The 144,179-nt window shown below is 44.7% G+C and overlaps 2 protein-coding genes and 1 long non-coding RNA gene across 4 annotated transcripts; 2 read left to right on the forward strand and 1 right to left on the reverse strand.

The window, feature by feature from the left end:
* The first annotated feature begins 20,766 nt into the window (after positions 1 to 20,766).
* On the forward strand, positions 20,767 to 103,477 carry DPYS (dihydropyrimidinase). Of its 2 annotated transcripts, none has more exons than XM_080801509.1 (10): positions 20,767 to 21,117; positions 34,781 to 34,939; positions 38,426 to 38,605; positions 39,974 to 40,163; positions 52,328 to 52,484; positions 53,907 to 54,048; positions 56,366 to 56,508; positions 86,239 to 86,446; positions 95,756 to 95,885; positions 103,059 to 103,477. In XM_080801509.1, the coding sequence occupies exons 1-9, from the start codon at positions 20,854 to 20,856 to the stop codon at positions 95,870 to 95,872; spliced, it is 1,560 nt and encodes a 519-aa protein (XP_080657635.1). In that variant the 5' UTR covers positions 20,767 to 20,853; the 3' UTR covers positions 95,873 to 95,885; positions 103,059 to 103,477. The 2 variants fall into 2 exon arrangements, with proteins under 2 accessions (XP_080657635.1, XP_080657634.1); XM_080801508.1 differs by lacking the exon at positions 103,059 to 103,477 and adding an exon at positions 97,788 to 98,182.
* An 18,995-nt stretch (positions 103,478 to 122,472) lies between these two features.
* Positions 122,473 to 130,132, reverse strand: DCSTAMP (dendrocyte expressed seven transmembrane protein; the record flags this gene model as incomplete). Its single annotated transcript, XM_080802317.1, has 3 exons — positions 122,473 to 122,998; positions 123,940 to 124,248; positions 129,104 to 130,132. The coding sequence occupies 3 exons, from the start codon at positions 130,130 to 130,132 to the stop codon at positions 122,924 to 122,926; spliced, it is 1,413 nt and encodes a 470-aa protein (XP_080658443.1). The 3' UTR covers positions 122,473 to 122,923.
* LOC308342104 lies at positions 122,898 to 124,128 on the forward strand. The gene is made up of 3 exons (XR_013966747.1): positions 122,898 to 123,309; positions 123,598 to 123,791; positions 124,006 to 124,128. It is a non-coding gene; the product is annotated as an uncharacterized lncRNA (long non-coding RNA).
* Positions 130,133 to 144,179: the final 14,047 nt, after the last annotated feature.

A 144,179-nucleotide genomic window follows, 5' to 3' on the forward strand; every position in this document is an offset into this window, starting at 1 on the left:
CATTCTTTCCTTACTATTTGAAATGACCCTTTTAGCATATGATAATTTACATATTGCTTGGATATATTTCTGGACTCCTATTCTCTTCAATTGATCTACCCTTTTTTTTTTTTAAGATTGTATTCATTTATTTGACAGAGGAGAGACAGCGAGAGAGCGAACACAAGCAGGGGGAGTGGGAGAGGGAGAAGCAGGCTTCCGGCCAAGCAGGGAGCCCGATGATTCGGGGCTTGATCCCAGGACCCTGAGATCATGACCTGAGCCAAAGGCAGACACTTAACCACTGAGCCACCCAGGCACCCCTACCCTTCTTTTTTCATATATTAGTCCTACACTGTTTCAATAATTGATGTTTACATATTTCAAATATTCTTGCTTATTTTTCTATTTCAACTTTAGAATCGACCTACTGAGTTTCACAAAACAAATCCATTAATAATTGGGCAGGGGACAGTTTTAATTTTATAGATTAACCTAGGAAATTTTAACATGTTAAAGCTTCTGTCTAAATCATGGTACTTATCTAAAAATGGTGCCCATTCTTTCAAGCCTTTTTTTATTGTTTCCTTCAGACATGTTTCATATCTTACTTTATAGAGCTCTTATACATTCTTAAGAGTTTAATCTTTGGAATCTCATCGGTTTTGATACCAATATTAAAGAAGTCATTTCTGTTTATGAATTTTCTACCTAGTTACCAGACTGCTATTTTCTTATAGTTAGTAATACTATTTAATTCTTTTGTGTTTTCCAGTTACACAATTATATCTCCCAGTTTGCATATCTCTTTACATTTTAGTTGTATTGTAATGCAATTCAAGAATCACGTTAAATACAGTACTTCTAGAATCATGTTAAATATAGCCATGTTATATTAAGGAGTTAACCATGTTAAGGAGTATCCATTGATTCCTATGTTTTTAAAAAAAACCACGAATGCATGTTGAATTTTATCACATGCCTTATCACTACAGAGATGATCATATGATTTTTCTCCTTTGATCTTTTAATATGAATTTTATTAATATATTTTGTAATTTTGAACCATTCTTGCATTCCTGAAACAAACTACTCGGCCATGTGTATTATTTTAATATATTGCTAGATTATATTTTATTTCAGATATTTGCAACTGTATTCATCAATGAGATTAGTCTATAGTTTGTGTGCATGTGCTGTCTTTATGAGGTCTGGTTATTGATTTTATGCTGGAGAATTTACAAACTTACTTTTCCTTTGCTCTGGAACAGTTTAAATTGCACTGGAATGAATATTCCTTAAAATTTCAGTGAAATTATCTGGGTCTGATGGATGTTTGGCAAGTAGCTCTTTGACAGCTTTGTTGGTATCTTTAGTAATTGGTCTGTGTAGTTCTTCTATCTTAGCCGAGATCATAAGTCATCCATTTCACCCAGGTTTTCAAATTTAATTGCCTAGAGTTGAGCCGTTATCTCTCTTTTGTGCATATGGCTCTCCCTTGTGTATTATGTTTGCTCCTTTATTTTCTTAATTAAGATAGCTTACATTTGACCTTTTAAAACACTCTTTGTTTGTTTCTCTCAGAGTGGTATGTTTTGAATGTCTATATTCTATAATTTTTCTGTTTTCCAATTAACTGACTTTCACTTTAATAAATTTCCTACTTTTTGCTTTTCTTAGTTCATTTGCTGTTTTTTTTCCCTAATTCTTTGAGTTAGAATTTCATTCATTCTTTCTTCCTAATTATTAACATGAGATTTAAGGTGTAGACTTAATTCTGAGCACAGCTTAAGGTGAATCACTTGGATGTATTGGTGTTGGTTTATATCCTAGGTGTTGTGAAGTTTCAGTATTTATTTCCTCTTTAATCCAAAAGTTGTTTTACAGAGGAAAGTTTTTTTCCTTTTTTCTTTTCTTTGCTCTTTTTTTCCCCCTCAGATAATAGGATTTTTGGTGTGAGTAGTAATCTTGTTTTCTGATTCTTCCATTAATTTTCATTTTTATGGTATCAAGATCAGAAAATGTAATGTGCATTATTTGGGAATATATGGGAAGTTTATTGTCCTTTCTCATTTTTTTTTAAATGTTCCAGGAACACTTTTTTAAAAAGTGCATTCTCTGTTTACAGGATGCAGATCTTAGTAGATTTCACTCAGATTTACCATGTTGTTTAGATGTTCTCCACAGTCCTTCATCTTGTCTCAGTCTGTCAGAGCTCCAGGATTAGTTTGGACGAGACTAGAAACCAAAGAGGCTGCTTTAGGGTTCCATGGGCCCCGGCCCTGCCTTGGGCACCAGTCCGTATGTTATCAGCCAGGACTGAGAACATAAGCATAGGATGAAGGGAGATCTTTCTAGAAGCTCTCGAGGTTTTAATCTCTACTGCTGTTTACCACCATCATCCACCATTAAGCTGGAAAGAAATGGGCAAGACAGGTTAAAAAGAGTACTGTACATTCCGTATACTAGGTATCCGTTGAGTCCCTACCACAAACCCAGTGATGTGTACGAGAGTTTACCTTACTGCTATCCCTTTCCACCTGCTTCCTTGTTCCCTCACACTCTTGCTCCTGACCTTCAAGGGAGAAGATGACAGCAACTTCATAGGACCTGTTTTACTCACCCTGTTGAAAAAGTAATAGAAGCAGGTAGTAGATAGAAAGGCTGGTTCTCAGAATAACTACACCTTTCTTCAGAAATAGCATACAAATTACAAATTGTGGATATTGGCATGGGTTGGATGTTGGTTGATTACATTTTTTCCTAAGGTCCTTAACTTTCAAGGTGGAATGAGGCAAAGTAAAATGCACAGAGTTTTAGAACTGGAAGGAATCTTTAAAAAAGGAAATAACTAAAATAAATTAAATAAGAAAAATAAAAAGAAAGTAACAGACAAAGCTGACTAATCAAGGTTTTCAACTTCAATGAAATACGTATTTACATCTTATAAACCATCTATGCATACATGGTTTAAACATTATGTGATGTTATGGATTTTAAAAAAAAAATTTTTGAAACATACCTGACCTAAATGAGTACATCCCATGTTCACACCATCAAAGAGCATTTTTTTTTAATTTTTAAGTTAAAATTCAATTAATTAACATACAATGTATTATTGGTTTCAGAGGTAGAGGTCAGTGATTGTTCAGTCTTATATAATATCGGTGCTCATTATATCATGTGCCCTCCTTAATGTCCATCACCCAGTTACCCCATCCCCCACCCCATCCGCTCCAGCAACCCTGTTTGTTTCCTATGTTGAGTTTCTTAGAGTTTGTCTCCCTCTCTGATTTAGTCTTATTTTATTTTTTCCTCTCTTCCCCTATTTTGTTTACAAAGACCATTTCTCAGTCCTTTACCACCAGCTGCTTTTTCATCATAGGGAAGAATTCTCAAAGCACGTATTTACCCATTGTTGAGTACCTACTGTTTGCTAAGTCTTTTATATGTATCTTTGGATCTTTACAGTCCTCTGTAATATCAACTACATATTACTTCTATCTACCCAAGGACACAACTAGTAAGGACAAAACTTACTCAGTCTTATCTGACTCAACAGTCATCTTGAGAATGAGATGAATCATAAAATGAAGTAATATCAGTAAAGAAAAATACCCATCTTCCAACTGGAGCCAACAGACCTGGATTACTTGCAAAGTCACTGACCCTCAGCGTCCTTGATTTAAAATAAGGATGATCATAGCTACCTCATAAGATGATGGGGAGGGATAAATGAAGGTAATATTTGTAAAGGCTTTCACACATGTTCTGGTCATCTTTTGCTGTGTAACAAACTCTATCCTTAGAGCAGCCACAAGTTACTCGGTTTGCTCACAAATCAATAACTTGGGCAGTGCTCAGTGGAACTGGTCCACCCTGATTTTGGCATCCACCAGAGCTCCAGGACATCCTCCTGGAGCTCACCTGTGATTGACAAGTCTGTGCTGCCTGTGGGCTGGGAGTTCAGCCAGGGCCACCAACCAGGAGACTTGGATCCTCTCCATGTGGCCTCTCCAAGAGCTGCTTGTGTTTCCTTAAAATACGGAAACTGGGATCCAAGAATGAGTGCTCCAAGGACCTGCAGAAGCTCCAAGGCTTCTTATGACCTAGTCTCAGAAGGTCCAGGATGTCACCTCCTGTCAGTCAAACAAATCACTGAGGCTAACCCAGATCCAACAGAAAGTAATAGACTCCACTCTCAATCGTGGACATAGCAAAGAGTTTGTGTAATCTTTCTGTATCTACCACAGCACAGTAGCTGAGACATAAGAAACACTAACTTGCCAGGGAATATTTTACAAAAAATAGTGTTACAGTCCCAGTAAGAGGCTCATTTGCCAAAAGGACATCGAATCAACTCGGCTCAATATGTCAAGTACATCAATTGTGCTTATGTCGATTACAAATACAAAGGTAAAACCATCAGTGCAAATTTTAAAAAGTACCTAGGCAGTTGATAAATGGTAATGAGTTGTTTTTCAGCTCTATCTAAAATAACTTCTATTTCGACATGATATGTTATCATAACCTATAAAATCTGTGGTTTTTTTTTTAACTTATTAGAGGTGATGTAGTGGGTAAAAGCCAGAGCGACTGGATTTTAATCTTGCCCTGTGATCTCTAGCAAGACCCTCGATCGCTCTGCACCTCAGTTCTCCGTCTGTAAATGGAGGTAACAGGGCTCTTGGTGGATTCAATAAATTAATATATGTAAAGCTCTTGGAGCAGTTCCTGGCTCATGGCAAGCACTATGTGTTTGCTATTCTTGTCTGTTCAACAGAGAACATCTCTGAAGCTTCAATTAAATGAGAAATTGTGTGTGAAACGTCCTGAAACGGTCGTGGTTTCTGAAGACGACGAAAGTGTGCTTACCCCAAATGCTTCTGAGCACAGCCACTTCCCCTGGAATCGTGGAAGTGAATTGCAACCCAGAATAAACGTCAAAACGAGAGCAAGAAAAGGGAGAAGAAACCACGGCGCCTCTCTAGGGATGAGTTGAAGGGAATTTCCAGACGGAGGAGGCAAAGGACCCTGCTGAGGCAATCGCCTTAGTGACTTAATCTGGGGTTACCGGTTACCCGCCACCTAGAACCTGGCGATTTTCAGATCACTTCGTTCCCTCATCGTAGCAAACACAGCTGGCTGTGTACCCAACACGCCCCAGCAGAGGAGCCTCATTCTAAGGGTGTGGGGAGAGGACAAGAAGTAGCCTCCTATCCCTTAGCAACTGAACAAGCCTCGGCTTGGCTCCCTCAACTGCCAGTTACGCGAAACACCTATAGTAAGCTTCTCAGTTACCCACTGAACAATCCATTCCTAACTTGGAGACGGGCTCTTTTTTTTTCTCCCCGATTTTATTTATTTATTTATTTATTTATTTATTTATTTATTTATTTTTGACAGAAAGAGAGAGCACAAGCAGAGGGAGACAGGGAGAAGCAGGCTCCCCACCAGGCAGGGAGCCTAGGACCCTGGGATCATGACCTGAGCTGAAGGCAGACGCCCAACTGACTGAGCCACCCAGGCACCCCCATCAGCTAGTTCTTAAATTGGGAACAATAGCTGTGGGCTGGAGGATTAACTGAGATAATATATACAAACAAGTTAGAACAGGGACGGTTAAATGCGGTGTCGAGCTCAAGAAGCATTCATTGCTCCCGCTGGTGGTCGAGTTATTAATAAACCGCTGGCTCCGTTCTCTGCCAAAGTCACCGTTTATGACTAAGATCTCATTTGAACAAAAGACTTTCGGGATTAATTATTGTGGAAACCAATTGTCCTCTGAAACCTCCAGCAGCAGCATCGGAACATCGTAGAACCAAGTCACCCCGTGCTAACCGACAGCACACATGGTGAACTGACATGGAAATAAATATATTTTGAAAAGAATTTACTAAGAGTGATTTCAAGTAAAAGATACTGAGATGTCAACTAGGGCGGATCTTTCCATGTGTGGGACGGAGACTCAAGCCCAAAGAAGCTTAATATTTTCCTAAAAGTGAAAATATTTTTTCACACGGGAGCTTCTTCACTAAGGGCAAATACAGTGAGCGGCAAAAACCTGGGCTTCGGGGGCGCCTGGGTGGCTCAGTGGGTTAAAGCCTATGCCTTCGGCTCAGGTCATGATCCCAGGGTCCTGGGGTCAAGCCCCGCATCGGGCTCTCTGCTCGGCAGGGAGCCTGATTCCCTTCCTCTCTCTCTGCCTGCCTCTCTGCCTACTTGTGATCTCTATCTGATAAATAAAATCTTAAAAAAAAAAAAAAAAAAAAAAAAAAAACCTGGGCTTCGAAGTCAGACCCACCACAGCTGGAATCCCGGCTCTGCTGCTGAAGAGTTCTAGAATTGAACAAATCACTAGCATCTCACCAAGCCTTGATGTCTCCTCTGGAACCTGGGATAATCCCTACCCTTAAGGGTTATTATCATAAGGATTAAACAAAAAAAAAAGGAAAAAAAAGAGACCATGCAGAAGCCTTTCCCAGAGCATAAGAAATTGAAAATAAATTTTAATTGCCAATATTACATTTTCCAAATTAAAACAAACTTTTTTGTTGTTGTTCTCCCCTCCAAGGCGTATTATACACTTTGTGTATTAGTAGAGCTTCCTGAAAGAGCAGATTTCCTACAGCAGCCATTGTCCCATTTTTTTTTTTTTTTTATTACAGGACAACTTATGTCTGTATGTCAATGAAAAGTGGTTCTCTTGGCGCAGACATCTATTTTATTTTACAAAGGCCAAAATGAAGGATTTCCATAGAGCTCCAAACAGGAAAGATGTGACTACATGCTACGGACTTAGGAACACGTGTTGAGCTCGTATAAACACCAGACTTTCAGGGAAGTTATTTCTATCCAGAAACTATGGTAATAAGCAACTTGTAAATAATATTCAAAAACTTTTTTCCACTTCACTGCACTTACTACTGTACGATCATGTCTATTTCTTAGCGGCCGAGCTCTGATTTCAAAGAACACAGAAATTCTTAGCTAGTTTGTCTTTGAGATTTAGTTTTTCAAAGTCTGACTTAAATGCGGACTTTCTATTAGTTATCGTGCATTGATGAGTTAAAACTTTAGAGAAATTTTACTTTATATTTAAGATTTTATTACAGTCACATAGTAAGGATTTCTTACTTGGCACCATGTTTGTTTTATTAAAAATAAAAAAAGCTTTAAAAACAACCACTTCACAGTCTAGTATGGCTATAATCACACAGACCAGAAATAACAAGTGTTGGCAAGAATGTAGAGAAATCGGAATCCTCATGCCTTATTGGTGCGGATGTAACAATGGTACAGCCACTCAGGAAAGCAGTTTGGCAATAGTTCAAAAGTTAAATGTAGAGCTACCATACGACCCTGAAATCCCTCTCCTGGGTACATACCCAAAGAAATGAAAACACGTGTCCACATACAAAACTTGTTTGTCAACATTTATGGTAGCATTACTCATAATAACAGAAATGGAAATAACCCAAGTATACATCATTTGACAAGTGGATAAAAGTGTGATATACCCAGAAAATGAAATAGCACTTGGCAATAAAAAGGAATGAAGTGGAAAAACACTCTAGAGCATAAACAAACTGGAAACCATTATGCTAAATGAAAGAAGTCAGTCACAAAAGACCGCAAATTATATAACCCTATTTATATGAAATGTTTTGAAATCTGTAGAGACAAAAAGTAGATTATTGGTTGCCTAGGGCTAGGAACTGGAGGGTTGGAGGAGTTAGGGTTGGTGACTTCTCATGGGTAGAAGTTTTTTTTTCAGGGTTGATTAAAAATATTCTGAAGATACGTTAGGTGAATGTTGCAAAACATCGTAAGTATATTAAAAACCATTGACTGCAACAATACAGATGGGTGAGCTTTGTGATATGTTATTTATCTCAATAAATGATTAAAGAACAAAAACACAAACAATATTCCTTTTCTCCTTTTTCTTTTAGAATCAGGTCTAAGCTCTTCCCGTATAAATAACGTTGCTTATTCTGCAGGATAAAAGTAAGTGTTTTATCAAATTAAAAACAGAAAATACTGTCTTCAGGGTTGCCTGAGTGGCTCAGTGGGTTGAGCTTCTGCCTTCGGCTAAGGTCATGATCTCAGGGTCCTGGGATCTCTCTCTCTCTCTGTGTCAAGTAAATAAATAAAATCTTTTAAAAAAAAAAGAAAGAAAAAAATACTGTCTTCATCTATCTACCAGTATAATATAGTAGTTGTCAGTTCCATTGGCTTTGAAATCCCATCAACTAACTGTGTTACTCTGCCAATTAAGCTCTTTTAACCATAGTTTTTACATCTGTAAAATGGAAGTAAGGCTTCCTACTTCCTGGAGTTCCTCTCGAGATGAGAGAACATATATGAGGGCCTGAGCCCAGGTCCTAGTGGATTCAAATTCAACAATTAATTATTCCATAAATATTTATGGAAGGACTATATTTGCTCGATCTATATGCTCTTGAGGTCATAATGTAGAAACTTGGTTTAATGTGAAGAATAGGTGCACCTGGGTGGCTCAGTGGGTTAAAGCCTCTGCCTTTGGCTCAGATCATGATCCCAGGGTCTTGGGATCGAGCCCCACATCGGTCTCTCTGCTCAGCAGGGAGCCTGCTTCCTCCTCTCTCTCTGCCTACTTGTGATCTCTGTCAAATAAATTTTTTAAAAATCTAAAAAAATAAAAAATAAAAAATAAAAAAATGTGAAGAATATATTTTGCAAATCTAGAAAGTCATAATTTTATAAGTTGAAATTATCCTTGAATATTAACATGCCCACAAAATGATGCATTAGTCTTATTCAAGGGAACAAAGATTTTATTTTCCTTTCCAACTTTAAAGGAAAGATAAAACCTATATATATATATATATAAATCGAGATACAAGGTCACCAGGAGAGGTGTTATCTCTTATTGAACCCAAGTTGCTGACAAACCAGATGAATAGTTGGCCTTTTCTTTTTTTTTTTTTTTTTTTTTTTTTTTTAATTTTTTTTATTTTAATAAACATATAATGTATTTTTATCCCCAGGGGTACAGGTCTGTGAATCGTCTGGTTTACACATTTCACAGCACTCATCATAGCACATACCCTCCCCAATGTCCATTTCCCCACCACCCTCTCCCATCCCCCTTCCCCCCCGCAACCCTCAGTCTGTTTCTTGAGATTGAGTCTTTTATGGTTTGTCTCCCTCCCAATCCCATCTTTTCATTTTTTCTTTTCCTACCTCCCCCCAAACCCCCCCACCTTGCATCTCCACTTCCTCATATCAAAGAGATCATATGATAGTTGTCTTTCTCCGATTGACTTATTTCGCTAAGCATGATACCCTCTAGTTCCATCCACGTCGTCGCAAATGGCAAGATTTCATGTCTTTTGATGGCTGCATAGTATTCCATTGTGTATATATACCACCTCTTCTTTATCCATTCATCTGTTGATGGACATCTAGGCGCTTTCCACAGTTTGGCTATTGTGGACATTGCTGCTATAAACATTCGGGTGCACGTGCCCCTTCGGAGCACCACGTTTGTATCTTTAGGATATATACCCAGGAGTGCAATTGCTGGGTCGTAGGGTAGCTCTATTTTCAGTTTTTTGAGGAACCTCCACACTGTTTTCCAGAGTGGTTGCACCAGCTTGCATTCCCACCAACAGTGTAGGAGGGTTCCCCTCTCTCCGCATCCTCGCCAGCATCTGTCATTTCTTGACTTGTTAATTTTAGCCATTCTGACTGGTGTGAGGTGGTATCTCATTGTGGTTTTGATTTGTATTTCCCTGATGCCGAGTGATGTGGAGCATTTTTTCATGTGTCTGTTGGCCATCTGGATGTCTTCCTTGCAGAAATGTCTGTTCATGTCCTCTGCCCATTTCTTGACTGGATTATTTGTTCTTTGGGTATTGAGTTTGATAAGCTCTTTATAGATTTTGGATACGAGCCCTTTATCTGATATGTCGTTTGCAAATATCTTCTCCCATTCTGTCAGTTGTCTTTTGGTTTTGTTAACTGTTTCCTTTGCTGTGCAAAAGCTTTTGATCTTGATGAAATCCCAATAGTTCATTTTTGCCCTTGCTTCTGTTGCCTTTGGCGATGTTCCTAGGAAGAAGTTGCTGCGGTGGAGGTCAAAGAGGTTGCTGCCTGCATTGTCCTCAAGGATTTTGATAGATTCCTTTCGCACATTGAGGTCCTTCATCCACTTTGAGTCTATTTTCGTGTGTGGTGTAAGGAAATAGTCCAATTTCATTTTTCTGCATGTGGCTGTCCAATTTTCCCAGCACCATTTGTTGAAGAGGCTGTCTTTTTTCCATTGGATATTCTTTCCTGCTTTGTCGAAGATTAGTTGACCATAGAGTTGAGGGTCTATTTCTGGGCTCTCTATTCTGTTCCATTGGTCTATATGTCTGTTTTTGTGCCAGTACCATACTGTCTTGATGATGACAGCTTTGTAATAGAGCTTGAAGTCTGGAATTGTGATACCACCGACTTTGGCTTTCTTTTTCAATATTCCTTTGGCTATTCGAGGTCTTTTCTGGTTCCATATAAATTTTAGGATTATTTGTTCTATTTCTTTAAAAAAAATGGATGGGATTTTGATAGGGATTGCATTAAATGTGTAGATTGCTTTAGGTAAAATAGACATTTTCACAATATTTGTTCTTCCAATCCATGAGCATGGAATATTTTTCCATTTCTTTGTGTCTTCCTCAATTTCTTTCATGAGTACTTTATAGTTTTCTGAGTATAGATTCTTTGCCTCTTTGGTTAGATTTATTCCTAGGTATCTTATGGTTTTGGGTACGATTGTAAATGGGACTGACTCCTCAATTTCTCTTTCTTCTGTCTTGTTGTTAGTGTAAAGAAATGCGACTGATTTCTGTGCATTGACTTTATATCCTGACACTTTACTGAATTCCTGTATAAGTTCTAGCAGTTTTGGAGTGGAGCCTTTTGGGTTTTCCACATATAGTATCATATCATCTGCAAAGAGTGATAGTTTGACTTCTTCTTTGCCGATTTGGATGCCTTTAATTTCTTTTTGTTGTCTGATTGCTGAGGCTAGGACTTCTAGTACTATATTGAACAGCAGTGGTGATAACGGACATCCCTGCCGTGTTCCTGACCTTAGCGGAAAAGCTTTCAGTTTTTCTCCATTGAGAATGATATTTGCGGTGGGTTTTTCATAGATGGCTTTGATAATGTTGAGGTATGTGCCTTCTATCCCTACACTTTGAAGAGTTTTAATCAGGAAGGGATGCTGCACTTTGTCAAATGCTTTTTCAGCATCTATTGAGAGTATCATATGGTTCTTACTCTTTCTTTTATTAATGTATTGTATCACATTGATGGATTTGCGGATGTTGAACCAACCTTGCAGCCCTGGAATAAATCCCACTTGGTCGTGGTGAATAATCCTTTTAATGTACTGTTGGATCCTATTGGCCAGTATTTTGGTGAGAATTTTCGCATCTGTGTTCATCAAGGATATTGGTCTGTAATTCTCTTTTTTGGTGGGATCCTTGTCTGGTTTTGGGATCAAGGTGATGCTGGCCTCATAGAATGAGTTTGGAAGTTTTCCTTCCATTTCTATTTTTTGGAACAGTTTCAGGAGAATAGGAATTAATTCTTCTTTAAATGTTTGGTAGAATTCCCCTGGGAAGCCGTCTGGTCCTGGACTTTTGTTTGTTTGGAGATTTTTGATGACTGTTTCAATCTCCTTACTGGTTATGGGTCTGTTCAGGTTATCTATTTCTTCCTGGTTCAGTTGTGGTAGTTTATACATCTCTAGAAATGTATCCATTTCTTCCAGGTTGTCAAATTTGTTGCCATAGAGTTGCTCGTAGTATGTTCTTATAATTGTTTGTATTTCTTTGGTGTTGGTTGTGATCTCTCCTCTTTCATTCATGATTTTATTTATTTGCGTCCTTTCTCTTTTCTTTTTGATAAGTCTGGCCAGGGGCTTATCAATCTTATTAATTCTTTCAAAGAACCAGCTCCTAGTTTTGTTGATTTGTTCTATTGTTTTTTTAGTTTCTATTTCATTGATTTCTGCTCTGATCTTTATAATTTCTCTTCTCCTGCTGGGTTTAGGCTTTCTTTGTTGTTCTCTCTCCAGCTCCTTTAGGTGTAGGGTTAGGTTGTGTATTTGAGACCTTTCTTGTTTCTTGAGAAAGGCTTGCACTGCTATATATTTTCCTCTCAGGACTGCCTTTGTTGTGTCCCATAGATTTTGAACTGTTGTGTTTTCATTATCATTTGTTTCCATGAATTTTTTCAATTCTTCTTTAATTTCCTGGTTGACCCATTCATTTTTTAGAAGGATGCTGTTTAGTCTCCATGTATTTGCATTCTTTCCAAATTTCCTCTTGTGATTGAGTTCGAGCTTCAGAGCATTGTGGTCTGAAAATATGCAGGGAATGATCTCGATCTTTTGGTACCGATTGAGACCTGATTTATGACCCAGGATGTGGTCTATTCTGGAGAATGTTCCATGTGCACTAGAGAAGAATGTATATTCTGTTGCTTTGGGATGGAATGTTCTGAATATATCTGTGATGTCCATCTGGTCCAGTGTGTCATTTAAGGCCTTTATTTCCTTGTTGATCTTTTGCTTAGATGATCTGTCCATTTCAGTGAGGGGAGTGTTAAAGTCCCCTGCTATTATTGTATTACTGTCGATGTATTTCTTTGATTTTGTTATTAATTGGTTTATATAGTTGGCTGCTCCCATGTTAGGGGCATAGATGTTTAAGATTGTTAGATCTTCTTGTTGGACAGACCCTTTGAGTATGATATAGTGTCCTTCCTCATCTCTTATTATAGTCTTTGGCTTAAAATCTAATTGATCTGATATAAGGATTGCCACCCCAGCTTTCTTCTGATGTCCATTAGCATGGTACATTGTTTTCCACCCCCTCACTTTAAATCTGGAGGTGTCTTCGGGTCTAAAATGAGTTTCTTGGAGGCAGCATATGGATGGGTTTTGTTTTTTTATCCATTCTGATACCCTGTGTCTTTTGATTGGGGCATTTAGCCCATTAACATTCAGGGTAACTATTGAGAGATATGAATTTAGTGCCATTGTATTGCCTGTAAGATGATTGTTACTGTATATTGTTTCTGTTTCTTTCTGATCTACTACTTTTAGGGTCTCTCTTTGCTTAGAGGACCCCTTTCAATATTTCCTGTAGAGCTGGTTTGGTGTTTGCAAATTCTTTCAGCTTTTGTTTGTCCTGGAAGCTCTTTATCTCTCCTTCTATTTTCAATGATAGCCTAGCCGGATATAGTATTCTTGGCTGCATGTTTTTCTCGTTTAGTGCTCTGAATATATCATGCCAGTTCTTTCTGGCCTGCCAGGTCTCTGTGGATAGGTCCGCTGCCAATCTAATGTTTTTACCCTTGTATGTTACAGACTTCTTTTCCCGGGCTGCTTTCAGGATTTTCTCTTTGTCGCTAAGACTTGTAAATTTTACTATCAGGTGACGAGGTGTGGACCTATTTTTATTGATTTTGAGGGGCGTTCTTAGCATCTCCTGGATTTTGATGTTTGTTCCCTTTGCCATATTAGGGAAATTCTCTCCAATAATTGTCTCCAATATACCTTCTGCTCCCCTCTCTCTTTCTTCTTCTTCTGGAATCCCAATTATTCTAATGTTGTGTCGTCTTATGGTGTCACTTATCTCTCGAATCCTCTCCTCGTGTTCCAGTAGTTGTTTGTCTCTCTTTTGCTCAGCTTCTTTATTCTCTGTCATTTGGTCTTCTATGTCACTAATTCTTTCTTCTGCCTCATTTATCCTGGCAGTGAGAGCTTCCATTTTTGATTGCACCTCATGAATAGCTTTTTTGATTTCAACTTGGTTAGATTTTAGTTCTTTTATTTCTCCAGAAAGGGCTTTTATCTCTCCGGAGAGGGTTTCTCTAATATCTTCTATGCCTTTTTCGAGCCCGGCTAGAACCTTGAGAATTGTCATTCTGAACTCTAGATCTGTCATGCTACCTATGTCTGTATTGATTAGGTCTCCAGCCTTCGGTACGGCCTCTTGTTCTTTTTTTTGAGGTGAGTTTTTCCGCCTTGTCATTTTGTCCAGGTAGGATTTGCTTTCTCCTGCTGTGGAATTCCGCTGTTCTTGGTGACTGAAGTTGGTTTTGGATGGTTTCTTGTTGATCTTCTGGGGGAGGGGCCTGTTGTAGTGATTCTCAAGTGTCTTTGCCGCAGGCGGAATTGCACCGCCCTTGCCAGGGGCCGGGCTAAGTAATCCGCTCGGGTTCGCTTTCGGGAGCTTTTGTTCCCTGAGCGCTTTCCGTAGAGTTCCGGAGGACGGGAATGAAGATGGCGGCCTCCCAATCTCTCGGCCCAGAGGAGCCGAGAGCTTGGGGTTCCGCTCCTCAGTGCGCTCTCAGAGCAAAGCGCCCAATAGCCCCGCCTCCCTGGCTTGCGGTCGCGCCTCGAGGAAAGCAGTCAATTGTTGGAGCTGGAGAAAAGCGCCGGGTCGCTTTTGTCTCCGTGGCCTCCGGCCGCGCTCCGAGCCCACCCAGCCTGCGACCGGCACAAGGTAACCCCGGGCTTAGAGCTCACTCCTCGGCTTTGTCGCTGTAGCCGGCTTCCCCGCTCTAATACCTGCGAGCTCTGCGGCACTCAGACACCCCCAGTCCTTCTGTGACCCCGCGGGTCCTGGGGTTATGCTGACCCCGCCTGGGTTTCCCCCCAGTTTAGCCTCTGGAGCGATGTCTCCCAGTGGAGCCGACTTTTAAAAGTCCCGGTTTTGTGCTCCGTCGCTCCGCCGCTTGCCGGGTGCCGGCCCCTCCCCCCGGGGTCTATCTTCCCGTCGCTTTGGATTCACTTCTCCGCAGGTCCTACCTTTCAGAAAGTGATCGATTTTCTGTTTCTGGGATTGTTGCTCTTCTTCTCTTCGATTTCCCGTTGGATTTATAGGTGTTCACAATGGTTAGATAAGCTATCTAGCTGATCTCCTGCTACCCGATGTCGTCTCAGCCTGCTACTTCTCCGCCATCTTGACCAATAGTTGGCCTTTTCAAGAAGCCATCTAGTGCTTTATTCTGGCATTTACAGTTACTTATTTTGCAGTAGGATTTGTTGATTGTTTTTCTTATCACTTGAACTTCTTTGAAGGCAAATGTGTGAATGGAAAAGGAAATAAGGCTGGCACTCAGTCTGGAGCTCCAAAAAATTCTAAAAGAAATTTTTTTTTAAAGATTTTATTTATTTGACAGAGAGAGAGATCACAAGTAGGCAGAGAGGCAGGCAGAGAGAAGGGGGGAAGCAGGCTCCCTGCTGAGCAGAGAGCCAGATGCGGGGCTCCATTCCAGGACCCCGAGATCATGACCTGAGCCGAAGGTAGAGGCTTAATCCACTGAGCGACCCAGGCACCCCTCATCAAGAGTCTCTGATGGCTTGTTTCCCTCTCTGCTTTTTTTCTTTTCCCCCTTCCCGTATGTTCATCTGTTTTCTTTATTAAATTCCACTTATGAGCGAAATCATATGGTATTTGTCTTTCTCTGACAGACTTATTTCACTTACCATAATACACTCTAGCTCCATACACATCATTGCTAATGGCAAGATTTAATTTTCAGATGGCTGAGTAATATTCCCCCATGAAGATGACTTTTAGAATGAAAGTAGGTGAACTCTTCTGCAGATACTTTGCGGCTCACTTTGTAATCAAGTCAAAAGTCAACAAAATGCAAAGGACAGAAAAGAGATAGTGGTTTCCCAGAGCCAGGGCTGGGAGCAGAGATGATTGGCTGTAAAGGGGCATAAGGAAACTTTGGCCGATGATGGAAATACTCTGTCTTGATTGTGGTGGTAGCTGCATGAGAAAAGATTGCGTGTCTTTGTCAAAATTCATAGTACTATATGCCCAAACAAGATGAATTTTACTTTCTCTATTTTACAATGTTTTTATTAAAAAATTTTTAAATATAAAATATAATATTCAAACTCTATTTTGGTCTATGCAACAAAAAGTCTAAATAGTATTTTTTAAGTGCTTTTCTCTTGCTTAGAACGGTTAAAAAGCTTAACCAAGAATCCACAGATGGTAGGTGATAAGCCAGAACTCAAAGGCAGATCAGTTAGGCTCCAAAGTGCAAGCTGATTCATTCATTCATTCTTTCTTTCTTTCTTTCTTTTTTCTTAGACGCTTTGTAATCCATGGAGCACTTTCCTTATTTCCTTAAGTATTATTATATTGCTGGAATAAGTTTGGCTAAAAAAGACAAAAATAACTTGGAAACTGTGGCACATTCTGAGTGAGTTACAGGAGCAGGAGAATTTCTGGAAGTGCAGGTTAGTGCTGTTGGCTGATGGGCAGAGGAAAGCTCCGAGCAGAGCCCAGTGTTCCTAGGTCACCACTTGAGAAGGCAGTGTCTTTTTGTTCAAGGGGAACAATGACAGGCACTAACAGAGGCTGAATTAAGGGCCCCAAAGATACCCGGATATCTTTCTAGATCCTGGAAACTGTGAATGTTGCCTTCTAGGGAAAAAGGGACTTTGCAGATGTGAAGTTGAGGATTTTGAAAAAGGGAGACTATCCCGGGTTACCTAGGTGGGCCCTGACTAGAATCAGTGTCTTTTTAAGAGGGAGGTCAAGGAAGATCTGACATAGAAGAGAAGGCAATTATAATCATGGAGGCAAAGATGGGAGTGATGGGGGCCACAGCTAATGAGTATTGACCCCCCAACAGCTGGAAGAGGCTAGGAAGCAAATTCTCCTCTTGGAGGTCCCAGAAGGAACACCACTGCGCAGTTTGACTCTGGCCCAGTGGAACTGACTGGGCTCTATGACCAAAAAAGACTAAATCTGTGTTCACTCAAGCTGCCTCCTTTGTGGTGCTTTGTTTCGGCAGCGGTAGGAAACGCAGACGCGCTGCTGGAGCCTGCTTTCCCAGGGCGTGCCTAAAACTGGCAGCTTCGCATCAGAATATTGTAACAAACAAAAAAACAAGCCAAAAAAAAAAAAAAAAGGTTTTTTTCCTTGAGTTTCTTGGACTCACACAATAACACGTCTGCAAGTTTTCCCCCAAGACAGGCCAATGTGGGTGTGTTGGATATGATGCATGAGACTTGTTAATTTGTTACCAAAAAGGCCACTTTATAATATTACTTATTTATTTATTTATTTTACCACTCATGACCTTGGTTACATGAGCAAGAACAAAGAATGGCTTGGTCATAGAGTCATCACAGTTGAGGGGACTACGGGCAGCTCTGATGCAGCCCATCACGGGGGCCAGAGGTGTGAAGTCAGTGTCAGGGACGTAGGATTTCACTCCTGGATCCTCGTTTATCCGTTCATGTCATCTGAGGCCCCAGTGCAGCCAGGAGATGAACATAGCTTTGGAATCTGGATTCACATTATGGGTAAATTACAGGTTCCAGAATAGCGTACCTCCAGTATTTATTGTTGTGTGACTTTGGGCAAACCATATGACCTCAAAAGGTTCATCTATTAAAGGAACAAACAGCACTCAGGTCAAAGAGTTGTTGTGGGGGTGAAGTGAAATAAGGCACATCGAGTATTTGGACCAGTCCCGACCTGACGTGAGTGCCTGATAAATGTTAGCAGCCGAAGCTGGTATCGTTATTCAGGTCAGCTATCTTCTTCTACCCAGGACTGGTGCTTCAAGGAAGAATGCCCTCTGGAGCTATGAAATGACCAGCTTGCTCTCGCTCCCTCTCTTTCTGTCTAGCCCTCCAGAGTCAGGGGACCATTCCCACCCACCAAGCAGGTCATTGCTGAGCAGTGAAAAAATGTCATCCCTGCTCATCATCAGCACACAGACTCCAAGATCATCCCCACCCATCTTCGTCCCCACATGACTACAGGTTATGCACTCTGTAGGCACCCTTTCCAAGCAGAACGCTTCTGCTTCAGTGGAGGGACCAGAAATAAAATAGTCCTGAATCTCAAAGGCAAGTCCCGTTTGGTCTCGAAGTTACACGCCTTGACCCGAGAAGGACTGAACTCTAGGGCTCTGCAGGGCCCTCTCTGGGTGAGCTTCTGTCCCTGTTCACAGAATCACAAAACTCTAAAAGCACAGAGGGTGGGTCCTGTTAACCTAACTCCTTGTTTTTTAGTTGAAGAAACAGAAGCCTGGAGAGTAAGTGACTCAACCAAGCTCATCATCATCATCAGAGCCAAGATTAGACTCCTAATTCCAATTCCTCAGTTGATTTTCTTCTACTTTGACTGTCCTTGCTGCCTACTCACCTCTTTGATCACTGAGCTATAACCTCATTGTCCTGCCAGGGACTTGGATCCCAGGGTGGGACAGAGAACTGGGGATTCCTGCAGACCCTGGCTGGGGCATGCTTTCTGGAGACGCCCAGTCCTGTCCTGTCCTTTCCTCAGTGTTGCCGGCACACCCTCACCATCCCTTCCCTCTGCCCGTGGACAATGGCTTAAGACCCTCTAAAGGCCACGGGAGCCTAGAGCAGGAGCGGGACAGTTAGAAGAACAGGGAAAGCAAACTCCTGGACCTCAGGCTAGCTGAGGACTTAGATACCACTGGGCCCAGTGGATTTGCTTCCCCATAAACACAAGGACTCAGTGAAGGAAGTCACGATTTTCTCCTCTACCTTGCTGCCCCTTTAAACCATAAGTCAGGGAGGGTTTCTACGGTTAAGCATCAATCTTTGAAATCCTTTGAATGTCAGTTCGCCCTCTGAGGAGTGATTTGCTCCCCGACACACTTTGTTCTGTGAGTCGGTCAACCGGAGTCCTCCCCAGCAGGAGGAACGCAAAATGGCGGCCTTGCTTCCCACCGACATCCTGTCTGTCTCCCAAATCCTCGTCCACTGTAGACCTCTGAAGGAGGAGGCAGGTGAACAGGACGAAGCAAAGCCAACAGGACAAGTCTCCGAGGACATGCTCTCTCCAAGAAGAATGCTTGCCCGGGCTCCTCCTGCCCGGTGAGCTGGTGTGAGACCCGGATGTTCACCAGAAAGGGAGCTAACTCGTTCTGCAAGCTAACAATGCATCCTATTTTCCTAGGGTGGTGTGTTATTTGAAAGGCTTGTAGGAGTTTCATTACGTTTATAATAATTCCTTCCACCCTTAGCCAACACCCTTTTGATAATAATCGTATTACGTTCTTGGATTTCTTGTTCCTGGCTTGATGGCCAAATCCGGAATTTGAAATTACTGAGGCTTTCTAATTTTTAATCATTTTGATGTGTGTGTAATCTGACAGCTGAGGAAATTTGGCAATACCTTGCATTCCGTTATTGAAAATGACATCCCTGAATTCACATGGGACCGCCTCATCTCCAAACTCAAAGCTGTCTTCCCAGCCTCTGTCAGCTATTAAAAGTAACAGAAGACCCAAAGTAAACCTACTTCCACAAACAGGGGAAAGTCTAGGGAGAGGACTTGAAGCATGGATAGTTTCAGAAGCTTCAAGAATGTGAGAACCCAGCCTCTCTCCATCTCTCCTTCACGTCCTCTATGTTGGCTCTGTTCACTTAAGAGCCATGTGGTTTGCATGGCTCCCAGAAGCCTCTTATTTATAGCCTTTCAGGTTCAAGTCCAGCAAGAAGGAACAAGCTCCCCATCTGTTCTACCTAACAGAAGATCTGCTATCACTGGGCACAATCAGTCAGCTTGGGACATGTGGCTATCCCTGAACCCATCACTGGTTCTATCAGACTTCATTTGCCATCACCTCCCCAAGCCTTTGCATACTCTGTTCCCACGACCTAGAATGCCATTCCTCTTCCCACCCCTCATCTCTTTATGTCCATGTCCTCTCTGCCCTGGTTCAAATATCACTTTGTGAATCTTCGATATCTAATTTTCTTCAAGACAAAGTCCACTTTCCCTTTCCTCTAGACTCTTTATCCTCTCTCAAAGGCAGAATTTTCTGTTTTACATATTTCGTCATATACTGAAATGTCTATGTGTGTCACCATTGGCTCTTGGCTCCTGAGGATAAGAATGTCATTTTTCTTTAACACTTAACCCTCTATCTAACCACCCCTCCACCCCAATGGTCAGTCCTTACAAAGCCAGTATTTGTTAAATAAGTTTGTATGGTATTCCCATTTTATCAAGGTACATTCACAACCATCACCTTATCTGCTCCTCAAAGAGGGTCTGGAAGGGGAGAAGTATTATCTCAGATTTATGTACGAGAAAACGGAGGACCCAAGTCGGTGAGAGATTTAATAGAAGATCTCTAAGCCAGTCAAAAAAAGAAAGAAGAAAAACCTGAGGAAAATCCCAGATCTTTAGAATTACATTACCTGCTGTTTTCCATGAAGACCCTGCTGGTCTGCACTGCATCATTAAAACCTGGAGAAGAGTTGGTATCAAACAGCTTTAGTTTCAAATAAGATTCAATGTTTTCACTCTGAACTTTCACACTGTGTCTGCCGATGACTGATTTGTGGGATGATTTGCTCCTCATATAAAGAATATTTTTACATGGAAATCCAGATCAAGTGGTTCTTTCTGGCGTGGGTGTTACCTTTGTTGCTGTAGGGGTTTCTGAGTGTGTGTGTGTGTCTTGGGACTGATGCGTTCATCTTCCAGGGAAGGGATAAGGTGGATTTCCTCCCCCGCAAAGTGCCTTTTCTTATAAAGGAGAACAGACGTTTACACTCCAAGACTTTGGCTTCCGACGGCTCAGACCCCCAGGCTCGGGGCGCAGTACCCCGGGGCGGGAGCGGTGCTGGGCCGGCCCGTAGCTCCAGCCCAACCCTCCCGGGGTGGAGTCCGCCCACGCCAGTCTATAAACCGGCGGGGCCGCGAGGGCTCCGTGCTCGTCCGCGCTTCGGGGCCGGAGCCGGAGCCCAGGGTGCCGGCCGTCCTCGGGGAGCGTGAGGAAGCACCTACCCCGCAACCCCCCGCCATGGCGGCGCCGTCGCGGCTCCTGATCCGCGGGGGGCGCGTGGTCAACGACGACCTGTCGCAGGTGGCCGACGTGCTGGTGGAGGACGGCGCGGTGCGGGCGCTCGGGCGCGACCTGCTGCCCCCCGGGGGCGCGCCCGCCGGTTTGCGGGTCCTCGACGCGGCGGGCAAGCTGGTCCTGCCCGGCGGCATCGACACGCACACGCACATGCAGTTCCCCTTCATGGGCTCGCGGTCCGTGGACGACTTCCACCAGGGCACCAAGGTACCCGCGCCGCCGCGCGCGCCTCTCGGGTCTCCCCCCGGCTGCCGCCGCGCTCCTGGGGTGCTCGCCGCCTGTGCCGTGCGGAGGAGCCGGGGGGACCCGGAGCGAGCCCGGCAGCGGCGACCGACGGCTGGGGAGCCGGGCTTGACCTTGCCCCCGCGCGCGCCCTTCCAGGCGCCCCTTCTCGCGGCCATGGGCCCAGCTCTCGTCGAGCCAGACGCCCTCGGCTCCTCCGTTTGGGTCATTTGACAAGTTTAAGGCGACCTAGCTTCTCACCCTCATTGCTGCGCGCTCTGGGCTCCCCCGCACTCCCCTCCCCATTGTCACTGGTATCCTGTGGAAGTCCACAAGTCTTTCATAATACGTGTAGAATCTTTTGGTTTTGTGGGCGCTCCCAGCCGTTTTCTCCCCGTGTGCCATCCCCGGCCAAAACCAAAGGAAAAACCCATTCACCCAGTGGTTACTGCCCTGACTTCCAAGTTCACAGCGTGCGCTGGATGGCGGTAAGTCTGGGCAGTCTGGAAGCCCACCGTGACCACAATCTTTGCCTCCACCCTCCAGTAGAAAAGACACAATCGTGACCAGAAATTAGAAGAGAAATATTCCAGGATGGTCTCGGAGCACTCACATTGGCCCCAACGCAAGCTGGCCCCGTCTCTTCTTAACCGGCTTGCCCAGGGGCCGTCAAATAGGGATCAGATTCCTGGGGCTTGAGCCCCCGCAGCTGGGCTGATGGTGCGCGAGTATCAGTTACCAAACCCAAGGGGGAGAGACTTGGGTTTCTCTAGACACAAAGGCCTAGAGGCTCTGGTCGATGAAAAGATCCTTAAACGTTTCTCCAGAGCTCCTGAAAACAAGATCTGGAGATGAACCCGACTGCCTTACAGCTCCGTAAAGTTAAAACCCCACTCAGCACTTTGGCTGAAGCCCGGCCCCCAGCCTCCTTGAGGCTTTTGCGTTTTGGAGCTGCAGGGAGGAAAACGGCTCTTTCCAGAGTGACAGTACTGCCCTCCTTAAAGCCTAAACCCTTGTGTGTGAGACAGATGAGGCTACTTAGTCGTGCAGGCGTTCGCTTGCCTTACTAACTTTTCTCAAATAGCTTTGTGCTCTTCACACACCCCCTCCACATTTCTCACTCATCTATGATTTTTTTTTTTAAGATTTTATTTACTTATTTGACAGAGATCACAAGTAGGCAGAGAGGCAGGCAGAGAGAGAGGAAGGGAATCAGGCTCCCTGCTGAGCAGGGACTCAATCCCAGGACTCTGGGATCATGACCTGAGCTGAAGGCAGAGGCTTAACCCACTGAGCCACCCAGGCACCCCTCTCACTCATCTCTGGTTGAGAAGGGTGTTTAATAGAGAGAAGAACCATTTGACCCAGAGAGAGGCGTCTGGGGCGGGCTGCTCACATCAAGATTTGGAAAGCTTAGTCCTAGTTACTAATTATTAACCTTTCCCATCAGAGCAGTGGTCAAAGTCTTTTGTAGGATGTATCATTATCTGTTGTGAAAATTGAATATGCACGTTGCCCTTTTGTTAAAAAGTAAAATTTCCTAAAATTCAGTGAACTTTTTTTTACATTTTAAATAAAATTTTCAGATATAAAAGCAATACATGATTGTACAAAATTGGAAAAAAAATATTACCCATAATCTCAACACCATGACAGTTGTTTTGGTGTATTGCTTTTATGCTTTCTAATATGCTTTATTTTACCTAATTGAGATTGTATTATGCAGGTATGTATGATTGTGTGTGTAGGTGTGTATACCTGTATATAAAATTTTGTGACCTGTTGTTTACAGTTACGGTAGACACACTTTCTGTTATCAAGGTTCATCATTAACCAAGTGCTTTGCTGATGGCAGGGCACTCCTTTGATGTCCCCATTTGGCAGGTGCAAAGCTGCTCCTTCTGGCTATCAGTTGCCAGGCCCACTAGCATCACTTCCCTTCATCATCTCCCTTTTTCTCATCAGGGTTCTAGAGATGCTGCCGGGAAGCTGGTTGGAATGTTCTAGAGGAAGAACATTTCCTTCGCTTTCTCAAGATTATCTTGAGATTATCTCAAGATTATCTTGTGCCCCCAAGGGCCTGAAAGGTGGTTCTTAGTCTTCTATCTGTTGTTCTTTGGCCATTCAGGGATTCCTAGCAAGGAGAGATTTACAATTCTAGGCAGGTCTTTGAAGCTTATTATAGTAGTGTAGTCATCAACATTTGAAAGAACTTAACCACCAGCTGATTCTCTAGGTATTTCCAGACTTAAAGGTTGTCAAACTATTAAAAAACATGTTCTTCATGAGCTTTTGGTCTTAATTAAACAATACACTCAGAGATGTTAAGGTCAAAGATTTAGGAAAGGCTAAATTCATGTTGAACATTAAACAGTACTCACAAAGACACTGAGTTACAAAAGTCTACTTCAATACTGGTTGGATCCCAGGAGATAACCTCTCCTGCACCCAGAAACAGAGGAGACTCCATAAAAGGGAACTAGATGGGTAAGTACAGATAAACATGATCATTAAAGTATTGGCCTGAGTTCTGAAAGGAGAACATAATGGAGTCACCTTGTCCTCTTTTATAGAATCTTTGCAATAATCCCCAAGGCAATGTTGGTCGAGTTTCTAGTTCAGGGAAATAGAAACAAAGAAGTCTTTTGTAGATGTTAATGGTGCTGTAGATTACACTTGAAAAGTAACATTTATTTTATCCAGCTCTCACCTCCTGCTAGACACTGGGCTAAACTATTCATCTGCCAACACTTTCAGGGGCCATTATCTCCTTTTGCAGTTGAGGAAACTGAAATGTAAGTCACCTGCCTAAGGTCACACACCAGTAAGTGACCAAGTGGCTCTTCAAATTCCTTACTTCCCACCATTGGTACAGCTCCTACCTACCAGGCTCTCTTCCTTTCTGAAACCATTGGGAAAACGTGTGATGTTTCAGTTTGTCCCAGTGGTAGGTGATGGGATGAAAATACTGGGTAAGTTGCAAAACTGAGCAGTCATCCTTAAGGAATGGAGTAGCCCTTCCCCTTCCTAAAGCTAGAGGCAGTTAAGGTTATCAAAACAAACACACATCTCAGGCATTAGGTTTGTGAAGCATTTGTACATACATTTATGGCCACATCATCTCCAAGGATACAGAAATGGGGACCTTACATACAGAAAGCTGTAAAGGAAAAATGATATATGATGCTTTCAGGAGATGGGCTCTAAGCGTTGGCTTTCTGCATGCCCTAGGCTGATCGTCTATTACATCTGACACGTAGAAGGGATAGTGTTTGTGATATTCTATTTATTGATCACCAGATTGTGATGTGGTCCAGTTTAAGAAATGAAATACACAGGTCAACCAAAGGTTAACGTATTTTGTAAATCTCATTTATGGCAGAGGTTGGGTTAAAGCCTGTAATTGATTTACTTAATTACAGGTAAAAGCTTTCTCTCTGATGTAACTAATAGAAATAATGTTCTGCTTTAAGGAAATCATATTTCATCTTGTTGGTCTATACTAGATGTACAGTCGTCTTCCAATAATTCAATATCCATGAGGAAAAACAATGAGGTTTTTTTTATTCAAATGGAAATTGCGAATTAGATATAGTTGAAGGAATTATGACTTTGCTTTTGCTACATCCTGTGATAAGAGAGTAAATTACAAAAGCTCAGCTAGTTTTCAAATATATATTTATTAATATTCAGAATGTATGCAGCTTGGAGTAGATGGGCTCACATTAAAAATCTGGCAGCATCAGTAGCTGGCAGAAGGGTTTTTTTTTTAAATTGGGAAAACACACAGAATACTTTTTTGTGTATAGGACAAAAAGTCTTCAAAATTATCAAGAAAGGAAATTACACTTTACTCTGGAGCTTTTTGGTAAAGTGCCATCAAGATGATTACTTATAATAGGGCAGTGGAAGGTATGTGATTAAGCATGCATTTGTGGCATATTTATAGAATTTCTTCACCATGTAGGAGAACTGCACTTGTGAAAACTTGATCGCAAGCCAAATCCCCTTTTCTGTTGCTTGCAGGAGCTCTGGGCTGGGCTTCAGAGGCTGTGTGTGCTGACTGTGTGTGACCTTGGGCAAGTCACTTCTTCTCTCAGGGTTAACATTATCTTGTCTGCATAATGACACCTCTGTCAAAAGAACAACTTCAATTAAAAAAAAATGTTGGCAGTCATGAGAACAATATACACTATTCATTATCCAGACCTATAGGAAATTGTTGGAGCATTACAATTGCTCAATATATATTAGTTTCCTTTTTTAAAAAAGGAAAATGCAATTGCATGTAAAGAAAATAACATTTAAGTCATATATTTAAACATTTTTAACATTTTAACATTTTGCTTCCTGTATTTTCCATGCTTTTCTTTCTGGGGGGCATATAAACATTTTCTGCTGAATTTTGCATACTCTTCAGAGATAGCCTTGTTCATCACACATTTGTCCGGGACCTTGACTGTCATTGGAGAATGTGATTTCCATGGCCCCGTTATCCTCGCCGAGGTTGAGTCTCAGAGCTTTCTCTCTAGTCTTGGTGTCTCTGTGCATCAGGCTACTATTTCTGCCTGTCTGAGGGTATCACAACCTGGTTGTCCCACAAGCACTTTGAACTCAGCATTTTCCAAACCAAATTCATCCTTCCTTCCTAATGCGCTACCCATTTTTTCATCCAGTTTCACAAACTGTTTATAGCTTGCCCTTCCATATTCTCAGTGGTGGACATTTTGGTGGTTTCTAGGTTTTTATTTTGGTTTTTGGGTTGTTTTGTTTTTGTTTGTTTGTTTGTTTTTGCTTGTAAGCAATGTTGGGACAGAAATTATTGCATAGATTCTTGATAATTGACCTAGAAATCACCCTTCAGGGTGAAATGATGGGACCGAAGAGTATTAGATCGGTCTTAAAGGAGTTTAATACATACATTCAGACTCTTCAGTTTGTGCTCCCATGTGCAATACATTATAATCCTCATTTCACTGAATCCTAGCTAATTGTAGCTACTGCCTTAAAAAAATCAGTGCCAATTTAATTGGAAAAATGTAGAATTTTTTAATGTTTTTAAACAAGCATTTCTTTCCTTATTGGTGAAGCTGAGTTTTGAATGTTCTCGTTGTGCTAATAGTTTGCCTGTTCCAGCTCTAGGAGTTTATAATTCTATGATTGCCTTGAGTGGCTCTTTACTGATTACAGAGTTAATCTTTGCACTCATCAGAGGAAGAAAAAGAAACCTCCAAGGTTAATTTGAAACAACTTGATGTTAAATAGGGTCCTACTGAGGATGTTGTGTGCTAGGAATTCTTTCACTGAACTTCACAAAATCTGGGGCGTCTTCTTTCAGTTTTCATACTTGAGTTCTCTATGCTTTTCAGTTCCACTGCTTGTTCGCTCCCTCATTTGCCTGGCCAGGTGTTTTTAATGTCCAAAAAAGGTGGCGTAGAAATCAAGGTTTTCATGATGCTACTCTTGGGAAGAAAAAGTTTTCCTATAGCCTCTTAGGTTTGGTTACTGAGGCATGCAAATTAACAGACAAAAGACAGATTAACAAGAGAAAAGACAGGTCTTTAAATTTCACATACCTGTGAGTTCACAGAAAAATGTGATTCAAGGGGCAATTAAAATTTGGGGTTTATATGCCACCCTAACAGGGGAAACAAAGGGGGAGAAGGGCATGTATGGGAAAATAAATGAGTTTTAGTAAAGACCCATGAGCTCCTAAGAGAATAGGTGGGAGACATGAGAGTTTGTGACAAGGTCTGCTGAGGCATGGTGCAGGTTTCTAGTCTCAGGTGTTAAGAGCCAATCTTCCTTGGTGGTGAAACTTCCAGAAGGGGATTTATTACGGTTGAATTCTTTTGGGAGGCTTTGCTTTTAGGCAGATAAGGAAGTTCACACACACACACACACACACACGTGTGTGGCTATTCTTAAATACCTTCAGCTCAAAATGATTTTTATGCCACAGTGGCATACTCTGGATCTTGTCACTTCCATCTAATATGGAATGATCCTAAACTAAGTATTGTTCAAGTTGATGGTTGGGTGATATTATTTGAGTCAACAGATATTTCTTGGTAACCACTAAGTGGCAGCCATTGTGGTTGGGCTCTTAGAGTTGAAAAACATGGTGGTCTTTGTTCCCAATGGCAGACAGGCTAGAGACACATGGGGCTCTAATTTATGTTGGCTTTAATAATAAAGTATATACGGTATATATATGGTATATAAGTATATACGGTAGACTTTTGGAATTGTGGGCTTAATTTAGATGACTGTGACTATTTTTGAGTGAAAACTTAAGGTCTGGCCTTTTTCCCTTTTGCAAGGTCCCTTGTCCTAATGGCTTGCTGCATCTCAGGCTGTTTCTGAGCAAGTTATGTGGGTGATAAGTGAGCAACTACCCAGAGTCTACTGCTCACTTCCACTTTGTGCTTTTCCTATCACATCTCAAGTAACAAACCGAGGGAGAGCTCTTCAAGTCTTCAGTTATGTTTTGTTGCATCCAATAGAGAAGTTGTTTTCATGGTGGTCATGAGTTCCCAAATTCTAGGGATCTGTTCACATATAAAAACAAAGAACTTAAAAGTTGTTTAAAGTAAAACAAACTGCAATCTGAAAAAAAAAAATCATTTGAGGCAAATATGGATTCCAATCTGTTGTATTACCAATCCTGGCTAACTCTGATTAGGTAATAGGCTTTGGACAAAACTGCGTACTTAGCTTTCCTATGCTCTCAGAGTACACATTCCACATTAACCTTTTCCTAGAAGGAACCAGGAAATTACATGGCCAGGGTTAGCAATATTTTGAAGAAATGGCAAGTCACATTAACATGCAACTTACGCTGCTTTCTCATTTTCTGTTGGAAAAGAGAACCATCAGAATCACTCCATCTTATAGCTATTGGGGGAAATTAATTGATCCCTTCTTTTCTTTCTCCTGTTAAAGAACAAAAATTCAGTTGAGTAAATTTGAAGATCTCGTTGTCTTTATTAATTCCGAAACATACACACACACACACACACACACACACGTGTCTTTATTGATTCCGAAACCAGGCAGCATCCCATCTGGCAAGTAGAAAGAAGCTCCAAAGAGTTTACAAAATGGAAGGTTTTTATAAGAAAGAGAGTGGGGCAGGAAAGTTACTGGCAAAAGAGAAGAAAGGATTGTTCCATGAATGGTCAGTCTTCCCGAGGGGGAGGGACAGGGGGTCTTATCATGCAGATGATCTCATCTTACTTTGGGGGATGGAGAGGGCCCATGTGACGGATTATCTCATTGGTGCCGACCAGAAAATTTCTGACTACCTTTCTGAGGGAGGTTGAAACTACAGTTTGGTTAGGTATTAAGCCCTGTTTCGATGACTTGGCCTAGCATAAGTGATTCCATCTTGGGACTGTGATTTTTTAAACACTCCCTTAAACATTTAAAGAACCTTTATGTACCAGGCACTGTAATGGGCGTAAGACAGACAGAGATGAAACTATATCCATCCAATCAGGATCTCCCTAGAAGATGCTGGTGTGCAGCCAAGGTCACTGGACCCATGTAGAAGAGGGGCTGGGGAGAAGTGAGCTCCTTCTTACCTCTCTCACTGAGGTAGAAAGGAGCTCAGAGCTCTCCAAGGAGAGGGAGGGACGGTGTCACTGGAGTGGGGTGAATGGGTTGGGAGGGAGGTGACTCAAGAGCCAAGTGGAAGGGTCAGCTGAAGTTCAGCCTTATGGGATGTGTAATAATTGTCTCTTCTCCATCCTAAGAGCAAAGCGAAATCAGTGTAAGATTGGCAGTGGCAAGCATGGCCGGGGACAAGGTGACAATGAAGAAACTACTGCCTTAGTCCAGTTGGGGGATGTAGATGGCACTGGGCAGCAGAGGTGAAGATGCAGGAAGGAGAGAGATTCATGGAATATGTAGAAGGCAGCCCACGGGGGTTGGGGGAGAGCTGGGCCTCCCAGTGGGTTGGATCTGGGGATGTCGAGAAAAGAGAGAAATGTCAAGGGTGACTCCTCAGTCTGGTCTGAAGAGTTGGATGGACGATGGTGTGGCTAATATTTCAGAGTCGGGGGGTCGGGGGCATAAGGAAATAGGCAAATGTGGAGACCATCTATACAAAGCCGAATGTGCTTCCAGAGTTGGAACATAAACTGAAATCATGAAGTTTGTTTTCGTAAGTCTTAGCAACTATGAGAAAGCTGACAATTCAGTCCAGGGGTTCTCCCTAAGGCTCAGATATCTTCTTGGATTTCTTTCTGCTTTACTTGGGTTGACTGATCAGGTCCTATGATTGATTATAATGAGACCAAGTCACTTGTTTAAGGATGAGCTTAGAAATGAAAATTTGGTGACCCCATCAAAAGGAAGACGATGCTTGAGCTGCTTTCTGTAATGATTTACAACCTAATACATTCTTAAGTAGAATCTTGTGTTATATAATATTGTGACCCTGCTGTTGGTTGGAGTTTATCTCAATTTATGTTCTATCCCATTTGCACCTGATACAGCGCCTGCTCTCCTCCCCCCAAAAGAAGGCTTTAGATAAATTGGAAGGTTTTTCAAGGGAGAGCAGCCAAAGTAATTAGGAGCTGAAAGAATTGATTTATGAGCCAAGATTAGATAAGGTAAATACATTTTATTTGGCTATCCGACAAATAAAAGTGGAATGAAGTCAATCAGCCGTAAAAAACAAAGGAAACAATTCAGGTTCACCCAGAAATATGAGAGAAATTTTCACCCTTTACTGGTTCTCCCTCCCCTACCTAACTCTTCTCATTCCTCAAATGTTAGGTAAACCCTGAAGATTGTTTGTGAAGTGAACCCAAAAGGGTCTGACGATAAAAAACAGTTAAACAGATCCTGATACTATCTGAGGTGGGCTAGGGAGGTGATGTTCTGACCAGTCGGTCTGCTGAGTAAGGGAGATCTTCTAGGGCCCATTAGGGCATGGACATGAAGAAGCCCTGGTACAGGGCCCTTCCTTATGAATCTTCTAGGGCCATGTTATTTCAGTAGTGATTGTCAGTGATGAACATCAACAGAGCCGTATGAGACTGTTTCGTTTGTGACTTTCCAGTTGACAGTCTGGTGGGATTTGTTTCGTTTTGGAAGGCATTTGATTTCCTGAGTGCCTCGTTCACTTTATCAACCTCTGCATTTCTCAGAGGAGTGATTCACCCCTGACCTGGGGCAACTGGCTGGAAATGAGATCCCAGGACATGGTAGAGGGGCAGAGGGTTGAGGCCCAGAGTAGGCTGAAAGTAAGACTTAGCCCTCAGAGCTGCACGCTCCTCCATGTAACCTGGGGGTCATTCGACATCTCTGAGCCTCAACATCTTCAGCTGTGAAGTAAAAACCATCCCTACCTCACCAGACTGAAGCAAGGCTTGATTAAATGATCTAATGGGTAGAGGATGCTTAACCCAGGCCTGGGCACTTACCAGCTCTTCTTTGAAGAGGTCAGTACCTCCTGGGAGGAACATGTCTCCTTGACACTGTCTTGGGGATTACAGATCGCCGGCCGCTCTGGCATGTGGCTCCCCAGATCCCGTGGAAAGAAGGGGACATTTTAGGTCTTGAAATAATATCCGGGGATTTGAGATAACTTTGGGGAGTGAATGGACCCTGGGTAACCAGAGGCACTGGGAGAGGAGGGGGAGGAAGGAGGCTCAGAGGAGGCTGGGGTGCAGACCGTGGCTGGCCACTGGCCCCTGGTGGTGAGTAGCTCATGCCCCCCTGGGCTTGTTTTCCGTGCATCTGCCCACACGCTCTCCCATTCAGTAGAGCTTCTGTGTTCCGGTGTTGAGCAGAGGAGAGGGAGGAAGGGCATGGAGGAGAAACAGGACAAAAAGAAACAAAGGAGAGGTGAGTGGCAGTTCTCCTGTCCCTTTCCTGCTCCCAGGGAATTAGGGAGGCAGAGCAGGTGTGATAAATCCTGATTTGGGAGCTTGCAAATTGTAGCCCCAGGAATTTCGATCTGCTATCATTTTAGAAGATGGCCCTTTGACTATGACATCTGCAGTCTGGCAAGAAGACCAGCAGCAGTCCACACCCTCAGGACCCCTCAGGCATCCTCTCCAAGGTGACTGCCCTGACCTTCTCCTGCCCTTGATGGCTCCTCAGTGTCAGGTCTGTGTTTGTCTCTGTGCGTAGACACACAGAGCAGATGTGTGCCCAGGCACCACACATGCAGGGTGTTCCACACCACCCTCCTGCTGCCTCTCCACGCCAGAGCTGCAGCCTCCTTTGTCCCCTCGTCTGCCACCATCGGTCATCACAGTTAGAATCTGTTCATAGAGTCCTGTCGCCCAGGCAGATGGCACAGCCTTCTTCTTGTTGGAACCAGTGCTTTGAATCAACCCTAGTCTAGGTCTGAGTTCTGCCCTTTCCCACCTCATGCAAAGCTGCTGGCTTTTCCTCATGGGCCCTTCCTCAAAGTGACCCTGTGCTGTTGGCCTGAGAGCACGGGCTCTGGAGCCTGATGACCTGGTTCTGGTCCCGCTCTGGTCAAGTTATGTAAGAGTGCTCTGTTGGGTCTCCTCAGCCCCCAAATGGGGCTAATCATATTCCCTACTGCAGATCTGATGAGATGAGTCCAAAAGTTAGAGCATCTAGAACATCATAATAGTTCCCAGCACATAGTAAGTGCTCATTGCACATTAGATAGCGTTATGCTACTGGCCACTTCACATGTGTGTCCATATGCTAATTTAAATCTACACTTCCTCTGGTCTCTTTATTCTTCCCTCCTCTGAATTCCCGGTGGTCTTTCCCCTGGACCTCCTCTAAGGAGCTTAGCAATTTTTACTTCCCCTTGGCAATCTCTATACCATCAGTTCTTATAGGAGTATCCTGGCCACCCGTTACTACAAACTGATTATTTTACTATAATGATTCATTCATATTTCCATCTCCATCTACAGACTATAGACTCAACTGTAGACCCATGCGGAGAACTTTTGTCTGATTATTTGTGGGCTCTCCCACCCCCCTCACTCCATGTCATGGCTTACACGTGGTAGACCTTTTTTTTTTTTGTTATTTGTAATAGTTTCATGAAGATATAATTCATATATAACACAATTCAGCCATTTAAGCTATATCTTAATAGTGGTTTTTGGTATATTCCTGAAATTGGGCAACCATTACCACAATCAGTGTTAGAACATTTTATCCAAAAAGAAAGTAGGTTCGCCATTAGCTGTCGTCTCAACTCAACCCCTCCAGCCCAAGGCCACCACTGCCCTACTTACAGTCTCTGTGGATTTGCCACTTCTAGAGGTTTCTTACAAATGGAATCAGATGTGATCCTCTGTGACTGGCTTCTTGCACTCAGTGTAACGTGTTCAAGTTTCATCCACAGCCTGTGCCTATGTTTCCCTCTTATGGCTGAATAAGATTCCGTAGCGTTCCTCTACCGCAGTTTGTTATCCAGGCAACAGTTCATGGGCATTTGAGTTGTTTCTACTTTCGGACTATAATGAATAATGCTGCTCTGAATATTGGTATATAGGTTTCTATGTGGGTATGTTTTCATTTCTCTGGGTTACCTGCCTAGGATTGGACTTCCTGGCTCAGGTAACTGAGGTAGGGTAAGTCCATGTTTTAACTTTCTGAAAAACTGCTTTCCAAAGTGGTTGTGCCATCTTCTTTTATTTCCATAAGCAGTATATCTGGTTTGCCCACCTCCTGAATGTGGAAGACTTTTAATATGGAAAGAAAGGAAAGAATAGTTCTTTCAGCTTGATTTTATAGTTCAGTAGACACTAAAAAAGTACTTTCTTCTAACACTCTAATTAACAGCACGTGCTATTAGAAAAATGCCCTTCGTCCTCAAGGGATGTCTGTGATGTACTGGGTAGACACTTTAAGAAGGAAGGAGGCAAGAAGATTAATCAGCATTCAAATAAAAATACAGAGCCTGAGGATTTTTTTTTTCCTAGTATTGTCTTTACTGTAGTGAACCAATAGGGATTTCTTAAGAAACATAAAAAGGTATTGTTTGCCAGGAATAAGGCAATGTTATCTAAAGGTAGAGACAAAGCATGTGATCCTATATAAAGAAATTTTTGAGAGCAAAAAGAACTGGAGTAGGGCCAAGTGACTTAGAAAAAATAAAAATCTATTGAAGTAAGCAAGAATAGAGCTAGTAAACCAGGTGGGACAAGGGATCTCTCCGTGTATCTGGGCAGTTTCGCAGGAAGGGTGATGGATGTACAGATAGAGGGACCTAGGAGAGGGGCTGGTGGCTTCCCAGCTGGTAAGCACGGACTCTGAACTTCCAGCCCTGGAGTTAGTCAGCCTCCTTGGTCAGTGCCCAGCATGAGCATCCCTCTCTGCTCTGTTTTCCTCACCTACCTTGTTTGACCACAACAGTTAAAAGCACATTAATACCTTGTGATTTTAGTTTAAGTGAATCAATTTCAGTAATTCATCAAAGACACTTAATTAAGAACTTACTTTGCTTACTTTTAAAATTAATCGTAAGTTAACATGATCTATGATAATATACCAAGGAAAATATGAGTTGAGCCAGATCGCATGGGGCCTTGTAGACCATGTTAAGAAGACTCAACTTCATTCCAGGGGTGGTACGAAGCATTCAGTCTTAACCTTTGGAGTCAAGTGGTCACATTTGGGCTTTGGAATGTGCTTCTACTTGCCTCGAGGAGTTCGTATTGGATGGAGTGGAAGCAAAACTTGAGATACAAAGATCAAGGAGAAGAATGATAAGAGGTTGAACGAAGACCAGAGCAGTGGGGACGGGTTAGAGGGACCAGTCGGGAGTTAAGGAAAGACAAAGGTCACCAGTTGACTGTGGGGAATGAGGGTGACGCAGGCACTATGTGAGTCTCCCGGGATTCTGCGTGGAGCACGGGGCTACTAGAGATACAATTCATTAAGACCGATGCTCATGAAAAGAGACTTCACAATAACAAATATAATTTTCTAGAGAAGAAGGAGTTTTGTGTCTTCTCCATTTTTTTTTAAAGATTTTATTTATTTATTTGACAGAGATCACAAATAGGCAGAGAGGCAGGCAGAGAGAGAGAGGAAGGGAGGCAGGCTTCCTGCTGAACAGAGAGCCTGATGCGGGGCTCGATCCCAGGACCCTGACATCATGATCTGAGCCTAAGGCAGAGGCTTTAACCCACTGAGCCACCCAGGCGCCCCTTCTCCATTTTTCCATCTCAGTTTTTCCTTGCAGTCTGAGTGCGTTGTTTGGACCACAGCCATTTCCTTTTCATCAGGCATGTCATTTTTCAAAGCAATTCCAGCAATTTCAGTACTTCCAGATTTAATTTATGGAAAGTCTGTTCATGTCCTTCTGGGTCTTTTATTTGCTTATTTTTAAAGATTTATTTATTTATTTGTGAGAGAGAGGAAGAGAATGAATGAATGCAGAAGCGGGGGTGGGAGTGGGCCTCGATCCCAGGACCCTGAGGTGGTGACCTGAGCCGAAGGCAGACGCTTTACCAACAGAACCACCCAGGCGCCGCATGTCCCTCTGGGTCTTTTAAACCAGGAGCATCTGTGCAATTTCCTGGACCCCTCAAGCTTTCCCTGGGGCTTGCAAATGCATAGTGATCAAGGAGATAAATGACTCAGCTAGAAAATTGACGGCTAACCTGTTGAAACCCTCTTGTGATTCCAGGCTGCCCTGGCGGGAGGCACCACCATGATCATTGATTTCGCCATTCCTCAGAAGGGCGCTTCCCTCCTCCAGGCCTTTGAGACCTGGCGGAGCTGGGCTGACCCCAAAGTGTGCTGTGACTACAGCCTTCACGTGGCGGTGACATGGTGGAGTGACCAGGTGAACCACAGCGTGGTTGGGGGGGGGGCGAGGGGGGGCGGCCCTGATGGGGCGGGGGCGAGGACAGCATTTTTTCCTTTTAGTTCCCTAGCCCTTGCTTTGTGCCAGATCAAGAAACTGGTCATGTCAAAACATAAGTTGGTGATATCAGTTGCTTCCTGGGTGACTGGAAGTCAGAATTAGAGGGACGACTTTTCCTTGCATATTCTTTTTGTACCTTTGGAATTTGGATCCTGTGAAGTATTATCAACTTGAAAAACTAAAAAAAAAAAAATTAAAGCATATAAAGATGATAGGCTACATCCTTTATACTCATTCACAATAGCCTTTCCTCATAGGTAATCCATGAATTGTAAAATCTTTAGCTGTAATTTTTAAAAGTACTGAACTTCCCAATTTTTAACACCTCCAAGCTCTTTTAAGCAGTATTTTCCCACAGAGTAGAGCTTTTATTAGAAATGTTTAATATCTGGAGAAAGAACAAAGAAGGGACAGACCAGGAATGTTTTGAAGGCTAACTCCCAGCTGTATGCTAACCTGGTGCCCTTCCTGCTCTGTTCTCTAATATGAACACGGGGTTGGATGGTTTCATGGCGAAGCTGAAACCAGCCCTCCGTATCTGCTAACCATTTAGGCCATGGCAGAAAGGACAACAGAATTCAGATAGAAAAGATAGTTTTGAGAGATGTTAAAATACATTTATTTCTGCTCCTAAAAAACATGCATGCGTACTTTGGAAGAAATTTTTACTTGAATTTCGATTGCCAGCATGTGTTTCCATGTTGGACTTCATTCAGAAATCCTTTGACCAGAAAGGGTTCACAAGGGTGACTTTATTTGAAGTTACCCTGTAACTTGTGTCCGCACTTACCCCCAGAGGTTGGGCTTCGGGCACCAAATTAATATAAAACACATAATTAATCTTTAACTGATAGTTTCTCAAACATAATAGCAAGGTTTACAGTCCACAGCAAAAGTTACTTTTTCTCCCAAAACACCATTCTAGGTGATGCATCTAATCTCTTTTCCACTGTTAGGGTCTTCTTGGCTTTCCGCTTTCTCCCTGTCTTCCTCCTTCCCTCCCTCTCGCCTTCCTCCCACTGTTATTTATTTTTTTTTTAAGATTTTATTTATTTATTTGACAGACAGAGATCACAAGCAGGCAGAGAGGCAGACAGAGAGAGAGGGGGAAGCAGGTTCCCTGCTGAGCAGAGAGCCCGATGCGGGGCTCGATTCCAGGACCCTGAGATCATGACCTGAGCCGAAAGCAGAGGCTTTAACCCACGGAGCCACCCAGGCACCCCTCCCACTCTTATTTTATAACATAGAGCAAAGTTGAAGATGTTGCCTTTTCCAGTGTTTCTCACACTTCAATACACAAATGGTTACCTGGTGAAATTGGTAAAACACAGATTATGTTCTGTTAATATATCCGTTTGCCAGGGCTGTTGTACGGACTGAGCGGCTTAAAAAACAGAAACCTAGCGTCTCGCCGTTCCTGGAGACTCAAAGTTTGAGATCAGGATATTGAAAGGGTTGCTTCCTTCTGGGGCCTGTGAGGGAGAGTCCCGTGCAGGCCTCTCCCCGGCCTCTCGTGGTTGGCAGGTAATCTTGGGTGTTCCGTGATTTGTAGAAGCACTGCCCCAGCCCCTGCCCTCGTCTTCACCTGGCATTCTCCTGTGTGCCTGTCTGTGTCCAATGTCCCCTTTTTATGTGTCTTGGATTGGGGCCCCCCCTCATGACCTCATCATCACCGATGTGATCTGCGATGCCTCCTTTTCCAAATAAGGTCCCATTTTGGGGCACCTGGGGTTAGGGCTTCAACATATGAATTTTAGGGGGTGCACAAGTCAACCCATAGCAGCAGGTCTGGGGCAGGGCCTGAGAATCTGCATTTCCAGCCAACTCCCAGGCGATGCCCATGTTGCTGGTTCAGGTACCACACTTTTAGAGCAACAAGGCCTAAGCCACACCACCTGCATGTGCTAACAGTGTTTAAGACTTTTTTTTTTTTTTTGACTATAAAAATAACAGACTCGTGGTAGAAAACTTGAAAGTATAGAAAAGTAAAAAAAAAAAAAAAAAAAAAAAAAAAAGACACCATAAAACCCACAACACAGTCTATCATGTTGTTTCGGGTGGCCACTCTGCAGCCAGCACTGTTCTTGAACTTGGCCGTGGACAAGCTCTACAAAGCCCCTGCTCTCGTGGGGCTGAAATTCTAGTAGGGGAAGCCCTGAAAAAGTAGATATACAGTATGTCGGGTGATAAAGCACCACAGAGACAAGTGAGAGGAATAGGAAGGGGGTAAATCGTGACAGAAGTGAGTACTCTGACATGGAATAGAATCATCTGCCAGGGCGCCTGGGTGGCTCAGTGGGTTAAGCCTCTGCCTTTGGCTCAGGTCATGGTCTCAGGGTCCTGGGATTGAGCTCCTCATGGGGCTCTCTGCTCAGCAGGGAACCTGCTTCCCCCTCTCTCTGCCTCTCTGCCTACTTGGGATCTCTCTCTCTGTCAAATAAATAAATAAAATCTTGAAAAAAGAAAAGAATCATCCACTAACATCACTGATTCATTAGAAAAAGATTGCCTTGTTTTACTTTGCACTTCTTAATCAGCAGAAAAGTTAACATTTTTTTCATGTTTATTAGTCATTTGTGTTTCCTGAATTGCTGGTAGTGTTTTTCACCTGGAACGTTCAAGACTTTTTCTTAGTAAATTGACAGACAACAACCAAGAGCAATCGTCCTATGCGTAGAACGTGTGTTGTGTGTGTGTGTGTGTGTGTGTGTGTGTGTGTGTATGAACATATAGAAATTCAGACAACTTTCTTTGGTCAAATCTACCAATTTTTTCTTTGAAGTTTTTCGTTTTCATTGAGACTTGAGTTGGACCTGCACGGGTAGTGACTCGACCTTGTTTGGCTCTTACCTTGGGCACACCTGACGGCTCCTGAGGATTCCAACCCCTTCAAGTCTCTCACCTGCCGCGAGCTGCGGGCGGCTCAGTGGCGCCCTTCTCTCCTCCGGCGTGATGCCCACCCGAGGCTTTCAGATCTGAGCCCAAAGCCCCGCCTCACTTTAGCTTGGAGTCCTCCTAGAGACTTGATTGCTTCTGTGGCTGCCAAGTGACTTTGTTTTCATTTTCTAAAATGATTTCTTCCCATCAGGAGCTAGATGCCAAGAACTCTATGTCCAAGTGAAGAAATGAAGTACTTTGGGGGGAAACTGAACTCTTTCATGATTTAAGATTATCTTACCAACAGCACCAGATGAATTGAGGTCTAGCCTGGGGGCAGGATCAGGGCTTTAACTGCGTTTTTTTTTTTTTTTTAAGGAATTTAACTCTTGTCCTTATTTTACTTAATTCTCTTCTGAATGCCACATTTTGAAGGTTGAAGAGGATACTGACATTGTTATGTAAATTAAAGCGTGGCGTATTGTGTGTGTGTGTGTGTGTGTGTGTGTGTGTGTGATTCCCTTTTAGGTGAAAGAAGAAATGAAAATCCTTACCCAAGACAAAGGTGTGAACTCCTTCAAGATGTTTATGGCCTATAAAGACCTGTACATGGTGAGGGATGAGGAGCTGTACGCCGCCTTCTCGCAGTGCAAGGAAATCGGAGCGATTGCTCAGGTCCATGCAGAAAACGGAGACCTGATTGCAGAGGTAAGCATTTGCCACCCCCCCCCCCCCCAGAGCTTCGCCACGAATGAAAGGGCTGTAGCTTGGGCTAAAGACAATGGGGCCCAAGTAGGTGAACTCATTCCGTGCCCTGGGAGAATGGACATATTCAGATGGTATAGACATTGGAGTGAAGATTTCCCTTTTTCAAATCAGCTATCAGATCTCAAACATGTTTCTCAAACAAATACTTTTGTGTATCCCAGCTATTTTTTTTTTCTTTTTTTAGTAGCTCCGCCTGCTGGTTCAGAATGCCAAAGTGCAGACATGAGCGGGATCTGATGATGTAAGCAGTGTGTGGTGGTGTTAAGGGCTGCTTAAAGCCCCACTCTTTTCAGAAACTGGGTATTAAAATGTGCTCTGGAGGAATCTAGATGGTATTTATTTCTCATATGAGTTCCATTATTAATGCCCAAAGGATACACTATCTGCAAGATTTAAAGAGCTGTCTCTTACCCTTTATATTAGCTGATTTTTTTTTCCTCTCCCTAGGCTCAGCTCCCATTAAAGTCAGGGAGAGTGAGGCTGGGTGGCCAGGAGGCAATCAGGACCTGGGAAGCAAACATGAGCTGTAAACTCAAGCAGACCAGACTTTAAATGGACTTCTCCACTTCCCAGCTAGGTGACACCCAGCAGGCCATTTTCCCCATTCCAAGTGTTGACTTCCTGCTTTTTTTTGTAAGGAAGAAATAACATTCTGGAGTAGGAAAATGTCTCTTCTGATATCATTCAGTGGGTGGGACAGAGGGCAGTGAAGACTGTGATTCAGTAAAAAGCACAGCTGCTTACATAATGTCCTATGAGTCACTTCAACAATATTGGGAATTCAAATATTTGGTTTTATTTTATTTTGTACTGAACCGGTAATAAGAATGTGATTCGAATTAACCTCCTATCTTTTTCAGCTATTCAGTCAAAATAATTTAATTATGAAATATGTGAATGAAAAACTAACATATACCAAGTGTTATGTTTATGTGTTAAATTTATGTTTGCCAGGGCACCTGGGTGGCTCAGTGGGTTAAAGCCTCTGCCTTCAGCTCAGGTCTTGGTCCCAGGGTCCTGGGATCGAGCCCCACATTGGGCTCCCTACTCAGCAGGGAGCCTGCTTCCCCTGCTTTCTCTGCCTGCCTCTCTGCCTACTTGTGATCTCTGTCTGTCAAATAAATAAGTAAAATCTTTAAAAAAAAAATTATGTTTGCCGAATACGCATACTGTACACGCACACACACACAGAGCTCTGCACCTAACAGGTCTGAAATCCTGGCTGTGTATTTAATTCACAGTAAGGTAATGGTACTTGTCATTAGTAGACCTTCCTTGCATATATGTCTGTTCCCACTGTCTTTTTAGGGAGCAAAGAAGATGCTGGCGTTGGGAATAACAGGGCCCGAGGGCCATGAGCTGTGCCGCCCGGAAGCAGTGGAGGCGGAGGCCACGCTGAGAGCCATCACCATTGCCAGTGCGGTGAACTGCCCTCTCTACATCGTGCACGTGATGAGCAAGTCTGCAGCCAAGGTCATAGCGGATGCAAGGAGAGATGGTAATTCCTGAGCGAGAAGCTCGCCTGTAACTCAGTAGTAGCTAAAGAGGGAAGTAAATCGTCCACAGTTCCTACTTTGCTTATGAGAAAGTTGCATGGGGGCGAGGTTGGGGGGGAGGGAGGAGTGCCTGGGGGGCTCAGTTGGTTAAGTGTCTGCCTTCTGCTCAGGTCATAATCCCAGGGTCCTGGGAGCCGAGTTGGGCCCTCTGCTCAGCAGGGAGTCTGTTTCTCCCTCTCCCTCTTCCTGCTGCTCCCCGTTTATGCTCTCTTTCTCTCTGTCAAATAAATGAATAAAATCTTTAAAAATAAGTAAATAAATATCACAAGAAGTTACCTTTATTACAAAAAAAAAAGTAGTACTTGCATTTTCATAGCTTGTCTTCCTTCCTTCTTTCTCATTAGCATCCTTTCTGTTTTCTTGCACATTATGCATGTCTAGTTGTGCCCTCCTTTCTGCTTGTCTCTTAGGCATCTCCACTCTCTTCTTCGTACCTGAATCAGGATGGCGCAGGGTACACAGGGGGTGCTCAACCAATTTCTTTCAAATTGAATTGATTTGTCCCACAGCTCCTTGGGTATTAGAGCTATTAAAGCAATTATCCAAATAGTATTTTTATGACAATTAGTGTAAGATTTTAAAACCAAAGTCCCCCGCCCTCCCCCCCACCCATAAAATATAATAGACCCTCCTAGGATGCACTAATATCATCGCACTTTTAAAGATCAGGAAATCAGAAATAGTCTTATAAGTCATCCTGGCTCTTTGTTTTCTTTTTAAACTGAAACTGATTGAACTTCTAAAATATGGATTCTAAAAATGATCAAATTAGATTTGGCATGTCTTTAATTAACACTAAGATTAATTTTGTCAAAATCGCTTCTTGTTGCATGAAGTTTCAAGAAGAATTTTGTGCAAGTCAAATGCATTTTTAAAATGTAATCCATCGGTATCTTGTGTTTAGAGTAAACTCAGTTTTACACAGGAGCCAAGAAGGGCTTACTACCAACCATCTCTGGTTACTTCTCCCCACTCCCCTTCCCCAATAATATAATTTCAGTATAAGAGAGCACCGCGGTTCAAAAAGAAAATACTGCAATTTTAAAGTTACAGTATTCATTTTAGCCACCAGGTGGCGCCGTTGCCAACTCTGTGGAATTGGTGGTTGTATAATTATTTGCTTTGTAAATCATGTCCCGTTGTCCTACAGCCTGTCAGTCAGGTCCATAATGTCAGAATATGATTTAAGAAATAGCAAAATCAGCAGAAACGGGTAGTCTTAGCCCACATAAAGCTACTATTTTGACAGTGCTGTCAGGAAACTGTTTGTTGATCTTAAGTATTAATTTTTTACTGGGATAGAATTCCATTAGGTACAGAGTAAAAGTCTAGAGAAGGTTTTGGAATAAATCATGGGCATAAAACTATTAAACTTGAGTATGGACATTTTAATTTTATTTTAAATTTTAAATTAAATTTATTTTTTTTAAAGATTTTATTTATTTTTTTGACAGAGAGAGAGATCACAAGTAGGCAGAGAGACAAGCAGAGAGAGGGGGGAAGCCGGCTCCCTGCTGAGCAGAGAGCCTGTTGCAGAGCTCGATCCCAGGACCGTGAGATCATGACCTGAGAAAGGCAGAGGCTTTAACCCCACTGAGCCACACAGGCGCCCCTTAATTTTATTTTTTGAATACGTAAAGAATTTACATGGTCCGAAAGTCAAAATTACATATTAAGAAAAAAAGATTCTCAGAGAAGTCTTACTTCCTTCCCCAGCAACTTCATCCTCTACCCAATTAGTCATTATTTTTATTAATTTATTTCTGGCCTATCTTTATAATGTTTCTCTTTATGAAAAAATACATGCATATTCTTATTTCCCTTTCTTTACTACTTGAAAGATAAAATAGTATATCTCATGTTCTGTATTTGGCTTTTCTTTCTACTTGAAAATATGTCTTAAAGTCAGCTCATGTTAGGTCTCGAGTTTCTCCATTGTTTCCTACGGGTACGGTGTGCCTCTGTATTTGTTCAGCTGGTCCCCTAGTGATGGACACTTGGGCTGTTTTAGTGTTTAGCTCTTAGGTATAAAACCACAGTGATGGCCTTGAACCTGTGCTATTTTATGTGAAACGTGTATTCGTTTTCTATCGCTACTGTAAACATTGCCACAAATTTAGTGGTTTAAGACAACACAAATGTATTCTCTTACAGTTCGGAAGGTCAGAGGTCTAGCCCACATCTTACTGTGCTAAAACCAAGTTATCGGCTATGCTTGTTCTTTTCCTGGAGGCTCTAGCGGGAGAATCCCTTTCCTTGCCTTTCTGACCTTCTAGAGACCACCTACATTCCTTGGTTCACATTTCCCTTGCTCCGTCTCCAAAGCTGCAAGGGTGGGTGGAGACAATTGCATTATTCTGCTCTCCTCTTCCGTCCCTCTCTTCTGCTTTAAGGACCGTTGGGTTACATTGAGCCCTCCCAATTAATCTGGGATAAAGCCCCTATCTCAAGGTTCTTAATTTAATCATGTCTGCAAAGTCTTTTTTGCATCATAAGAGCACGTGGCCACAGCTTGTGGGCATGAGGACGTGGCCGTCTTTGGGGCACCATTTTTCTGCCTGCCACGGAAGAGGATCTTCAGGGTAGAGTCCTCAAAGTGGGACTGCTGGTTCAAAGGGTAAATGCATACAGACTTTTTGGATATTGCCAAATCCCCTTCCAAAGGGGCTGTAAATAGGAAATATTTAAAATCTCAACCCAAATGTCCCAGTCAAGTCAGACTTACTGTGATAACTTGTGAAAATGCTCTAAGGGGCCATGTCAGAGGCCGCAGAGGTCCAGAATAAATTGGCATAAGAGCTTTCCCACGCCTGGCATGTGAACTCTCACACGTGATCAAGCAGGAACCTGAAGGGAGTAGGGGGTGGGTTGGGCATAAACAGTGCCAGATTGTTCCCACGGTGACTGTCTGACAACCCAGGGGCAGATCCCTGGAGAGTATAGAGTGACAAGAGTTGGTGGACCACATTGACCTTTTGCTCATTCATTATCTAACATGACTTCTGAACATGAACAAGCAATATACCTCTGTTCATCGTTACCATGTTTAAATAAGAAACAGTTCAGCTTTACAGGTTTATGATATGCACACGTCCTATCTGTAAATCCTTTGCCAGCCCATTCTATCATCAGAGCCTTTGACGACCAGAGTGTGGTCCCTAGAGTGTGGTGTCAGCATCCCCTGAGAGCTTGTTAGAAATGCAGAACCTTGGACCCCATCCCAGACCCACTGACTCAGAAGGTGCACTTAAGCTAGAACCCCAGGTGATTCATATGAATATTAAAGCTTGAGAATCTCTGTTCCAGGAAGCACAAAAGGGATCCAATTATTAATTCTTTAGTGTAGTAGCCTAGCAATACAATGCTATTAAGTTCGATATTATTGTTGAATTGCCAACCATCTACTCAAAAGAGAGCAGCATGGTCGTTAATGATTATATACAACCCACATTATTTGTTGAGTACTTAATGTGTGCCTGGCACATATTTTAATAGGTCTTATATCATTTCCTGTTTTACTATCTATTATGTCATTAGTGCATTTTAATATATGTTAAATTTTAAAATTGTCATAAGAATGCTAAGTCAAGTTTTACCAGTTTGGGGACTGATGAAATTGAGACTTGGAAAAGTTTGGTAAATTAAGCCCAAGATCACTTATTGGTAGGTGCTAAACCTGGAATTCAAGCACAAGTCTGTGTGGCCCCCAAACCCCAATTTTTTCCATTACTCTCCACTTTATTCAAGAAGAAATTGGTTTACAGAGTTAGGAAATGCAGATATCAAGTTTGTATTTAATTGGCTTTGGTATTTGGCCTTATACATTTTAAAATTTTTCTTAAAACAGTATCAACATTTTGTTATTTTTTATTATTCTTGAAAGAGAAACACACGGTTGGAGTGATGTCACCAAGATGGCAGCTTAGGTCGGTCCTGACTTCGCTCCCCCTCACAGGAGCAGCCTAACATCTATTCAAGTGTAAGATACCACTGAGAGAATCCCAGAACCCAGAGCTGAGGCTGAGGCACCCCCTGCACCTCAGAGACCAAGACAGACTTGATTAGGAGGGTAAGAGAAGTGACTACGCAGTGACTACACATGTGACTACACATTGCCCCTCCCCTAGGCCAGTGCAGCGCCACCTGTAGAGGTCTCCCTTGAGGCTCTGGTTCCTCCTGTGGGAAGAGAGAACCCAGGGGGAGAGCCAGCCTCCCTCAGCATTGTGGGTCACTTTGGGGAGCCTCGGCTCTGCTCTGACATCATGAGGAGTTCAGGGGAATCCACAGAGCTTAACCACTGGGCCTCTGACTGTGGGGAGGAAGGGAAGGGCGGCAACAACCAGCACACGGATCTTGACAGAGAGTTCACTCCTGCAGTGCCCAAGTAGTAATCCCACACGGCAGCTTTGATCATCTGCGGAACCAAGCTGGGGGCACAGTCTGACCGGAGGACTCTGGGGGGGAGGGGCAGATCGGCCCGGTTCAGATCCCTAAACCAGGAGTTTTGCTGACCCTAGAGCCCGGTTTGCTCACGCACAGGCAAGGAGCTGAGTCAGGGCCCCACCTGCTGCGGGAGTGCCTTCCGACGCCATCAGACATGAAGGGTTGGCGACCATCCCAGAAGCTATGCAGCCCAGCAGTGCTCACGCACAGAGATAGACAGCTAGAGCCGGTCACACAGAGCACAGCCAGCAGTAGGCACAGAGGCCCCCCACGCTGTGCAGAGGCAGGGGATTCATTCATAGCCAAGGCTGATGGTTACACCTGGTCCCTGCCAACCCAAGAGCCTGTTTGGGAAACTGAGAAGAGCCCGGAGCCTCACTTGGGTAAGGAACCAAGCCAGCCGTCCCAGCCAACCGTTCTCAGCCAGTGGCACCCCTCTGCCCTGGTCCCTGTCGTCAGACCTCAGTCACCTCAGCCAAAAATAGACCATAATAGCAGGTCCCACTTGCCCAAAGACATCACCAGCAGACACACTCAGAGAGCCGAACTGAGCCAACTGGTGAATGTTTCTGCCAAATTACCCAAACGTGCGGACACGAACCTAAGAAATCAAGGATTGCAAAACAATCAGGTAAATATGATCCCACCAAGGAAGCTAATCAAGCTCCAGTAACGGACCTACGAGCTGCTGACGGACAGTTCGGAATAATCCCCGTAAGGGAGTTTAGCGATCGACCAGCAACAGACAACTACATGAAATTAGGAACAAGAGGCATGAACAAAACGAGAAGTTTGGCAAGAAAATAGTAACCATCAAATAGTAGCCAGTCAAAACCCTAGAAGGCTAAGAGTTCAAAAAATACAGTAACCGAACTGAAGAATTCCGTAGAGAGTTTCGAAAGTAGACTCAGCCACACAGAGGGAAGAATCGGTGACTGGAAGGATAGAACTGTCACCCAGTCCGACGACTAAAATGGGGAAAGAATGGGAAGAGGGACGAAAGCCTACAAGAATGATGAAACACAACAGCCACCAAGACCAACCAATATTCACATACGGAATTCCAGAAGAAGAGAAAGAAAAAGGGACAAAAAGTATATTTAAAGCAAGAACAGCTGAGAGTCCCCCAAACCTGGGGAAAGAAATGGACATCCACATTGTTTCTTGCTGAGTCAGGGTTCCTTTTTTTTTTTAACATCTTGGTCGCGATCCTGGACTATCTATGTTCATGACTGTCCTTCATAAACTATTGCCATACCTCTGCTTTCTTGTCTTTCTAAAATCGACGCAAACTTCTGGTCAGCTGTGGTCCCTCTTTCCTTCTCAGAGCACCCGTGGGGCTTGCCCATCTCTCAGACATCTTGGTGTAGCTGAGAAGAAAGAGACGGAAGTGTTCGTTGCATCCCCAACTTTAAATTGAAGCCTGAGCGTTCCCTGTGTACCTACCTTGAGGTTTTCTTTTAGCACTCGCGATCAAAAACAAAAAGCAGGTTCCGGGAAAAAAGAATAAACACGTCCTGTGTAAGCTATTGAAATCGGAATCGCTTTGGACAGTTTGCAAGGAATTTAAATTTCATGTTTATTTCTGGTCTTAGTTCATCTAAATTGAGTAACTAGAACTAGGTTAGTTCTCATCCTTCGTGTGAGAAGCCACTTTTGCAAACATGAAGTATGAGAACCAGAAGGCTGCCCCTAGAATGCTATCCTTTTCCGGAAGCAGAATCCGCCTCCCTTGCTCCATACCCCACGTGTAAAGTCGGACAAACCAGCTGTATTTGTGTCATATATAGAAGTTCCCATCTGCCTGGCCCCAGACCGCACTCACTTACCAGTCATGCCTTTGTCCAAATAGTATACGTGTTGACATGTGTCCTCGGCTTCGGTGACACTTTTTATTTTGGTTTGTGTCGCTTTAGTTATCCATGCCCCCTTTTTCCACATATTGGCCTCTGGAATTATCAATGGCCTCACGTGCGTGTGGAGTCGCTGTGTTTCTGGTGCTCTATTTTGAATGATGGGGACCTCTCTCAGAACCTACTCGATGCTCTCTACTTGATGTGTATCTGTTATAATTTGTTTTCCAGCTATGACTGAAATTATTAATGCTTTTTTTAAGTTTCTAGTTTAACTTGTCTTAATAAAGTTCAACTCGACTTTATATCTGTATTCCTGTCTTTAGGGTATAAATAAGTTTTACCTGAACTTATTAATAAAACCCCAAATTTATTGGACACCAAATATATGCCAGGCAGTGTGCTCTTGGCCTTTGTTTTGCAGAAGGAATTACGTTCATTCGGATCCTTAAGTAACTTAGAGTGACCCGAGCTACATTGTGGTTGAGGGTTTTTTTGTTTGTTTGTTTGTTGGATGTGGTTTGGTTTGGGTTGGGTTGTACTGATTATAAAAGCTTTACTTTCCAGGCTTATTGTTATAAAGTGCAAACTTGTATTACAGAGAGGTTTTCGATGTCTTCCTTTCCACTTTATTTAAGCTCTGCCTGCCCCCCACCCCCTGCCACGTTCCTCTTGTGTTTTAGAAGATGGGCAGAAAGGTCCATGCAGGGACCGCTCTCCCTCTCTCTGGTTGCCGTTGCTTGTGAAAGCTGAACAAGAATAAATCGAATCTTGTTATCACAGGCGCGATTAGCTGATGCTTAGGAACCGGCGCTTCTCCTAAGAATCACGCGGAGCTGAGTCAAGGTGACTCTGAATCCCAGACTTCCTTTTTCTGTACATGAACATCCAAACACTCCCTGGTACTTAAAATTGAGAACAAGATGATTTACTTTATGTCCAAGTGCAAAGCAGTTGAAGACTGGCCGTTTTAAAACATTTTTTCTTAAAAAGAGTTGTGTTTAAAAAACAAAGCAAAACAAAACAAAAAAACGAGTTGTGCAACCATAAGGAAACTAACGTTTCTGGAACTTACTTGCTGCTATAACAAAGTACCACAGACTGGGCAGTTTAAATGACAGAAATGAATTTTCTCATAATATCAGACACTAGAAGACCAAAGTGTTGGCAGAGTTGGTTCCTTTTTTTTATTTTATTTTATTTTTTTATTTTTTAAGAGTTTATTTATTTATTTGACAGAGATCACAAGTAGGCAGAGAAGCAGGCAGAGAGAGAGGGGGAAGCAGGCTCCCTGCTGAGCAGAGAGCCCAATACGGGGCTCGATCCCAGGACCTTGAGATCATGACCTGAGCCGAAGGCAGAGGCTTAACCCACTGAGCCACCCAGGCGCCCCGGTTCCTTTAAAAAAAAAAAAATTATTTATTTATTTGAGAGAGAGAGAGAGCACAAGAAGGGGGAGCAACAGGCAGAGGGAGAGGAAGAAGCAGGCTCCCCACTGAACAGGGAGCCCCATGTGGGGCTCAATCCCAGGACCCCAGGATCATGACCTGAGCCAAAAGCAAATGCTTAACTGATCCAGCCACCCAGGCACCCCGAGTTGGTTCTTTCTGAGGACAGTGATGGAAGGATGTATTCTAGATCTCTCTCCTTGCTTTGTAGATGACTGACTTCTCCCTCTGTCTTCACATCGTCTTCCTTCTGTATGTGTCTGAGTCTAAATTTCCTCTTCTTAGGAGGACTCCACTCATATGGGATTAGGGCTTATCCTAGTGACCTCATTTTAACTTAATTACCTTTATAAAGGACCCTTCCAAATACAGTTGCATTCGGAGATACTGGGGGTTAGGACTTTAACATTTGAATTTGGCAAGGGGCATAGTTCAGCCCATAACATGAAGTGAACCCAGAGTCCCAAGATGGTAGGTACTTTCATATGCAGTAATTTATTGGATCGTCATAAAATTGCCACTCTCTCTTAGAGACACACTGTGACCCTACTTCACAGATTAGACAAACTGAGGCTAAGAGCAATGACTCATCTTACACAAGTCACTAACTAAAAAGTAGCACAATCAGGATTTGAACCTGAATCTGTGTGATCTCTACTATGCTGTTTCTCTGGATTTTCCTTGTTAGTTGAAGATTTCCTTTCTTTGTAAATATGATATTTTTTGAACCAAACAGAGCCCAGGAAGGTTCTGCTCTATCCTTCTAGCTGGGAAAAATTATTTTTATAGATGTGTTTGGCTTTCTGTTGGTAGCCAGTGCTTCCACTCCTGGGTACTCATGACAGCTTCTCTGCATTGTTCAACCTTTTGTAACAGATCTTGGGACTTGATTAAGCGCTACTGGCAAATCTAGACAAAGTGTGAACACCTGCTCTATCACTTTCATCTAACGAATGGGTTGTCTGGTCAGAGGGGAGTTTGGATTGGCTTGACAGGTTTCATCATTTGGAAATCTTTAGACACTCAGTAGGAAAAACTCCTTTAAGTGGGAGATAGCATCGTTAAGTGCAGAGTCTCTTTTGGCTTCAGGCCAGGAGAGAGGAGGAGAGATCCTGTATGGGTGGACAGGGTACAGTGCAAACCTTGCTGAGACAGTGGGAGGAGATGAATGACGAAGATGTTCTATCTCCTGAGAGTTGTTGAAACCGTCTGGTCTCAAGTGTAATCAGGAGAGTACCCAACTAGGACAGATACAGCTCTTTTCATTACCAGCCTGCTAAGCAGAGTAAATGAAACCAGTAAGTGAAATTGGAAAATTGCTCAGCCACATCCACAAATGGCTTGTGGTTGACTTAAACATTTCAGAATACATATTCGTTACCAAGAAATGACGAATGACACTTCACCTAGTAACGTAATGTGTATGTATGATAGGATACCAAAATACTAGGGTTCTAATTCCGTGTACCACTTACTACCTGTGTGATGTGGGCAAAGTAGTTCGTTTCATTGAATGTCAGTTCCTTTATCTGTCAAACCAGCATGCAGGTTGCCATGAAGGTCAAATGAGATACATGATACTCAAACTCTATTTGCCAACTATAGAGTGCTATACATATGTTAGATTTTTTTTTAAAGATTTTATTTATTTAATTGACAGACAGAGATCACAAGTAGGCAGAGAGGCAGGCAGGGAGAGAGGAGGAAGCAGGCTCCCCGCTGAGCAGAGATCCCGATGTGGGGCTCGATCCCAGGACCCTGAGACCATGGCCTGAGCCAAAGGCAGAAGCTGTAACCCACTGAGCCACCCAGGCACCCTCATATGTTAGATATTTTTATTATTACTTTATTTTTGGCCCAAGTCTAATAAAACTCTCGATTATGCTGAATTATCCAGTTTGATTCTCCAATTTATGGATTACCCAGGACACAGGCCCCTTATTTACCTCCCCCCTTTTTCCTTCTTGAATACTGGGAATTTTTTGGAAGATGCCTTAGAACTGTTGTAAAATAGGGGAAAGAGTAATTGGGAATTTTTACCTTTTATTTACAATTTTAAAAGTATATTTGTATATGCTTAATGGGGAAACTATTGAAAATAGCCCCATTCACCTGGGTGGCTCAGTCCTTAAGTGTCTGCCTCTGGCTCAGGTCACGATTCCAGCGTCCTGGGATCGAGCCCCACATCAGGCTCCCTGCTCGGTGGGAGGCCTGCTTCTCCCTCTCCTGCTCCCCTTGCTTGTGTTCCTTCTCTTGCCGTGTCTTTCTGTCAAATAAGTAAATAAAATCTTAAAAAAGAAAAAAAAAGGGAAGAAAGAAAATAGCCCCATTAATGAAGAGCTTGTTGTATATACCAAAACCATGGCCTATCACATTTTAAAGGGGCTTAAACCTTCCAAGGAGATTACATGTCATCTGGTTTCAAAACGGTCCTGGCAGACTCCTGGTAGATGCTGACACTTTTAATTTTTCCTGAGAGCTATTAAAATTGTAGAACTTTGGAACTGTATCCCCATCTCACCTTGATGGCCAAATGATTGAATAGAGCATGTGATAAGAATCTTTCCTGTATGATGAAGCACCGTGGAAAATCCTGAGTTGGCAGCTTGTAAAGTGGTTACAGATCAAGTCTCTGAGTTTTTCATTGTCTGAGCATCTATCTGTATGTTCCCGTAGGATAGGAAGTTCTCTCCATACCCGCTAGTCAGATAATGAGGTCCAGCCTGCTCGCTCTATAGCAAACAGTACGTTACCTCTTAGTTCACATTAAAAAAAGATTGTTCTTTGTCCTACACACAGCACAACGAGAGACTAATGGTATTTCCTCTTTTCTGGGAGTAAGGCAGTAAGAAACAGAAGGGGGATGGGATTCAGTGTGTGTGTGTGTGTGTGTGTGTGCACGCGCGCTCGCACGTGAAAGAGAGAGAGAGAAAAAGAGAGGCATGAAAGTGAGGGATCTTAACGGATTTTCTATGTTCTTGGGAGGTAACTGTTACTGACCGTGATACTTGGTTACTTAAGAAGCAGGGTTTGTTAGGCTTCAGTAAGACTTGTTTTGTGATTTGCAAGAGGAAAATGGTTAGTTTAGGAAAAGAAATGATCTGTGAGAGGGTGCTACATTCCAGTTGAATCTGACGCAGGCAGGTGATGGCCACCCACGGTCAGTATCCTCCGCCGAAGTTAGTTAATTTCAGTTCTCTATCAGGATTTTCACTGAAATCCGCTGTCTGACTAGCCAGAGTGAAGCTCGCAGAGTTCTGTGGGCAGGCATCCCTTACTCTGTGTTCACCTCTGTGACTGCTTGGGGACAATCAGCTCAATGCCGGTGCATCTATTATCCCAACAAACGCTAATCAGAGATAGGATTCTGATTTTAAATTCAAATTCACTAGGCACTATTAGCTTTTCTAACATTGTGTGCTCTTGATGGCCTCATTTGCATGATTTTTTAAAATATGCATGTCTGGCTACAATTTTATTATCTGAGTGTTCTTTTATTTAACATAAGTTTTTGGAGGAGTTTTGTTTGTTTTTTTGGTTGGTGGTTGTTATGGTTTTTGTTTTTGTTTTTGTTTTGTTTTTTTATCCTTTAAGGGATATGAAGAGATTCTCAATCGAGTTGTAACAGAGCTATACCATGGTTGAACTCCATATGACCACGTGATAATTGTCACCAGGGTAGTATTTGCATAGAAGTTAGGACTGGAGTCCAAAATGCCTAGATTCAGATCCTACCTCCTCAACACCATCCATGTTATGTTGGGTGCATGTAATACACCTGTACAGAAGTTACTTATTTTCATCTTTCAATGGGGATAACAATAGCATTTGCCCCGTAGGGTTTTTGAGATAAATTCATTAGAATGGCACACATACCAGCCAGCATTTGCTAGATTAGGCTACAATAACAGCTGAATCGGAAATGTTAACGGTCTCCAACTACTGAGATTTCTTTCTCCTTCGGACTCATGTCCACCATGGGTTGCCACTAACTGTGTTCCATATTCTCTTCATCCTGAGACACAACTGAAGAAGCCCCCTGTGGTAGTCTAAGGACAGAAGGAAGACTCGGCATGTTACTTCTTTCGGATTTAATTGGCCAAAGTAGGCCATGGGGTCAAGCCTTGTGTCGGGGAGTGGGTATAATCATCTACCACAGCGTGCACTGCTCCTGGGCAGAACATAGTAAATGCTCACGAAGCAGTAGTTTTCATTTTTAAATCCTGTCCATGAAAGGTGACTTGTGGTCTGGGATTCCTATCATCCTTTGCTAGCACAGAGAAGACGCATATTTATGTGTTTTGTCAGGTGGTTCTCTTGAGAGCAAATGAAGGGACTGAATGCTTCCTTTGATGTTTCCAGGGAAAGTGGTCTATGGAGAGCCCATAGCGGCAAGTCTGGGCACAGACGGCACGCACTACTGGCACAGAGAGTGGCACCATGCAGCCCACCATGTTATGGGGCCGCCTCTGCGACCGGACCCTTCAACGCCTCACTTCCTCATGAATCTATTGGCTAAGTAATAATTTAACAAATGATTGTGAAGGGTTCTGCCAAAATAAGGTATCATATGAGTCTTGGGTTTGAGCAGAGGACATCGTGTATTCCCATCTGACCTTCGTTGACCTCTATGCAGTATTCTGTTCTACTTGACATGATAGGCTGTGAGGAGTCCCTCACCTGGGACCAAAAAAGCAGTGGCTTAATTATGATATGGTATCAAAATCTCTCCCAGACACAGAGAAATCAGATAATTTTTACTAAAATTTTACTCTCTTCTTTTTCCTCGTCTTTTCTGTCACCTATGGCCTGGAACCTAGTCTCTTGATGATGCTTTGTTTTTAATCATCCATATATTCTTGAATATTCTTCTATGACGAACCCAAGAAGTAGATGTGCCTGTGTACATCTGACAGGTTATGATCTAGGGGCCACCAGAGGGGTGAAAGGCAAAATCCTGCCCTCAGAGAGGTTATCCCCATGAACGGCCATCCAAACTATTTTCAGAGGTGCTACTTTCTGGGAAGTTATGATTACTTTTCTTGGAGACCCCAACACTCCCCATTCAGATACTAGACCCAAGTTAACAAAGGGTTTTTCACAACAAAAGTTCGAGTTCATTTACCTTTTTCTTTCAGCCTACTTCCTCCTTCACACGTCTACATCTCCAAGATTATTCACAATTCAAAGCAGGGCTCTCTGCCTCTGGTGACATGAACATCCTCAGCCAGTGTCCCATCTCTGCTCACCTCAATGTTGCCATTTGGCCAGGGGCTGCCTCTGTTCATGTGGGTCACTGAGGTTCATCTTTGTGTAGTGTTCTACTTGCAAAGAACTTTCCCTTACGTTATTGCCAGTGATCCTAAAATAATTATCATCGAGTACATATCATCATCATCATCAGTTTCTAGATAAGACTGAGCATTAGAGGGGCGTCTGGGTGGCTCAGTGGGTTAAGCCTCTGCATTCGGCTCAGGTCGTAATCCCACAGTCCTGGGATCGAGTTCTGCATTGGGCTCCCTGCTCTGCAGGGAGTCTGCTTCTCCCACTGCCTCTACCTATCTCTCTCTCTCTCTTTCTTTTTCTCTCTCTCTCTGTCTTTCATGAATAACTAAATAAAATCTTAAAAAAAAAACAACCCTGAGCATTAGACAAACTCATAATCATAGTACTAGCCTGTGATGGAGTCTAGAACCAGTTTTTCTGACCTGAGCATGATCTGGCTTCACACTTCTTGTAAGAGTATTATTTTCCGAAAGTGCTTCCTAAAATAGAGATGGGTATGGCTGAAATATGTGCTTGAAAAAGTCACTCATTGTCCATTGCAGCTTTCTGCCTTTCAGTTGAGAAGGGCATCAGAAGAACAGGAAAGGTTCTGGTAGTTTTCTTCTGATGTCTTTTATCTACTCCTCCCACACTTTTGTGTGTTCTTCTTTTTCAGTGGTGATCTAACCACAACAGGAACTGACCACTGCACTTTCAACACTTGCCAGAAAGCTCTGGGGAAGGATGATTTCACGAAGATTCCCAATGGAGTGAACGGTGTTGAGGACCGGATGTCAGTAATATGGGAAAAAGGCGTGGTGAGTTTCACAGGATCCAGTTTGTTTTATTGAACTCTTTAGCCAAGATCTGGCTCATTTCAGGACCAAAGTGCCACAAACCTTCATAGAAAAGCTTTGTGATTGTTTTTATTAGAGTGGAGACTGGGAATGCAGCACCGTGACCATCGCTACCCCATCCTCCAGGACAATAATAAAAAATCATTTTCATCTCTGCATAACTGAGTTTAGATGATGCGTTGCATCATTATGCAGACATTAGGGGGTAAATTTAGATTGGGTACCAGGAGGATTCCTCTCTAGTCTATGTTATAGCCCTTCTACTTGATTTCTTGTTTTTGAATCCCAATTCCTCATGTATCACTGCTGTAAATACTTGGAATGATTGAAAATACATGAAGGATTTTTATTCTGTTTGTATCTCCTTCTCATGAAATTTTTGTAGATGTCCCCTTTTGAGGATCTTTGTATATCATATTTTTGAAACTGCTGTATAAAATCACATAAATAACAACCCAAAGTTTAGAAAAAGAAATTTTTTAAATGTCCATGATTTAAAAATGTCTCCTGGATCATGGAGAAGAATCAGGTGGCTAAATGTTCATATGTTCACCTGTCCATCCACTTGACACATGTAGTTGTACGGATCAGTGGGGAGACTGGTCTGGTTATACCTGGGCCACCATTTTCATGTCATTCTCACCCATTTTTCAGGAGCCCTCCCTTAGATGACATTATCTCACACCTCAGAATCCCCTCCACATACCATTCTTCCTAACTCTAATTATTTACCAGTTATTGTCAATTGGATTCCTAACATGTCTCCTTATTTACATCTTCATGTTGACTACTCTAGTTTGAAGGCTGTCTTGTGTGGATCGTTGCAGTAGTCTCAAAGCTGGTGCCCCTCTGCCTGGCTCTGTTTGCTTATTCTATATTACCTATGTTATCCTCTAGTACCAGTGCTGCCTTCCAAAAACAAAGGACTATTCATGCTATTTTCTTCTTTAAAACCCTTAAACATTTTCCATTACTTATACGATGACATTTGAATGATCAGTTTACATGTAAGGATCTCCAAAACATCTCCATAGCCCTTTCTTCTGCTAATCATCTTTCAGCCCTTTGTACCTCTACCCTAACTCTAATCATCCCACATGACTCTTCCTCTTTCTCTTTGCTTAGATTTTCTTGCTAAAAGTTCAACCTTTTTCTCTGAACTTGTGCTATTATAATGAGTATGTTCGTTAAAGCAAATTTCCATAATATAGCAAGTGTGTAAATGACTTTTAAAAAATCGAATATTTCCTAATAATGTACAGAAACTGTGTTATTTTATGAAACATTAAAATGGTTTACTCATGGGAATATTACTCTCAGGTTGTGGTTCTTAATCATTTTGTGAGACATGGACACATTGGTAATTAAATAAACCTTATTAAGGATGCTCCTAACCATATAAATGTACATAGGGATAAGCTCTCAACATTTAAAAAAAAAAATGAGGGGCGCCTGGGTGGCTCAGTGCATTAAAGCCTCTGCCTTCTGCTCAGGTCATGATCCCAGGGTCCTGGAATCGAGCCCTGCATGGCATCGGGCTCTCTGCTCAGTGGGAAGACTGCTTCTCTTCCTCTCTCTCTGCCTGCCTCTCTGCCTACTTGTGATCTCTGTCTGTCAAATAAATAAATAAAATCTTAAAAAACAAAACAAAACAAAAACCCAAAATCATATGGTTTTAGAAAGACCACATTAATCCACAGTATGTCCATATTAAAATCCCTTATAATAGACTCCATGATTATTGGTTCATGTACATTTCAGTAGCACAAAATTTAATCTCTTGAGTTGATTTTTCCTCTTTCTAAAAGTCTTGTCATCTGATTTAACGGTCTGTCTTATTTTAACTCTATAATATTTCAACTGTTGTCTACATGATCATCTCATCATTCTTAGGTCTACAGTAAATAAACCAGATCATAAATGCAGTAGGGAGTGGTAGTCAACTCTAAACAAAAATTGAAAATACTATTGCCGACATCTAGCTGTTGTCTGTGTGATTCTGGGAAGGATGGAGAAAATTAGTGAAGGGTGGGAGTTAAGCTTAAGCTTGTGAAAAGTTATCTTCAGGCTTGTGTTAACCCATCATCCCTATTATTATCATTATGATAGTTTAAGGCTCACCAGCATCCCCAGAGGTGTTTGGCTCCACAGCATAAGAAATTAGGTGCAGTTCTGTTGGGTTCTAAGAGATACAAGTCTTGCACTTTTATGGATAGGAGATGTTTAAGTATGTGGTCATTAAAACACATGCATTTTCTTTCTTGAACTGTTTTTACAGCATAGTGGTAAAATGGACGAAAACCGGTTTGTGGCAGTTACCAGCACAAACGCGGCGAAGGTCTTCAATCTCTATCCGAGAAAGGGAAGAATAGCCGTGGGGTCAGATGCAGACATTGTGATTTGGGACCCAAATGCCACCAGGTAAGTCTGCGTTCTTGTATTTTTTGGGCTTCTCCATGGAAAAAAAAAGCACTAACTTGCAAAGAAATTATTTATTGACCTCAATCAGACACTTCTTATTAGGTGATTAATTTACCCTGTGTTTTGAGCCTGTGCACAAGATAAGTGTGTGTGTGTGTGTGTGTGTGTTTAGAGATTTCATCTATTTATTTGAGACAGAGAGAGAAAGAGAGAGTAATGAGTGAGGAGGGGGCAGAGGAAGAGGGAGAAGCAGACTCCCTGCTGAGCAGGGAGCCTGACACAGGCTTGATCCCAGGACCTTGAGATCATGACCTGAGCCAAAGACAGACTCTTAACGGACTGAGCCACCAAGGCGCCCCATGATAAGAGTTCTGATCTACAAATATTCCTTTGTTTTCCTTGGCATAGAGGATGCAAAAGTTGTGTTGCTTCCCATCCCCTGGAGATGCATGTGTGTGTAAAACCAATATGAATTTACCACTTCAGTGGTAAGCTTGGCAAGCACCCCAGTTCACACGGAGGAACGGTATAGAGAGCAATGAAGACAAGAGGAGGCTTAGTTTGAAAAGGGCTGACTTGAAAACTCAAAATAATTATAGCCTTTTTAAAGCTTTCAGATAGAAAAATTCCAGCACAAAGGATGTCACTTTTAGTTAGCCAGATTTTCCGGTTGATTTCATCTTGAGTTTATCATTCCCAGTAGACTCCAGCTTTTTGTTTCCAATTTCCATAATTCTATGTTAATATTGCGGATTTGGCAATTTCCACCAATTCAGGAAAGCATTGAATAGAGGCTGAAGCCCTGGTAATTTCTCCTTCTAAGATACTAGCAGAGACAACACCTGCATCCGAATTTGTATCTCCTGTAACCTTCACATTTGTATTGGAGAAAATCCCACATACTATAATGTTATCTGTGCGTGTGTGTGCGCGTCAAGGGGGATACATAAGGCCTTCTACCTTCACTGAATAGGCATTTATTCAAGGTCTACTAGGTTAATTACTGTACTAAGCAAAAATCTCTAGTTTCTTGGAGGTGCTATTGTCACAGGGGCCCAACTTTGATGGAAATGCTCCTGGGTACCTCTGGGGAACAGAAGATGGAAAAGCACCACGGCTACCACTGCAATGAGCTTAATAAGCCCCAAATATTTCCATAGAAAATGCTTGTCTTTTGTAGTTAAACACTCCCTGGGCATCCATTGTCCCAACTCAGGCAGCAGTTCACGTGGTGGGCAGTCCCACAGCCATCGCAAGCATTAGTGACCGTGTACCAGCCTGTTGCCGGCTTACGGTCTCGCAGCACAGTACATGGTGATATGAACATCTTATTTATGTAAATGTCCTAAGATACCAACAAGGCAGAGCTCAGGGTCTTAGTTATGATGCTAACAAGGAACTGTTGCTTATTTAAGGATTAAATATCTGGTGGTTACATCCTCAGACCCCTCTCCCTGCAGAAGAAATGAAGACAGATAAAATCAAATTTGGGGCAACTTCTCCACGAGACCAGAAAAACTGTCCTTGGGAAGACAAAGGGGAAAAAAATATTGCTTGGATTTGGATTGGTCTGCGGATGAATTGAGCATGCTGTTTAGAGAGCTCCTGATATTTTAAATATCACTCCACTCACGCTATTGTACACCCGGCAGGAGCCCGCCCAGCATCATTTCTGCTGTAATTCCGACGATTTAGTCTGCCCCAAGTACTGGGACAGATAGATCTTTTGAAATGATTTGTGGCTTAAGGAGATGATGATTCTTAATTGGGAAACCTCAAAAATTTCGAAAGGGAGAAAATGATCACACAGAAGAAATATTTGTGAAAAATGGTGTTTTTGAAGCATTGCCTCTGGGAGAGTCCAAATAATGATAATAATTAGCAACCATTTGCATTTGCACAGTCCTCAGTGGTTTTAAAAAATGCTCTACTATCTGAAACGTGACTTATAAGGTAAGGCAGGTAGGACTCTCCCTGTCGGCAGTGGGAAAACTGTAACACAATGGCGTCTGTGAACAGTGGCTTTGACTTTGCAGATTTCAATGTGTATCATGAGATTTGGCACCATGCTATCTCCCGACACCAAAGCAGAGCACTTTCTCCTGGATGTGCTTGTTCATGGTCTGTGGTTTTCTTTTTTTTATGATTTTTCTTTTTTTTAAATTTTATTTATTTATTTGGTGCAGAGAGAGAGAGACAGAGACCACAAGTAGTCAGAGAGACAGGCAGAGAGAGGGGGGAAGCAGGCTCCCCGCCGAGCAGAGAGACCGATGTGGGGCTCGATCCCAGGACCCCGAGACCACGACCCGAGCCGAAGGCAGAGGCCTTAACCCACTGAGCCACTCAGGCGCCCCATGGTCTGTGGTTTTCTTACAGTCAAGTGGGCCAGTCACAGAAAGAGTTTTTAAACTTAATTCTATTCTCTTTTATTCCTTTTCAAGGTGAGGAGAAATAAAAAGTAGTCAATGGAGTGGTCCAACCTCATTCCTAATAGCGTCAAGAGCCATGGGAGGCCGTTACCCTCAGCTCCCCTTTTTAACCCTACACCTGGCATCTGCAGCAGGACCCACCTTAAGAGTCTCCTTGGCTGTTTCCATTTGTGAGGGTGACCCCAGCTCAGGGATAAAGCATTGTCTTCCTTAGACAACCGGACAAAGAGAAATGACCCGCACCTACGGGTGTGAATAATTCACTTACTTTATTTCCACATATATTGTTGCTTGGGGGATATTTATAGGCTGTGATTATGTCTCTTTGAGTCATGTTTTTAGACGATATAAATTTAGAGCACTTTCACACAAGTTCGACTTGCCGATTTCTGTAACTTTGTCTCGCCCTTCCTTTCCCATTCAGTTGTTGCCGAAGAGTACGTAACGATCCAGAAGAGTTTACTTCTTATTTTTTCAGATCTGTCTATTACCTGCTTCACGGCCCTCGTTTTTTCATCCAAGAACTAACTAACTGAAGATCAAACTAAAAAGTTTGTGTGCTTTTAGGTTTCTTTTTATCTCTTTATGTTATCAATTCTCTGGTATTTCTTAAAGGAGACTTGTCCTTCACCTTATGGCAGTCACGGTAGCAGAAAATGAAATATTTGCATTTTCATGTATGTGTCTCTGGAATAAAGATACGCACTGACATTTAATTACCAGCACTATGACTTCTTCACCTACATCTGCCAATCGCGTCTGCCTAGGCACGAGGCTAAATGACAACACCACGGCCTGAGCGCCTGCGTTATGGGTTCTGGGTCCTGGCTCCATCCATGCCAAGCGGGGAACCTAGGCACGTCAGTTACTGTCTCAGAGTAGCCCCTCTCTCTTAAGTAAAGTGAGATTATTAATAATTGTTATGTCTACCTCATCAGATTTTTGTTAGTGTCACATGCAACAATGTGTGTGAAAATGTGTCTAAAGTCGGAAAGTGTTCCCCAGGGTCAAGGTATGCACTGTCCTGGTTACTTCCTGTTTATCCAGCTGGGCTGGGGTCACTCTCTCCTGCCCGTCTCCCTTTCGAGGTGTCCTCAGCTATCTGCCTGAAGTGTCCAGGAGGCCAGTGAACCAGAAGCTTCTATTTCTCTGACCTTCAGATTCTTTTAAAAAACTGGAGTCCTCTTTGTTTTTTCTTTCCTTTTTACTGTCCTTTTGAAAAATGGAGAAATATACGTCTTTCTTTGGTGAGATATACTGAAAGGACCCAGCCCCCTTTGGGTTGCTTTGAACTTCTTCCTCATCTTGCTTCTTCAACCCTTTAATTTAAGAATTTTCTCTAAGCCACCCTCAGAATGGTTTGCACTCTCATGATTCATCCTTTTCAACGTGAAAATTGCAGAATGTGGGAAACCGGAGAGAAGGGGCAGTTAGAGAGGAAGCTTCAGAGAATAATGAATCTGGAAGGATATTTGAACAAGAAGAAAGTGCATTTATAGGTGCTTCCTATCAAAAGAGAGAATTTTGGGGACACGGTCTGCGGATTCCTTATCTGGGTCGATCATAGCTTCAGTTTTCTCTATTCTTGGCCCGTCTGTTAGGAGAAAGTTGCTCATCTGGGCTGGCTGTTCCTGACCAAAATTTATGCTGATGACCTCAACGAGGACCTTTCTGAGGCATGACAATATTTTTAACTTTCTCTAACTGCCCATCCGCCACCCAGAGCTTCCCCCCACCTTCGCCATCAGCCCGTCGCCGTGGGAGTCTGCCACTTCCCACCTTGCAAACTGAGCTCTGCTGTCCACTGCTCATCCACTCCCCAGACCCGACCGTGGTCTTTAGTCACTGCCTTCCTCCCTCGTTAACATTCTTGACGTCAAATCCAGTTTTTAAAATAAATCTTTCCTTTCAGAATACTTTTGGATTTACAGAAAAATTGCAAAGATAGTACAGAGAGTTCCCATATAATCCACAGTCAGTTTCCATTATTATTCCTGTGGTAGGTTTTTTATAATTAATAAACCAATACTGATATGTTATCATTAACTAGGGTCCATGCTTTAATGAGATTTCCTTAAGGTTATTTTATTTTATTTTATTTTTTAGAGAAAGGGAGAGAAAATGCGAGCACCCCCAGGGGGAGGAGCAGGGGGGAAGGAAAAGAGGGAGGGGGAGAGAATCTCGGGCCGACTCTGTGCTGAGCATGGACCCAGTCCCAGGGGCTGGGTCTCACGACCCTGAGGTCATGACCTGAGCTGAAACCAAGAGTCGGTGGCTTGACTGACTGAGCCCCCAAGGCGACCCAAGGTTTCCTTAGTTTTTACCTAATATTCTTTTTCCTGATCGGGAGCCATCCAAGACACCACGTGACATTCCGCCATCATGTTTCTCTAGGCTCCAGTAGTCTGTAAGTTTCTCTGACTTTGTTTGTGATGACCTTGGAAGTTTTGAGGAGTCCTGGTCAGGCATGTTGTGAAATGTCTCTCTGTTAGGATTCTTCTCACGTTTTCCTCGTGACTAGCCTGGGGTTATGGGTTTGGAGAGGAAGACCATAGAGGTAGTGCCATTCTCCTCCCATCCTCCCGAGGAAACATGTTATCTATCAACAAGACTCACATGAAGGCGAGAGAAACCAGAGGCCTGGGAGGAAGAAGCTAAGGCCGGAGGAGATTATGTGCGAGAACAGGTTCAGGCCGTGGGAGGAAGCAGGAAGGTGAGGAGGTCATGGGCTGCCTCCCTCCAGGTTTAATTTTATTAAAGGTGATTTTAAACAGAGCTCCTCTGGTGGAAAAGCATCATTTAATCAAAAGAATACAATGAATATATCTATAAGGTGTTTTTTTTTTTTTTCTCCTTGAATGACACTGCATTTTATCTTACCTACCTAGTTTTGATATTAGCTGAAGGCTGGTGATGTGAGGGCTTCCCATCTGACCACACCAACACAGGTGGGCCACAATGTTCCTTTGAAATTTCGGAAAAGATTTTAGCAAAAACAATTGCCCCGCTGACCAGGTAGTATCTCAAAGGAGAGCAGCATGCATCTCTCCCCAGAGCCTGAAGGGGGCACCCACAGCCCACACTGAGACCCAACCAGGCCGTTTGAGGTGCTGGTTATGCAAGAAGGAGCCAGCCTCTGGAGAATGGATGTGTTTGCTAATGATTTTTGGCTTTGTGGTACCTAGATGTTTCCCTCTTTTTCTAAATTCTCATTATTTATTAATGGCATGTAGAAATAAGTCTGCTGGCAACACAATCTGTAATCTTAAAAATGGGCTGCATTCTAGTTACCGAGGGCAACCAGAGCCGAGAAAAAACGATGGAGCGTACCTTTAAAAAAAAAAAAAACAAACTAAAAACTAAAGCTAAAAACCTGTGAAAAGCCGGATGATTCCAGAATGAGAAATCTGACATGTGGGATGAATGGTGAGAGAGAATTGGGAGTGGGAGTCTGTAGAGAAGGTTTGGCCATCCTAATGAGAGATCACCTACGACGTTACCAGCCTGTAAAAAGTTCCTGCAAAAATCAGCCGCAGAAGCTCTTCTGTGTCATTGCACAATAAAAAAAACCTGCCTTTGGTGCATACGGAGCCTCCACCTTTTTCAGAAGTAAAAAGAGTCTGCTGCATTCAGCTCGATGGCTCCTCGAGCCCGTGTGTCTGTTGGTTGTGACAGAGATGCGTGTCCTAACGCTTGGCTCCTTGGGTCAAAGATTCAAATTTAAGGGCACATTCCTTATCTAAATGTTCGGTTCGTTTCTGTAAAATATTGTGGTGCTTAGAGTCAAGGGGAAGAAATCGGGCGTAGGATTTTTCATGGAGTGTCGAGAGAGAATCTTGTGGCCTCGTGTGGTCAAGACGGAGACCCATCAAACTGGCCAACTTGTTAAAAATCGTATTGGAGAGGATGGCATGTAAGTTACTTGCCAGCTCCTGGCAGCAGCCGTAACTCACGTTCTGGCAATTTAAGACTATCCTATGAGCTTCAGTTCTTTGGTATTCATTAACTAGCACTTAGTTACCATGGCAACTGTCCCTTTTCCGTATTTATGAGCTACAGGATCTCTCGCAGCATCCCCAGCACGCGAGCACACAGCTAACACGTTGTGTGCCGCGGAACATTTAATGAAGACTTCTAGCTAGACCGTATTCTGCTAGGCAGGCATGTTTTGCTCACAGCTATTTTCATTTATTATTTTTTAACTCAATTATAGCAGGCTTTGACCTTGAATATACCATTCTTAAAGGCATTGTGCTGTCTCTCCTGCTTAATTTCCTTCCCTTCCTCATCGAAGATAGAGATAAATGAATTTTACTTTATATTCAATGAGTAGTAATGACTTGCCGCCTATCCAAGGGCCCCTCTAGATTCTAGAGGGGGACTTGCGTGTGCACGAAAGCCGGGGAAGAATCACTACTTCACCCTTGGGTAATGGGGGTTGTGGAGCATGGGGACAAAGAAGAGGTAAGGGAGAAAGTGTGCTTTGGCCAGGAGTGATGGCTTCTGCTTATAGCTGTTTTATCAGCGACTGTTTTCACGGAAGCCCCAGGCGTTTTCCCCTGAAGTGGCACACTGGGCATCATTGCACTAATTGGTACACTACACTGTTCCGCCGCCCCCAAGGAAGCACGTGCGCACGCACATACCAACTCACACTCACGCCCATGCACATAAACGCAGCAACTGCATTTCTGCTTATCAAAGTCAGTCAGCCTGAAGCCTCTGCTTGTAATGCCTGTTTCTAAGCGGGTTTATAACTCCTCCCCCAGTTCCCAAAGGCATATCGTAGCGGTCCATATGCGTGGAAGGAGAGGGTGGGAGGCCCAGGCCTCGTACCAGGTACGTGGGTGGAAATGACAGTTTATGCCATGGTCGTTCACTGTGTTGCCTCACGTCCATTCCTGGAGGCCACATGATGTAAGGGTAGGGTTGTCCCCACTGTGCGTTGCACAGCTACAGGGGCACCCTTCCCATGGTGGTGACCATAGGTACAGACAGTAATTATGACTGTTTTCTGGCAGATGATAGCAAAGTATCTTTTTTATTTTTGAAGATTTTATTTATTTATTTGAGAGCGAGTGAGCAAGAGAGACAGAGAGCACAAGAAGGGGGAGCAGCAGGCAGAGGGAGAGGGAAGGCTTCCCACTGAGCAGGGAGCCCAGCGTGAGGACTTGATCCCAGGGCCCTGAGATCTTGACCTGAGCCTGAAACATTCGCTTAACCAACTGAGCCACCCAGACACCCCCAACAGCAAAGGATCTTGAGGAATAAGTGTTTTTTGCTAATCCACTCAAAATCCTGCCCATCTCCCTGGTTCCTGGGGGCAGGAGGAGAACCATTGTGTAAAGCAAACGGCTTCAGGGTTTAATTCCTTTCACTAACTAGATGTGACCTTGGGAATGTTACTTAATTTTTCTGAACTTAGGGTTCTTTATTTGTAAAATAGGGATGATGGTAATGTGGGCATTTATTTCATAGCATGGTCATGAGTATTTAAGATAGTATGATAAAAAAAACAAAATAACTAAAGTGCTAGGTACAGAGTTAATGTTCAGCAGTGCGTGGCACACAGTAGGTGCTCAGTTAGTAGTAGTAGGCGGTAGTGGCAGTAGGTAGTCAACTTACTGAATAAGTGCAAACTGTCATTAACTATGGTTGTGATTCAGAAGTCCTTGCAGTAATGACTTAATTCAGACATGACCAAAAGATACTAGACTTCTATTTAATCTAGAAGTTCCATCTCCTTTGTGTCTTGCACACATTCAATTTTTACCAGGAATGACTAAAATGGAGAAGCTTGGATGGATTCTTTTGGCTGAGATAACTTGATTCAAGGAGGACTCTTACATGCCCCCATAGCTGACTCTTTGAGAAATTGTTTGCTGTGAAACTGTTCCAACCAACCACCTAGGATTTATTTTCTGGCCTTCAGAAGCCGTTTGCTTTTTAAAAAAAGTTTTTGACTATGCAGGCAGAAAGCTGGTTTTGCTGATTACAGATGGGTAAAATTTTAACCACTATTTATTCCAGTTTGTTTATTTAAGCATGTTCTTATGCAACTGAACCTTTCAAGTGAGCTAGAAAATGATTTCCAGGGACTTCATTACTAATAGTGGCATTTTTTTTTTAATTATAAAAGAAAAGCAACTTAGGAACAGAATGATCATTTGATCATTGATCATTTGCCTTGGCCAGAGTAAGCACAGTTTATTTTAACCATTAGGGTAAAAAAATAAGCATGGAGGGGAGGTGGTTGTGTAGAAAGCATATAGGATTTCTAACCAAGAACTACTATATTTTTCTTCCTACTCAACATACATTGTCTATTTTTCTGTCTCAGCATTTGCCTAACTTATTAACAGCTGCATCCCTAGTTTCAAAACAGTGCTGGTACATCGCAAAGAGGAGCTCAATAGTTATTTATTGAGTGAATAAACCAGATACTAATAGTCTTGGGCCGGTGAGCCAATGCGTGATTCAAACATTTTGTTTGGGCTTTGTTTATCTGTTCCTTGAACTGGTTTAAGATCGGTTTTACATTACTTCTTTTTGAGTTAAAGAAAAAAAAGAATAATTCTTGGCACTTCAGCCTTCTTCTTCCCCAAAGCGGTGGCTGGCAAGGAGGCATTCCAGAGTCAGTGGCCAGTAGCGTTGCCAGAACTGGCCAGGAATGTGGCTTAAGCCAGGTTGGATCCTTCAGTGGGTCAGACAGTTCTGATTTTTGCCCAGACTCACTCTTAATTCTGGCCACTTATCTTAAAAAACACGGGAACCTTGGTTATAGAGGAAACAAGAAAACAAAGCAAAAATGGATCAAAAGAAATTTAATATCCGTACCTGGAAAGAATCCCAGGGTCCTTATGGTCTTAAAGCACAGCAAAGAGCCATGGCTTTTTACAAAGGCCTTTGGGGAAAGCATCAGTAAAACTGCGCCCTTGCTGTCGGAAGAAGATCACAGTGGAAGTCTGTTTGAAGGCAGTGAGTGATGTAAGGAAAGGCACTCTTTTCTAATGGCCTGAAAAAAACACCTAAGAACTTAATTGAAGCTGATCTGCCTTTTCTTTTTAAGAGCACAGGTGCTCAAAGTATGGTCCCTGGGCCAGCAACATCAACATCATTTGGGAATTTATTAAAAATGCAAATTCTCAAGCAGGGCCCCAGGCCTCTGCCTTGGAAACTCTGTGGGTAGGGCCCAGTGATCTGGGGATTCTAGGGGATTCTGGTTCATATCCAAGTTTGAGAACCACTGATTCTCATAGAATTGGAGAAGGCTTTGGGATTCATAAAGTCCAATTAACTCTAGGCCGTGCTTGATTACTACCAGTTTTAAGGAAGTTACTACCTAAGCAAACCGTTCAGTCTTGCCTGGGATGGCTGTAATTGTTAGGGTGTTTTTCCTTTTTTGCATTAAAAATGACCCTCTTTCGAGCTCCTAAAATGTTTGCCTCTGGAGCCATGCAAAATCTATCTATGTTCTCCTAAGGTAGTTCCTTCATTCACGCATTCGTCCAAATATTTGAAGAAAGTCATTGGCCCCCGATAAGCTATGCCATCCCCAAATAAGCATTCTCAGATCCTTCAGTAGATCCTTAGGCCCATGACGAGCAGAATCCCAATGTCCTGATCTCGTTCTGTTCACCCTTCTCTTGACACGCGCTTGTCCGTGTCCTACAAAGATTCAAGTCTGAGATCTGGACACGATTCTGTCTGGAACACCACGGGAGCAGGAACATGCGAGGCAGATTAGTTTTATACTAAATGCTTTCCATTTTCTTTATTACATTTTTTAGGATGCACCTTATGTGATTGCCATTTGCAGGTTAAAAACAGTAAAATGGGGGCACCTGGGTGGCTCAGGTGTTAAGCGTCTGCTTTCGGCTCAGGTCATGATCCCAGGGTCCTGGAATCGAGCCCCACATCAGGCTTCCTGCTCGGCGGGAAGCCTGCTTCTCCCTCTCCCACTCCCCCTGCTTGTGTTCCCCTCTCTAGCTGTGTCTCTGTCAAATAAATAAAATCTCAACAAAAAACGAAACAAAACAGTGACGTGTCAGCAGGTGCAAGAGTTCCAATATCTTACCACATTTCTTCAGTTGACAATTTAAAAACTGGTATTGGGCCTTCCTCTCAGATGTTTATGCTGAAAGGACTAGGATTATACTCAGTGACTGCTTTCTGCATTACATTTTAAGTCCACTTGAGCAGAGAGTATTTTATAATGTCTAACGTAATTTATAATGTGTAACATTATAATTTATAATACTCAATGTTATAATAATTTTTAAAAGATGCAGTATTTAATATAAATAGAAAGTGCAAAAAATAATGCCCTTGTGTATTCACCCCCCCCCAACAACTTCCTTGGATCCTGGATTTGATGTTTATTATTCCCATGTGTTTCTTCCTGGTTCAGTTGTGGTAGTTTATACATCTCTAGAAATGTATCCATTTCTTCCAGGTTGTCAAATTTGTTGCCATAGAGTTGCTCGTAGTATGTTCTTATAATTGTTTGTATTTCTTTGGTGTTGGTTGTGATCTCTCCTCTTTCATTCATGATTTTATTTATTTGCGTCCTTTCTCTTTTCTTTTTGATAAGTCTGGCCAGGGGCTTATCAATCTTATCAATTCTTTCAAAGAACCAGCTCCTAGTTTTGTTGATTTGTTCTATTGTTTTTTTAGTTTCTATTTCATTGATTTCTGCTCTGATCTTTATGATTTCTCTTCTCCTGCTGGGTTTAGGCTTTCTTTGTTGTTCTCTCTCCAGCTCCTTTAGGTGTAGGGTTAGGTTGTGTATTTGAGACCTTTCTTGTTTCTTGAGAAAGGCTTGCACTGCTATATATTTTCCTCTCAGGACTGCCTTTGTTGTGTCCCACAGATTTTGAACTGTTGTGTTTTCATTATCATTTGTTTCCATGAATTTTTTCAATTCTTCTTTAATTTCCTGGTTGACCCATTCATTTTTTAGAAGGATGCTGTTTAGTCTCCATGTATTTGCATTCTTTCCAAATTTCCTCTTGTGATTGAGTTCGAGCTTCAGAGCATTGTGGTCTGAAAATATGCAGGGAATGATCTCGATCTTTTGGTACCGATTGAGACCTGATTTATGACCCAGGATGTGGTCTATTCTGGAGAATGTTCCATGTGCACTAGAGAAGAATGTATATTCTGTTGCTTTGGGATGGAATGTTCTGAATATATCTGTGATGTCCATCTGGTCCAGTGTGTCATTTAAGACCTTTATTTCCTTGTTGATCTTTTGCTTAGATGATCTGTCCATTTCAGTGAGGGGAGTGTTAAAGTCCCCTGCTATTATTGTATTACTGTCGATGTATTTCTTTGATTTTGTTATTAATTGGTTTATATAGTTGGCTGCTCCCATGTTAGGGGCATAGATATTTAAGATTGTTAGATCTTCTTGTTGGACAGACCCTTTGAGTATGATATAGTGTCCTTCCTCATCTCTTATTATAGTCTTTGGCTTAAAATCTAATTGATCTGATATAAGGATTGCCACCCCAGCTTTCTTCTGATGTCCATTAGCATGGTACATTGTTTTCCACCCCCTCACTTTAAATCTGGAGGTGTCTTCGGGTCTAAAATGAGTTTCTTGTAGGCAGCATATGGATGGGTTTTGTTTCCCATGTGTTTCTATTTGTACTATACGGAGGTGCAGTCCCAGACTGTTACGTATATATATACATATATATAATTTTGTGTATCTTTAGCTTTATATGAAGTGTCTTGTACTGCATATATTATTGTGTGACTTTCTCAGTACTATCTTTCTGGGACTTAGCCATTTTGAAATGTGCGGGTTCTTTTTTTTTTTTTCTTTTTAATATTTTATTTGTTTATTTGACAGAGAGAGAGATCACAAGTAGGCCGAGAGGCAGGCAGAGAGAGGGGGGAAGCAGGCTCCCTGCTGAGCAGAGAGCCCGATGTGGGGCTTGATTCCAGGACCCTGAGATCATGACCTGAGCCGAAGGCAGAGGCTTAACCCACTGAGCCACCCAGGCGCCCCTGTGCAGGTTCTTTCATCCATGTTCACTGCTGTATAATATTCTGTTTTGTAAAAATCGCATAATTAATTATATGTTCTTTGCTCAGGACGTTTAGGACATTTCTGGTCTCTCAGTATTTCAGACACTGTGTACATCCTTGTATACATGTGTGAGGGTTTTTCTAGCACATCCACCTAGCCCCTGATTTCTTTGACATCAAATAGTGTCAAATTTAGTCAGTAGAAGCATATAAAATCCTTGATTTTTGAAACTAAATGCAGAACTTCCCGTTTGTCCCCATCACATTTTATCTTGTCCCACCTTCGTTGACTCGGTTATTAAAAAACCAGACATGAGGCCCTGCCATGACCCAGAGGCCACAGGAAGTAGCTGAAGACAAAGTGAATAAGGCATAATACCACTTTTTACCCAGCGTGGCAAGGGCAGGGTCAGCGGAGAGGCAGTGGCCTTCCTTTTTGCTGCAGTCATTGATTCTCGAGTTGAGAGTCTTACATTTCAGTATTAGTTCTCACTGCGGGAGAGATGTCCTCACTCTAACCCTATATCATCAGAGATGAAGGAATGTGTGTGTGTGTGTGTGTGTGTGTGTGTGTGTGTGTGTATTCTCACAGAGCGATGAGCTGGGAGTGCTGAGTGAGCTGCCCGTCTGCCTGTGAATCCAAGGTCAGAGCTCCCTCACGGTTCCGCAGGGCAGCAGATGGCATGATCTGTCCTTGGTGACAAGCGTGCACTTGCCTGGCATGCGGCATGGGTCCTTGCAAATCTGCCGACGCTCCTGGACGTCCCTCCCCAGCACGGTCTGGCTGGCAATGGAATCCCCTGGACATGAGAGGACCCTTGACTTGTCCGTTTAAAAGATATCGTGTGCCTGCGAACGCCCTCCCGACGGAGTGGCCTTTGCGCATTGGGGCGAGCAGGGGAAGGAGAGTCAGGAACGTTAGGTTTACTCCGCAGCTGCAGTCGGAGTCCTAGGAAACCGCTTGCCTAATTTCCTTTGTCTAACTTGATTTCTTTTTGGCAGGGAGGCAAATGGATCAATATTGTATTTTATGCCGAGATGCTGTTGCCTGAAGGAAATTTCCCATCAGTTCAGTGTGCCTACCGTCAGTCCTGTAATTGGGGCTGCATGCTGTCTGGGCAATGAGGGGCCTCCCCGGATAGGCGCGCAAAGCCAGCCATCTGTGCGGAGCCCGCCCAGAGCGCTCTTCTGGAGGGGGTCAGATGGGCTGCCCCTCTCAGGCGGAGCTTGGCATTTGTGCTGGGCCCTTCTGCTCATGTTTCTCTGGCCACAGTCTCATATGGACAGCTTTATTTTATTTTATTTTATTTTATTTTATTTTATTTTATTTTATTTTTTAATGTTCTGCAAAGCCCTTTTCTCCCTACCTTTCTTTGTATCTTTTTCTATATTGGGTGTGCTCTCCCTCTCCAAAAGTTCTTCAAGGTCGTTTCTTTACGTTTCTGTTATATTTTCTTCCCATCTTCCTTCTCCCCACCCCCCACCCACCCACTCCCCCAAACTGTGGTTCTGCCCTTTTCTTATCACCAGCAGAGGGAAATGCTCCCACTTTGCTCTCAGTTTCATTCTCTTATCAGGCAATTAAGGAAAGCTAGGATTCTGGAGGCGGAATCATGCGAAGACAGTCTAGCCACACGAAGAAAAAATGGAGCATTTATCTGTGTGGAAGGGCTGTTGAACTCCTCATGTGGGCGGGGGGGCAGAAACAGTACTAATCAGTTGTCTATGAACATAAATGTATTGCGTGCTCGCTCTGTGTGTAAGAAATGGCATTGCTCAGTGCTGTGGGGGACATAAATAAAGGTGTGACATTGGCCACCAAAGAGGCCGCATTCTGGTTGGATAGAAGAGATACACACATGGGAAAGGATAAATAACTCTTGGAAGAAGAAAATAAGAACAGCTCCACGTAGCAGTTCAAGAAGTGGGAAGGGTCGGGGCGCCTGGGTGGCTCAGTGGGTTAAAGCCTCTGCCTTCGGCTCAGGTCATGATCCCAGGGTACTGGGATCGAGCCCCGCATCAGGCTCTCTGCTCAGCAGGGAGCCTGCTTCCCTTCCTCTCTCTCTCTCTGCCTGCCTCTCTGCTTACTTGTGATCTCTGTCAAATAAATAAAAAATCTTAAAAAAAAAAAAAAAAAAGAAGTGGGAAGGGTCTCATGCGCTTCATGCCCCAACAAATTTGTGGTCTTAATAACTCTCCTGAGTTGAGGTCATCAAGACCTCACCGAAGGCTGGGTTGGGCTTGTGAAAGGGCTTTGAATTAACTGAATCCTTGGGGTGGCTCTGGTCCTGGCCGGATTGCCCAGGGCTTTGTTTGTTAGTTTGAGTATGGGTTTTCTGAGGCAGCACGTGTCATTGGATGGTTTTGAGTGTGAATTTGACTTGATTGGAATCTGTGCTTCCTGATTTATACGTGGCACAAGTAGAAACTGTTATGTGTAGGGTTTTAGAGAATTTGGAGACCAAGAGGAGAATGCAACATTATCAGCTGGTCTTGGTTTGGCCAGAACTTTCCCAGTTTTAGCACTGGAAGTCCCACATCCCAACAAATCCTTCAACTCAAGCCTACACCAGACTGCTTGTCTGCCACCTGGGAGGGTGTTTTGGGTCACAGGTGGTAAGTCTAGGAGCTCTGCCCACACTTCGTCACCCTGGGATCTGAGTGTTTCGATCCTGCATCTAGGCTCATGGATCAGGAAAGCCTTATGACCCAGTACTTTAGGGTAATGAGTGCACGGGACTGGTTGGAATCTGAGAGAACGGTCAGGAGGCTGGTGGACTCTGGCTTGAGGGGATGAGACCTCAGACAAGATGATGGCAACAGAAGTGGTGGGAAGAGGAATTGAGTTAAGATATTCTACCCCCTGGGAGGAAAACTCTTCCCCAACAATTCGATGAAAGACTGGAAATTGAATGAAGTAGGCGAGTCAACAGTGGCTTCATTAATTTATGACCCAAGCATGTATTGAGTGCCAACTGAGTGCCATACCCTGTACTCAAAGCTGAGTGAGAAATGACTTCCCCCTAATGTAACTCAGGACCTAATTGGACTGGTAAAAAAATATTCTACATAACTATCATATAGAATAATAGATTGGGGTGTATGGCCCAGGGGTTGAGGGTCATGGGATCTTGAGCAGAACCAGATCACTGGTTTCAAATCCCAAATACTATCTGCATGACCCTGGACGGGTTCCTCACCTCTCTGAGGTCAGTTTCCTACCTGTAAATGTAGGTATGCTGACAATAATACCAGCCTCTGGGGGTTGTTGGAAGGAGATAATACCTTCAATTTGTTGTGTTGGCATACAGTAAAACTTGAAGTGGCATTAGTATCATTATTATCATACAAAATTATAAGACAGGAGAGATTTACAAACTAGCAGGAAGGTATCAGAGTAAATGACCTTTGTAATATGGGAATCTAGAGGGACAAACACTTAGAGGAGTCCACAGTAGTCCCAGAATTCGGTTTGTTTCGTCAGTCACAGTTTCACTCCTGCTTATATTTATAGATATATCCTCCTCTGCACATTTAGGGTATAACTGGCGGGTCAATGAGGCACCGTTGCCGTCGCAACTTGCACGGGAAGCCCTAGACATCAGGTTGCACAGGGCTGTTGGACATTCTTGAATGGCTGACTTCTCCAGGAAGGGCTCTCTAGATAATGACTTCGTGTTAGCCACTCCCCTCCCTGTTTGTTTGTTTTTTTTTTCTTAAGATTTTATGTATTTGACAGAGTGAGCACACAAACAAGGGGAGCAACAGGCAGAGGGAGAGGGAGAAGCAGGTTCCTGCTGAGCAGAGAGCCCAATACAGGGCTCGATCCCAGGACCCTGGGATCATGACCTGAGCCGAAAGCAGACGCCCAGATGCCCTACCAACTAGGCCCCCCAGGTGCCCCTGTGTTAGGCCATTTATCTGGGTTTCATATACTTGGATAACTTTATAGTTTTTACTTTTTTTTTCTATTTTAAATCCAGATTTGGGATTATTTCCATTGGACAGATTATTGAAAGCAGAATTCCTGTATCAAAGTGTGTGCAGGTTTAAGGGCTCTCTGCATATGTGGTTTCCACTCCCAGAGCTCCTCACCAGCTCTGGACGCAATCCTTTTTTTCCCTTTGCTTTTTGTTATTTTTGCAAGTAAAAATTGTTACCTTCAGCTACCATATATTTGAGCACTAGGGAAGTTGAATTCTTTTTCATGTTTATTAGTCATTGGGGTTTTTTTTCCTTATAGAGAAATAATCTGTTCATGCCCTTTGTTCTTTTTGCTTTTGGTAACATATTACTTGTCTCTTTATTTAAATAGTCTGTCGTATTTCTTGCAAACTCCCCAGAGTTCTTTTGAGGAATAAATGCCATCGTCATGTGAAAGTGCTTCACGGAAACCGTAAAGCGCTCTCTCTGTATTATTGTTATTAAAAAGTTGACCTTGTTCATATATTAGTATCAAGTTCATGACAAACAGGGCCTCAGAAGTAGGCATGATGGGAATGTGAGCTTCATTCAGGAGGGGATTTCTATCAGTTTTACTCCTTGCTGCAACCCCAGGGTCTAGAACAGTGCGTGGCATGGAATCAGTCAGTCAGTTGGTAATCAACAGATGTATGTTGGTAATGGATGGTAATTAACCGGTAGGTTGGCAAGCAGTAAGTGTATGTTAAATTAGTATAAGATAAAAACACAGACAGAAAGGGATTTCCTACAACATTCCACCAGGGTGACGTCTTCAGTTCACTTTCCTTTTTGCCTCAAGCCAGAAGTGAGTAGAACTGTAGACGGCCAGGGGATCGGAGCTTGGGAATAGTGGTCTCACGATTCTGGGCTTAGGAAACTCATTTCATAGAACCCAGCTTTCTATGTGGTAACATTGTAAGCCTAATTAGCAATTCTTACCTCATTTATTTAAGTGATAAACCAGAGACAAGAAGAGTTTAATGACCCAAGCATGGCTTTCAGCAATATGATGAAAGACCCAGGTTGTGGTTTTGTTTTTCCTACGAGAGCATTAGTTCCTAAATACAGCACCTCATCTGTTGTTTTCTGGCACCTGTGAGAATAGACTGTGCACAAAGTCTAAAAGAAAACATGATGGCATTCCTTAAAATTGATTCATTCTTTGGTTGCCTATTTTTGGGGAAAGGTTTTGCACGGAGACTTATGCTGATGAGTATAATCTCATGTAAGGACTTATCTTCTACTACCCACCCACCCACCCAGGGGCCTGGTACCGTGTGCTTTTCTACAGTGGTTCCATTGTGTTTTTATCTTTAATTATCCTACCTCACGTTGTGTTTTCCTTTCAAAGTGCTTTCGTATTTCTGGAAGAAGAGGCTGCAAGTTTTCATATAAACGCACATTTCATTCAAGACCCATGTCCTGGATGGACCTCTTCTAGTGGGAGGCGCTCGGTAGTGGTTAAACACTTAGTCCTGAACTCTGACGTTTGCTGTTAGGTGAGTTACTCAGCTTCCTTGAGCCTCAATGTCCTTATTTATAAAATAGGTATTTAAAAGCAGCCTGCTTCCATAGGGCTGTCAGGAGGATTACAAAAAATAATGCAGGAAAAGAAGCTAGCATGCGGTTTGACTTACAAGCATGCGGTAGATAGAAACTGCCGCTGAATGCTCCTTGCTTGTCGTCATCATGTTCGCACTGGGGACTTGGCCATGGCTCCCGGTCCCTGAGGAGCTGTTAGGAAATGTAAGAAAAACAAGTGACCATGTCAAAGGCGAATACTTTGGGATAGCAAAAGAGAAGGAAAGAGAGCTCCCCACCAGAGGTTATCCCAGAAGTAAGCCACCCCACATCTATCAATCAGGGCTCAGGTGGAGAAGGAGAACCACCTGGAGATAGATCTAGATACAGACACTTAGAGACACACGTGCACATAGGCGCATGTGTATCTAAGCGTGCGTGTGTGTGTGTGTGTACACATATGTACATGTCTATACAGACGGATATAGACAGGCAGGCACACACACAATGTATATATAATTTGACCTCCCACAAAGGTAGGAGCTGCACGGTGTCCGCAAGGCTGCGGTCTTTGTGTCTCAGGCTGGAGTCTGAAGTCCAGAGGGCGGGCGGTTTCAAGGGCAAGATGGGGTAAAGCGGCAAGAGCGAGGACCAGGCGGAGCCATAGCACAAGCTGGGCCCCGTGGGCAAGATGGAGTGAACCCGGTGCCTGTTCTTGTTGCCTCTGCCCTGGGCGGTATGGTGCACCGACCTGCCTTTGGTCCTAGGACGGAACACACGCCCGCCCCGGAGTCTGATCTGCTGAAGGGGGGGGGGGGGCGGGGGCGGGGGGGGGGGTCTGCTTGCACCTGGAGAGGAGCCCGCAGATCACGGGAGCGGCTGGTGCTTTCTGCTTCATTCCCACCCTCCACCCTTTGAGGCATAGATGCCATTTCCAGTGTGGGTATCTGCTTCAAGGTAAAGACACCGAGGGTCAGAGGGGTTAGTCATTCGCCCCAAATCACACAGCCGAGCTAGGCTTCAGAGCAGGCCTGCTGACTTCTGTCTAATCCCTTAAACACAGCAAACTTACAGGTCCCCAAAGGGCAGGGAGGGAAGGGGCCCCTTCAGCACAGAGGCAAGCGGACTCTCCCTGTGCAGAGGAGTGTCGGGAGTCAGACCTCCTGGGTTCATAATGGGGCCTCTCCTCGGAAGCACAGTGCAACCTGGGGCAAGTGGCTTATCCTCGGTTTGCTTCAAGTGCCTCCTCTGACCCTGGGAAGGTTAGCGGTTACGGTCAACTGTGCTCCAGCCAGCAGGTTTGTAGGGTGAGCTTGTCAGGCCCTCCTGGAGGCCAGTGGTTCCGGCCTCCTTAATGGCTGAGCTTGCCCTGGGGCGTGCTGTGGGCTGCAGCCCAGTCGTGCCACTGGCTGCCCGGCCCCAGCTTCTCAGCATCCTCCCGTTCGTGGGGTGCAGAGATGCCCTTGTAGTGATGACGTCACCCCTGGAGCCCACCCCTGCGACCCGACAGTGCTTCCTAGAAACGGGTGCCCTTTGGGCTGGGTCACGTCTGAACTGTCTGACCTTATGGCTAACTGGAACTCTGGGGCGGTGCTTCCCCCTCAGACAGAGCCTGCGACGCGCTCTCTCTGCCGAGGGTCCGTGAACCGCCCGCGTGCGCCATGGCTGAATCAGATGGAAGGGAGATCATTTCTATTAAAATCCCAAGGGTTCTGATAAATTTTAATGAGTGAAGAACGTAGTGCTTTCCTCCTCTGAGCAGGGGGGAGGGGTGGTCACTGCTGGCCTGGGGTGTGGTGGGGAGAGGGTGGGGTGGGGTTTCAGCCAGCTTGTGTCTTATTTCTGGCCTCACCCCTTCTCAGTCATGTCACTCCTTTCTCAGTCTCTACTTCCTCATCTGGTCAACAGAAATCATCGTATGGCTTGTTGGGAGGTTAAGTGAGGCCATGCTCACGGAAGTACCTCGAATATGGCAGATGCTTAGTGGGCAGTGAGGAAATCTGGACCCTGCTGGGAAGGGCAGTGCTGTCCCTGTGCCCGCAACTTTTTGGTCATCCTTCTTGCCTTCTTTGCACTCTTTTTATTATTTCTTTGTTTTTGTTTTTCTCCTCCTCTCTCTCTCTTTCGTTTCTGGCCTTTTGTTCTTTTCTTTTTGCAGCTATTTCCCCCCCCCCCAACACCCCCCCCCCCGCCACACCCAGTCAAGGTTATAGGTCTTCTAAATCTCTCAAGGGCCTGGGGTTTTATTTTTGGGATTTTGTTGTTGTTGTCGTTGTTGTCACAGGAGGCATTTGGAGCAGGAGTCAGCAAACTCCTTCTGTAAAGGAGAAGAGAGTAAGTATTTTAGGCTTTATGGGCTTGAGGGTCTCCATTGCTACTATTCAATTCATTGTCGTACAAAAGCAGCCATAGAGGGGCACCTGGGTGGCTCAGTGGGTTAAAGCCTCTGCCTTCAGCTCAGGTCATGATCCCAGAGTCCTGGGATCGAGCTCTGCATCCTGGGATCGAGCCCCGCATCAGGCTCTCTGCTCAGCGAGGAGCCTGCTTCCTCCTCTCTCTCTCTGCCTGCCTCCCTGCCTACTTGTGATCTCTGTCTGTCAAGAGCAGCCATAGAGAATACACAAAGGAACAAGCAAGGCTGTGTTCCAGTAAAACTTTATTTATGAAAACAGGCTGCAGATCGGATTTGACCTGCCAGCTATATAGTTTTCCAACCCCTGATTTCAAGTTTTGGAGATTAAGACTCCTCTCACTGAATGCTGATGTCCTCTGATGGACATTCTGGATCCCCAGTTCATGCACGGGCACTGAGGAAGCCTTTGGTACTTCCTTGGCTCTTGGTTCCGTTTGTTCACAGCACAGTCTTTAGGCAGTAAATCAAGAAATGATGGAAAAGATTACTTTGTTATTCACAACTGAATACCATTCAAGTCTAGAACACTCTAAAAAAATTCCAGGTAGACAGTTGGATCACAGGTGGTTCCATCAGTTCAAAGGTAGGTGAGTGAGGAACCTTGAGCCCTTGGGGTTCGGCAAAACTCGCTAGCCACGGCAGAAGAAGAGGAGCACAGCGCTGGTCGGTGTTCTTTGCGTAATTATCTATCGATCCTCTCAGAAAGAGCTTGTTGACCCAGCATTGTGATGAAAATGAACTGCTTTTCATCATTAAAGGGAAGCCTTTGAACTCACAGACCTGAGTTCAAGATCTGACTTTGCCACCAGCAAGGTGTGTCCTAGGCAATTTAAACTCTTCGAACCTCAGTTTTCTCATCCACAAAATAGGGATGATAATAATAATACAGCAATATTCCAGGCTTCCTATGAAGGTTGAAGGAGGTAGTGCTGTCCATGCCTTTCACTATCACAGAGTAAAAAGCCGTAAGTATTTGTTATGATTATGAGAAGAGGTTTCTAGTGATTTTGGAGTTTCTGAGAGCCCCTCATTGAGAGGACTCGGGAACAGAATCATGCAACATTACGCTTGCCTCATCACCTTCCCAGGAATTCTGGAGGCCGGGCCTCCCTTCCTCAGGTTGAAGAAGAAGAATTCTTTCAGACTCGCCGGGGCGCTGCAGCGCAGCGTTGAGGGCGTCACCCAGGTCCCCCCGCAGCCCGCCCTCCCTCACCTGGCCACAGCCTTTGCCTCCCCACTCCACTGACACCCCTCTCAGTTGTCAAGCAGTGATTTTCCAGTGTCAAACTACATTTCATCTGCCAGTATTTATGCTTACTACCTCTTTTTATTCTCCTCGGTAGGGATGGAGGGAAACTAGGTCATCTTCCTTCAAAAAAAAAAAAAAAAAGAGTAAGTATAGAAGTCCCCCAGACATGCATTTCTGGTACCCAGCCTTCCCTTTTCTATCCCCTTAAAGAACTTAACTGTCTTCCCTTTATATTCCCGGCATTCCTTTCTCTCCCTAAAATATAACATTACAGCTGACCATCCCAAGTAGCTGGTGCACTCTCACTTGTCAGGAAGGGTACTGTGTGACTCTTAGCCTGTGTGTTTCTACATAGAGAACCGGCATCTTGTTTCTGCTGCAGTCGCGCCCCTACATAGTCTGTCAAACAAGGTCATCAGTCAAGGGCAAGGCAACTTCCCAGCATGAGGAAATGTAATTACAAGATAAAGTCCACACACCACCCCAGAAAGTTATTTTTAACTCTGACCAATATGTTAGGCCGACAGCCTCGCCTGGTACAAGCTAATAACCGTTCCTCACCTACACACACTCACCTGTTCAATATTCCTAAGACATACATCCTAGAATCAGGCCAGTTTTGCTGATTCACATTCAGTTCCTGTTCCTTTAAGACACTAAATTATTTTTAGTTCCCCACTTTCTGAAAACTAGTCTAGGAACATGAAATATTTATGTTAAGTAATAACGCAGACATTTACTAATAAGTTATTTTCAGAGAAGCAAATATGTATATATAATGCCTTCTATTTGCTCAGGCTTGTGGGAGGCGTGGGAGGTGAAGGAGTGATACTTGCTTCCAAGGTCAAGTCATTATGTTCACTTTCTCTGACCATGATCGACACCACCAATCGTGACCTTTATGATATAACTTCAAGGACAAAATAGGAGGGCTGTACCTGATCCGTTTATTTCTTTAAGTCAATGTTGGGGAGCGTTTTTATGAACGTGCATTAAATGTCTCATCATGCACTGAGCACCAATAGAGTTCCAAGTTATTGTCCAATTTAGATTTAATAACGTGGCTGAAGCAATTCCCATTTTCTCTTCTGTGGGAGGCAGGTTGAAAAGTCTGAAGAGAGGGTAGAAGATTGATGGGTGCAGTGAGCAGCAATTTTGCTTAATAATGACAATGCACTTGAAGTAGCACCACTTAGCATTGCCAGAGATGTGGCTGCTGTGCCCCCCATTTATAGGACTTGTCAGCTCCCAGAAATTGACAGAAGAGGTAGTTTGAAATAGACAGTTGGAACCCATGTTCGAAAAAAAAAAATATCTTCCATCGTGATCACATTGAGAATGACTGGTCAGTTTTGGTTTAGGAAATTTGTAAGAGCACACTAAATCCCTTGCTGCTAGATAGAAAACAAACTCAGAAACATCAAGAAGCGTGGAATGAGCTGCTTCCCATTTGTCTTCTGGTTGATGAAGAATGCTTTCGTGGACCGAATGCTGTCTAGGTGGCTTCCCATGGAACGTTCAAGGGCAGCCTTGTCCAGGGTTTCTGACCCCAGCCTCTGATATCCCCTGACCTACAGGAACCGTGCAATGGAGGGTGAGTTATAAACCTCTTTGTGTCCCATCCTCATTTATTGCATGGGAATAAGGACGGCCCCTACTCCACGGAATGATGATTAATATTTTTTCCTGTGAGTAGATAAGGTGTCCTATAACCCCCATGCAGAGAGATGAGGTCGAGTTTTAAAGAAGCCACTAAGAGACATGACATGATTTTTAAAAACTTTTTTGGGTTCTCCTGGCAACCCGATTCAGAATCCGCCCGTGCCATGGACAAAGTGGCCGAGCTGGAGAAAATAGAACTAAATCCCATAACAAGTCGTTTCTCTGGGGCCGAGAAGATGCACGTGGCTCTCAGAAATCCTCTTGCTGCCCACCGGTGCTCTCCCCTAATGCTTGGAGGCGGTGTTGCGGTCTCCTGCAGGCTTCGCTTCGGTGACTTTCTCATCTAGAAGAGAGCACCGCTCTTTGATAGAAAGCTATTTGCAAAGGGACAGAATGTTTCTCTGCAGCTGTGATGTGAGTGGTATCAAAGTCATTGACTGACTTGGAAACGAGCTTAATATTATCCTCAGGGCTCCTGCTGCCCTCTCAGCTTGAGCCTTAGAGATGTGTGTAACTGGGACTCGACTTGGGAAGACAACCTTGACGCCCTGGCTGCAGAGAGACGCGCCCTTTGATACAGGTTCAAAGCAAGTTTGACAAAGAGCAGCTCTCCCCTGGGGCAGAGTGACCACTGAGAACCCCTTCCTGCGGATCTGCTAATGAAGAGGCAGTCCAGGAACACCAGCCTCCCTTCGCCCCTGGGAAGGCTTTCATCATTCCTGCCCTTCCTGTCACCACCTCTCTCCTGCCTCCGCCCCCCCCCACCCCGCCCCAATCAGGCCAACAGCTTCTCCATCCAAGCCATCCAATCCATCATTTGTCATTAGAGACAAGAGCTCTCTCAAAATGCTACTCTCCTGAGCTAGCTTGCATACTGTTAAACTTGAAAAAGATTCGGTGACGAATCTCGCAGCTCTTGGGTCTGGCTTACAGCTGGAATCAGGGCATCGCCGCCCCCCACCCCCAACCCTTTGCGTCTGTTCTCCAGACACATTTGATCGAACATAGCTTCTAGGTCCCTTTTGAATCACAGACCTTTTGAACTTCACCTCAGAGTTACTATCCACGGGCTCTTCATTAGGGGAATTACTCTCTAAGGGACAAAGTCTTTATCAGTCAGGGTCTTGGGCTCCAAACCAGAGCAACCAACTTGCTCGCCCTTAAGCAAAAACTCACCCTGTGGGATGGCCTTGGGGAGCTCACGGACCAAAGGAGCAGCCAGTGCTACAGGCTTGGAAAGGGCGGAGCCCTGGGTAGCTTGCCGCAGGAGATGGTTTGCACTCAGGAATGCACCTGCCAATCACTTTTAATTTTTTTTTTTTCCCACTCTGCCAATGATTCACATTGCTGGGAAACAAAAGGCAATTGCTTAGCCCTTGGCTAGGTAAGAAAGGGCACCATGCCTAACTGTCTTACCGAATTCTCTCCAGTGGGGGAGAGAAAGGTCTTCAAGAAAAATGGGGGTTGCTGACACCAGAGGAAGGGCGAATGAAAGCCAAGGGACCAAACTCCAGTGCTCGCTGCCCTGCATTTCTCAGGATGGACCTGTGTGTGTGGCCCGTCTCAGAACCAAGATGCACTGCAGGTGTCCATGACTCCTGCTCCCGTGTATCTCAGGGGCTTGCTGAGCCTTACAGTGATCACGTATGAGGGTGTTGACTCCGTCTCTCTTTTAGTCAGAGTCTGGGTATGAGCGTTCTTGCTTTCTTCCGACATGGTCTCTCAGTGTTCAAGGGCACCGTGAGCTCACCAGGGGACGTGGGGGCTCACCGGTTCTGCAGGGGCGTTATATGAGTCTGACCTCGTCTTTCATACCTGGGCCTGGGCTGCATCCGAGGGAGCCCCTGTGAGTAACTTAGGAAAACCTGGGGGATGTTTCATTATTTTTCCATGAAGTTCTGAGAAGGACGGGTCCAGTCCTATGTCCTGCTTGACAGTGGCCTAAGCCAGGGACCGAAGAGATAGTGTTTAACGCTTCGCTCTGCTCAGGACCTGGCACTGGCACTGGCACAGGCCTGAGGGGCGGTTGGCCTCAGGCTTCATGCTCAAGAAAGGCCTCAATTTTAGACTTTTGAGATTATCACAAAAGACTTTTCTAAATGTCCCAGAGACACACTGCAAATATTGAGAGAAAAAGATGAATCAGGTAGGGTTCTCAGCGGCAACCAAGAGACGTTCAATAAAAGGGGAACGTGTTAAAGGACACTGAAAGGCTCAGAGAATCTCCAGAAGGACCAGAGGACCAGGCTGAGAGGCTCTACAGCCGGGACCAATGCCCTCGGCCTAGCACAGGGCAGCGGGAGCCGCAGTGCAGTCCCTGGGCACAGTGACCACGGAAGCAAGGTTGGACCCTCCTGCTAATCTGTGACAGCCGGCCCTAAAAGCAAAATTTATCTGTCTCCATCCCCACCAACATGGATTCCTGTGACACCTGAGTCCCGAGTCGCCAGCTTACCGTGCAAAGGCCAGGGAGAAGGCACTATTTTGGAGGAGACCAGCTCCCATCACTGGGCCCCAGCTGCAGAGGAGGGTAGGAAAACCATGCTCTTGGCTCTTGCCTTAACAGAAGGCCTCTGCCTTCAAGGGTGCGTGTTCAAAGGAACAACGGGTATCCATACAAAGGCAATTGTGTGACTTTGAACTTGTGTTCATTCCATTAATGGACCACATATCCCACACGGCACTAGTAATGAATAGATTTTAAATACATTTTATAGCAATTTTAGGAATCTCGTGATGATATTGCATTCTGTGTTTCTTTAAAACAATTACATATCAAAATGTACCACAATTATTTTTTTTTATCTTCTTATGGCAGGGTTACAAATAGACCAGCGTTCTCAAGGGAAAGTTACTCTGACCTGTCAGAGGTCCGTTCATTATCAGACTGTGTGATCCTTGGGCACACACAGAGCCTTCACACAGCTCTATTTCAGCAGCATCAGTGGGCACACGGGTGATAATACTTACCTACGTACTCGTTAGTGTTGGTCATATCGTCATTGTTAACTATCGCTAGGCATTGATGAACAAGCTTTTCCTATAACTTATAAGATACAATGAAGAATGGTAATTATAACAATTTCTTTTATTTATTTCTTTGTGTCTGTATTAGTAATGAGCTTGTATAGCTCTCCAGAAGTGTTAGGTATGTGACAGAACTCTGGGATTAGATTAGATGTTTACCTCTCCTTTAATTTAATTTAATTTCTAAAACACGGTCACGTCCTAGAGGACAGGGGAGGCAGGAAATAAAACATACAGGAGGAAAATCACGCAATACTCTTTGTTCATTTCCTACATATTTATTAAGCACCTACTGTGTGCCGGGGGTGAAACAACGGGGCCTCAGTCTTAATGTGTGCACCCAGTAGGAAAAGAAGGACTTATCAGGAGATCGTTAGCTGACTTAGCATCCAGATGGTGCTAAACCACAGAAGAAAGAGGGCCATCGGGTTCAGCTTCTCAGCGCCAGGATTCTCTTTTTCCCCCAGCTTTATTGAGATGTCATATAGGAGGCCCCAGGACTCTTGAATGGGGCTTAGGGAAGGTGGATGTGAGCAGCGAGGAAGGATTGGAGTGAAGAGAACCGCATGCACCAAGATCCAGAAGTGTGAATGTTCCAAGATCCAGAAGTGGGGAAGCTTCTACAGACCTGGAGGATTGCAGCTGGGGCTAGAAGGCAAGGGTGGGAGAGGCGCCGTGTCTGACACCTCCCAACGGGGAAAGTGCACGCACGTTCTTTTTGCTGCTGCTATACTGCCTAGAATTTACATTTTGTGCTAATTGGACCTCATTTACATAACGCCTTATTATAAAGAGTCACTTAGATGTTGCCTAATTGTCTTCTCTCTCCTGCAGCCCCAAGGCGGAGAAAGTCAAGGTCATGACCTCTATTTGGCTGAGGCAGAGAAATCTGATTTGACGTTTTGCTGTCACAGATCTTTAGCTTTCTTATTTGGGTCTTGTTGCGTATCGGTTTATTCCTAGCCCACAACAACTTTGCTGTGTATCCTTCCTTTTGTCTTTGTCAGCCCGCATATGTATTTTCCCTGTGGATATAATATACATACGTTGTATGTAATGTTTTCCCATGTATTGTTACGCAATTTTCATTTTCTTTGCTTCCCCAGCATATTCGGGAATTCTAGTCTTTCACAGGTGCCCGATATCCCAGTGAACAGTAGCTTAAGCAATACCATGGTGACGGTCTTGGTGTATGGAACTTATTTCTTCTCTTAGATCATTTCCCTAAGAGCGTCAGTAATTCTTAACTTCCCATCAGGAAAAAATAGAATTTTATGATTGAGGGTTTGCCCTTCGTTGCCTCTTGTATCTAGTAACCACCTAAGCATGAATTTTTATGCATTTTGCGTTCTCTATCTGGAGGCCTTACTGATGCACTGGCCCAGTCGTGTTTATGTCACATTTTACGTAATGAGCCCAGGGGTTTCTGCCGTCAGTGTAACTGTGATAGGTAGGAAAGCAGCAGCCCAGACTACGGAAGTATCAGAGACCAGGGTGGTCATAGAAAGTCACTTTAACCTGTGGGTCTGAAGCTCCTGTATATTTTTCCCTAGGCTTATTTTCTCCAAGTGTGTACCTCTCGTCACCAACTCATAGGTCATCATAACTCATTCCACTCCTAGAAACCCTTTAAATATTTTATTCATTTTCCTACTTTAGTGACGTTACTTACTATTTGATCAGTAGCCTTTCCTCCTCCTTAGTCTTTGGAATTATTGTTGCTGTATTTGTATCTACCTCTGATTCATTTGATCTTTTCAACTTTTCTTTGTTTAGTTTTTGCTTTTTTTTTTTTTTTAAGATTTATTTTTTCGAGGTGGCACAGGGGTCCTGAGGGAGGGAGAGAGAGTCTCAAGCAGACTCTTGAGCATGGAGCCCGACACAGGGCTGGATCTCATGATCCTGAGATCATGACCTGAGCCAAAACCAAGAGTCCAACACTTAACCCACTGCACCACTCAGGTGCTCCTTTACAACTTTTCTTTGTATCATTAAGTTGGTTCCTAAGGCCTCTCTTTGTGGACCATGGTGAGAAGCGTAGGAAGGTAAGAGGGGAAACAAAGAGGCCAGTAAGAGGTATTGGGCTCACTCAGATGACAGACGATGGTGGCATGGACTTGGGTGGGAATGATGGAGGGCAACAGAAATGGGCAGGTTTGGGATTCATTATAATAACAATTTTTTTTTTTGAGATAGAACTAACAGTCTTGATGATAACTTGATGGGGGCGTGGAAAAGTAGAGAGGGAGTTGGAGAACTCAAGGGAGTTTGGGAACTCATTTGTTGAGTTGGGGAACTCAAGGGAGGAACAAATTCAAGTGGGGGGAGTTACGGGAGGCATTAAAAATCAAGAATTCTGTTTGGACACTTGAGGATTGGAACCAAGTAGGTAGTTTGGTGTAGGACTCCAAGATCCAGGCCAGCATTGTCTCGTTCATTTCTAGAATGGCAGCGCACAAAAGCTCTGCATCTCCCAGCTCCGTCCTTCCAGCTCAGGGTGGAAGGAGCTTTGGGCAGCTGTTCCTTTGACTCAGACTCAGCCTTGGGGTTTTCAGCAAAACCATTCTAGAAAGGGCTTATAGGAACTTCTACCAGAATTCAGATTATGCTCATATTATCCACTGCTGCCCGATCACTTCCTCCCCACCCCTTTCCATTAAATGAGATTTAGAGCAAGAAGACATCCAACATTTCCAAGTACCTAGCCTGGAAGTCATCAATCATATTGTATAAGATTGAAAGTATTGATGAACTGCTGGGAAGGATGATTAATATGCAGATAAACTGCTGGGAAGGATGATTAATATGCAGATAAACTGCTGAGAAGGATGATTAATATGCAAATGGGTGACCTAGAGCCTGCTAAGGGATTGTATTCTAAGTATTTTGTTATTTTATTATCCTCAAACTTCCAGTTTTGCTGCAGACAAGAAATTCAAGATACAATTTTCCTTGATAACAACCAAATTCAATTTGATAACTACCAATTAGGAAATCCCTCTGGGAACGGAGGGACAGAAATTTGGGATTTGGGCAGAGGTAATGAAGAAGGCTGGCATGCATCTGAAAAAAAAGAAAAAATTCTGTAGAGCTGGGTACTGGGTCAGTGTGCTCATCAGACTCATACATGTTGTAAAAATTAATTTAAAAATCTAAACGTGAAAGGCAATACCTTCCTTTCACCCACTTCATCCTCATTAATCATCATAAGAAGTGATCTATTGGGTTTTTTTCTCAGAAAATGTAATTACTTTGTAATGAAATGTTAATGCTATGTTCTATTCTTAAAGTCGCTTGTTCAAATGATAAAGCTTAATATGGCCTAATAGAGTTGCTGAATTTTCTTCTAAAGTCGTTCTTTTAGTATCTTATATTTGTCAGATGAGCTGGTGATGACCTGGGGTGGGGGGTTTTGTTTTTACAAACAGGACTATTTCGGCAAAAACCCATCATCAGGCTGTTAACTTCAACATCTTCGAGGGCATGGTTTGCCACGGGGTGCCCCTTGTGACTATTTCCAGAGGCAAAGTGGTGTATGAAGCTGGAGTTTTCAGTGTCTCGGCGGGAGATGGGAAGTTTATTCCTCGAAAACCATTTGCTGAGTATGTTTACAAACGGATCAAACAGCGGGACCAGGTGAGTTGTGCAGAAGTGGGCTGTTACCAGGGGCTGGACTGTCACCTGTTCCTGGCTGTTGGGGATGTTGTCACGTATGCTAGGTTTAACGCATTCTTGGGATGTAAAGATTGATAGGGGAGGTTTCAGAAAAATACCAGTTTTCAAAGAAGGAGTCGTTATTGGATGGATGTGTTTTCCTTTGCAATTGGTGTGTCTTTTGAGGGTTTCCTCATGACCAAGTCAGGTTTCCCCAGGCAAATTTCAGGATCCCTTGGGACGTTTGGCCATTGGGTTAGTCAGTGTTCTCTGGGAAGCAGACACTTATGTTTTCACTAGGGGAAACACCTGTGTGAAAAGATGGGAGGGAGCCAGAAAAGGCTGGGAGAGCCTACAGATGGCAAGTCAAGTCTCCCCTGGTGAAGGAGAGAGAGAGAAAGGAGTAGAAGCCTCCTGGTCTGCCGTACAGTCTAAGACAGACTGACCAGGGCCTTGGGGCAGCCCTTGAGCCAAGTCTCCAGTCAGCCAGCTACAGAGCATGCTGTCATTGTCTGCGAACAGCTATAGGAGGTGTGGTCTCCGTGCAGAAAGAGAGGTAGAGCTCAGAGCTTAGCAATGAATGTCTCCTTGAAAAATTCTGCTCCTTATAGTTGAATGTCTGAAGGTTCATTCTAATGGCATGAGAGCATTGGTGGAGTTTGGGATTCAGGTAGATCTAAATATGAACTCTACCTTGCCCTTCCGTGTCCTAGCTGTGTGGCCAAGAGTAAGATCTCTCCTCCTGGGGCTCAGCTGATTCATCTGGAGAACGACAGCATTTCCTTCTTAACAAACTGTAGGACTCAAATGAGAGTTTTAAATGGAACGGCCGTAGTAGGAGTCAGGTGCTAGTTTTGTCTTTTTGCTCTCCTCTTTTGATGACTAAATCCATCATAAAGTTCCCCCAAGACTTTGTTTGTAATAAATCTGTTATTATAAAAGAGATATTTGTTCTTTATCTTGGTCTTTCACACCTTTATTTACTTTACACTGCATTTTGAAAATTCATCTTACTAATACACTGACTTGTCAAAAAATTTCGGATTAAAGCCATATAAATTGCTGGATTGGGGGTGGGAGGAGGCAGCCTGTGCCCTTAAGCCCACATGGGGACAATAGGCCGAGACCTTCCGAGGCTGCCTTTCTGATTTTTACTCAGCAGGCTTCACTCACCATGTTCCTCATCGGGCCATAGAGACAATAGAATTTAGAACACTTGGATTAGTTCTAAGGCTTCTCTCTCTTCTTTCTGTTTTAAAATATACTTCTATTTTTCCAAAGTCCTCTGGCTGTTTTTCAGTGCATTCCATTTGGATCTTGTAGTCTTTCTGGTTTTTCCTCTTATCCCTTGTGAGAAATTTTTACTTGTGGATTCTCAGAGTCCATTATACAAGATTCATCCTGGTTGTTGTTGTTTTGAACTCTTCTAAAGCTTTGATTAAATTGACAAGCTCTCTAGAATGTTTTAAAGTCTCAGGGTGCTGTAATTTTATATATTTCAGCCAAAATGTTTAAGATTACAGTTCATTTTGTTAGGGTTAATTTGTAAATGTTGACACTGACAGGGGAAAGGTAGATAGTAACTAGAAGAATCCTATGTTTCTGACCATTTATGTGATAGATAACAGCACTACTGACATTTACCGACTGCTAACTGGATGCAAATCAGGGCCTGGGTGCTGTCACTGTAACAGCTCTGTGAAGGAGAGAAGTATTATTTTGCCCCCTTTAAACATTAGAAAACAAGCTTCGAGAAATTAAGACACTGACGCAGGTCACACAGCTAGTACACAGCAGAGCCAAAACATAAACTCTGGTTATTTGACTCCAAAAACTGTATACATGAGCAGTAAAGGATATTGTAGGTCATAAAGACTGAGTTAAATGAGTTCATAGGAGATAAATGATTCGGCATTCGGTGTGAAAAACAAGAGTCTCTCAAAAAATATTTAATCTGAATTGGAGGCATTGCTAGCAGCAAATTCACTCCTGAAACCGCGGGAGTAACATAAGGGATGAGCTGAAAGAGTGCGTAAGGAGGGAGAATCAACAGAACTGAGTGATAGGTTAGGTGACCCTTGAAGTGGGTTCAGGAAGGGGTGGCTCCAGGGCACCTGGGTGGCTCAGTGGGTTAAAGCCTCTGCCTTCAGCTCAGGTCATGATCTCAGAGTCCTGGGATCGAGCCCCGCATCGGGCTCTCTGCTCAGCGGAAAGCCTGCTTCCCCCTCTCTCTCTGCCTGCTTATGATCTCTCTCTGTCAAATAAATAAATAAAATCTTAAAAAAAAAAAAAAAAAAAAAAGAAGGGGCGGCTCCTCGCGTCAGTTCCCGTTGCTCACCAGCAGGGACACTAGACTAACGGGATGCCTGACAGACTGTATTTAAGTGGCTGACCTCACCAACGTCTTCCTCTTGTAGAGAAAATGTTTGAGGCAGCGGAGATCCCACCAAATGACCAGCTCCATCAATTCTCCTTTCCAAATGATCATTTTATGTTTTGTTGGCAAAATTCATGTCAACTTCTTTTTTCAAGAGTTCACTATCAATTTTGTGAGTTATTTTGGTTTCTTAGTATTTTCTTCTGACACGAGCAGCTTTTAAAGCATCCAGGTGCATTATTGGTTTTTTTGCAATAACAGTGAGTGATAGTTGTTATCATTATTGTCATGTGTTGTTCTGTTCTGCCAGGCGCGGTCCCAGGTAGTTCCTATTCATTATTTTACTTAATCTGCATCACAAGCCACATGGTAGATATTATCTTCCTCATTTTACAGAATAGAAAGCCGAGTCTCAGCAAGATTAAATAACTTTCCCTGGGATAAGCTGTAAGTAAACATTAGAGCCAGGATTTGTAATATGGTTTCTGACTCTCACCGTATCATGGGACCTCCATAGAGCAAGAAAAGAGAAGAAAATGATTGTGAAATTCAAAGCATAGGGAAATTCATTATTTTGCAAACTGCTGGTGTGGGAAAAATATCAAATAAAATGGATAAAATGAGGTTTGGAGGTTGCCTGGAACCATCTCAAACATTTTTTTTCTCTCCATTAAACAAAGATAATTTTAATAGAAGAAAAATATCACACTAAGGTTAAGAAAGGGAGTTGTTAGGCATTCAGATTTTAAACTCACATTAGGTCATTAGAGCTCTTGCTTTGATTTTCACTTAAAACATTCAGGTTATTGTAGGAGTGGGGCTAAGAGTTTGAAGGCAAGCAGAAACAACCCATACCATGTCTCCCGTTCACTTGTTATCCAGCCCAGGAAAATTAATCACTTATCGTTCTGGACTCCCAAAGAACAGGTGGTAGAGACACATCCCCTGCTCCAGAACTCGGCTGATCTGGCTGGAGCATTGGTGTCTTGACGACAGCATCTCACACTTTCATGCCCAGCACTTGGTATATAGTAGGAATTTGACAAACAGACTGCAAGTGGAAGGAGCAAAGACTGTAGTTTCAGAGGTCATCGAAAGAAATTTAAATCAAGTTACCCAGAAGATTGCCCCCTGACTCTGCCCAAACAGTGGAGTTGTCTGTGAGCCTGATTCTTGCCCATAATTTTATTACTTAATAAAACTTACCATCATCATACCATGCAGCTATCACTGTTATTAGATATAGTGAGGGATTTCAATGGAAACAGCATTTTTAACCAATTTGACAGCTTTAGGGAATTGTCGTTTTATTTATTTTAACATGTAAGCAGCTGACCCTTAAGGGAAAAAATTTAAATCGGAAGATGAAGCATCAAACTATCTGATAAACATAATAAAATATGTATTTTAATTTTTTATAAAAAGGCACTTAAGGGAGAGTTGGGGGGGAAATGAAGGAAGGAGAAGAAAAAAAAAAGTAACAGCAACTTACATATTCAGGAGCATCTTGAAAAAACAAAATCAACTTACACACTGTTAATTCTTTACCCCCAAAAATATAGCTCTTGAGATTCAAATGGATTCTTTTTTTTTAGAATTTTTGTGTTTAAACTTGTAGTTCTCACCAGCTCTTTAAGTCATCTCTTTTTCTCTCTTTTTCAGTATTAAGCAACCCAGTCTATTCTGGGACATCAGGGTCACATTGCATTTTATAGAGAAACAAGAATAGTAGGGCCTGGTTTCAGAGCGTGGCTGCCAAAGCTTTTAAAAAACTTTTAAAGCTTTGCAACAATAAGCATAATTTGCCTTTTAGATAAGACACAATGGAAGGGATGACTGATCGGGTCCTTGAAATGAGTGTTCTCCACTTCTGAGGTAACAGTTTGTCAGTGTCTTTCTCAATGTGGGAGCTCGGAGAAAATAATTTAAGACATGCCAGTGACTGCCATGTATCCTGATTTCCTCAGACTGGCGGCTAATGATTCTAAGAGGGGAGACCTCTGGGGGAGTCAGCTCCTTGTGGCTCCCGAGAGACACCTGTGTGTGTGCCTCCTCCCAACTCCTCATTCTGTGAGGTCACATGAGTAGCTTGAAATCCACTGTGGTGGGAGTACGGGCACCCCAGAAATAGGCAAGTGGTACAAACCAGGGCTTTTGGGGTGGTGAGAAAAGGGAAGGCAGAGATGCTTGGTAACATTGACCAGTACACAGGGACCTGGTGTCCCAGCATAGCACTGTACACGGGGACCCTGTGTCCCAGCATACCACTGTACACAGTGACTCTCTAAGTACTCTCCCTTTGGGCTTTAGCAACTCAGCATTCATGCAGTAAATATTTATTGATAACCAATCATGTGCCCGGCCCAGCTTAATCCTTACCGCAACCTTCTGAGGCAAGGAGTGGTTCCCCAATCTCATAAAGTAAGAAATCGAGGCTTAAGGAGGTCACGTAGTGACTCAGTGGTCACATTAGAAGTCAGACCCAGATTTTCCTACCTTCGAAGTGAATCCTTTTACCCTCTTCTGCTGCAGCATACCGATCACGACATTTAATCCCCAGTCACGCACATGGCCACCTGCCCCCATGCTCAGGATGTCCCCCCACCAACCTCCCCTCCTGTACGTGGGGTTCATTTATCCTCACAGTGGCAAACTCACCCGAGGAACCATCCCTGAAATGAGAGGACCCAGCTTTGTCACATGGTCCTTGAGAAATAACTCAGCAGATGTGTTGGAGGTTAAATGGAAACATTTGGTGGATTGCAAAATATTACCGAAATGCGAGGTTTCCCTGTTATGGATCACCTCCGTTGAACCTAGGGCTTACTCATGGCGGGGGGGGGGGGGTGTTCACCGTTCCTGAAGAGCTCAGTTCCGTGTGTGTTGGTTGCCTCTGAGCTCACCAGACAGGCATGGATTTCATTCGCTGCTCGTTTGGACTCTGTAGTGTTGGGCCAGTGTCTGCTGTTTGGAATCTGGAAGTTCTGTTTTTATTGCTATTTTATTTCTTAGCCTCCATGGGTGGGTTGGTATCAGAACTTCCTTTGCGGCCCCAGATTCTTCTCTGTCGGTCTTCTTGGTCTCAGAAAAGCTAGCATCCCTGCGTTCCACTCTCCGTGTCTCCCAGTTTGCGGCGCTGAACTTTCGGGTCTGTTGGAGACACTTACTACGTCTCCGTGTGATGAGGTCAGTTAGCCACTGGAATAAAGGAGTCTGGAGATTGGAAGAGATCAGAGCTGGACCTAAAATTTGGGAATTGTGGCTTGTAAATTTGAAACCATAAATGTGGGGCTGCCAAGGACACTGTAGGCAGAGAAGAAAGGGGACTTGAGATGGAGCTCGGGGGCTGCCAGCTTCCGGAGGCCGAGGAGCAGAGGAGCCAGGAAAGGAGCCTGAGAAAGCCGCCCAGTGAGGTCGGAAGAAAACCAGGAGAACATGGAGAAGAGAAGGCAAGCCGGGAAGAGACCTGCTGTCTTTGTTCAGCCCAGAGCCCTCCGCTTCTTGGTCGTCCTGCTCTTCCAGAAATGTTCTCTGAGAGTTAGGCATGGGTTTAGCTGGGACACTCGAGATGGAGTCCACGTGAAGCACTGTAGTCATCTGGGATCCTAGGGCACGAAGCCCGCTTTACTTCGGCCCCAACCACTTAGGATAGCCCATGAGCACAACACACCGGTCTCCCCAGATGCTGGGGGCCGTGTCAGGACTGGGCAGTTCACACTTTAGGGGGAGACTTGTCGTTGTCACTGGAGAGAAGTCACAGGAGTTGTAGGTCAGGTCCACTCAGAAAACAGACGTGCCCCTCCGCTTCTGCATAACGCAGCGACAGCTTGAGGGTTTGCAGAACGAGCGCCGTCAGCCTTCCATTTTGTCCCGGTGAACATCTACTGAGGTTATGAAATACACGTCGAGGGCAATGCCAGGGGCAGGAGGCAGTACAAAGATGAACAAGATGTGGGTCTAGCATTGAGAGTTTATGCAACCCGCCTCTAAAGGTAAGAAGATACTAAAAGGTGAGAAGTACTGGGAGGCTTGGGACCTGAACTTAAATTGTCTTTGATTCCTGTCCAGTCGTCTGTCAAAGAGGAAGGCTGTGGCGCTTGGAGCAGCAAAGCCTCCCCAGAGCGGGGAGGTGTGTTCCTGAGGCAGGGGTGCAGGCAGGAGTGGTTCTGGCAGGAAATCGTGCCCTGCCTCCCCAGAGCCTCAGAGGCAGGTCCAGGGTGGGACCATGGGCAGATCGGACTGGCCCGTCAGGCCAGAGAGACGTGGTGGCCCTTGTGCCCAGAGTGGCCAGCCAGGCTCCGAGTGCTGTGAAGGTGCGGCCAGAAAGTGGGTCCTAGACAACCAGGTGAGCTGAGACCTGCCTGCCGGAGGCCGCCAGCCAGAGGAAGTGCAGCCTCGAGAATAGATAAACGGTGAACCACCATGAGGGAGTGTGAGGGACACGGAGTCAGCCCAGGCTGGGACAACCCGCCCAAAGAGGAGACAAAGCTTGGAAGGGGAACTCCTTCCCATCACACCCTCGATAGAAGGTGGTCAACTGTGTAGTATTTCTCATGGAAAAACAGAGCAGGTACCCTAGGCCCAAATCTACAGGAAGAGAGGGGCAGGTAAGCAGATGATGAGAGAAAACTGGCGAGCAGGTTAGAGGGTATGTCAGGGAGGGCTAAAACTTCCTGGACTGATGATTGTTTGGGCTGAGTTATAGAAGAGGAATCTGAGATATTTAGGCCCCAGGGAGGGCGGCAGTGCCAGCATGGGCAAAGCCAGAGCCCTGGCAGGAGGACCTGGGAAGGACACGTGCTACCCCCGAGGCTGCAACTGGGGTGGGGGGAAGGATCCTCCAGGGGACCAAGCCTGACTGAGGGGGGCAGCGCCCGGGCCTGATGACTGCACCCGCGTCACTGTGAGCCCCCATCTCCCACGAAGGAGTCTGGGAGAGATGGAAAAAACATGAGCTGAAAACCACAAGCAGTAGAGTTTCAAAGGAACTTTTGGATGAAGAGGGAGACAGAGTGGGGCTGATGAGGGACAAGGCAGCATGGCTGGTGACACAAAGGTCTGCCCATTTATGTCCCTGGAGACTGATCTGAAACACACCACAGGTGTGGCAGAGTGCCTATGCTGAAAGGAAATGAGAAAGGCAAGACCCCTCGGCTTGTAGGCAACACCGGAAATGAGTCTGGCTTCCTTAGCTGCTTCTGATGATGCCCATTAATTGTGTTTGGTCCCCGTAACAGCCTCAGATGTGTCCCGGTGTGCATCAGTTCTATGGTCACCCGAGGCTTAATGACAGATCGTACAGTCAGGCTGGGAGAGTAAACCAGGGGAAGAAAAAACACGAAGACCTCCCTGAGAATGTGGTCAGAGAGTGGGGTGTTAAGTGGGTTTAAAGTTTCAGGTGTGGTTGGCTCCAGGTGACCACAGGGTCCAGGGACTGGATGGCAGAAGTAGGAAGCTGGTCCTCCATTTCCCGGTGTGGATGTTCCTCAAGACAGCAAGAGCGTCCAGGGTGAAGAAAAGCACAGAGTCGACAGCGAGCCAAAATGGAAGTCCAGCAAAGTGTCTAACCAGACCCAGAAAGTGGACAGAGACCCGTCCAGGGTCAGACCCGGGCTGCTGAGCGGAGGAGGGCGGGGCGCCTCCCAGCCGCCAAGGGCTCCCCGTGCTCCCGACGCTTTACTTCAAACCTCAGAGCAGGAGGGACAGGCTCTGTGTTATTCTTTGTTTTGTCCTCTGTGCCTGCAGAGTATCTGGGGCGCTCTGTGTTCAATAAATATTGAATGAAGGAAGGCAGTGCTTTGTATCTAGGAGATGGCTTGCCTGCCCTCCGTTTCCTAGACGAGTGAGTAGACTCAGGGGGTCTGTTAGCTTGCTGGCTTCCTACAGCTAGTGAACCATAAAGCCAGAGTGTCCTATGCCCAAGCCCACGTTGCCAATCACTACGGTGTATTCGTTTTGGTGGTCCAAACAAGACAAACGTTATTTGTGTGTGTGTACATATTTATGGGTACACACACATTTATAAGAGCTTATTCTGTGCTAGGCGTTATTCTAAATGATTTACTTATTTGCCACCCTATCACAACTACCCCATAAAGTAGGTTCTGTTATGACTCCTGGTGTAAATCGAGGCAACAGAAACACGGCGATAAGTAATGTGCCCAGACAGTCTGGTGTCAGAGCCCAGGTCCTTCATCCCTGTGTCTTGCTGCCTCTTGACCTGTCAGTGGATTTGTATCCATGTTTACAAACAGCATGCTTTAGTTACTGCTAGTGAACTCAAATTATTTATAAAGTCCAGATTGCTAAACTCTGAGCAAGCCCTGAATTCACTCAAGCCAAATCCAGCCCCATGGGGGAAAGGCGGGGGAGGGGGGGTTGGTTGGGTTCGGCTGCTCAGCCGGCCACCCAAGAGGTGTAGTTAGAGATGTGAGACTGTGTGGACGGCCGATGACATGCAGCAGCAGGTGACAAAATGAGAAAATCCACACACAGATTGTTAGAATCTGAAAAACAGGCTCCGAGTCTTAGGAGAGGTACAACAAAGCAGTCTAGGGACACTTGCGTTTCACTGAAACTAGAAGGAAAGGTGGGAGAGCAAGTCGGGAGGACTGCAAGGTGGGAGTAGAATGAGAAGGGCGTGACGATGTGACAGAGGCTCCCCGGTAAGTTTCAGTGAAAAGAACAATCGCTAGAGAGTGCTCCCTGGGCCTTTGTCAGACAGGGCAAAGAGCAGGCCACAGCACCTCCGAGGTGGCCAAGAATGTCTGGGAAAGGGCGAGCAGTGGGAGGCAAGTGACATGTAAATTTGCAAGGTTCAATTTTGCTCTCACACTTCATCAAGGGAGCTGCATTCCGCTTTGAATTCCAGAAGTCAGTAAACCATAACAGAAAAATGAACTGTTCTGTTTCAGACTTGCACACCTACTCCCGTGGAGCGCGAACCCTACAAGGGAGAAGTGGTCACAGTGAAATCTACAGAGACAAAAGAAGACTCCTTCGCGGGGATCAGGAAACCGGCCCCTCCCTGAGCTGGGTGCTGTGGTAAGGGATGGTGGGCCAAGAAAGTCGTCCTTCATGACAACATAGGAAATCAGCCTCTCTGTCTTCATAAGCCTTTGAAGAGTCCAAGGCCAAGGTCAAAGCCTTCAAAGTGACTTAAGTCTCTAGGACAGGTTAGCTAAGGGGAGACTGATAAAAGACCTCTTGACGCAGAACCCTCAGATGAGCCTCCAGATTGAAGAAGGCCTTGGTCTGGTTAGAGATTTATTCTCTGAGATGTTAGGAAACAGTCAGCAAAGCCTTGAAATATCAAATATGAGCGAGAGGCAAGTAGGCCAGTAGCATGCCGAGGGACCTGTTACTGAGGAATTTGACACGTCTCAAGACAGAGATTATAATTTCATGGCCAGAATTTATAAACTACTCAATTAGGGCTTTATCTGAGAAAATAAATCTTTGTCTTGTAAATGCAACTTATGTTCCAGAACTTAGAATGAAAGAAAATTAATCAAATGTTGCTTTGGGGGGTATAATTTTTCAGGAAAATTATTTGGTAAGATTTGATGTACTTGATTGTACACTTCATTTTTGGAATAATATTGTAGATATGGTCATTTTGAAAAAATATTTCAGTACTTCCTCAGTTTTGTCTATTGACATCCAGATCTTTCTCTTTTTAAGCATCTATTATCATCATTCTTATCAATTTCCTCCCTTCCTTCTTTCCTTCCTCCCTCCCTCCCTCCCTTCCTTCCCTTTTTTTTTTTTTTTAATCAGTTATTTTCTGGTCCTGCACTGTAGATGTCTTTTCAGGAGTGGCTTTGCCAACACCACTGAATTTATGAAATCTACATGCTTTGCCAGTTTTACAATGTCACTAAACTCTAAATTCTTAAAATTTCATGATGTTTTCAAATGTTTCAACACATAGCAGTCTGCAAAACGCTTACTTACACAAGGGGTTGACATAATGAACAGGGGTAGGTGTTTGTGTTAATTAGGGACACTGCCAAAGGACTAGTTTTTGTTTTTGTTTTTGTTTTTTAAGATTTCATTTATTTATTTGACAGAGAGAGGAGAGAGATCACACGTAGGCAGAGAGGCAGGCAGAGGGGGAGGGGGAAGCAGGCTCCCCACAGAGCAGAGAGCCCAATATTGGGCTCCATCCCAGGACCCCAAGATCATGACCCCAGCAGAAGTCAGAGGCTTAACCCACTGAGCCACCCAGGCGCCCCCCAAAGGACTAGTTTTACACACACCCACCTAGTAGTTGCACGTTTTCACATTAGGACAACCGAAGCTTCCCTAAACCCCGTGACTTGAAAAGTGAGGTGTTGTGACTGTACTGTGTTCTCTTTATTATGGAATGTTGCCTTTAACCATGCTAGGCGGCCAAAAGTTTCAAGGTTTGTTTTTGTTTGTTTGTTTGTTTGTTTGTCATTTCTACTGTTGGAGTCCTTTTTCCAATCCAGGAAGGTTATGTTAAAAATTCAGAGGAAGGGGGCGCCTGGGTGGCTCAGTGGGTTAAGCCTCTGCCTTCGGCTCAGGTCATGATCCCAGGGTCCTGCGATCGAGGCCTGCATCGGGCTCTCTGCTCGTCAGGGAACCTGCTTCCCTCTCTCTCTGCCTGCCTCTCTGCCTCCTTGTGATCTCTGTCTGTCAAGTAAATAAATAAAATATTTAAAAAAAAAAAAAAGGACTGGGAGGCATATATTAAAAAAAAATTCAGAGGAAGAAAAAAATAAAAATAAATTAAAAAGAATTCAGAGGAAGATTAGCAAGAAGGAGACGTTTTAATGAATGCTCCAACATGCTATTAACAGAATTTATAGGGTCCGGATTAGTGTTTTCTTTGATGATAGCATTTCTTGGGGGTGAGGCTTGAGTTCTGCATCTCTTCGTGAGGGAGAGTGTTACACTGAGTTCCTTTTATTCTGTTCAAAGGTGAAATCAGTGAAAAGGATTCTGCTGTTCCCATCACTGTTGAGCATTGTCAGCCCGTGGAGAAGCAGGCCTTATTTCAACTCCCCAAGATCCTTTTGAAAAAATAATCGCTCCAGGCCTCTTTGATTTCCTTTCAGAAGCAATTGCTGTCTTTCTCACCGTGACTTTGTTGCTGCGTAAGACTGAAGATATAAATGAGTATTACTGTGATGGGAAGTCGAGGTGAAAATCCATTGATGATACTTTAAAATGTCATCCTCGCTTGTGCTGGATCTCTTACTTTGAAATTTAAAAAATCACTTTCTTGTTTAAGGGTTTTTTACATTTGTTTAAAACAGCGAACTCTGTGGTTTTACATCCAATTATCATTAATAAACATTCAGATCTTCACTTTATATCCCATTTTCTGGGTTATGTATATCTTCCTCTAACTTGTAGGATTGGGACTCTGGGGAGGTTGGTTTTGATTCAAAAGCGTAATTTCGTATGTGACATCTGTTTCAGCAACTTCCAGAAAGTGGGTCCCTGAGCAAACCTCATGTAATTAAACTGGATACTCAACCTTAGATTATGTCCAAGGCAAATTATCCAGTCACCCAGATGAGTGCAGGACTTGGGGAAATTGAAGGGAACCAACATGGCTGGAAGGTGCTGCAGTGAAACCTTCCCTCTCCTGTGCTTCCGGGTCTGTCCCATGATCCTTCTGTGTCCACAGAGAAGCTGGGCTTCCATGTCTTCCCCTAGGTAACTAGGTCAAGAAGAATTTTTAAAACATGGAGGAAAATCAGGGCAATTATGCTCACATTACAGATGCACTTGCCCCTGGCTTACTCCCTTAGATCAGGAACGCACCTGCACCTTTGACCAAGGGCGATAGGAATCCAGTTCGCTCCATGATCACTGGTTCTGAACACAAAGAAGAAAGGACAGTGAACTACACCTAAAGAAGACTCACAGGTCTTTTTTTTTTTTTTTTGTCAGGTAATAGATACCTTAAAATATTTTATTAGTATTCTCCCCTGCTTTGGCTGACCATAGAAACTCTGCAATCAAATGGCTGAAACCTCTGAAATCATTAAATTTCTTTCTTACAGAAAAGCCAGTTCCCATCATCCTTTCCTATTCGGCTTAAATACCAGCCCTTCTCCGAGGCGTTCCCAGATCCAACACGGGAGGTCACGTTAGGTCGTGTTCCTCTTTACCAGGGCCCGGCCTATGCCCCATCATCGCACCTGTCTTATTGCGCTGTAATCACGGCTTTAGGCGTCTGTCTCCTCCAGGAGACTGAGTGCTCATTCAGAGCATGACCCGTCTGGGTCACTATCATTTTCCCAGCATCTAGCAGAGTGCACCTGGGAATTGATGGGCATTCAATGCATATTTATTAATTTTTAAATAAGGGAGGAAAAGAAGGAGTTCCTGCTGAGTTCCTGAGTTGATAGAGATGAAACGAGTGAGAAATCTGAACAAAATAGGGACGAAACTGGTGGAGTATGTGAGTGTGAGGGCACTTTAGATGCAGAACGAGGATTCGTCACCTGGTTGATAGATCCATTCTGGAGAAGGAAATAGCTATAGGATTCTGTGTCACCAAAGCCACTTGAGACAAATGTGGGGATCCCTTCCTTGCTTGTGTTAGGCTTGTCATGAGTATTTTTGTAGGCACCTCATTCTAAAGAACAATATAAAGCCATAGGAGGACAGGTTTAATCTCTTAATACGTAATAGCATGTTTTTCAGGATTGCCTCCAGTATACAAAGTGAGATCCCTTTGATTGCATTTTCAAGGTCTGTGCGAAGAACAGATGGAAAGAGTAGCATTCCTTCATGTTCACCTTCCATTACTTGCCTCCTGCAGTGGTCCGCAGGATGTACTGGAAAGCAAAAAAACTGTGGGCTCTAACACTTCCGTTTACTAACTGTGAGGTCGTTAGTAATTTTTAAAATAAAAATATGAGTTGAGATATATATATATATGCATATATATCATATATCATATATCATATATCTATATATCTATCATCCCATGTAAGAAATACAACATCACCAACCCAGTCGAAACGCCCTGGATTCCTCTTCACTCCCAGTCCTCTTCCTCCCCTATGGGAACCAGAATTCTGGCTGAGTCTGGTGTTTTACTCCCATGTGCATCTTTTAATACCCTTGCTACACATACGCAGATCTCTAAGCATTGTGTCGTATGTAGTGAAATCTTACAGAAACATCATATAGCATGCCTTGGGGTTTTTTTTGTTTTGTTTTTTAGTGCATATGGTTTTGATTCCTGCCTTTTTGCAGTCAAGGTGTTTGGGAGTTCTTTGTTTTGATCGGTCTAACTCTCATTCCATTTTATTGCCACATAATACTCCACTGTGTAAGCACACCACAATCTGTTGACCCATTTTCTTGTTGATAGGCACTTAGGTTGTTTCCGTCGTCTTGCTCTATCACCCACGATGCCGCTCTAAGCGTATTCGCACAGGTCTCCTGTGCTGCAGCGAGAACCCCTCCAGGGGACGTGCCTGCCGTGCAGAAGAGTGGGGCTGGTGGGCCCTAAAGTGTGCACATTCCCCCCTGACTTAGATTCTGGAAAATTGTTCTCTAAGTGGAAAGTTTTGCTAATGAGGCTCCCCTTCACTGAGCAGTGTGGTTGATCTAACTAAGCCTTGGTGTCTTCTTTTATAAGATGAGACTGGTCATAGGATTAACCTAACACACGAGGCTGCTGGGAGGGTTAGGAAGCCCATCCTGTAGGTCTGCACAAGGTACTTCAGATTACTGTGCCGGGGGCGGGGCGGGAGGGTGAATTCCTGAAAAGACAAGCCGCCCAGAGATGGCCCAAGTCTTGACTCTGCTCTGTGCGTGCGGAAGGGAGCTCCCCGGGCTTGGGGGTGCCGGCCCCTTCTGCGGTCTCAGGAGCGTGGAAGCCTAGACTAGAAGGCAGAGTGAGAGCGGGCGCCGGGTGAGAACACAGCCCAGGTCTGCAGAGGGCATGGGAGCTCCCAGCAGGTGCCTGTGAACGGTGGCAACAGGGCCACAAGCTGAAACGGGGTGGATGGAGATTGGCTCTCAAGCGCCACCTGCAGGTCCAGCGGGTCCGGCTGCTCTACTCTCTTCTCCCAGCGTTTTCTCTCGCTTCCGCCTGCCCACTGCAAAGGAGAGGCATTCTATGGGGAAGGATCATGGTCTTAAAGTCACAAAAGCTGGATTTGTACCACTCTCTCCCTTTCCTTCTTTTTGCATAATATCTGTAGACAAGTTAAAAAAAAAAAAAGGAATGAATTTATCATTTATTAAATGCCTACTGCGTATAGAACCCTAAAGGAAACTCCTCCGTGTGGGCTGCCACTGTGCCCCAAATGCACAGTGAGTGGCACACTGAGGTGCTCAGTGAATTCGTCTCAGGAATAAGAGAAGAAAACGATGGTGATGACAAAGGAAGAGGAGAGAAATATTCACGAGTGAAAATTCGCACTCCAATAAATTATTATTTGTGTTCAGGGGTCAGGACTGCATCTCTAGCCTGTCGGGGAAGTTTCTTAAAAATATAAATGGCCAATTTTGACCTACATTTGCCTATGTTTTATGTCAGCCTGTATGATAACCTAGTATAAAATAATTATGTTATATGTATCGTGCTAAATATTTGCGACTGCAAATTGTTCATTGTAAGCTCCTTGAGGACGGCGGCCATTTCTTAACAGCTCATGCCTCGGAAACACCAGCTCGATGATTTACACAGGGTAGACCTGGATGAGGGGCTTGGTGAGCGGAAATGCATGTATCACGGCTAAGGGGATTTAAGGGAAAATGTCTGAATTTGGAAAGGCTTTCTGAAGAACAGGATTTTAAATCCTGCTCTTTGAGGGCACGCATGTCTGCCAGAAAGAGAGAGAGAGAGAGAGAAATACATTACAGAAAGGGGAGCAGAGGGGCACCTGGGTGGCTCAGTGGGTTAAGCCTCTGCCTTCGGCTCCGGTCATGATCCCAGGGTCCTGGGATTGAGCCCCACATCAGGCTCCCTGCCTCAGTGGAGAGCCTGCTTCTCCCTCGCTCTCTGCCTGCCGCTCTGCCTTCTTGTGCTCTCCTCCTTCTCTCTGTCCAATAAATAAATAAATTTTTTAAAAAATGAAAGGGGAGCAGAGTACAACAAACGCACAGGTGAGCCCAGCGGCCAACCATGAAGAACGACCTGGGGCTGGCCCTGGTGGCCCCGCGGGGATCCACAGGGGCTACACGACAAGCTGCTGGAGTAGGGAAGCATCAGCAGGGCTTTTTAAAGACTGCTTTTTGCCTAAAAATAGGATGTAGTCTCCACAGGAATATAGGACCTTTGGCTTTTTTTGTAATGGATCCTATAAATATGCTCAGTAGATTCTTAACACGCCTTATGAGGTGTCTGGCCTGGTGCTAAGCTCTGTGTAGACACCGCCATTTCATGCTCCCCACAGTCCTGTGAGGTAGATGCTATTATTAGCATCCTGATTGAACAGATGAGACAACAAAGCCTCAGAGAATTTAAGGAATTATCCAAAGGCATTCACCTGGTCAGTGGGTGACCCAGGATGGGAATCCCAGGCCACTTGACTGCATGTGACCATGATAGTGTATTCCTTAGTCAAGATTTTCAAAAGAACCCACTCCTGGATGATGTACAGTTGCCCGAACCTCATTAAAGCCAGAAAACATCATGGCCGCTAACAGTCATTAAAAGTCTACCTATTAAAGCCTGATAGGGGTGCCTGGGTGGCTCAGTGGGTTAAGCCTCTGCCTTGGGCTCAAGTCATGATCTCAGGTTCCTGGGATCGAGCCCCGCATCGGGCTCTCTGCTCAGTGGGGAGAGCCTGCTTGTCCCCACCCCAACCCCCCCTCCCCGCCTGCCTCTCTGCCTACTTGTGATCTCTGTTAAATAAACAAATAAAATCTCTAAAAAAAAAAAAAAAAAGCCCAATAGACTTCACAAGCATTAGTTCACACCATCCTCTGGCATTACTCCGAGAAGGGGACTGAGGTTGCCGCCATTGTACACATGGTGAAACTGAGGTACATCAGTTATAACTGGTCAGACCCTAGATACGTCACAGGATGACCCGGAAGGGGGTTTCCAAGGTGTATTAAGTCTTCCTGGTAAACGGTTTCTGAACCACACCTAGGACAGGGCTGGGGTGAGGCGTAAGCGGTTAACACTAGACCGAACACCAAGTAAATCCCCAGTCAATGTTGGCTACTGTTATTTCTTTGAACTTAACTGCTTTTTTGTTCTCCATCAAGGGAGCATGAAGCCATCTGATGCCATTCGAGGAGCCTACAGTCTCTGAGTCATACTTTGTGGCCATGGTTGTTCAATACCCAAGTCACACAACCAAAGCTGAAAGATGAAACAAACCCTGGTACAAAAGAAATTCCACAGTGAGTGATGGACTATAATCTTCCTATTTACTTTCTCGTTGGCTCGCGGACTGAGAAGTGATTACATTATTAGCCGCGAGGGGCAGGGAAGCACATCCTCTTGCCTCAGTAATTTATGAAGCCACTTGAGAAATAAACCTTGCTGTTCTCAAATTTTCTCATGAGCCAACTAAACATAACGTCTTTTGGTCTCATAAAATTTATTATTTGAGGTAATTATTGGGGCATGAGATGTCAACAATACACAAAATTAATACATTTCTGGAATTCTTCCAAAGTCATAAATGTTTTTGAAATTTTATTTTCACAACAACCAAACTTAAACTCTGGGTGTTTATGCCTCAAGGCTTGTATTAGAATAAAAAGAAAGAGGGGCGCTTGGGTGGCTCAGTTGGTTAAGCGGCTGCCTTTGACTCAGGTCATGATCCCAGAGTCCTGGGATTGAGGCCCCTGAGTGGGGCTCCCTGCTCAGTGGGGAGCCTGCTTCTCCCTCTCCCTATGCCTCTTGCCGTCTCTCTCTCTCTCTTAATCTCTCTCCAATAAATAAGAAATAAAATCTTTAAAAATAAATTAAAATTTTTTAAGAAAGAAAAGAGAGAGAGAGCTGTTTCCCAGATGAACTCTTCATTACATTCAAACACAGATCAGACAAACTTCACTCGGGCAGAAAATGAAAGCAACATGGAGATTTAAAGCCAGAAAGATCTTCTCGCCCCATGTAAGAGAGATGAGCAAAGAGAGCCCCACAGGCTACATTGCCCTGGGTTCCACTCCTGGCTCATGCCCTTGGGCAACTAATATTTACTGAGTATTCATCATGTGCCAGGTATTGGCACCAGAGATAAAATTGTGAACAAAAGCACATACAGCCCCTGTCCTCCTGAAAAAACAAAACAAAACAAAAAAAAAAAAACAGAGATGGATCCAATAATCATAAACCAGCCTAAGTCTGTCACTGTTCCAAGCACGACAAAGCAGAGGTATACAGGGAAATGAGAACTTGAGGGAAAAGACTTGATGATTTGGAGACTGACCAGGGAGGGCTTCCCAGAGAGGGTGACGAAGGACCTGCGACCTGAAGTAGGTATAACCAGGCAAAGCAGGGCAGGAAGAGTCTTCCTGCAGAGAACAGTGTGTGTGCTTGGGGGTGAGGAGGGCCAGGGTCTGGAAGGAGGAGGAAGGGAACAAAAGCTGGAGTATCTGGTGGGAGAGAGAGGGGGAGAGACAGACATACAGACAGACACAGAGAGGGAGGCGGGGAGTCGGGATAGCTGATGGTCATCCCACGAGCAACGGGAACCTTTGAAGGGTCTTCAGCAGAAATGCGACCTCAAGAGCTCTGAGGGGCAGACCCGGGCTGGGCTTTGGTCATGTTACATTGGAGATGCCTGTGAGCAAATCAGAGGTCTCTGGTAGAAGTCAGCTCTGCTCAGGACTATTACCAAGGAACTTCTTTCCTGGCATCTATAGCTGGTCAGTCACCCAAGAGGAAGGGGCCCTTCCGGCAAGTACGAGATTCCTGGGTTTCAACAGCTCCACGGTGGCCAACGCCAAACTCGCCGCGCTAACGAAATGGGGAGGCCAATTCTCTGAAGTAGAAACCCCAGTATCTGAGCAGTACAGCAAACCCTCTAGATGTGACCGCCTCTAAAAAGACCTCAAATCTCCAATGCCTCAAGATAATCCAGAGTCCTGAGCCCCTGATGATGCCTCAGTTCTGTGATCCGGAAGTATAAGTTATTAATACTCCTGACATCCAAGCAATGAGATGGGGATGAAGTGAGAGCATTTCTTCACATCTTTTCTGAAATGAGGTGGGTATAGAGAACCAAATACATTTTTCTGTGTGATATGGTGGGTGTGAAGCCCTGGCATCACTTCCAACATGCAGAAGGCTCTGGGCCCTTCCCTGGGATGTAACTGCACCCTCCCTCCTATGCTTAACACATCACTCACTCATCTCAGAGGCAAATGATCACTTTTGCTTTGTGCCAGGCAATGTGCTAGACTCCGGGCATACAATATCCCCCCTTTATGAAGGAGCTGGGCTTGGTGGGGTGCGGGCATAAAGGAACTCTATTCTTCTGTGGTCTGAATTCAGTCTCTCCTCTCCCTTGGGGGACATTTCCGGCCATGCCATAGGTCTGATGATTCTGCTTAGATACCAAGCGAACGGGAGTCTCGTTTTGGCATTAGAAAATCACGTCCAGCGGAGTGATCACAAAACTGCAGTCCAGTCTTGGATATCACTGAACTTCTGAAGCTGGGAAATCCATGGAATCTTCTCACCAGCCATGCCTGTTTTCTTCTCTTACCTGTGCCCCCTTCTCCCCACTTACCCGACGCAGTTTCTTGACCGTCCCGTCATCTATACGGTGGCATCAGGCAAGTCACTGAAACTCTGTGCCACAGTGTCATCAACGCTAAAATGCTGAAAGTATTTTGTCTCCCTCACAGGATCATCGGGGGGCTTAAAGAAAATATTTCAGCATCTAATACATGATAAATATGCAGTAAATGTAGAAAGTACTATTATTATTATTAGTGCTTTCCCTTTGCCTATAAGTATGCTTAAGTTTCTCCTACACTAAAGAGATCCCTTGACCCTATTTTCGACTCAAATTATTTTGACTCTTGTCGTCCTTCCTTCCCAGCCCAGTTTGGAAGAGGAGTCTGTATTTACTTCCCTGTCAATTCACTCCTCAGAACCTTGCCTTCCTGGATCCACTCACAACAACTGGACTTGTCCCGATGTTCACCATTCACCAAGTCCCGTGACAGCCCACTCACCCTACTAGTCGACACAAATGTTCTCTTGTTGAAACTTACATTAATATTCTCTTGTTGAAACTTACATTTCCTTTGACTTCGACGACACTGTACTGATTAATTCTCTAATTAATTTAAGAAACAAGGAGCCTTAAGGTACTTGGTAAGGCTCCCGTTGTTAAACCTCACCAGAAAGGAGCTCAGCCACATCTTTTATTCAAGTAGGGAAAATGAGGAACAGAGAATGGAGAAGAAATCAACGCCAGGCTTAACAGTGACGGGAAGGGCAGACTGAACACCAGCCTCTGGGCACGCGGTCCAGAGCTCTACCCTGTGGCTTGAGTTATAGGAGAGAAGGTGCTGACTCTCCTTGCTCAGAAAGCTTCCGTGTTTTTTGGTGATAGCTACCAGGCACCGAACTAGGTGCCAGGACATAACAATGAAGACCCCGAGCCTGGAGAGTAAGCAAATCAGCGGCTCCTGCACAGCGTGGGAAGGACTGTGGCAGCCGCAGGATGCTTTCAGAGCAAAGAAAGAGGACGCCAATCAAAGATCCTTCTGCAGCACCTGCAACCCCTTCTCAATCTTCTCCATCTTCTGTCTCCGTCTCTCTTCCTCCATCCTCCCTCGCAAACCTTGCGCCACACTGCAGTTAAATTCAGCCCACACCCAGGAGGAACCAAGAGCCAGATCTTTGGCTTCCCTTGTACCTCTCAAGGCAAGCAGCACCTCATTGGGCAAATTCATCGCTGTTCCCAAGTGTCTAACACAGCACGTGGCACATAGTAGGACAGAAAAGGCTTGTTGAATCTGTTACCAATGAATCATAATGAAACAATTGGTGTAATTAACAGAGTATTTTGAGACTTCTTGAGGATAGAATCAACCCTTCCTTCTCTGAGACTGAGGATCCTTTTAGGTCTCGTTATGTTTGGGGGGGTGGAAGGACGGTATGTGTGTGTGGTGGGGGGAAGAGTGGGGGCAATAAATCTATGGTAAATGCCCCCTGTGGCTACATCATTCCAAGCCCCTTGGCAATTCCTGACTTGTCTGCTCTCTGAGTTTCTAAGGCATGTAGTATACAGTTCTGACAACCCTCAGCCATGAATATTCTGGAAGAGTTTGGAGTTCTACTGTCCCATAGCACTGTCCCCATCAGAGTCCTTATCTTGAGAGAACCTCTGAAAGGTTTGAGTTTGAGTGAACAAAATCATCAAAATCATCAGTTACACACTCTTGTGACTGCCCCTACCGGGTGTGTAACAGGAGTATGTTAACCGTGATTTGTTTGCTCGAACTCACCGTTTCAGAAGACAGATTAATGGGTATGGGATTTCTTCGGAAGGAGGATAAAAATGTTCTGAAATTAGAAAGCTGTATTGGTTGCACAACCTTATGAGTGTACAAAAAGCCACCAAATTGTGCAACTTTAAAATGGTTACAGTGGTCAATTTTATGTTGTATGTATTTACCACAATATAACACTAAAAAAAAAAATAGGCACACATAACCATTTTAAAACAAATTATTTTAATATAAGTGAGAGATTTGGGAGTTTCGGTGGTTGGAAAGTTGGGAGGAAAGATGGAGAGGGGAGTGGAAGGGCAGGTGTCCTAATGACATTGACATACTTTGAAGAACTCAGCTCCCATACCCTCAGCTGTCTCCCCAGAGGTAAAAAACCAAATCCTTGCCAATGAGCCAAGACAATGAAATGATCGTAGATCGGGACTCAGCAATTGTCACTATGCAAACACCATTAAAACCTGAGCTAGTTATGTTAACAGTTTCGTTATGCTAAAATTGTAATGAGCATTTTTCCGGATCAATTCATTTGTTAATTCAAAAAGCTTCTGCATCTACGCAAAAGTATGCCCCTTGCTGGCCTTGCTGTCTCTCCGGTGGTCTACACTCCGCCCACTCCCCAGGCTTTAAGTCTGTGGGTGGAAGCTCCATGTGACTTTGCTCAAGGTCATGAGACATGACCACAGGGTTCCGCGAGCTCTGAACAGGCTCCTGAGATGGGGGTCCAGGGGCCCGTGTTCTCAGCCCTCTTCTGCCCCTTTCTAGCTATGGGCTCGGGGTAGAATCCCTCAGCCTCCCTGAGGTCCCCTAGGCCACACACGTGATAAAACCTAAAATTCTCGAAACCTAGCAGAGGCCCGGTCAGAGAGCCTTTTTAGGAGTAGGTGAAGGGCGCAGGTTGGGGAGTCAGACAACCAGCATTCACCAGCGGGAAGACCATGGATGAGACACCTCACGGGTCTAAGCCTCAGTTTCCTCCTAGGTAATGGAGGCCGCAGCACCGTGGGGAGTTTGCTGTGCGGGTCAGCTGGGCCGGGGCACACACCGAGCTGGATGGGCGGGAGCCATCGGTAAAGGAGAGCGGCTGCGGATTCTCCAGGCAGCGAGCGCCGTTTCCCTGAGTCACGCAGGCCCCGCACCGCGGGTGCAGGAAAGCCGGCGGGACCGCGCCACCTCCCACACCGCGGGGCTCGCGCCGCCCCGGGGGTGGGGGTGGGGTGCGGCCCCCGCGGGGACGCTAGCTCGCCCGCCGCTGCCCGCTGCCCGCTCCCGGCTCCCCGCTCCCCTCTCCCCGCTCCCCGCTCCCGGCGCCCGAGCTTTCCAGACTCTCCGCGCGCCAAGTGGCCGGCTTGGGACTCATTTAGTCTCCGACTCCTCTCTGTTCTGCGCTCTGTTCTTAAGTGGTTTACAATACCCTGAGTTGCTTTACACCTTAGGGCCAATCTCGCCGTAAGTAATTCTCTTGTCTTGGGAATTCTGGTAACAAGACGGCTTGCTTGCTTTCTGCAGGAACACCCCGCACGCCCCCACACACCCACCCCCAATCAATATTGATTTACTGCCTCTGCACAGGTGTGCAGAGAGGTCGAGAGCTCGACAGCACGTTAGGGAGATGTCGAGGCAGCCCAGGGGGAGCTTGTGATAAAAGCGGGCCTGGGAAAGGAGTCTGAGCATCCCTCGGCTTCACGGGAACCCCACGGAACATGCATGCACGCAGTGCTGGCATTTCAAGAGTCCCCGAGAAAAGGGTTTTCTTGTTGTAGGTTTTGGGTTGGTTTGGGCTTTTTCCTTTTTTGTACGCAACCAGGGAAAAATGGAGCTTCCTGAAGCTTAGAGGTGGGATCCTAGAATCTACAGTGAACGCCACCAAATCTAAGGGGAAATGGGGAAAGAAGGCGCAAGTCGCTGATTCTGTTTGTTCAGATTCTTTGGAGGACCCCGGCTTAACACAGGAGGAGGCCCCCTTAGGATCACCATGAGGCACGGTGTGGGCAAAGACTCCGAGGCCCCAAGGGCAATGCCAGGGCTGGGAGGTGGCGCCCGCTCTCAGCCCTTGTCCTTGTGTGGCCTGGGGAAAGTCGTAGAACTTCTCTGATTTCTAGATCCACGGAATGGGAATGATGACAATGGCTGCACGACTTATGTACCCCTGTGGGCAGAAGAACCTCATGAAATGAAGGTTGTGAACAATGAAACTGTATATGCGTGTGGTGAGTAAAAGAGGATGATAATTTCAGTGTCCTGCTCAAGAAGTCAATCACTCTGGAAAGTTGGTTTGTGATCAGAAATGCTTCAGACGGAGAGAGATCGTAAAGGCCGTGGAGATTTACAAATAGACTGGTGAGATCACAGCAGTCACAGAAGAGCACTTTTGGGGAGATGCCAAGAAATGGCGAAACCAAGCGGGAAGCTTTAGCAGCGGCGCCAGAAGGGAAGGTGTTGCTGGGGCCCACTGGAGGAAGCTGGGGGTTTTGTTCTCTGACATGCTGGGGATACGGAGCTGGGGTAACAGCTCATGATGTGAACTTATGATTCCGTGAGTCACTGTACCATTCACACTGAGGGTCACACGCAAAAGCCAGAGCCAGGAATAAGTACGCGGTGCCGGGCTGATGCCTGTTCCACGGGATCTGTAGAGAAGACACGCAGGGCTGGGAGGTGTGGGAGGTGAAATGGGTCGGACAGGCCAGGCAGGTTGTGAGAAAGCCAAAGGCAGTGGGAGGAGGTCAGAATGAGCGGACGCTGTCTGGGCAGAGGAGGCTGACAGCAGGTGAACAGACCTGCCCCGGGAATACAGAGGAGGCCAAGCAGACCGGCTCTGAAGGAGCTGGAATTCTAGGCAGGAGGCCACTGGGCAGGATGGAAAGATGGCAGACACCCGGAACCGGACCAGAGCAGCAGGGCTCCGGGAGGCTGGATTCCCAGGAGAGAGACAAGAGATCTGTATTCAGGTTTTGCTCCTCCAGAAAGCACTCAGGGACAGCAGGATTCCTGAGAGTTGGGACATCTCCTTGCTCTCGGTAGCCTTACTGCCTAGCCCAGCGCCTGGCAGACAGAAGGCGCTCAGTCAGTGTTCGTTGGAATGAACCAACCGATGAATGGCAAATGAATGAGGCCGAATTCAAAATACTCGACAAGCTTGGAGTTTCTATTCCGCCTTTTGGTGGCTTTTGACAGCCTTTGGTTTTCTTTCTAATGCCACATAGCTAATGCCAAGAGGACCCTCACTGTCTCTCCTGAGAACTCTTGGCCAGCCGGCATGTCTCCAGGCTCCTTCCCTTCTCTTTATAAGATGTATGCAGGCAAGATGGTTGCGGTCCAGTCAGTGGCTTGTTTCCATGGCAACTTGCTGCTTCATTATGCCATGCCCAACCTGTCTGCAGTTACCAGCCATTGCTGTGCCTTATTCATTTCTCAGCCGTGTTTACATCCTGTCCTGATCCAGAATGTCCTTCATTAAGGGAACATTGTCTTCTCACAATTAACTTTATTTTTTTTAATTGTATTTTATTTTATTTTTTTTCAGTGTTCCAAAATTCATTTCACAATTAACTTTAAAAACGTACTGAAACACATTATGGCATGACTTCTTTTTTCAACTAGAAATATAAAATTTCTCCACAACTTCCTTGCCAAAAGAAGAAGTTTCCTTGTCACTGACTCTTCAAAACTGTTTCCTCCACACATAGTGTATGCCAGCCCTGGAAAGAGTCTCCAGGAGAAGCATTTGGCTCCCCAAATAAAGTCTGGCTGTCAAATTTTCACCTACATCTGGGGACTCTACCCCACCCTTGCTGGTCACTGTCCTGATTGTATCGCCAGCAGTCTCACCGTCAGTACTGAGGAATGTGAACACTAACTCCAGAAAATAGAGGAACAAGAGTCGCAGTGTACGTTTAATTTTATTTTACTGTGTCATTTTTATTAGGCCCATCCATTTCTGTTTTTAAGGCTCCTGGCTTGGTTTTCAACACTTAAATGAAGAAGAATCTATCTGACCCATTCTTGGCATCCATCTTGCCCCACTCACAGAGGGTGCCTTGACCATAGTCTCTTTCTCAGCTGTAAACTTGTGAGACTTAGGAAGCACTCAGAAGGCGCCCACTAACACCAGTTCAGGATCATCTTATCTTTTCTTTTCGACGTGCGTTTTCACACCCACTGGCAGAACGGTCTGCCGTGCAATCAACACTTGCAGCCAGCGTGGATAGGCTCGTCCCTGGCCCACCAGCTGGTCCTGTTCTTCACTGGGGCCCCTTCACCACCATTCCTTGCCTTCCCATAAAGCGCCATATTGGTTCCCACATTTGGTATCTCCCACTTATAAGGCCTCTCATGGCTCAACTCAGTGTATTGTGGAGGTCTTCCACCTAGATCCTTTCCACAAAGCTCAGTGAGGCTCTACACAGCGGGCCATTCATGGTGGCCAAGGTATAATTCCACGTTCCTTAGAACAACTTTCCTCTGTGCATTAAAAATCCAGTTTTGATTTCTCCTGCTCTTTCCATGCTTGCATTTAGAGATAAAGGGCACCAGAGAATATACAAAGGTCGTCTTAACCATGCAATTGTGCTGTGACCAATTTGTGAAAAATACTTTCTAAAGAGGTGGTTCTGTATAGTGTATGTGGGGTCATTGTGGTAGGGAAGTCTTTCCTGTACCGGGTTGAACGGTGTCGCCTTCAAAAATAAGTTCTTGTCCTTATCCCTAATTCCCCAAATATGACCTTATTTGGAAATACAGTGTCTGATGATAAATCAAATTAAAATGAGATCATGCCGGATCATGGTGGGCCCTGGCCCAACGACTGCTGGTCTTCTCCTAAGAGAGAATATGGGTCACAGAAGGAAAACCGTCAGTGCGAAGACAGGAGAAATCAGAGTTCTGCTGCCCTAGCCAAGGAATGCAAAGGCTTGCCAGCAGCCAGCCAGAAGGTAGGAGAGACAAGGAAGGATTCTTCCTTCGAGCCTTTATCCAGCTTCTAGCTGTGGGAGCGTAAATTTCTGTTGTTTTAAGGCACTCCATTTGTAATAATTTGTTTTAGCAGCCCTAGAAAAGAATGCATTCACCAGCTAGAAAGCTAGGTATAGGTGAGAGGTTTGACTCTCTTCAATTTTGTCCCGCCTCCAGTGTTCAGCTCTCCCAGGGACAAATGGGAATGTGCACAGTTTGTTTCTGGGATGAGGCTACTTTCTTTACTTTGGGATGTGAGAAAACAAATACAGAGATTTCCTCCTCCCCTGACACTGGTAACATTATTACCCACAAGGCATTAGACACTTGTGTTTGAGATACTACCAAAATATTTATAGCTCCTACTGGAGTATGAATGCCCCATGTGAGCCTCCCATGTGAGGCTACTTGTGAACCACCCCTGACCATGCTACACATCACTGGACCCTCCCCTCACGCCTAGCTAATGAATTCAATATGGCTGCCCGAGTGGACTCATTAGCCTACAAGGTCAGTAAGACAAATTGAAGGCTGGATGTGACAAGTAATGCAGATTATAAATGGCCATTGTAAATTTTCTTCCAAGGAAAATTTCTAATGTTTTTAAATTTTAAAATGCTTTTAACATTATTATTTTGTTTTGTTTTGTTTTTGTTGGGGGAACAGCCCTAGAGCTGGGAGTAATGGAGAGATGGAAGCAAATCTCCTGGTTTGGTAGGAAAGCGATGGTAGCAGTCAACACTGGTCAAAAGAGAAATTGAAGAAATGTTGCAGCAATAGAATTGGTTCGATGTTGCCTAGAAGCAGAGTTACAAATAAAGCTGACTTTCAAGCTGAGAAAGTCCGGAAAACGTTTGGGTCACTGACTGTGGTAGGAAATTGATTTTTTGAGATCAAGAAGGTCAAGAAAGAGGGGATGAAGAGGAGGATGTATCAGACTCACAGGCTGATAGAGCTTGGCAGAGCCCTCAATGTCATTGACTCCAGGGGCCACATTCTACAGGTGAGGCAGCTAGGGCCCGAAGAGAGGAAGCTGTCAACCAAAGTTCTGCGGCTAGCAAAGGGTAGAGCCAAAATCAGAATCCAGGACTCCTCTCCTAGTCCAAATTAGAGATCAGGAACTGGAAAGAGTGGGAGGGTTTAGACCTATGGATGTAAATTTTGGAGAGCCCCACTTTATAGCTGATAACACACGAAGGAGGATATATGGAACAGAGGTTACAAACCACAAACTCATGGTTCGACCTTTACCCTATTTAAAAATATATATTTAAATCCATTTATTTCTAACATTTAAAGATCAAATAAGTTCCGATAAAACTCTGGGTTTCTAGCCACTCCGGAAAAAGTCAGTTGATCTGTGAGAAACTGAGGAAGAGCTCCTTCCTCTCAGACGGGCGGGGCCCAGGCTGGTTTACCCTGCCCACCTGTCTGGCTTCACAGCTGACATTCCCGGTCTGGCCCCTGTGGGCCCTGGAGTTTACAAGCCCTGAGAGTGGGGCAGATCGGCACAAGTCCTGAGCCCGGGGCTCACCTGCTTGATTGGAAATGGCAGAGGGTGAAGCGAAGCCAGCAAAGGAACGTGGAGACAAGAATGTCCAGGGACCTAGGTCACGGAGGCAAAGGTCTTGTCCAGCAATCCAGAGACAGAGTTTTCATCTATTTTTAGATCAAGTAACAGGATGTGGAAACCAAAAAAAGTGGACAGTTCTCTGATCCTGCACAATGGCGATGACTTATGCAAAACATCCCCTTTCCTATTTTTAACTAGATCACAGAAGCTGCGTCAGAGGGCGTGTTGCTGACTAATCCTGTGCGGTGCCTTCCTCTGAATTGCATAAATGCCATCTACATAGGCTGAAGAACATTTGAGAAGGGAGAAAAAAGTCTGTAAAGACTACCGCACACAGGGCATTCTTATAAATAGTGTTCGGAGTGAGATCGGGGTGTTCTGGGCCGCTGCTTTCTGGATGTTGTCTGGGACTTCATGGTTGAATGAAGCAGACGTTAAAAAAAAAAAAATTATTTATTTCCTTAGGCTGAATTAACCGATCCCATGATTGGTTTGTACTCCATAGTGACAATTCATTTTTAGTAGGTAACATGGAGAATGGTGTTGATTTCTCAGCAAAATTATTTCCTAGTTGGGTGAATAGCCCCATTCCGGGGATAGGCAAGTTGTCAGAGGAAAGGACTCAGGAATGAGAGCCCAGGGTTCTCCAGGGTAAGAACGACATCATGACAATGACAGGGCTTCAGTGTCAGCAGAGACCTGGGTGACCACAGAAGGCAGCCCTTTCCCATTTTACTGAGACGGAGCTGCTGCAGGTGCTGGGAGGGGGCAGGGGCTCTCCTCCCCACCCCCCTCTGCCCCCACACACTCTAGCTGACTGCCAGCTGCCAGGCTCTGCATCCCTTGTCCTGGGGGCTTTTTTCATAATGGAGGGAAGTCAGAGAGGAATAAAAACCACCCAAAAGCAGCAGCAGCAGCCCCAACCAGCAGCTGGCGGGAGCTGGTATATAAATACCCCAGTCCCTCACCCCTGGGCGGGATAACCCTAGCATGGACTCTGCGAGTTGTTTAATGGAGTAAGTAGGCTCTTGGCTTTGGCAGCCAAATACCTCATTAGACTAATGCTGAAATAATGTTGTTTCAGCGCATGTGTGTGTCTGTGTGTCTGTGTGGTATGCACGGTTTATATATGTATATATAAAATGTACATACTGTGTGTATAACGCATCTGTGCATAGTCTGTGTCTATAACAAATAAGGTACATATGATGTGCGTGTGCGTGTGTGTGCATGCGTGTATGCTACTTTCTATTTACGGAAGGTGATACTGTTTTTCCATTTGCAATGATGTTATAAAGTTTCCCTGTTTTGAATGAACTTATTTAAGGAAGAAGGCTGAATTGATTTAAAGAACATGTAAGTAAATGACAGAGGACTTCAGCCAATATGCTACAGACTCGTGGTGGTTGGGCCTGGATGACTAAAGCCACCCCTGCGTCTTCTGCTCTGGTCTGCAGATCCCTCCGGGGTCTCCGAAACTGCCCGTGGCCAGGAAGAGAGAGAGTGGCTTCCGGCCAGCAGCCTCCGCTTCGAGTAGGGCGGGTGTGTCCGCCGGACGGGGAGTTGGTGATCTACAAAGTGAACTGGGGAGAGGGGTCTCTACCCCTTCAAACAGTAGTCCACAAGTTTGAAAAAGTGCAAACGGGGTCCAACACTCAAGTGATCAAGAAATTGAGGCCGGGAGGGTTTAAAGGACGTCTCCCAGCTCCCACACAGAGTTTGTGTTTGAGGACATGGCCCCATTCACATGCCCCATACCCATGCTCTGCCCACTGTGCTCGCTCCCTCAGAGGCAGGACTCAGGTAGGGCCTGGAAGGCAGGAGAAAGCAGGGAAGGGAATGAGGGGAGGGAATCCAGGAGAGCCCAGCTCTGAAGGGGAACGTGGGTGACTCTTTCAGGGGGCTAGTCAAAAAGAGGGTTTTTTTTGTTTTTGTTTGTTTGTTTTAAATTTTCAAAAAGAGTTTTTTAATAAAGGAAGGGCTCAGGCAGAGGGAGAATGAGAAATGTGGTGGGGGCTGGGACCAGATGGGAGGGAGCTTGAATGCCTGGTGGGGGGCGGGATTTGACCTCCCAGCCTGTGTGGATCTGGGTCTTAAAGCTGGGAAAGGACACAGGAAAGCCATGCTTTGGGAGGCAGCACAGGAGAGTAACTGTGTTCAAATCCTGCTTCCAGAACCAAGTTACTCTTTGCCTCAGTTTCTTCAACTGTGCAATAGCAGTAGCATCAGGACTTCCCTCATGAGTTTTGGTGAGGATTAATGGGAATAACACACCAAAAACAGTATCTGGCACCTCAATCATAGTTACGATGTTTTCTATGAAGGACTGAGTTGTGTCGAGAGAGGAAAGCCCCCTGGCCAAAGCTAGCCAGTAGCAGAGGCCGGAATTCAAAGTCATTTCTGATTTCCAACTCAACATTCTTCTGCTTTGACTGCATCCTGTTTTCAAATGATGTCTTATTTATTTTCTTGTATTAGCATTCACACTTGCAAGACACAGCGCCCTTATTTCGTGCAAACATACCTCCACAACAGTTTCCTTTCGGAAAAACAGTTCTGATCGATTTCTTTCACTCCCTAATTAATATGTCACAGTTAGAGCAAGTGCACTGCTCCCTTTGAAAAAACAAGGCTTTCCATTTTCAGGTCTTCAGCTACTAACATCGTAGCCTGACTTGAAACCGTGTGAAATTACATATGACATTTAAATTTAATAACTGTTCGGATTGCTTCTTTGTGTCTGTGGAGAGAAGAACATTTATTTTGACCAAATGCTACCTTTTCCTTTTTTCATCAGATAAATCGTACTTAGAACCCGAGAGCTTCTGTTCCTCTTTATGATTCACTGGTCAACCATGAAAGAACAAAACAAATGCTGAAATTTCAGACAACAGGGCATTGGTGATTCTCTCCAGGAGACTGTGGTCTCTCAAAGAATCAGAGACAAGGGATGGCAGCTTCTGCAGAGATTCTATAGCCCAGCTTCTTCCTCTTTACAGATGAGAAAATTCAGCTCAGAAAGGTGAAGTGAATTTTGCAAAGTCATCCGGCTAGTGGGTGGTAAGAGGAACTTTGAGCCCATGTGTGTTTTCTGACTTTGAGTCCCCATTGCATCACGTCCGGCATCAACCTATGCATTTCTAAAAAGGCTTTCTGCATTATCAGGCAAGCAAATCCAGCTTGCCACTTGGTTTTGTAAATAAAGTTTTATTGAAACACAGTCATACTCACGCATTCATGTTTTGTCTGCCCCTTGCTTTCTTACTTCCCCGGCAGAGGTGAGAGGGTTTGCAATGGAGACCCTGTGGTCCAAAGCCTGACATATTTACTATCCGTCGCTTCACCAAAAAAGTTTGCTGACCCTTGTTGTGTACCAAGCCTGGTTGAGACTCTTTTTTGTTGTTCCTTTGCTTCTGTTTTAATCTTTTTGCATCAGACAAAAGTTGAAAAAAGTGAGATTGAGCAGGTAGCAATGGGAAAGGAGAGAGAAGACAAACATTTATTATTCTAATTTGGGGAGACTTTATATGTGTCATTTCATTTAATTCTCAAAAAGATGCTGTTGATTCCTATTTTAGGGAATCGATAAAATTTGGGGTTTGAATCCAGCCTTCCGCATTCTAAAAATCTGGTTTTTTCTACTGCATCATGTGACTGTCATTGTTGAGGTGACTTTCATTTTTTTTTTAAATGTGATATACCATCCCTAAGTTGGGATAGTTTAATTAAAAAATAGTATCGGGTATCAAAGTATGTTTGATAGTTAACTACTCGTTATGATTATTTAATATATGATACCATCATCAGGTCTGTTTTTGTTTGGTTGGGGAGTGGGGTTGCAGAAAGTAAAAACGATTCACATTTGGACAATTTGCATTTTGCATTATTGAAAAGTCTTGATGGATTAATAGCTCCTTCAGCAACAGATAGAACGGAAGTTCTCCGTGTATGTCCACACAACCAATCACTTCGATACCACATACACGTGTTTTTATTTAATCAGCAACCCTTCCTCTCCAAAGCTTGCTACAGTCTTCTAGGCAGCGATTCCCAGATTGGCCCAATCATCTGAACCCCTGCTCCATCCCATGAAGTCCCGCAGAATACAGACTCCCAGGACCCTCCCCCAACTCTCCAGTCAGTGGATCTGAATTTAGGTTTGGGAATCTGTAATTTTATTATTTTTTTTTCTTTAACCTCTGGACACAATTCTGATACTCAGCCAGTTTGAGAACCTCTGCTCTGGGTAATGAGTGAATGGACGTCTGTATCTTTGTCACAGTCCTTCCCGGTCCTCCTGTGTGTCCTCGAAGCCCATCCTCTTCCTGAGCCCTGCACTGTGGGCAGGAGGCACATTGTTCCTCATCTTCGCTGAATGAGACTTAGGGCAGGGGCACCTTACACAGCACACTGTGTGTTTCCTCAGTATCCAGGAAAGTAGTGCACACACTTCTGTCCTCATTGTAGTGACCTGGCTGGTTATACTTTCCTTTCTATCATTGCCTTTTTCACTTTCCATTTGCATTTGCATGAAATTCCTCAAGTGACAAATCCAACTCTGATATCTTCTGTTTTCTGGTTATACAAGTGAGGCTCATAGACACTCAGAATTTAGATATAATAAAAGGTTCGTATCCCCTGTGCCCTGTTATCCATCTTTCCTTTCCTGCTTTTAAAAAATCTTACTACAACCATTAGGGATTAAAACCAAAGAAAACTTTGAACCCTGAAAGTTTGTGGGTCTCAGCCATCCATTAATTTAAACCTTTCCTCCTGGTTGTTGTGGGGTTACATTAGCCCAATAAAATAGACTTTTAAATATATATAAATATATAACAACATTCAGCCCATATTCATTTTTCTTAACCGGTTCCTCTTTCTTCCATAGTATAAGTTAATTAAAATAATTGACCTCAGTGGTCTTTTCACTATGAATGACTTTGGATGAGAAAACTAGTTCTTACTTTCATAGAATGAGATATGTTTATTTATTTCTTTTAGGTGAATTAAGACAAAAATACATGGTGTGTGATGACTTCAATATATCCCATATTATAATTAGGATTGATAAGGTCCTCATTAAGAAAGCAGCAGATTGGGGGCACCTGGGTGGCTCAGTGGGTTAAAGCCTTTGCCTTCTGCTCAGGTTATGATCCCAGGGTCCTGGGATCGAGCCCCGCATCGGACTCTCCGCTCAGCGGGGATCCTGCTTCCTCCTCTCTCTCTCTCTCTGCCTGCCTCTCTGCCTACTTGTGATCTCTGTATGTCAAATAAATAAATAAAATGTTTAAAAAAAATTTATAAAAAAAAGAAAGCAGCAGATATCGAATGGAAAGAAGAATAATGATGTTTAACATGCCAACTCGAACAATAAATTAGATCTATTACTGTGAAATTGTTTAGAACTAGTGTATTAGTGTCTCTCACTGTCAGAAAGACACAACCGACAACAGATGTGAAACCGACGAGGACATCAGAATGACACTTGAAAGACCGGAACGAATATAGCGCCAAGCGGGGATTCGTGAGATGAGAAATAGTGACTTCGACTGCAATAATGCAATATCTCTTATAAGCCATTAAAATTAGAGGTGAAAAAGGAAGCATATTAAATTACTTTGAGCGGTATCTTTCCACTGCCACGAGATCAACAGAGCATGTTTCACAATAGATGTCTCAAGAAATTTAACTATCTGTTCATTTCAATTCAAAGTGGATAAGCTGTAATTAAATAAGCATTTTATATCCCAGTTAGACTGGCCCTAATGAGCAAGTCTAAATCTTGTTTTCAGGATCAAATTGCATTTTGTGCCATCCCCTCCTTGCCAGCCTGTCCTTCCGATAGGGACAAGCACTTGAAAGTGAGGACAGACATGCCTAACAGGGACAGCAGGACACTCTCCAGGAGTCTTGTGAACTGTTCAAAGTCACAGTGCATTGGAAACAATAGAGATTATGCTACTTCAGAAAAGTAATTTTGGTTTCAAGGGAATTAAGACTCTTGACTAATCTCTCCAATGCCCTTTTCATAGAGAACAGGGGTAAACTAGGCATCCGTAATAGACCAGGACAGAGAACACAGCCACAGTGTCCTAGAGGCACCCTCTTCCCTGTGCTCTTGACACTTTCCAAAACCTAGTGTATATTGTTATTTATTGTCCAAGCACGTGTCTGTCTTCCTTACTAGGCTGAAAGCATCCCAAAGGCAGAGACCAAGGTGAACTGTCTGGGTCGCCAGTATCTTTTACGTGGCCTGTCCCAAAAGTTTATTCTAGTCATTGCCGATGCTCTTAGATAGATAAGTAAGTTAGTTAATTAACAGAATTTAGAAGCACAAAAGCATCCATTTCCTTCTAAAAATTTGGCAGTTCATTCTTTGCCTTTATTAATACGGAACAGATCCCTTCTCCATAGGAGGAGTAAAGGCAAAACAAATACAGACATTCACACGTTGGATCCATGTATTAATATATGCATTTGTTTATTTAGGAAACACAGTGATGTATGCAATCATGAGAATGCTTCGATTTAAATAAACCAACACTACAAACCCATCTTCATCTTCTCAAATCCTTTTTTGGTCCGAAGTCATGCCAATTCCACCAGCATTTGCCTGAGTACAGACCGCAGAAGTAGCCCTATGCGATGCTCATCGATCTTGCAGGTAAAATTATTCCGGGGTTGAAGAATTTGGGGTGAAATAAGATTTAAAGAGATTTTTTTGTGACAGGGTTTCTCAAGTTCTTGAATAGTGCCAACATGCTTTATGAATCTTCCAAGTTAGAAGGCAGATGGTTTGGATTTACTAACTCCTATAACTCTTTTTATGAACAGCTGGGAGACTGGTGTGGTCTGAGGAACACACTTTGGGAAATACTGAATCAGACATTTTTAATGGAGGCTCCTTCTGTTAGAGAGAGTTCACCATTGAATACCTGAATTGAAAGACCTTCAATTCTATGAAACTTTCTGGACTGGTGGTTCTCGATCCTGGCTGCCCATTAAAATCACCTGGGAGGGGCGCGGTGGGTCAGTGGGTTAAAGCCTCTGCCTTTGGCTCAGGTCATGATCCCAGGGTTCTGGGATCGAGCCCCCCATCGGGCTCTCTGCTCGGCAGGGAGCCTGCTTCCCTTCCTCTCTCTGCCTGCCTCTCTGCCTACTTGTGATTTCTGACTGTCAAATAAATAAATAAATAAAATCACCTGGGAACTTTAAATAGCAGGTGTCAAGCCCCACCCCCAGCCAGCTGGGTCAGGGCGTCCCCTCTGTCAGATGGAGACAATACCTACCTCACAGAATCCTTGTGAAACCTAAAGGAGATCATTAATGTAACAAACATCTGCTCTGGTGCCTGAAACAAAGTTTGGTCTTTGGAACCCTATTTCCTTCTGGGGAGAGTGTAGCATTCTAATGAAGAAATGCAGATGATATTATGTAACTAGAAAATCACTCTTTGGCCACGCCCTGATTCTGCATGGACAGATGTTAACAATGGGCAATGAGAAATGGGACGTTTGCGTCACCTAAATATTTCCCCACAATACACTTAGTAATTACAAAGCGAGAAACAGTTACCTTACCGTGGGAAACCCTGGCAGTCCCCATCTGAACTAAATGATGGAAGCTAACCCCACCAGTAATGAGACATGTCCACAACCCGTGCCCCCCGGCACAAGGGGACACCGAGATGACCATATCATGGCTTCTGTAATATTCTAGCCAAAAGTACGTTATCTGGAGGAATTACACCAGGAAACATCAGGCAAACCCGAGTCAAAGTACATTTTACAAAATGACTAACCGGTATTTTTCAAAAGCGTCAAGGTCATAAAAGAAAAAGAAAGACTGAAGAACTGTCCCTGGTTGGAGGAGACTAAGAAACTAAACACGTCGTGGGAGCCTGGTTTGACTCAGGAACCAGAAAGGGGTTATTGATGGGACAACTGGCATAAATTCAGTAAACTCTGCACATGAGACATTTTTTCAAGGTTGTTTCCCCAGTTTCGATAATTATGCTACGGTTCTTGGGGATGATGGATGAAGGGTAAATGGAACTCCGTACTATTTTACAGCTCTTGGGTAAGTCTGAAAAGTTTTCAAAATGAATAGTTAAGGGGCACCTGAGTGGCTCAGTGGGTTAAAGCCTCTGCCTTCAGCTCAGGTCATGATCCCAGGGTCCTGGGATCGAGCCCCGCATTGGGCTATCTGCTCACCAGGGAGCCTGCTTCCCTTCCTTTCTCTCTGCCTGCCTCTCTGCCTACTTGTGATCTCTCTCTCTGTCAAATAAATAAATAAAATCTTTAAAAAAAAAAAAAAAAAAAAAATGAATAGTTAAAATATTAGAAAATTTTAATGATGCTTTATTTCTCTCTCACTCAGGGGCTTTGGAGATAATGGAATCAATATTTGGGCAGGTTTTTCTCCCTCTTAGATATTTGGGGTTTAGGGGAAATTAGGCCCCTATACTGTGTCGTCTACACTGAGCATCGTAGAAAGCAGCCCAAGATGGTCCTTTTAACAAACACTTCCTGTGGTTTGGATACATGTGGCCTAAATATCTGATAGAGGGTTTGATAGAAGTGCTCCAGGAATGAAGAGACTTGAGCGGAGGTGGTGGTGAAGAGAAATTAGGAGCTGCTAGATAAGGGTTTCAGAGAAAGTCTTTGTTGTTTGAATAAGGACAGGGGAGGGCAGACAGTGCTGGGGGTAGGGAATAGCTGTGAACGATATTTCAAAGGGCAGAGAAAGGACAGAAGAGTTTAAAGATATTTTCCTGGCATTAAACGTGTATACTCTCCTTGGCATTTGCCTATAAACCTGCAGTAGTGATTTTGATTTTTTCCTAATTTTTGTTCTTTTTTTTCCCCCTTGAATATTACTCTATGCTCAGACTTCTCTGCTATACTATGACACAGTCCGGATCCTGTGCCTTGTTTGGAAGACAGATGACAATGCCATTTACCTGGTAGCCCTTTGGCCTTATGAAGAAAAGTGGCTTGGCTTTGGCACAAACCCCAGCAGGTGCACAGAGCACAGTTCTCTGCAGTGGGGCAGGCATGGGGACCTGCGGGGGCAGAGCCCAGGAGAACGGTCGCAGCCATATGGCCGCGGAGCTCCTCGGAGTCTCTCACGGATTGCCTTCAACTGCCAGGCCTGTTCGTTTCTTCCTAATCATTTTCAGGACTGGAAGCCAGAAGTGAATCTGAAGAGACAAAAAAGATGGATGAATGAGCATTAGAGTCATTTCATGTGCCTCTGACATAAACTTTTCATCGTGCGACGGCTGGCGTCAGGAAAAATGCAGAAAAACACTTCAGAATGAGCAGAAACTGATCCTTGTGGGTTATCTTAGTCTTTCATTACTTATGAACTATTTTCCAACTCTGTAAGTTGTCGGGAGCCGAGAACAACAGTGCAAATGATTCTCGTCCATGGACGTGTAAATGACTTTCTCCCCGTGGAGTGCAATTAATCCTCCCACTCACCTTGGGGAAGAAGCCAGTTTTACATCTAGTAAGCTCATTCATTTTGGTGCTCCTGCAGGCTTACATATGTGTGCTTTGAATTGTTCTTTGAGTTGGTCAGAATTTCTTTCTGTTCTCTCGTTAATTAATTAGTTAAACAAAATCTTTGACCAGCATTCATTTTATCTGTAGGAAGTCATGAGGTTACCATATTCACAACATGCATGAGTGTCATATACATAAAATCATCATCATCACCTATATACACCAGACATATATTTTAATGCTGGAGAATGAACACATTCTTGGCAGTTTACTAGTACCCTCTGTTATGCAGGTGTCCCTGGCGTGATAAATGACTTGAATTGCGATCTCTCCATTAATAATCACCGCAGAGGGTCTTCCCACCAGTCTCTCTACCTCATGACTGAATGTGTCCACTTAAAATCAGTGTTTTGAAAAATAGCTTGTAGAATCACCTGGACCAGCGCCCAACATCAAGAAGCTAAGAGCCTTAGCCACGCACATCTGGTAACTTTCCCCGCCCCCACCCGCAATGTCCCGTCTGTTACTGGGAATGTGAGCCCTAATGTGAAGCGGAAGAGGGCTTTGAAAGCGCACTTGCCCTTCAAACTCAAAATCTCCTTCATGACATGTCATACCCCCGTCTTGGCCTTGCCTTAGTGAAGTAGGGACACTGTTGACTGCTTCCTTCTCCCACCGCCTGCTTTGATCTTTTCTTCAGTAGCTTCCCATGCAGATATCGGATGCGGGCGGCCTGCACGCTGGGGTAGAAGGAGGCCAACACCAGGATTTTGAGTTGCGTCAAGATGGAAGACAGCAAGCCCAGTACCACTAGAATCACAAGAATGATGCTGAGAGGAATCCAGGTCTTAGACAGAAGGAGCTTTGGTTCAGGGATGCAGGTGGGTTCGAACAGAGATATGTGAAAGGAAGAATCATGGATGATGTCTTGAGTTCCTTGCTCCTAGAAGGAAAGAAGAAAATCCTTAAGATTCATGCCATGGGGCGGGGGGCGCCTGGGTGGCTCAGTGGGTTAAGCCTCTGCCTTCGGCTCAGGTCATGATCTCAGGGTCCTGGGATCAAGCCCCGCATCGGGCTCTCTGCTCAGCAGGGAGCCTGCTTCCCCCTCTCTCTCTGCCTGCCTCTCTGCCTACTTATGATCTCCGTCTGTCAAATAAATAAATAAAATCTTTAAAAAAAAAAAAAGGATTCATGCCATGGTTGCCCTTAGTCCTGGTCTTTCTCAATCCTGCCTTGCGATGGACAGCATTTATCTTACAATGTGAGGGAGCTCTGGCTGGACAGCTATGGTGCCCCCCCCCCCCACCCCGTGGGCTAGGATCAGAGTAAAGAGAAGGGCTGAGTCTTATTTGAAACTATCACAGGCTTTTTCCAAAGTGGGTTCGTGGAAATAGAGATTTCCTTGAGAGAAGGGTATCAGATGAGTTTGTGTACTCTGTCCTTTCTTTGCAGAGTCAGGATGCCCCTGAGACTACTGAAGTCTCTGGGAAGAAGACAAAGAAACCCATTTAACTTCTGCCAGTGGTTCTCCTGACAAATTTGACCACATAACCCAGTTTTACAGAACACCTGTTTCTACCCTGTAGGACATGTGGGACTGAGAAAGATGGTTTTAGCTCCCCTGGAGGAGATTTTTGGAACACAGACCAGTCATACCCTCCATCTTGACCAATACCTTGACGGCAGACCACAACGTCACAAAGATGTGGAAGCATTAAATTATGTTCTGAATCAACCTTCTAGACTTTGGGGGGTGAGGTGGAGAATTATTCTTAGTTAAGCATACTAAAAATAGCATTTCCTGAAGGTGGCTTTAAATCTTATCTGGAGAGGTCTCAAACAGGACATTTTCTCATTTTTCCTGGACGTTCAGGTGGAATGTGTTCCTTTCTGCTTGAAGGCAAGAGTGCAAACCAGTTGCCCTCAGCAGACTGACACAGAGGGCAGAGATGACATTGAACCACGCAGCCAAACCACCAGCAAGAGAAGTGTGTGCTGATTCAGGACTTTGTTTCTCCTGACCTGAGAAAGTCATTTCATCTCTCAGTGGATTTGTTTTCTAATTTGGTAAAACAGGAATTAATGGACCAGATCCTGCCCATGAATAAACTACTCCCAGTGTAAATGAAGCACCGTGGGATGGAGCATTAACCTTACAGACGGGAGTGCTTAGTAAGTTATTATCACTGCTGCACCCCAGAGCCCTGGGGCCAGGGAGAAGGAAATGACTTCTCCAAAAGAACACAACCACACCTAGAGAACAGAGTACATCCTGATCTACCCCAGTCCCTGTGAAGAGTCTGGACACTTCAAATCTGGGACCTCTCAGAAAAAATATAAATAAAAAAATAAATAAAAGGAAAAAAAGATCTGGGACCTCTCTATAAACGTCTGTAATTTCCCCAGCACTGTGCCTAAGCAATGAAAAGCATTGTGCTGCCTCTCCTTTTCTCTTATTAAAAAGACAGTTCACCTACAATTAAATAGAGAGATTTCAGTCCCCAGAGCGAAGGCCTGCACTCTTTTTAATACTATTGAAGAAGCGAGCACATCGACTGAGTCAGTGATGAGAAATCCTGCAATAAGAAAGCAGCGGGTGTCCGGTCTGGGAGGAGTTACTTAGTCTAGGAGTCTAACCGGGGATTGTGCAATTGGGAGTCAGGGCTTCATAAAGATTGAGTCAACGTTTTCGTATGGGGTTGGCGGAGGGTAATGTGGAAGAGAAATGAATTCTCTCAAAATGCTGAGCAATATACTCAATGGTACCCTGATGTTTTAAAATGTGTTTACCTCTCTTAAGTAAACAATTTGCCCAGACAGTGCTGAGTATGGACCGAGGACCTGCTCTGGTATCAGACTGTCCTGAGAAGTCGATGAGGACAAATTCTGTGCACAAGTAGGGGCTGGTTAAGTAACAGCACTGGCTATTTTCTCTTTCCATGTCCACCCATCCAGCTAGCTCACTTTGGGTCATTTCCCTTCTTTCTTCTTTACTTAAAATATTTATGTAAAATCCTATGAGGGTGGGAGAGGAATCCTGGCAAAACCTTGAGGGGATGGTTCTCTCCCCTGCTGGACGTCTCCTTTGCAATCCTGCAACAACGGAGGGACCAGGAGCCTCCAAGGGCATCCTGGGATAAGGGCAGCCCCATGGCGGGTCCGAGGAGCTGGCTGCTGACTGCAATCCTCCAGGCACGGCAGGAGAGAGTCTGAGAGGAGCCCCCACGGCAGGCAGTCTCTTAGGCACATCTGCCCCAGCGCCCACTGCCCCGCTGTCGCTGTGTGAGATCGCGTGGCGGCCTCCCCCACCAGGATGTGAGTCCGCCAGGGTAGCAGCAGAAAGCTTAGACATCTTTGCATCCCCGCTCCCAGTGATGCCCAAAAATGTATTTGTCAGGACATTGTCATTGAAAAGTTTCTGGGCGTTTTTTTGAGAGGCAGAACTTGCTTTTCTCTGTCTAAAATGGTGAGAATTCACAAAGCAGGCATGGGTATTGTCTGTGGGAGAAATAAATGTGAGAGAAAGAAACAGGGAAGAGAGGAGAGGAAGAACCCAGCAAGGAAGAAAGACAAAGGAGAATGCATTGGGGGAGGGGTGGGAAGAGGTCCTTTAACCTGCCAGCCTCTCCCTCCCACATCAAGCATGTCTGGAAATCTAGTTTGGATTTCACTTGAAACCCCGATCTCCTATGCCCCCTGCTCCAGATATCTCCAGGAACAGGGATCTTGGAATTTACTGAATTCTTTAGGGGCAGTAGAGTGCTGGGGGTAATCAAGTCTGAGAAACAGCCCAGAACCAGAAGGGGCGGAGCCAGAAGCAAGGAGGGAGAGTATGGACGCTACAGGAGGACATCAGGCCCGGAGATAAAGAGAGCCATGGAAAACAGGGCTTCCAAGGAAGGCTTGCAGACACGTTTTCTGACATTTCCTTCTAAGAGTTCCCCTACTGTAGCTGACAAAAGCTAGCAAGGGAAAATCAGACATGTGGAGACAGCTGTCGGGGTTTTCACCACCCCAGGCTAGCGCACTCCGCCCCAGCACGCGCAACACTCCCATACCCACTCACACACCATGCACGCACACAGGCACGCGCACGCACACATCCCACCTAGCTCAGCTTCACAGCCTCTGCGTTTAAAAGAAATCAAGGCAATATCCGACGATATCCACATCCTCTGAAATGCCCACATAATCACACACTTCCCCAGGGAAAAGAGAAAATTGGGATGCGCAAAAACCATGGTCTTCTTGGCTGGGGACACAGCTGCTAAGAGGAGCAAGAACAAAGGAGAGAAAGGCAGATTCCCTGAGACTCAGGGGACACCGGTTTAGGGAAACACTGTCTTGACTAATTAAGATTATCATCCACCCATCCAATGGCCTCCGGCTCCATTCTTTTGGGTGGAGTTTAGAACAGTGGTTCTCAATCTTGGCCGCACAGCCCAATTACTTGGAGAGTTTTTAAAAAAATCCCCCACCCCAGCCTCTCCCCCATCCATTGAAATCTGATTCTTGGGGAGTTCATCTGCTTGCTCAGGTCCACAGTGATGACACCATGCAGCCACAGGAGATAACCACTGGTTTAGAAGGTCCCTGCTTTTGGGTGTCTGAGCCAAAGTGTCTCAAAGTCACGGACCACCTACTTTGAAGTCACACGGAGTGCTTATTAAAGTTATTCTCTTTTTGAAAACAGATTCTCTGTAATTTAAAGCCTGAGACTCTGCATCCTTCCCAGGAAATACTTAAAACATACTTAAGGTTGAGAACCACTAACCTAAAAAAAACAAGGTAGTTGTTTTCATTGTTCTAGGGGCTATTACCACCTTCTAGCACCAGCGGTAACATTTGGTTACCTAGGAGCCCTTTTTTTCAGTGACCATCCTCTTAAATGCTATGTGCACACACTGGGAGGCCTCTTGTGTTGTAGAAGGGCTCAAGATTCAAAGAAGAGAAGCTCTCATTCACAAAAGGTGCTCAAAGTCTACTTGCACAGGTCTGACAGAGAGAGGAAGAAGGACCCTTGGTTCATGCCAGGTACTCTCGCTTGAGAACCAACTTCATGTTCCATATCAGAAACACTGATTCCTACATTTCAGGGTTTGCTGACTATAGAAAGCTAAAAATGCACCCCCCCCGTGATATAAGATCCTAACGCCCCAAATCTATAAATGTTACTTTATTTGGAAAAAAGGGACTTGGCAGAAGTGACCAAGTCAAGGATCTTGAGCTGGAGAATTTACCCCGATTAGCCTAGTGAGCTCTGATACAATCACACGCATCCTTTAAGAGAGAAGCAGAGATTTTATATACACAGAGGAGGAGACGAAGCAAAGACAGAAATGAAGGTGGAGGGCTGAGCCACCAGCCATGGAAAGCGACAAACCACCAGAAGCTGAGAGCAGCCCCTCATGGATTCTCCCCCAGAGTCACAAGTGAGTGTGGCATTGCCAACACTTGATTTCAGCCCAGTGATACTGATTTTGGACTTCTTACCCCCAGAACTATAAGAGAAGCCATTTTTGTTGTTTCGAACCACCCATTTTGTGTTCGTTTGTTACAGCGGCCCCGGGAAGCTAACACAGTGACCTGAGATGTTCAGACTGATATCATACTGGAACAGTAGGACTTTGAATCAATTTCACCAACAATTATTGGGCATCAATAATGCCAACATGCCAGGCGCTGTGCCGTCACGGGGATCCAAAGGTGAGGAAGACACTGCCCTGCTCTGGGAAGGTCACGGTCCTTCTTAAGACACCCCAGCAAATAGCCAGTACACGCCGCCGGCCTGCGCCTACCTCTTTGTGCAGTTTCAAGTGAACCTCAAGCCTGGGCAAGCTTCGGAAACGGTCGCTCACTGAGAGAATGAGCCGATACAGCAGATAATCGATGGCTGCGAACAGCACCCAAATGTAGAGGTGGGTGAGTATGGGGAAGAAAAACAGCCCCAGGTTTCTCCTTTCTTTCAGAGACAACCAGAAAGACGGGATGGTGACGTATTTCTTCCTTTCCTCCTTACTCAGCGGGAGGACGCCGGGCCTCTGTAGACGCCTCTCTGTTTCGTCGAAATGAACAAATTGTTTGGTGATGAAGATGTTTTCAAACTTCCAACTGCTGGGGTCCAAAAATCGCTTCATGAAGAGGCCGGTGCCAAGCAGCACCAGGAGAAGCCCTGTAAGGGCAAGCAGCTGCCGACCCAGCGAGGACAATGCCTCTGTCGCTGTCACCATCTGGTACAAGACACCCAGGGCCTGGCCTTTGGTGTCATTTAACTGTGCCTCCAGGGCTTGAGTGGGACTGAAGAGAGAGACCGCCAGAGTCTGGTTCCAAGAAATAAGGTCATCAAATAGGTTCAGGTGAGTGTCAAGGCCATAAATCCACTGAATTGCTTCAATATATTTTTGCAAAAGTGGAAAATGTATGGAAAAGCTCTTTGCCCTTAGGTTGCAAGTCATACCGTCCAGGAGACCTTTGAAGTTGTGAAAAATATTTTCCACGTGTCCAAAGATTACTGTCCCCGTGCCGGCGGCCATCAAGGCGCTCTTGCCTTCCCGCAGGCCACAAGAGAGGAAGAAGAGAAGAATGAAACATCGTGCATGCTTGGAGCAGCAGAGGAGAGCGCCAGTGATCACCCAGGAGGTGCTGAAGACCGTGAGTGAGGACAGAAGCCAGGAGGAGGCCACAGAGAGAAGCCCTACTGAAAGGAAAGCCACAAAACAGCAGACTCCGCAGTGTTGGATAAAGGCCATCCAGCCAGGGCTTCTGGGAGACACATACATCCCCCAAAGACTTAGGAAGACGACAGCAACTGAGTTCCAGACACCCATGCTGCCTGCGTCCCTGGAAATAAAAAAGAACACCAGGGTCAGACGTTGCTTTTGAATGTCCCCTGTCACTGTGTAAAGCTCATGGTGGTAGACTGGAGGCCAACGGTGGTCATAATTCTTTACCCGTCTCCATCTCCGCACCCCTTCCAATAGGACTTTATGGCTTCTCCCATCAAGAGGCGAGAGAAAGAGAATAATCCATCAAGAGGTGGGTCTATTTCTCCAATCCTTGACTTCAGAATGGCTTGGTGATATCTTTGGCAAGTAGAATGGGGCAGAAGTGGCAGAGTGCCAATCCTGAGTCTGATTCACCCCTGCTTCTCTCTCGGAACCCTCCTCCTAACTTCTTGTCATATCCCCGTGTGTTAGTCTCCCACTGCTGCTGTAGCAAACAGCCACAAGCCTAGAGGCTGATAGAAACACCTAGTGATTCTCTTATAGTTCTGGAGATCAGGTCTAAAATGGGTCCAGAGAGCTGTGTTCCTTCTGGAGGTTCTAGGGGAGAATCCGTTTCCTCACTTTTTGCAGCTTCTGGAAGCTCATGGACTCTTCCTCCCTCTCAAAGCCAGCAATGCTGCATGTTTTTCTTTCTCTTGGACCTCTGCTTCCATCCTTATCTCTTCTAGGACTCTGATCCTTCTGCCTCCCTTTATAAGGACCCCTGCGATCATATTGGGCTCACCCTGATATCCAGGAGCTTCTCCCCATCTCAAGCTTCTTAATTTAATCCCATATGTAGAGCCTCTATCATTGTGCGGAATAACATAGTCATGGGTTTTGGGCGTCAGGACATGGGCATCTTGGGGTGGGGGTGGGGGGGTACATTGTTCAGCCTATCACACCAGGTTGGGCTGCTGGAGGACAAAGACTACAGGGTCGGTCACTTCCATCAACCAAGAGCCAGCCGAGTGCCAGACAGCTGAAGGAGGCCCTCCTGACCAACTTCTAACCCATTGAATTCTATGTGCTTTATTAAGCTGTGATTGTTAACCGATAAAAGCAGCAATACTGTATCACGGATCTTCATAATTCCAACAAAACCTCGGCTGATGGACAGGCTGAAATTTCCATGCATGGAGTTCCGTAAGATCACTTTTTGATAGTCATCTCTTTTCTCGTGCTCTAATTTTGCAGACCAGAAGCATGCCGAGGGCATCCAAACTTAAACGCGGCCCTGGACTGGGGCCAGCGTGTCTCTGCTCTGTGACGTTGGCTCACCCACCCCTACCCTCTGAGGGCAGTTCTCCCCCAAGGATCTCGCAAGGAAAATAAGAATATTTTGTCACTGAGTTAATCACCATTTCTCTTTTCCCAGATGCGGCATCATCCAAACGAAGGTGCTATGGGGCTGCTGCCACCCGGTCGGCCACACATATTTAGTTCTGTGATGCCCTCAGAGTCTTGGGTTCATTGGGAACCACATAAAATCAATTTGAGACATTTCTTTCCTGATTTGCAGGAAAACATCTAATGAGGGTTATAACATATTCATGGGATTTTAATGAAGACACGGATTGGATTTTAAACACGGTCACATACACCCCTCCTCACATCAGTTTTCCATCAGGAGCTGGATTTCTGGAGTAGCCGGACACGGCTTGAGCCCGTGGATTATACCGAGGGTGGCAGACCTGTCCGGGCATTGGCAGGCACTGAGCAGCTCAAGGTGGAGAAGCCAGTCTTTCTGTGTTCGGGATGAACGAGGCGAATGAAGGGCAAGCAGGAAATGCGGAAACAGGCAGGTGAGGAACAAACCTGTGGAAGTTTCTCCTGCAATAATACAGAGGGTTTGCAGTTCCTGTCTTGTGAAGGGAGATGCTCCGTACAGAAAAGAGATCTGGAGAGGAAGAAACTGTTGAGGAAGGGTCATTAATTACCAGGTGGGACCGGCCTTATCAGAGATTCAGAATTCAGCCTAAGAGGATGTTCTCACTCTATCCGGAAGGGAATTGGAATAACCACTAGAACGGGCACCAGCAGAAGGACGTAATTCTCTTCTCCTGCACGCTTGCCTCCTTTTGGAGTCTGGGGTTGGTTTAGAGGTTGGCAGTGCTCCCGTGCGCTGACCCCATTCTGCTCCACTCTGATCCCTGGAAATCTCCGAAGGGCTTCTGTGCTCCCAAGCTTTCCCCAGCACTGCCACCCTGAGTCAGAGCTGTCCCGTGGCCCGGACAGGGGGACAGCAGCCATCAGCGGAGCGGGTGGGCCGTGGGCAGGATACCTTGCATCAGAGTGGGTCCCAAGTGCTGCCTCCCCTCCTGGGCGTAGCCCTCTTTGCTTTCTTTGTCACAGCTTTGGATTTGACGATTTGACCCCAAACCGTTATTAGACTAGACGATCCACTAAAAGGGATTCACTGCCTCTTCTGCTTACTTTCCGGAAAGCATCTCCCTCCATCCTAAGGACCCTTTGCCTTTCACACAGAAACGGAGGCTTCAGGGGCTCGCTGAAATCTGTCAGCAGTCCCACAGACAGTCGGTGGTACAGTGGAGCTCAGATCTGGTCTCCCTGCCTCCTGGGGCAGCTCCTTGCCCCCAGCACCATGGCCAGATTCCCTGACTCCAGAGTACGTGACCGGAACTCAGCTCGGTGTGTCTCTGCTGGAAACATGTTAGACTTTCTGCCAGTGACCGCTTAAGAGCTGACCTGTAGATCACAAACTCATTTCTATCTGATCATTCCCCCCTGCCCCTGCCCCGCATCAGGATAGTTGGTCCTAGAAAGCTCTGTCTCAAATCAGCAGATTTTTCTTTAAAGTAAATCAGAAATCCCAGCTGTTTTTTCCCACTAATATCCTTTATGAGGCACCATTTTGCTTGCTTCCTAAAAAATTAATAATATATATTTTGGATTCATATTTCCCTTCTCTTGCCTTCATTCTTGCACAGGGTGTTCTTAATACAGATATTTCTCTGAAAGTAAGAAACAGATTTATGGACACATTAAAACTGCAACATTGGACAATAAAAACTAATATCAATTAAATAAGATATATGACTGCAATTTTGTCCTGTAAGAGGCGCATGTTTTCTTAATGAGCAACAGATCTAATATTATCTTCCTTGTTATTATACTGAAAACAGCACGTCACCAAAAGACACCAAAACTTTCTGCAAGGAGAGGACTGAATGCATTCTCTATTTCATTTATTTATTTTCTTTTTCCCAGAGGTAGAATTCAGTGAGTCATCAGTTGCAAATAACACCCAGTGCTCATTACATCATATGCCCTACTTAATGCCCATCATCCAATTATCCCTTCCTCCCACCCACCTCCCCACCAGCAGCCCTCAGTTTGTTTCCTATAGTTAAGAGTCTCATATGGTTTTTCTCCCTCTCTGATTTCCTCTTAGTTTGTGTTTCCTTCCCTTGCCCTCTGTTCATCTGTTTTGTTTCTTAAATTCCACATATGAGTGAAATCACATGATAATTGTCTTTCTCTGACTTATTTTGCTCAATGTAATACCCTCTGATTCCATCTGCAAATTTGCAAATGGCAAGATCTTGTTCTTTTTGATGGCTGCATAATATTCCGTTATAACATGTGCCACCTCTTCTTTATCCATTTGTCTACCGATGGACATCTGGGCCTCTCCATAGTTTGGCTGTTGTGGACATTGCTGCTATAAATATTGGGGTGCAGGTGCCCCTTCAAATCACTACATTTGTATCGTTGTGGTAAATACCCAATAGTGCAATTGCTGGGACATAGGGTAGCTCTATTTTCAACCTTTTGAGGAACCTCCATACCATTTTCCAGAGTGTACATTCTGGTTGTACATTCTCTGTTTTACAGTTCAAGCCACAGACCTGGGTTTGGACCACATGCCCAGAAGCTTGTGTTTAGTCTGCCCTTACTGTCACTGTTGAACGTGGCCTTGATTTCTTCTCCAATTTGTTTCTCATTTGCCCTACTTGAATGTAAGATCTGCCTGAGCGCCTTCCTGGTGAGGTTTGACAAGGGGAGCTTTAGCGAGCCCATTAGGAAGACCCGGCCAGAAAGCACTGCCTATTTTTGTTTGTTTGTTTGTTTTTCTTTTTTGTTTTTGTTTTTGGTTTTGGTTTTTTTGCCATCACAAAAAATTGAGAATGTCCCTTCTCTGGAAGCCTTCAGGAAAGGACTGAATGTCCCAGGATGATGGGAAGCATAGTGACTGAGAGCTGGATTCACCGCCTTCCCAGCGCTGATGTCACCGGGTCTCCTTCAGAGGCCTGCTGAGTTCCTTCCTCTTCTCCTGCAGGGGTGCGGGTGTCCTGCTGAACTTCCATCACAAGACCTCAATTCTTTCCTTTGAGGCAATTCAATGAATCAGGATTTGGACAAGCCGGTAGCTTCTTTCTTTCCCCAAGACTTTGCCAAGCAGATACCCAGATTCCTGAATTTTATTTTTAGAGCTAAAACGAATCTAACAGATCAGAGCTTCTTAAACTTGAGTCTGTGATCACTGGGGAACCTTGTTAAAATGCAGATTTTGCTTCTAAGGGTCTAGAATGGCACCTGAGACTCTGTCTTTCTGACAAGTTCCCAGGTGGCCGATGGCGCTCAGTGGAGGACCAGACACTGGGTAGCAAGCTCGCGCGTTCAGCCCTGTCTGATAGCACTTCCTGTGGTGATGGAAATGTTCTATATCCGTGCTGTCACGCTAGCCATATGTGGTGATCGAGCCCTGGAAATAGAGCCAATGTGACGGAAGAGTTGAATTTTTAACGTTATTTAATTTTAATTAATTCCAATTTAAATAGTCACATGTGGCTGGTGTCGTTGAGTTGAGCAACGCAGCTCGAGAGGACTGACACCAGCCAGTGGTTTCCACGGATGAGGAAACAAAAATCCAAAGAAGCGAGGGGACTCACGGAGGCTGTCCTGGCATTAGAGACAGAGCTGGGGGTGAGACCCCAGTTCCTGCCGCTTTACCTTTACCACGACAGCATCTCATCTCTGACTTTTCATGAACCCTGTTTTAAAATCCTCACCAGTGTTCCTGGATAATAGAGTTAAAATTTCCCACAGACCAAATTTACCTTTCAGGCAAACATGTAATTAGAAAAGTGGACAAACCAGAGTCTATGCCTCTGAGACTAGCCAACTAATAGCAACGCTAGGTAATAGCTAGCAATTTGTTAACGGAGTGCCTGGCCACTGTTAGCATCTGATGTACATTATTTCTAATCTTCGCAGCTCTAGATATTACAGCTATTCTTATATCTCTATATTTTAGATGAGGGAATTGAAGCTCAGAGAGGTCAAGTAACATGCCCAAGGTCACACAGCTAAGAAGTGGAAAAGCCAGGATTCTAACCCACATTCCAGTGGCCCTCAGGGTTCGGGATGGGCAGCTTTCTAGACCTTCTTAAAATGATCTTCAAAGAGCAGCTTCTAAATTTGCTTGGAATATGTGCCCAGAATTACAATCGTGCACGCATGCTGGAACGTGGCTTTAACAATGCCGGCATACACTCTCCTTGCACCGCCCTCCGCATGCGGGGTCTCGCACCTCCACGGCCAGCGGGTGCCCACGGAACCCTCCAGAACTGACTGTGGAGCTCCTCTCCCGGGGCTGACCCCTGTGCTCAGCTGTGGCCTGTTCCATGCTCTCCTTAGAGACTGTTCCAGCCAGCCTGAGGCTCGGACTTACTCTTCCCTTAAACCAGCCCATTTGGCGAAGGCCTCCCTGGTCTGAGGTCTGGGCCCCAAGGCCCCGCATTATCAACTCAAAAAGCCCTCTCTCCCAGGGTCAGTGCTGGTGCCCACACTCTGTTGCGCCAGAAAATCAGCCCGGGGTGGGCAGTACTTGGCATTTTAAATAGTACAAGGGTCAGACAAGCACCAGAAAGGATGAAGGAAATCAGGAGGTACAGCTACTTCTCAGGGTTCGGGGTGCAGAGCAGCCGGTGGTGGGTCTCAGGGCTGGAGAGCCCAGATCTCGGTTTGAGTTCTAGGGACAGCAACTTCTGTCCTAGCCCATGGTCTCCAAGGCTGTATAGAGACCCAGTATGGCCAAATTTTCTGATTTTTTTTTTTTTTCAAAAGAAGCCAGAAATCTAGATTTGGGGAGGCGACAACTCCTGACTTAAAAAATAAAACCAAACTTGGCTCAAATAGTTTTTAAATACTCTGACTGGCTGGGTTTTGGTCACTGACGGTCGGTTTGCAAACCGTGGTCTTTGGGGAATCCGCATTCTTCCTTCTCTCGGCTCTGTCCCCTCCTTCCCTTATTCTTCCTCTTTTCCACTCATCAGAATTGCCTTTCCTTCCTTTTCTCCCCTGGGACATTTTAAAATCATCCTGTAGGCCAGTTTCCAGTCTCATGCATACATGTTGTTCTCTGTGCCTTGGGAATATTTATTTTTGCCCAAAGCTCTTTAACTCTGTTCTCTTCTCTGTGCTCCTGGCCGGAGCCCCTCCCTCCCTCTCTCCATTGCTTCTTCCAGGAGCCAAGGAAAGGCGAACCCAATCCCTTTTCCCTGCCGTTTCCCTTTGTTTTGCCTCCATTATCCATAATGTTTATTGTCTGACTCAACATCCTTGCCTCCCCGGGACAGAGTACCTGCTTCTTGCTTTGACCCACAGTAATATTCCAAGACTAATTACCACTTTCCTTCCTTTATCCCTAAACTACCGTTTGCACCGCAGCCCGGGAAGGGGGGGCGGGGCACGACACCCAGAGTCACTGAGGAGGCTCCATCTTTCCTCCATGGGTTAAAGTAATTTTGGGGTGGCTGGATGGGAGGGAGCAAGGCGGGAAATGGGGCTGGTGATAAGGAGCCCCTGGTCCCTGGTGAGAGCCACACAGCCTGCTTTCACGCAGAGCTGAGCTGTTGCCATGGGAAACAACGGCCACCAGGCTTCTCCATCAACCCTGTGTGCACCAGCAGACACCTGCTGTGAGGGGCATACACAGTGGCCTCCGCTGTTTAGCTGTTTTCCCCGGGAGGGTGTTACATGTCAGAGGCAGCAGCGAAGTCCCCCAGTCCCCACCCCAGAGCCCTACTGGTCCACTGTGTGGGGGAGTCAGAGGGTCCAGCGTTCCTGGGCACCGTCCTTTGGGCACAGATCCCTTCTCAAAGTGTAACACATTCTTGCTTCCCATACAAGGCCCAGGAAGCAGCCAGGACACACGCAGCCATGAAGTAATAACGAGAGCCTCCAAACAAATGGCCTATCCCGGGAACTTTCTAGATTGGGAGATATTGGAGACGCACGTCCCCAGTGCCGCTCTGGGGCTGTCAGAGAGAAACCTCAGTGCAAATGCGGGAGAAATCAAGGTGGACTTCCTTGTGGAGGGGCCTAGAGATCAGGATCTCGGGACTGTCTCATGAGTTCCCTCTTTCCCTACTTGTGGAACACTCACCTTGTCTGGCATCCCAACATTTCCATTAAGTGAGATCAGCTTCTGCCCCTGCTTTCCATGAAGAAGCCAATGGCTTATGCTCCACAGGCCCAGATGCAGTCTGTGGACACCCCGGGGGGGGGGGGGCTGAGGGGGTGCAGTAAACCCAGACAGCTGGGTTTTCTATTCTTTCTATTCCTTCTGTGCTCCCCCAGACAGCTCTGCTAACCGCCAGCGGGAACCTACCTACCCAGTCCCTCTCTCACCATCTGTGGGACTTGATGGGACTCTCATTTGAGAGGAAATTGGGACAAAGGTCAGGGTAGAATGAGAAAAGAGCACCGGGCAGGGAGATGGGAGACCTGTGGTCTAGCCTGCTTCTACCCAGAATGAGCTGTGTGACCTTGGGTAGGTCACGTCACCTCTCAGAACCACGGCCCCCTGGGGCTAGATGAGTTCTAAAGTTCCTGCTTGCTCAAGGGTCTGAAATGAAGGGCACAGGAGAGCAGCAGATCAGGGCTCTACAGGCTGGCATTTTCCAGCTCCGGACTTTTAAGAGGAACAACGGAAGAATGGAGGGTTTCTTGGCCTGCCCTTCCTTCCTTTTTCCTTCCTTCCTCCCTCCCCCCTCCCTCCCCCCACCCCATCCCTCCCTCCCTCCCTCCGTTCCTTCCTTCCTTCCTCCCTTTGCTTGGGAAGAAGCAAACTCCTTCCCAAGTTTGCTTGGGAACACACTGTTCTGTCCGGAGGCCAAAACAACTTGAGCCGTCACAGAGGCCTCCTTTTGAGGTGCAATGAATATCCTCATTTCTTTTCATCGTTCCTGCTTGGGAAAGCCAGCAAATGCCTTCCCCTGTGAAAGCAACCTCCACACAAGAAAGGAAAGATTAATGAAAGCTACCAGGTAAACAGAAGAGCATTTAGGGAACGGTTCAGTCTGTCATTGTGCAGGGCACTGTCCGTGAAGCCGGGCAGCCTTCCGCGGTGGGCCAGGCCCGCCAGCCCTGTACCTCCCCACGGCCCGGAGGCTCGGCCAACAGGCACCGGTTCTTCAAAAGCTGGGAAATGGGCAAGTTAAGCCAAGCTGCTCTGTGAAGAGGATAGTCATGCTCTGAGATGACGTTATTCAGATCCCTCAGACCGGCATCCGCCAAGACTTTTTTTCTGGTGTTTCTATACACAGGTAAACTGTCTGAGCTTAGAGTATCCGCTGGTCTCGACTGTTTATTCCAATTGACTTTTTTTCCTCCATTAAGAAAAAGCAATTCCAAGAACAAAATATTGGAAAAGTTTACTTACAGGTTCCTCTCAGGTTCTTCTGTGAGTGCAAAAGTGCGATTCCCGTGGACTCTGACTTTTGATATACAACAGGAAAAAAGGAACTAGAAGTGACGAGACAGTCACATCGCCCTGAGTCAGCATCTTTATTTCCCCAACAAAGTGACTAAGTCATAATATTGACAAGGGGGATAATTGACACAAAGGAAATCCGTATTTCTTTCCAGTATTTTCCTCAGAATGGATGTTCCAGAAATCAATACTAGAAAACAACGAAATAAGGCATTTTCAAACACAGGAGAGTGAGTTACGAACATTTGGAGGGTTTCTTCCCTCTGTCTTCTTCTCCCCTCCCTCTTATTGTCCCTACCCCACCCCCAGCAAGGGGACAGCAACAATCTTTACCATCCCCACTGCCATCCACAGTCCCAGAGGCATGAAGGGGTCATCTCTGCACTGATGACCCAAGAGAGGTGTCATTGTCTGTGTAACGTGTCTCAATCTTACCATCTTGGAAATTCAGCTTCCAAGTCAAGAGGATCAGCTTGTATGGTTTGAGGGAGCTGGGGGAGCCTCAAAACCCCTCTACAAAATTGTTCTCCTTTCAATTTAGACCCATAATATAACTGGAGGAGATTTTATCTTAAAATTCGTGGATTCCTGAAAAAATGCAGAAGGGCTGATAAAAAGAAAAATCTAAAATAAGTGGATAAATGAATCACTGCAAACTTAGGTAAAAAAGAAAAAGAAAACTCAGGTCAAACATCATGGCGAAGATAGCCAAATGTATGATGTCTGGGAGACACAGCTTTGAACAGCATGAACAACAGGTATTCAGCAAATGTTGTGAGCAAATTAATATTACAAAAAAAAAAAAATCAGTGAGTATCAGTGGAGTAGCTTGGAGGGGAGTGGGTACAGGGGGCAGGGAGCTCAGTCAGGAGGTAGGACCAGTGTATTAGTCAACATTCTCCGGAGAAATGAAACCAATAAGGGGAATGTGTGTATGGAGAAATAGGTTTATTTTAAGGAATTGACCCACATAGTTGTGGGGCCTGACAAGTACCAAACTGGCAGAGTGAGCCAGCTGCCAAGAGTCCCAAGTAAGAGGTGATATTGTAACAAGTCCAAAGGTGAATTGCAGACCGAATTTCCTCTTTCTTGGAGGACCTCAGGCTTTAACCCTCTTAAGGCCTTCAACTGATTGGATGAGGCCCACCTACAGTATAGAGGATAACTACTCAACATGTACTGATTAAAAAGTTAATATCATCTAAAAAATACCCTCACATCAACATCCCTATTAGTATTTGACCAAATATCTGGGCACTAGCCAAACTCCTCCAGAACATTAAGCATCACAACCAGATCTGAGTAATGGAAAGGAAATACAAAATAGAGGGTTTTACCTGTTTGCTTAGACTGTGGAGATTGAATGGACAGAACTGGTAGCTGAGGGGGAGAAGGAAAGGAATCAGTGATGATCAAAACTTTCCACCTAAACCACATAGAGCATGGAGGTTCGCAGGGAATGTGGCCAGAAAAAGAATGTCCCAGATAGATGTCCAGATGGAAATATCCATCCTGTGAACAGTCAGGAACATGGTCCTGGGCTCAGGAGAAGACACAAGGGATAAAGATAGAGAGCTGAGAAGTAGCCAGGAGAGTGCCTGCGGCTTACCATCCAGAGCATTTCTGTTGAACCGAGTTGCAAGTTGAAACTCTGAGGCCCCGTGGATTTTCAGAGGGAGACGGTGGAAAGAGAGAAGAGCAGGAGTGAGGGGCTGGGCTGATGCGTCCCGGGCTGCAGGGTGCCGGCCTGGGACTCAAAGGGCCAGAGCTTCTGTGGACCCATCAAGATCACCAAACACATGCAGAGAAGGCTTCAGGAGCACGGCTGCCTCCAGGGAGTTCGAAGGGCAAGTTTAACCTAGGGAAGGGCGGGGGTGGGGGGGTGGGGGAAAGGGCGGCTTCTGGACAGAACCAAAATGACACAGGCAAATAAATGCCTGGAGACAAATGAGAGAGTTGCAAAAATCTGGATGTGACTGAGGTTAAGGGGCTAGAAACAGGCGGTCCCAAATGAGGCGGGCAAGCCTGCTGGAGGAACACAGCCTTGACAGCCCTGGTGTCAGGGGGTGACTCCGTCCCGCAGGTAAAAAGCACCACTGAAGCAAGGTGTTTTCATTTGAATAAGAAGGTCCAGACTGCAGTGAGGGGGCCTGATGGGGTAATCCAGAAGCAACTTTGGGGACCCCAAGAAAGGGATGGGTGAGGGAACGGAGAACCAAAGGCAGACTGGAGTTCAGTAAGGTGGGAAGAAGAATGAAGCCCCAGAAATGGCCCTAGACTTTGGTGATTAGGAGGTCACTGTGCTCTTGGAAGAGCCTGGTTGGTAGAGGGCTGGGGGTGAACCCGAGGTGAGAAGAGAGGCAAGCCCACGTCCCTTTGTAGTAGTGTTGGGGGTAGAAATGGAGAGGGGAGAAGATAATAGTCCAGAAGCAGGGGTTTTGTGGGGTTTTTTTTAATTAGTTAATTAATTTTTTTAAAAAGATTTTATTTATTTATTTGAGAGAGAGAGCTGAGCATGAGTGGGGGGAGAGGCAAAGGGAGAGAGAGAATCTCAAGCAGATTCTGCACTGAGAGTAGAGCCTGACACAGGGCCTGATCTCACCATCTTGGGATCAGGACCTGAGCCAAAATCAAGAGTCAGATGCTTAACCAACTGTGCCATCCAGGAGAAGTTTTTGAAGAACAGAGAAAATTTAGCATATCGACCTTACAAAGGAGAACAAAGCTAGGAGGAGGTGAGATAAGGAGAAAAGAAGGAAAACCACTGAGGTGGGGCTCAGTCCCCTTGGGGAGGCTAGGGGGCCTTCCGTCCAGAGAGCTGGGAGGGGAGATGGGTCGCCAGTTTGAGAAGAGGGCATCTGGGGGCAGCTGCTAGAAGCAGCACCGGGAGGAGGAAACTAATGTGCCCCCAGCCTCCCAGGGGCCAGCAAGGGGAAGCCGTGAGCCCCCAGCAGCACCCAAGCTTTGGCACGATAGTGGCCAGTTGGGTTCAGACCTTGGAGGCTCCTAAAAGTGGGTGCCGCTTAAGGCTGAGGGGCTGGGTCGCTGACATTCAGCGGTTGCTGCCAAGATTTCTTTCCTGGGCTTCCAGGGAACTCAGACCATGGAAAGGAAAGCTAGGCTCAGCTGGGAATTTTACCCTGAATCAGCTTCACCGTTCCTTAATGACTTTGAAAGTCTGCAGTTAGCAGGAGACTGGAGAATTTGAGAGTCTCTGTACTCCTGAGATAAACAGTTTCAGAACAGCGGTAGCGGGCGGGGCCCACTAGGCAGCAACCATCCTGACTCTGAGACCAGAGCCTGGGGACCATGGGTGTGTCTAGGATTCTGCCTGCTGTGGGGGAGGGCGCGGGCAAGGAGCAGTCAGTCCCTGCTGAAATTCCAGTAAGGGTCAGGAGCATCTAACACTCTTTCTCCTGCCATGGGGAATCTCTGCTCCGGAGGTGATTTTGGTGTTGATGAGTCAGGAAGCATGGAAAATACGAGGTTCACTTCAGACTTGTGATTCATCCAGGCCAGGGATCTCTGGAGAACAAGACAGGAGGTGGGTGTTTTGTGAGACTGCAAGGTCTGGCATAGACAAGTGTGGTCATTTGGGCCACTTAGTAGCTTTTAGCCCCTTAAAAATGGATGTAGTCTTTCCTGAGCGACCCATAAGAGGTAGTAAGTTTCATGTGTCGAGTGAGCGATGAGAGAATTCTGTCCCATGAGTCCACTTGTGTGGTTTCTGCTCCAAAACTCTTTCCTTTTAATCTCAGAGGGGTATCCCCAAGTGTTTCTCTGAGGTCATCCAAGGGATATCCTTTGCAGTTAAAGATCTGGATCATTCCTGCTATCTCCAGACGGAAGCCTTGCTGTGTTTTACACTCACTTCTGCACTGAACCTGCTCCCCCACCTCCAGCCCAGGCCCCTGATAAATGAGACAACTATCTCAATTGTTCAAGCCAGTTTTTTTATATAAACTTTATCTTACAGAGCGTATTAAGTTCACAGAAAAAAATTGAACTGAAGAAGGTACAGAAATTTCTCATATACTCGCTGTCCCCACACGTGCACAACCTCCCTCCTTATCAACATCTCACACCAGAGTGGAAAATTTGTTACAACAAATCTACATGGAGCCCTCATAATCACCCCAAATCCCATAGTTTATATTACAAATCGCTCTTGGTGTCATATATTCATTGGGTTTGGACATGCATGTAATGACCTGTGCCCACCATTACAGTGGCTATTCAGTCCCACAGAATTGTTCCATTGCCCCCCAAATCCTCATGCTCCTACCTCCTGATCCCTCTCTCCCCCTATCCCTTGCCAACTACCGATCTTTTTACGAACTCCATAGTTTTACTGTTTCCAGAATGTCAGAGTAAGAATCATATAGTACATAGCTTTCTCAGACTGGTTTCTTTCACTTAGCGATAGGCACTTGGGTTTCCTTCATCTATTTCAAAGTCAAGTCACTTTGAAACACCACTTTATTCAGATGATAGACATACAACAAGCCACATGTATTCAAAATGTGTAATGTGATAGGCTTCAACATACATGTAGACCCACAATCACCATCACAGTCAAGACAGTGAACATATCTGTCACTCCTGGGGTTCCCTGGTACTGCCCTCCGCCCCGTCCTCAGAAGGCCACTGCTCTGTCACTATGGGTTCATTTGTATTTTCTGGAATTTTATAGATGGAACCATACACCATGTACTCATTCCTTCCTTCTGGCCTGGCTTTTTTCATGCGGTGTCACTATTTTGATATTTTCCCACATTGTTGCATGTATCATTTCTTTTGATTGCTGAGTAGTGATCCTACATTATGGACATATTCTCATTTATTTCTCCTTAAACATGCTGGTGGAAACAGGGATTGTTTCCACTGTGGGGCTGTTGAAAATAAAACCACTATAAGCATTTGAATATAAGTCTCTGTATCAACACATGATTTCATTCTTTTGGGGAAAATACCTAGGAATGGCTAGATCATACGGTAGGTGTATATGTGATTCATTTTTAAGAAATGGTCAAAGTTTTCCGAAGTCTCTGTGCAATTTTACATTCCCTCCAGCAGAGCGTGAGAGTTCCAGCTGCTCTAGGTCCTTGCCAACACTTGGGATAGTCAGTCTGTTTAATTTAACCTGCTCTCATCCCTGTGCAGCGGTATTTCATTCTACCTTTAACTTGCATTTGTCTAGCGACTAGTGATGCAGAACCTCTTTTCATGTATTAATTTGCCATCCCTGTATCTTCTTTGGTGAAGTGCCTGTGCTTGTCTCCAATTCATTTTTAATGCAACTGCCACAGTAACAGAATTTCTGTGAAAATACGTATCTTCTTTACAAAATAAGAATACACACTCATT

This window comes from Martes martes (genome assembly GCF_963455335.1).
Source record: "Martes martes genome assembly, chromosome: 4".
Taxonomy (NCBI): Eukaryota; Metazoa; Chordata; class Mammalia; order Carnivora; family Mustelidae; genus Martes; species Martes martes.

Coding starts and splice junctions, on each gene's coding strand:
- DPYS (XM_080801509.1), top strand. CDS start 20,854: ATGGCGGCGCCGTCGCGGCTCCTGATCCGCGGGGGGCGCGTGGTCAAC. Junction 21,118..34,780: donor ACTTCCACCAGGGCACCAAG/GTACCCGCGCCG, acceptor TTGTGATTCCAG/GCTGCCCTGGCGGGAGGCAC. Junction 34,940..38,425: donor TGACATGGTGGAGTGACCAG/GTGAACCACAGC, acceptor ATTCCCTTTTAG/GTGAAAGAAGAAATGAAAAT.